The 127184-nt window shown below is 56.9% G+C and overlaps 20 protein-coding genes across 20 annotated transcripts in view; 9 read left to right on the top strand and 11 right to left on the bottom strand.

Annotated features, from left to right (window-relative positions):
- Positions 1 to 5628: 5628 nt before the first annotated feature.
- BESB_084330 (uncharacterized protein) lies at positions 5629 to 13526 on the bottom strand (the record flags this gene model as incomplete). Its single annotated transcript, XM_029366783.1, has 4 exons — positions 5629 to 6938; positions 7312 to 8919; positions 9283 to 12241; positions 12690 to 13526. The coding sequence occupies 4 exons, from the start codon at positions 13524 to 13526 to the stop codon at positions 5629 to 5631; spliced, it is 6714 nt and encodes a 2237-aa protein (XP_029217243.1).
- Positions 13527 to 15988: 2462 nt separating this feature from the next.
- Positions 15989 to 16486, top strand: BESB_084320 (photosensitized INA-labeled protein PHIL1; the record flags this gene model as incomplete). Its single annotated transcript, XM_029366782.1, has 1 exon — positions 15989 to 16486. One exon carries the CDS (start codon positions 15989 to 15991, stop codon positions 16484 to 16486), a length of 498 nt encoding a protein of 165 aa, XP_029217242.1.
- A 1713-nt stretch (positions 16487 to 18199) lies between these two features.
- BESB_084310 (PA14 domain-containing protein) lies at positions 18200 to 22043 on the top strand (the record flags this gene model as incomplete). The annotated part of the gene is made up of 16 exons (XM_029366781.1): positions 18200 to 18249; positions 18312 to 18530; positions 18580 to 18740; positions 18801 to 18854; positions 18910 to 19159; positions 19216 to 19308; positions 19368 to 19804; positions 19859 to 20014; positions 20072 to 20117; positions 20174 to 20244; positions 20302 to 20399; positions 20453 to 20587; positions 20642 to 21022; positions 21075 to 21129; positions 21189 to 21304; positions 22002 to 22043. The coding sequence occupies 16 exons, from the start codon at positions 18200 to 18202 to the stop codon at positions 22041 to 22043; spliced, it is 2364 nt and encodes a 787-aa protein (XP_029217241.1).
- A 133-nt stretch (positions 22044 to 22176) lies between these two features.
- On the bottom strand, positions 22177 to 23369 carry BESB_084300 (putative DnaJ protein; the record flags this gene model as incomplete). The annotated part of the gene is made up of 3 exons (XM_029366780.1): positions 22177 to 22347; positions 22496 to 22844; positions 23014 to 23369. The coding sequence occupies 3 exons, from the start codon at positions 23367 to 23369 to the stop codon at positions 22177 to 22179; spliced, it is 876 nt and encodes a 291-aa protein (XP_029217240.1).
- Positions 23370 to 25996: 2627 nt separating this feature from the next.
- BESB_084290 (elongation factor p (ef-p) kow family domain-containing protein) lies at positions 25997 to 27402 on the top strand (the record flags this gene model as incomplete). The annotated part of the gene is made up of 4 exons (XM_029366779.1): positions 25997 to 26281; positions 26534 to 26623; positions 26991 to 27096; positions 27284 to 27402. The coding sequence occupies 4 exons, from the start codon at positions 25997 to 25999 to the stop codon at positions 27400 to 27402; spliced, it is 600 nt and encodes a 199-aa protein (XP_029217239.1).
- Positions 27403 to 28660: 1258 nt separating this feature from the next.
- Positions 28661 to 30517, bottom strand: BESB_084280 (rhoptry kinase family protein ROP28; the record flags this gene model as incomplete). The annotated part of the gene is made up of 1 exon (XM_029366778.1): positions 28661 to 30517. The coding sequence occupies one exon, from the start codon at positions 30515 to 30517 to the stop codon at positions 28661 to 28663; it is 1857 nt and encodes a 618-aa protein (XP_029217238.1).
- A 2331-nt stretch (positions 30518 to 32848) lies between these two features.
- Positions 32849 to 36656, bottom strand: BESB_084270 (uncharacterized protein; the record flags this gene model as incomplete). Its single annotated transcript, XM_029366777.1, has 7 exons — positions 32849 to 33046; positions 33577 to 33635; positions 33796 to 33913; positions 34363 to 34551; positions 34786 to 34893; positions 35274 to 35419; positions 35792 to 36656. 7 exons carry the CDS (start codon positions 36654 to 36656, stop codon positions 32849 to 32851), a joined length of 1683 nt encoding a protein of 560 aa, XP_029217237.1.
- A 2863-nt stretch (positions 36657 to 39519) lies between these two features.
- On the bottom strand, positions 39520 to 44415 carry BESB_084260 (uncharacterized protein; the record flags this gene model as incomplete). Its single annotated transcript, XM_029366776.1, has 5 exons — positions 39520 to 39922; positions 40304 to 40458; positions 41003 to 41105; positions 41411 to 41506; positions 42122 to 44415. The coding sequence occupies 5 exons, from the start codon at positions 44413 to 44415 to the stop codon at positions 39520 to 39522; spliced, it is 3051 nt and encodes a 1016-aa protein (XP_029217236.1).
- Positions 44416 to 48951: 4536 nt separating this feature from the next.
- On the bottom strand, positions 48952 to 62584 carry BESB_084250 (chromodomain helicase DNA binding protein CHD1/SWI2/SNF2; the record flags this gene model as incomplete). Its single annotated transcript, XM_029366775.1, has 19 exons — positions 48952 to 49789; positions 50059 to 50153; positions 50404 to 50597; positions 50748 to 50796; positions 50946 to 51159; positions 51211 to 51491; positions 51914 to 52042; positions 52226 to 52232; positions 52425 to 52917; positions 53276 to 53565; positions 53942 to 54113; positions 54475 to 55123; positions 55700 to 55860; positions 56221 to 56377; positions 56583 to 58263; positions 58625 to 58773; positions 59458 to 59555; positions 59960 to 61427; positions 61556 to 62584. 19 exons carry the CDS (start codon positions 62582 to 62584, stop codon positions 48952 to 48954), a joined length of 8154 nt encoding a protein of 2717 aa, XP_029217235.1.
- A 4361-nt stretch (positions 62585 to 66945) lies between these two features.
- On the top strand, positions 66946 to 76607 carry BESB_084240 (DNA-directed RNA polymerase II RPB2; the record flags this gene model as incomplete). The annotated part of the gene is made up of 14 exons (XM_029366774.1): positions 66946 to 67334; positions 67780 to 68005; positions 68688 to 68855; positions 69297 to 69559; positions 69911 to 70346; positions 70746 to 71120; positions 71583 to 71771; positions 72089 to 72148; positions 72605 to 72780; positions 73198 to 73741; positions 74112 to 74229; positions 74806 to 74975; positions 75403 to 75540; positions 76092 to 76607. The coding sequence occupies 14 exons, from the start codon at positions 66946 to 66948 to the stop codon at positions 76605 to 76607; spliced, it is 3768 nt and encodes a 1255-aa protein (XP_029217234.1).
- Positions 76608 to 77328: 721 nt separating this feature from the next.
- Positions 77329 to 80182, bottom strand: BESB_084230 (uncharacterized protein; the record flags this gene model as incomplete). The annotated part of the gene is made up of 5 exons (XM_029366773.1): positions 77329 to 77658; positions 78069 to 78307; positions 78783 to 78932; positions 79207 to 79730; positions 79935 to 80182. The coding sequence occupies 5 exons, from the start codon at positions 80180 to 80182 to the stop codon at positions 77329 to 77331; spliced, it is 1491 nt and encodes a 496-aa protein (XP_029217233.1).
- Positions 80183 to 84797: 4615 nt separating this feature from the next.
- BESB_084220 (uncharacterized protein) lies at positions 84798 to 88113 on the top strand (the record flags this gene model as incomplete). The annotated part of the gene is made up of 5 exons (XM_029366772.1): positions 84798 to 85168; positions 85834 to 86360; positions 86632 to 86781; positions 87149 to 87390; positions 87889 to 88113. 5 exons carry the CDS (start codon positions 84798 to 84800, stop codon positions 88111 to 88113), a joined length of 1515 nt encoding a protein of 504 aa, XP_029217232.1.
- A 1841-nt stretch (positions 88114 to 89954) lies between these two features.
- Positions 89955 to 92480, top strand: BESB_084210 (uncharacterized protein; the record flags this gene model as incomplete). The annotated part of the gene is made up of 1 exon (XM_029366771.1): positions 89955 to 92480. One exon carries the CDS (start codon positions 89955 to 89957, stop codon positions 92478 to 92480), a length of 2526 nt encoding a protein of 841 aa, XP_029217231.1.
- A 742-nt stretch (positions 92481 to 93222) lies between these two features.
- Positions 93223 to 98739, bottom strand: BESB_084200 (uncharacterized protein; the record flags this gene model as incomplete). The annotated part of the gene is made up of 9 exons (XM_029366770.1): positions 93223 to 93503; positions 93769 to 93811; positions 94141 to 94436; positions 95030 to 95621; positions 95948 to 96154; positions 96484 to 96671; positions 97196 to 97358; positions 97911 to 98064; positions 98309 to 98739. 9 exons carry the CDS (start codon positions 98737 to 98739, stop codon positions 93223 to 93225), a joined length of 2355 nt encoding a protein of 784 aa, XP_029217230.1.
- A 426-nt stretch (positions 98740 to 99165) lies between these two features.
- BESB_084190 (uncharacterized protein) lies at positions 99166 to 104623 on the top strand (the record flags this gene model as incomplete). The annotated part of the gene is made up of 13 exons (XM_029366769.1): positions 99166 to 99216; positions 99385 to 99496; positions 99679 to 99905; positions 100272 to 100489; positions 100817 to 100952; positions 101264 to 101428; positions 101672 to 101888; positions 102227 to 102261; positions 102536 to 102628; positions 102954 to 103212; positions 103812 to 103910; positions 104355 to 104437; positions 104516 to 104623. The coding sequence occupies 13 exons, from the start codon at positions 99166 to 99168 to the stop codon at positions 104621 to 104623; spliced, it is 1803 nt and encodes a 600-aa protein (XP_029217229.1).
- A 1591-nt stretch (positions 104624 to 106214) lies between these two features.
- On the top strand, positions 106215 to 111346 carry BESB_084180 (carbohydrate kinase; the record flags this gene model as incomplete). Its single annotated transcript, XM_029366768.1, has 9 exons — positions 106215 to 106278; positions 106568 to 106624; positions 107022 to 107098; positions 107333 to 107416; positions 107986 to 108051; positions 108439 to 108648; positions 109162 to 109973; positions 111052 to 111085; positions 111170 to 111346. 9 exons carry the CDS (start codon positions 106215 to 106217, stop codon positions 111344 to 111346), a joined length of 1581 nt encoding a protein of 526 aa, XP_029217228.1.
- Positions 111347 to 111656: 310 nt separating this feature from the next.
- Positions 111657 to 114688, bottom strand: BESB_084170 (putative proteasome subunit alpha type 7; the record flags this gene model as incomplete). Its single annotated transcript, XM_029366767.1, has 6 exons — positions 111657 to 111713; positions 111924 to 112100; positions 112579 to 112728; positions 113185 to 113362; positions 113719 to 113834; positions 114635 to 114688. The coding sequence occupies 6 exons, from the start codon at positions 114686 to 114688 to the stop codon at positions 111657 to 111659; spliced, it is 732 nt and encodes a 243-aa protein (XP_029217227.1).
- Positions 114689 to 117880: 3192 nt separating this feature from the next.
- Positions 117881 to 122016, top strand: BESB_084160 (Rab1 protein; the record flags this gene model as incomplete). Its single annotated transcript, XM_029366766.1, has 10 exons — positions 117881 to 117903; positions 118499 to 118571; positions 118987 to 119034; positions 119488 to 119535; positions 119884 to 120023; positions 120445 to 120532; positions 120754 to 120822; positions 121152 to 121189; positions 121537 to 121604; positions 121967 to 122016. 10 exons carry the CDS (start codon positions 117881 to 117883, stop codon positions 122014 to 122016), a joined length of 645 nt encoding a protein of 214 aa, XP_029217226.1.
- Positions 122017 to 123145: 1129 nt separating this feature from the next.
- On the bottom strand, positions 123146 to 125005 carry BESB_084150 (Pex2 / Pex12 amino terminal region protein; the record flags this gene model as incomplete). The annotated part of the gene is made up of 1 exon (XM_029366765.1): positions 123146 to 125005. One exon carries the CDS (start codon positions 125003 to 125005, stop codon positions 123146 to 123148), a length of 1860 nt encoding a protein of 619 aa, XP_029217225.1.
- Positions 125006 to 126769: 1764 nt separating this feature from the next.
- BESB_084140 (N-acetylglucosaminylphosphatidylinositol deacetylase) overlaps positions 126770 to 127184 on the bottom strand; it is a gene marked incomplete at both ends in the record, with an annotated part of 4267 nt that continues 3852 nt past the window's right edge. The window contains one exon of the mRNA XM_029366764.1: positions 126770 to 126815. Coding sequence (XP_029217224.1) covers positions 126770 to 126815 — 46 coding nt within the window. The remainder of the gene's footprint in view (positions 126816 to 127184) is intronic.

The raw sequence follows: 127184 nt of genomic DNA, 5'->3' as shown, positions 1-127184 counted from the left end.
AGTCCGTCTCTTGCCTTGCGGGATCCGAGACTCCCGGCGGCGTGACGCCTATCCCCTTCCCGCCAGCTCTACAGCCCATGATAATTGCTGATTTCATATCGGAAGGCGTTTCGGCCACCTGGCTACTGCCTTTGGCTTGAGTTGTCCCGACTGTATGACTCGACAGTTGGTGAGCAGTTTATAATTGAGCGTCTTCACGCGTAACAGCACTGCACCTCGCTGGAAACGGTGAATTTGCGAGTGCCTGTTACCTCAATGACAGCTGGCTAGTGCGCAAGGGAGACACCTTGTGATCGCGACGCAGTGCTCCGGTATATGCCCTTTTCCATAACAAGATGGAACGATGTTACCAGTATGTCTTCTGCTACTGCTTTCTGGTGCTGTCCACGAGAGTCAGCTCTTCGAATCGCCGCCCTCGAATGTACCTTCGGCAGCATACGAAACTGCGGCAATCGTGCAACACTCGCTGTGACGCTGACACGAAGGAGTGCCATCTTCGATAAAACCAGGCCAGACTGTTCCATATTCTGGAAGCAGTCCTAGGATGCTTCAAGAATCGCGGGGAAGCTTTCTGGGCAGGGTTTCTGACTTACAGTCACGGACATGCATCGCTGGCGCACCGCCGTATCCCCTGCCCGCCTTGCGGCCCCCCCCCCCCCCCTCCCAAGGAGATCAGTGGTCGACGTCCGCTGCAAAAGAAGTGGCATTCCGTCTTCGGAAAAAAAATGCAGGCAGAAGATCTTCCAGGTGTAGCGCACCGGATATCGTGCTGCACGGACTGACGCGAACGCTGCTGGGAACTGGGCGCCCTCGTTCAGCAAAACCGCAACACTCGGTGCTATCGATCAACTGGAACTCCACACATTGAATCGCGCTGGCTCGGCAGGGCGGGATGGGGGAGCGGTGGCCTGCAGGCATGCAAAACTTTTGAAGAAGACGTAGGCGCTTGGGGACGTCCGGCCGCGGTCTTCATGCTGATCCAAGGGGCAGACTCTCCCTGGCTGCGTGTTCACTTCGCCTTTCCGTCGCGTCCTGAAGCCATGGCACGTGCGAAAGGGGAAATGTAGTAGTTGATTCTAACTGGCCCGAGCCTGTTGGGTGCTTCACCAACCACGGTGTCACTGTCATCTACTATGGCAAGCGTGCGTCTCGGACAGGAGGTGCCGGTAAAAGCCTATCCTTACACTCAAAAATACGATATGAGCCTTTCATATAGGAGAGGTGTAGACGGTTATTGCATTGTCCCACGTAAAGTTATGTTGCTACTGTGTGCGCGTGCCTCACAGGTATCTGACCGAATGTGGGACACTACTGAGGATGGCGAAAGAATCGGGCTTGAGCGCGTTTCCTCTTACGCGATAATGGATGTGAAGATAACTGTTTAGTGTTGGTATGCTTGTAGCTTGTTGATGGATTGACAGAGGATATGACACTGCGAATGTTTGATGAAGGCTCCTCCTCTGGTGGTTGGCGGATTTTCCTAGAACATTTCATTGCTGAAGCGTCACTGGCCAACAAAAGCATTCCTGATGCCATTCTAGGAGCGTGTTTAACTCTTACTGATGCCCTTCTCTGAGAGAGCTGGAAATCCTCAAGCCTCACACGCCTAAGCTGCTTCCCCGCCGACGAAACCGTCTCAGCCGCAGACGACATGTGCTCGCCCACCTTCGGTGGCCGGGGTCCCAAGCTCCCGGATTGTTCACGTGGTAGACGAGACTGAAGAGATAACTGGAGATTCGTCCTCTCTTGTCGTTCTCCCTGTCGCGTACTGGTTGACTTCTTTTGTTCGCGAGCACGTTTGGAACCTCTCTCGTGGACCTCTTCGTGTACCCCTTTCTTCCGTCTTCCAGAGGTCTTTTTTTGTTCAGGAAGTGTGGCTTTTCGTTTTTTATGGGATTCTTGTAGTTGCTCCGTCGGCTTCCTATAATGCTCTTGCTGTCTAGGGGAATGAGTTGATTCCCGATGCTGCTGTGTTTGACGTTGCATCGTGAGTGGGGCTGGCTGCTCCTGAGCATGAAGAAGCTTCCGTCTTCTACCTTGCGGTTCCTCCGGTGGTTGCCTCGGGCTGTTATGTCGTTCGCGCACCGTAGAGACACGCTCGTCCACCTTCGGTGGCCGGGGTCCCAAGCTCCCGGATTGTTCACGTGGTAGACGAGACTGAAGAGATAACTGGAGATTCGTCCTCTCTTGTCGTTCTCCCTGTCGCGTACTGGTTGACTTCTTTTGTTCGCGAGCACGTTTGGAACCTCTCTCGTGGACCTCTTCGTGTACCCCTTTCTTCCGTCTTCCAGAGGTCTTTTTTTGTTCAGGAAGTGTGGCTTTTCGTTTTTTATGGGATTCTTGTAGTTGCTCCGTCGGCTTCCTATAATGCTCTTGCTGTCTAGGGGAATGAGTTGATTCCCGATGCTGCTGTGTTTGACGTTGCATCGTGAGTGGGGCTGGCTGCTCCTGAGCATGAAGAAGCTTCCGTCTTCTACCTTGCGGCTCCTCCGGTGGTTGCCTCGGGCTGTTATGTCGTTCGCGCACCGTAGAGACACGCTCGTCCACCTTCGCTGGCCGGGGTCCCAAGCTCCCGGATTGTTCACGTGGTAGACGAGATTGAAGAGATAACTGGAGATTCGTCCTCTCTTGTCGTTCTCCCTGTCGCGTACTGGTTGACTTCTTTTGTTCGCGAGCACGTTTGGAACCTCTCTCGTGGACCTCTTCGTGTACCCCTTTCTTCCGTCTTCCAGAGGTCTTTTTTTGTTCAGGAAGTGTGGCTTTTCGTTTTTTATGGGATTCTTGTAGTTGCTCCGTCGGCTTCCTATAATGCTCTTGCTGTCTAGGGGAATGAGTTGATTCCCGATGCTGCTGTGTTTGACGTTGCATCGTGAGTGGGGCTGGCTGCTCCTGAGCATGAAGAAGCTTCCGTCTTCTACCTTGCGGCTCCTCCGGTGGTTGCCTCGGGCTGTTATGTCGTTCGCGCACCGTAGAGACACGCGGAGACTCCTGATCCTCTGTTGTTTGCGGATGTCGCGACATTTTCTGGGGTACTTCCTGTGCAGCGGAATCCGAATGCCGCTGCTCCTCTTCCTGGAGCTGCCTCTTCAGTTGCCTTCGCAGCTGCTTGGCTTGTGCCTTTTTGACGGGAAAAAGCTTGTCATAGATGGTGTGAGCCTCTTGTCGAAGCCGCTGAATATCATCCTGATCTGGCTCGTGCAAGAGATGTTTCAGTTTTTGTTGCACAAACCATCGCGTGTACCTGTCCTCAGTGCTCCAGTGCTGGTGATAGAGTGACAAAGCCGCCCGAATGGCCCCTACAGCTGCCGGCGGTGAGCGAGGAACTGGAAATTGCAACGGCGGAAGAGGTCCCCATCTAGTAGAACAATCCAACCTAACGGGATCGGCGGAATGGTCATCCGGCACGTGTAGAAGATGCTCGCCATGCATTGAGGAAGACAGTCCGACTGGATTGTTGCCTACGTCACTGCCCTGGCTAGGCTGGGGCCATTGTACGATAAAAAGCACTAACGCAACCAGCCACGCCCGCTCCGCCCCTTGCGGGTAACAAGACTCTTTCTGCGACGTGCTGGCTTGCACGCTGCGGTGGCGGAATCGGCACCGGATGACTCCCCTTCTGGAAAGCTGCAGAATTAGCGATAACTCTCTTGCACATCCTCTGGCAACCCAGCCACACCGGAGGAGGCAGCTAAAAAGGAACGATAGAGCCGTGGCTGAGATCCTCGGCAGACTGCCCTTCACCAGCGGTGACAACAAAAGTGACACCCGTGGGAAACAAGTCCCACGGAAAACGGTGGAAGTCCTTCCCGCTCCATGGCGGCCGAGAAACATCGTAATCGTCACGCGAGCTTCTGCTGTGCCGTGCATACAGCAGCCAGTGCATCCAAACACACACCCTCACGTAGACACACAGTACTGGGGGAGTACAGAGGTGGGGTTAAAGAGTATGACCTGACGTTGATCAGCGTCGTCAGCAGCTATTAGTGGACAAATAAATGCACACACACTTCTGTCCTGCAAAAGACCATACGAGCCTCGGTCCCATAACAAGCGAGAAAACGGCACCTCCCGCGCATACGCGAAGCATCTTTGTTTCAGACAGGAAAGAAAACCACGCTCACAAGCCGGGTGCCAGCCCCCCACAGACTCCTACGAAAGGTCGGCTCCGGCAAAATGCAACCGCTCAGGGACGCGTGTGACCCGTGGGCCAACCCAGTCTTTTTGTTGAATGCCCTACGCCAGCGGGCAACAGAGTTGTGCGCCCAGCTGAAAAAAAAGCTTCGATGCAAGTCACTCGTGAATGAACATCCAGGGCAACAATATAAAACTCAGGGGCTTTTCTCCCGTGGCGGGTGCTATGCAGCCGCTGTGTAGTCAGCAGAAGACGAAAGGTGCCGACAAAGCCTGCTTGCTTCCCAGAATGCCTGTCGGATCTCCACAGAAATCCGCATTCTGCCATCTCAATCACACAAGTTCAAACTGTCCAAAAGCAAGTAGTCTTCGTCCTACCCTCTCCTGTAAACGTTCTCACCACATTCTGCGTTCCATCGAGCATGGTGCCGTCGCCCCCGTGTGGCTGTCTGGGAGGCTGAGAAACAGCTTCATCCTTACGAGACGCCACAATACGCGCTATTTTCCTCACTGAGTCGTGCCGTGCGGCAGGGCGGTTTCACTTACATCCTAGAAACGGTTCGATACACATTAGAAGAGGAAGCTAGAGAGGCGGCCTTTTGCTGGTTGGGCGCCGAATATTTCTAGCAGTAAAACTGTTGAGGCAGTGCCGAGATTTTCTAGAAGGACGATTGCCCAGACGGCCGGATACGGGTGCCACAGAGTAAAGCGAGTGTCAGCTACTATATCATTCAGGGCCTGCTGACTCGCTGGCGCGAACATTGAGTTTGCGTTCCGTGTGCGCTTACGAGTGCGGCGTTCCCATAATACATTCATATAGTGAAGGAAGAAGGCAGCCAATACAGTTCTAGCATGAGTATCCAGAAGCAGCGCAGCGAATTCGGCGTCAGGTGACAAACCGTCCAGCATGGAACAGCCCTAAAAGCGGGGCATTTCCTAGAAACACCACAGTGCTGTACTTCCTCAGCCTCGGATCTACCGAACACTGACGTGCTGTGTGGTATGAGTCTTCCGGAAGCACACTCCTAGCAACAGGCGCGAACGTCATCTCTTGTGTAGCCCCTGATGAACCTTCGCAAACCTGCACGCCGCTACGGATTCCTTTCATGTTTGCAGCGCTGTGCTCCTGCTGTCGCAACAACTGCCGAGCAAGTTGCGTTGTGGGCTTATACAGCGAAGGCACGGTCGCTGCGATTCGCAAAGCTCTCAGCCACGGTCAGCTTAGATCCATTCAAATCAGAAAGTTCTCCACAAAGTTGGCACAAATTGCCGAGTCCCTGACACGAAGATGCATCATCAATGGCTTAATCAAGCGTTTCGTTTACGGAAGCGCGTCAATCGCGGAGTTGTCAAGAGACACGCAAATTTGGTAATACTTCCCGGTAACAACGACCCGTGAAGACTTCGGTCATTCTCTAACGGTCCTTGTCACTTCCGCGACATGATACAGACCGACGCTAAGGTGGTGGATGCGCAAGGCGTTTGGCCCTCCAAAATCTATTTGCTCTCAAACCACTGAATGCCGGACTCAGCGAATTTGTCAAAGAGTGCTGCTTCGTCCTGTATCTCGGCGCGAAGATTCTCCATGAGCACTCGTGTAACTGGTCGCACAGCAAGGAACTTCTGCCACGGTCTCATTAGTGCCTCCCGAGTGCACGGGAGGCTTTCCCCTTGTGTGGCCCTTTCGACGTCGTCTTCAGCAATTTCTGCCTGTCGCAGCATTTTCGCTTTTTCCGCTCGTGTAGAAGCTTGCGACCGAAGCGTGATCTGCGTCGTTACATGGTGCAACGCGCGAGAGAGCTGTTCTTTATCTGCCGTCTTCCGCGCGAGTACGCCGATATCTTCCACATCCCCTACGAGCCAGCTACCCGGCTTCCAGTAGTGGAGCATGCTAGCAGTGTCAGTACTAATCCCACAGATGCCTCCTCTCCTGCTGAAGAGGAAGTCACACGACAGCATGTGTGCGCTTCCGGCTTTCAGAAGTGTGGAAGAGGTGGCGCCACCACCAGCACTCGAGAGTCCACCGCAAGACTCTGCTTCTTGAGAACCTCTCCGTTCCTGGTAAACGCCAAGAGCCCTACTTGTCGCGCCTTCGCATCGGTCAAGAGCTGCAACGGCATGAGCGACGTGTACGCAGATCAGACGTGAAAATTTTGCAGCCTGCGGGTGCTTTGCTGCACGTGCCCAGAAAAGCTTGTGATGTGCGGCGTCGTTGACCTCGTCGAATACGTCCTTTCCCGGAGCCCAAAGCGCTGCGCAACTCCCGAAGGCTGCCAGATGCTTCTCAGACTCGGGCTGGTCGTGGACGACACCCAGCAAGGCGCCACCGGCCAGCCACTGCAGCCTCTTCACCGGATGCCTCCGGCCGAAGACGCGATACAGGTCCTCACCTAGATGGGAGGGCAGCGTGACAAGAGGAGAGGCGACAGTGCAAGGACAAGCCGTCTGCAGACTATGCAAGGCAGTTGCGGAAGGTGGCTGACGACTTGCGCATCGCGCCACGTTGAATTCTCCGCACGGAGGAGCAAAAGAGGAGCTGGAACCTTTTGCCGAAGGACTGGCTGATGGGGACGTCGAGGCTACATCAGAAGAAGCCGATGCGTTCTTTCGCACAGGTGAGAGAGGCACGTCGCTGACAAGCTGAGATCCCTGCGGCCGTTTTGTTAGAAAGGTGGAAATGTCGCAGATCCTCACGCGACCGTCTCCTGCGCCAACCGCTGCGAGGGATGGTAACTGTTGATTAACAGATACAGCAAGAAGAGGCCCGGTGCATACGCGCTGCGCTGCGAAGCAAACAGCCAACGATCCTGAACAAGGCAGCAGAACAAAACACAGCGAGTAAACAGCCTCCAGTGGCAGACATATGCGTCAAAAAAATCGGCCTCCACACACGGAATTCATCGCGTGGAGACCGCGCTGTATGCAAAACCGCAAGAGCACAAACATTTCCTTCAGCCAAGCGCGACCAACTTGCCACAAAGAGTGTCATGGCACCACAGCGAGCCTGAAAAACGGAAGAAAGGAATTCGTATCGAGTCGTCTCGAATGCTCAAAGCACACGGGACACTTCTAACCAGAATCTGATGACGAGGGGAAAGAGTACAGTGCAGCATGAATTATCGATGCAGTACCCCAGATGTATCATCTCAGTACCGGGATCGACCGTAGACGAGCACTTACGTGAGAGTTTCCACGCCCGCAGAAAGCCCCCGGTGTCCACAGTGATCATCACGGGCAGTTCGTCTTCTCTGTCGCCAAGGCTCTTCTTGCACCCGTTCGCCTGAGTGTGCTCCTGAAGCGACACGCAGCAGTCAGCCTGCATCCGGCCCCTCTCCGTTGCAGGAATGGGATACGTTTTTCCTGGCGTTGCGCTGACGTCCATTGGGGAACAGTGCGGAGGGAAGTAACCGCCGCACAGAAGGAGAGAAGAAGAGGCGCAGGAACCAGAGGGCACGTCTTCGGCCGAGCCCGTTTCACCTGCTTCGAGTCGCCCCGTTGATGACGCCTCTGGCGTCCGCTCCAGCCCCCCTGTGCGCGCGTGGCAGTACCGCTCTCTTTGACAGACGGGAGACCCCGGCGATTCCGTGGACCGCCGCTGCATTTTCTGTGGAGGGCTGGCGCTGTTGCGCATTTGACTGAGGGCCGGAAACGCCGCTGTGTTCTCCCCCTTCGGATCACACGCGAAGGCAGACTGCGGATGAAGGCCAGAGGAACAACTGTGTTTGGGAGAGAGTCTCAGCTCTGACTCTGTGGCAGCGCGAGACGTCGTCGACAGCTGCCCTAACAGCGGCTCCAGCCGCCACACACACACTTTACCCCCCACATATGCACATGGCGATGACGGTGAGCCAAGACAGCAACGAGCCGGTTTGTCGGCATTCAAGGCATCCAGCCCCCCGGCTGTATGACAATCTGCACGACAGGAGGGGCAGCCCCCTGCGGATCCAGCAACTGCTGCTAAGTGAGAGAGGATGGCGATCTTCCTCCTTCTCTTTGCATTTCCGACTCGGTGGTCACAAATATCCTCCGCAGCGGCGTTACATCCCATCTTCTTCTCCGCCTGTGTTTTGTCGGCTGCCTGCAGGCCCTCCCTGCTGGTCGCACCTCCCTCTGCTCTGTTGGAGGAGGGTGCCTCACGTCTTCTGCAGATGTTTTGAGGTCCTGGAGACGCGTTTTCCTGGTTGCCTACGTGCGCCACGTCGCCAGCATCTTCTGAAATCTCAAACTTCACACTGGAATCGAGACCCAGGGGATCAGAGGATTTTTCGGCGGTCGTATGGTGGCAGCGGGGCGCTACAGCATCCCCAGTCTTCCCCTGATTCTGGGATGTCGCTACACCTCGATGGTTTTCCTGGTGCACCGCCTCCAAGGATTGCTCGCGTGAGACCGTCGCATCTTCGTCCTCTTCGCAGATGGAGAAGAAGAAACGGAGGGCTACAGATGATGGAGAGTTTCTCACCTCCACGTCTTGGCGCGGCAGACCGGCTTTCTGTCTCTCCGGTGAACTGTCCGCTCTTTGCTCACCATCGAGTTCTCGCCCTCCACACATCCCACACTGCCCCTCCAGAGCCGGGAGAGAACACGATACCGAGCATGTAGCTGCGTCCTGACCAGCGGGGAGGGGCTGCGAGCACGAAAAAGGAAGGCTGGAGCTCTGAAGGGAGCCTCCCTGGCCCGCGGCAAGCTCTCTCACCTCCTCGGCGCTCCACTGCAGATCGTAGAGAATCGCGAGAGGCGCAATGGGGAAAGCTCTACCTGCGCCGCCTCGAAGTCCAACACGCTTGGATGCTGACGGAAACAAAACGGGGGAGGAAAAGGAAAGCGGAATGACGAATTGCGTCTCTCTCGGCGTACCTTCGACGGATAAACAGTGACACAACACAGGTGCAACAAGGCATCTGAGTGCATGTGTTTTGGAACGTCCCTCCGCCCCCCCCCCCTCCCCCTGCCTCGCCTGTCTCCCAACGAAAGCATGGTACCTAAAAAACCATGACTGACGTATCCACACATGCCGTCTACGTTGTGTGGCCTAGTCGAGCGTTAGGCACTGTCTGGAAAGCAAGGAGGGCGCTGCCGTACTTCCCACGAAGGGTCCTTCCGTCTGGGGCTGCGCCTTCACGGTGCAACTCTGCTCCACTTGCCGTGCCTTACGACTGGTTGCGCGTCGCCGTCGAGAGGAGCTGGGGTCGTCACAATCTATCCAGCGAGCGGCCAAGCCTTCGTCTTCCGCCACAAAAGCGGCTCGCCTCTGTGCTCGCGACGTGTGTCTGAAACCTGAGACAGTTCTCTCCGCTTCCTTTGCCTCGTCCAGCTTCTCCTTCACCGCGAGAGGCGCGACACCTTCCAGCACCACTCCACTGTCAGAGTGCTTTTTTTTCACACGGCGTGTCCTCCGGCATCCAGCATTCGTCTCCTCTGCCTCGCCTTCCGCAGCCGCAGAACCCGCCGCAGGGAAAGGACTTGGCCCGCGCCCCGGCAACGAAGAAAGGGACTGAGCAGATGGAAGAGAGACGTAAGCTAACTGTGAGGTTTTTCCACCCGGTGAAGCCGACTCCTGTTGACTCTCGTCAAAGGGAGGACGAGATCGATGATGCAATTCACTCACAAATGTTGACTGGCGGCGTTCGCCGAGGCATTCAGCAGCGCGCTCGCTAGTGGAGACGGCTCCTGCCACAGGCATGCCGCTGACCTCGTTTGAGCCTGTCGGTCCACCTGCGTGACAGCTCGCCTCCCACCGCACGTCTCCATGCGCTTCCCCCTCCCCCGCGCTGTCTCTTCGGCCTGGAGACTCACCTCCCGTGTGGGGAGGAAGGGATGGGCATCCGGAGGAAAGTGGACGCCCGCCTGGTGCTGGTGTGTCAGGCACAGCCGGAAAAGAAGTGCAGTCCCATCCGTCTGGCAAAGAGGCAATCTCCTGCGCGGCTGCTCGGTTTTCCGAAGACAGAGCTCCGCTGTTGAGGCCTTCACATCGCGCGGCGTTAGGCATCAGCGGCGAAGGACAGCCCCCCTCACTCTCGTGTTGCGATTCTCCCTCTTGCCGGGAGGGGCACTGCTTCGTTTCGACGCTTCCCTGTATCCTTTCCTCCTGCTGGACAATTGAGGCAGACGCTAGCGCTGCGGACGGCGCGCGCCCTACTTCGTGGACTTTGCCTGCAGCGGCTTCACCCCGCTGGCGCACCAACGTGCAGACACTCTCGAAGCTGCAAACACCAGCATTCCTGTTCACTTCTTTTTCTTGTCCTTCCACCTCTCCCCGATGTAGTGTCCGCGGATCAGCAGCTTCACAGTCAGCGATCAGCGCGCCGGTGGAGTGAGTGGACTGTTTGATCTTCGTTTCTTCCCCTTTGACGCACGGTGCGGCAGAATTGCAGAAAGAACTCGCTGTCACCGCAGACGACAAGGGTAACGAACGTTTCTCAGCGTTTTGAAGGCCCTCCGGCGCACGTCTTCTCTCTGGCAACTCATGAGAGATACAGGAGGACTGCGTATACGGAAGACTTCCGGCAGCGATGGCAATTTCACGCTCAGCGGCCCGAACCCGTCCTTCCCACTCGACGAGGGCTTTGGAAGAATGGTTGATGAAACTCCTGATCTCATAAAGAAAGATTCTGTCGTCTTCAAGACGGACGCAGAGGAGCATTCTCTGTCTGATACCCAGCCGAGCCTCGTCGCATGGCTCTCGAGTCCCAGTTTCCTCACGGCACGCAGCTGCGGGCTGTGTTCCGCTGTGGCCTCCCTCGTCTTCATCCTTTATTCCGTTTTGTGTGTGTAGCCTGCCCAGGGTCGCAGCCTCACTTTCACCAAGCTGACTACTTTCCTCTCGTGGAGGGGCACGTTGTTCTCCGCCCTGTCTTTGAAGAGCGGAAAGGCGTGTGTCTCCTTTCTCCGGCGTGAGATTTGCCCTGGCGCTGTCACCCTCTCCTGCACGGTCGGCTTGCTCGCGGTCTCTGAGTTCGCCTTCTTTGTTCCCTTCTCCTGCATCTCCCTCCTCTGTCATTGCTGCTTTCTCCGTGCCTCTCTTGACTGCCGCACCAGCTGCCAGTTGTTGCTCACTCGTCTTTTGCTTTTTACTTCCTCTGTCTGTTTCAGTGCCGAAACGTGTTGCTGGCAGTCCCTCCCCCGCTTGCTGCGTTGCTTCTTTCCTCTTCCTCGTCTCTTTTCTGTTTCGTCTTCTTTCCTCGAACGGAAGGAAGCCGTGGAGCTCGCATCCGACGACGCGGCCTTCAAACACAAGCTCAGGGACTTCTGCCTCCTCGAGTTCCTGCAGGAGCTTATGTTGCAAGCGCTGCAGCCGAAGAAGTCTTTTGGCTTCCTGATGTTGCATGTTAGACGTCCTTGCAGAGGCGGGTGCGCCACCCTCGCCAGTGTCGGCACTCTGGACAGCCGTGAAGGCGAAAGGAGACGCGCAGTGGTCTGCGGACGCGGCGACGGAAGAATGAGAGGGGACAGAAGAGAACTCCGAGCGTGGGGAGTGCGCCTTTTGGGATTTAGAAAAAGCCGAAAAAGAGGAGAGAGAGAGACGCCCCGATATGATGTGGGCGTATGCCCCTGGTTGGAGGCCGTCATCTGGTAGCTCAAGAGCGGGTGTTGCTGAACAAGGAGATGGAAAGGCAAGATGTGAGGTTTTACGCCTACCAGACCGTTGCCCAGAGATGCCTCGCTCATCCCCGCGATCGAGAAAGGACTGCGTCCCGTCCAACTGTTGATACGGCTCCCAAACTAGAACGAGGCGCGCAACGTCCTCCGTTAAGGGTTCAGCAGTGTTTTGAAGGGAAGGTGCAGAACGACCTCCTCCTCGACTGAGACATCGACGCGCTGGTAGGGGACTCGTGTCTTCTCTGCGGCAGGTTTCAGATTCTCCTTGCGCAGTCTTCTTCAACGTCTTGGGAGACGTAGGTGACGCCGCCCCGCCCCCTCGCTTCGCCGCAACCTTCTCTTTGGGGCGACGCTCGATAACAAGAATCGCGTGAAAGACACCGATGCCGGAAGGATGTGGGAAGAAGAACGGCGTGTGCTTGCAGAAGACTGCGGGGAACTTCAGTGGGGCCTTCTTCAACACCGAGTACGTGAAGGGGACCGACTGCAGATGGAGCGGAGTTGCCTGCCAAGGCTGCGGCCAGAGGACAAGCCATGGGGCAGAAACGGAAACGAAAAAGAGACGTCTCGAGTCGCAGGCTTGCTTCCGGTAACACCCATAGAGACGGTGGAAGCGCACACAGGCGCCACGGAGAGAGTGGGATGCAGTGGAAAGGCGGCCAAGCACGCTATCAAAAACGCCCAGGATCCCCGATGATGGCGGAATGGCGCAGATGAGGCGAGACGAAAAGGCTTTATCGACCCGGTAATAGACGAACACAGTGGTGCATGTGTGCATATGCGTCATCGCGAACGGAAAGAGAGGAAAGCGAGATATGCCTGCAGAATCGTGCCGCTCTGGGCCGTTCCCATCCCTTGCGACAGGCATGTTGAGATGTGTGTGCACGCTGGGGATCTGCGCATCCCGCCCCAGCGACCGAAGTACTGCTGCTACCGCCACCAGCCCTGGCAGACGGTCGTACCTGGAGGACCTCGACCCAGTCTTCGTGGTTCTGTCGATAGTCTGCCTGCAGGAGTTCGATCTCCTCGTTCGACCACGCCCTGGTGGCCTTTCTATGAGGATCCAGGAACAGGTCTCTCAACTGGCGCAAACGCGCGTGGCTGACGCGCGCCATCAGTTCATCGCGCAGCTCTTTCACGCGTCCACAGTCTTCGCCCTTGAGCATCACGACATCCTCGTCCTCGTCTAGAAGCAACGCCGTCCGGCTATCTCCGGTCGACCACGCCTCAGCTGGAGAGCAGCCAGCGTGATTGGCAAGGGACTGACGAGAAGAAGGGACCTCGGCGCTAGAGGGGGCGGAGAGTCTGTCCAGCGAGGAACGAACCGAGCTGTCACGGGACGCTCGGGGGCTGGCGGGTCCCTCCCCGCGCAAAAAGCCTCCGCCTCCCCCCGCCTCGTATCGGCTCCCGTCATCCGGGGGGCAGTGGACACGGGAGCGCCCTTCCATGGGTTCCGCCTTCAGGTCTTGGCCCCCCGATGGACTACTGTCGCGGTCGAGTGTGTGCGAAACAAGAGCACCTGGGCATCCGGCGCCTGCGCCGCGATTGCCGAGATACGGAATATTTTCGCATTGCTCATGATCATTTTGCGATGCCGTGGAGTCCTCGGCGAGACGAGACCCGCCAATCGACACAGGCAACCGATTTGGGCTTGATGTTCCTTCCGGGCTCACTGCCGCAGGAAGGAGGCGTGACTTATCCGGCAGAGCTGTGGGCGAGCCAGCGACAGAAGCAGGCATGGCGTTTGAAAAAGGAGGAGGAGTCAGCGAGGGCAGCTCCGCTTGCCCCGGCGGCTTCATTTGGAAAAGGTGCGCTCCCTCCGCTTAAGGGTGGGCCTTCTTGAAGGCAGGAAGGGAAATGGCGACCTCTAGAATTAGAGACGCAGTGGGAGGAATCCCTGCATTCAGACGCACGTCGGGAGGGCGACCACGGGCCCCAGGAATCTTATGTCGGACTCCTGTGGGAACTAAAACAAGATGGCATGTCCCGTGTGCCGGAAGTTTTCAGCCCCAGAGGTGTAGTTCTTCAAAAGAAGCAACCGTTTACCGGAACAGAGTTAGATCCGCTCATCGGTTAACTGAGCGTCCCGACGTGAGGCCCTGTACAGAGCCGCCTGAAAAATTTGTGCTGCTGGAGCGGGAGCTTTTAACGCGGGTGATTCCTGGGCTGGAAGAAGGCGAGCTCCTCGCATGCTTTGCGGTCCTTGGTGCGGTTTTCAGCCGCCAAAATGACGGTTGGTACTTCCTTGACACTTTGGAAAGGTCACAAGCTCCGGTGCTGTGGCAGCCACTTCTCGTGGACATCCAACGGACGACATTCGTTCACGCAGCCCCTGGCATCGTCGCTGTCCTCCACGAGGGCAGCCCGAGCAACCCCCAGTGCATGACCCGTGAGGCCAGCCAGGGGTTTGGACAGCGGAGACCTCTATCCACTTTTCGCCGTAGCTGCTGAGTGGACAGTTTGCTTTCACGGCGCTGGAGCGTGGACCTGGGATGGCGTGCCTTCGTGGCGATATCTTGTGGTCATCCGGCCCACGTTGAATCAGAAGCTGTGGAGTACATCCCCGCCTCAGTCAAAAAAGAGTAGGGGTTGCCAGGTATCACAGTGACGGGTAGCAACCTGGCCTTTGTCACGCCGTGTGCGACGTGGTGCTGTGCGACGAGCGGGCTCCCTCTTGCTGGGATGTGGAGCGCGTGTCTATCGCTGGGGTCGCAACCCGCGAATTGAATACCAGAAATCACAAGGGCCCTTTTCCCGTCTAAGCCAATCGAATCGTCTCTGTCTGCACAGAGTTCCGCGTAAGCTGTGGTACTAGGGAAATGTGCAGGGGCATAGCCTCCAGCGGCGGAGAAGCCAGAAAAGCGAAGTGCACACGACGCTTTGACACTAGACGAGATGCGTGACCACCACACGAAAACAGTTGGGGCCTCCGCGCTGCATGTCCACAACAATTGCCGTTACTTCGTGCCTAAAGAGACAGTTGTCGTCTCTGCAGCTGTTTTCCTCTCTAAGGGTGTGAAGATTCTCACGCGTTCGTTGCACGTTCCCGCTTGATCCGGGGAAAGAAGGGACACAGCAACTGCTGGCTTTGGGGGGAGACATCCGCTTAGCTCGTGTGTGTGTGTGTGTGTGTTTAACGCCAACGGTGGTTGTCTTTTCCAGCGCGGTCTTGGCGGCGTGTGGTCAGATGAGTTGCACATAGCAAATGTGCAGCAAAGAACAAATTCCTGCTCCTAGTCACGTGGCAGGTGTTTGCAGCTGGGTTGGCGTGTGTGTGTGCATTTCGCAGGCAGAAAGGCCCAGCAAGCGCTTTAGCAAAAATACCTCCATGTTAAGCGTAGCGTTTCGTACAAGCTGTTCGTAAAGATGGCCGCCCTGAGCGTGACGCGAGACACCATCGCGAATCCACCCGGGGTGTAACGAGCGGCCCCGACAGGGTGGGCTCTGGGGGACGGCGTCGCGACAGCTGTCCCCCGCTTACACTGAGTGAGCGGACTCAACTTCGCGCGGGCAACCGGGGGCTAGCGACGAGGATATCCCCTGCGTAGCGGACTGGGGAGCAGGAAATTCGGTTTCACTTCAGTTTCGAGTAACTTCCCCAAAATTTTCTCGAGTGTTAATCTGACGTTTTCCCCGACCACTGTGGCTACGTGCCGTTTACGTCCTCACGTGCAATATTCTCAGTCCCCAACGCGTTGTGATCTGTTCAGGTAGGAGCAGCTGCTGGATCGAGAGACCGAGATCTGCGCTGGTGCCTCGATGCTAGCCATGCGCTGCTTGAGTTCGGGCTGACACACATCCGTCACTTCAGACTTGTGTCAGCCGCGGATTATTCTTTTTTTTTCCTCATGTCGTGGTAGTTACTACCGCTGCCTTTCTTTTCTAATCCGTCCTCGTACTTCTACTGCCGCCATTATCGAATAGAAGGCTCGCGGGCTCCCGTGCGGCCGTCGCGACCGTAGTTCGTTTCTGTTTCTGCGCTAAGCGGTTTTTAGACAGCACTTATTCTCTCCGGTAAACCCTATGTGAGTCAGTTATATATTGTCTCTGAAGAGTAAGATCCAGCTGTGCTGTTCTGGCTTTAGTGAGCGTGTTTGAACTGGCAAGGGAACTGTTGGATATCCGGCTCGGAAGACGAGTTAAAACGAGCGTGTCAGGGCGCAATAGCTTCACGCTTGTGGCGTTTCTCTGGCATCCTTGTTTTTCATTTTCAGATCGAGACTTTGAGAAAGTGCCCTTTTACATTGACCAGTTTGTGAAGATGGCGCAGCCAAGCTTGCCGTATGCCCATGCGGGCGCTGCTGAAGATTACTACCGCCAGCACCAGGCTTCATCGCCAGACCATCATCCCCTCGCACAAGAATACTTCGCGGAGCGTTTTCAGAAAGAACTGGCAGCGCCGGTTATTGTCCACGATCGTGAGCATCCCCAGCCGCCGCCACACACCTACGTCGCGGGTACCCCAGGGCCGCTGCACTATGGCGTTCCTCTGTCCGATGGTTGCGATCCGGGAGTGTACGCCGTGTCAAATGCCCTCTTCGATACGAGTGGAGCCTTCCGGTCCATTCCTCTGAAGCAGGGCCCCGTGTTCCGCCGCCGGCAGCGCGGTGACTGCCAGTCTGAATGGAGCAACGCGTTTGTCAGCAGGGTGGACCCTTGTGAATGCGGGTACCCTGAAGAGACATACACTCCGTATGAGGTTGCACGCTATCGCGACCAATACGGGAATCCGCACACCACGCTTGACTTTACTCGATGAGCTCATGTGGGGCTAGCGCGTGCTGCCTTCTTTTTACGGCAGCCCTTCGGGGAAGTTGCTTCACAGCACACGACGTCTGCGCGGGTTTTTTGTCAGGGTGCTCCCAAGCGGGGTCCCCGGGAGTTTTGTGGCTTGTTAAAGCGGACAATGCTAGCAGACAGGGGCTCGAATCGTGTGGTGCTGAAGAGAGGACTGTGTGCTGCGCCGTCCAGTAATCAGGTATGCTGGGAAGTTAATCGGCATCCTGCCCGTAGGCCTTTTCCAGCAAGAAGGCACGAACAGAATATACCTTATTTGGTGGTATAACGCGTCCGTCCTGGTCAAAGTTAAGACTCTTTGGGTCAAGGGAGTTGCTATTGCCTCTGTACTGCTGTTCAAAGGGGTTACGTACAAACTGTTGGCTTACGGGGCACTGCCGCGTCAGGTGCCAAACAGAACCTTTGTTTGATACACCGTATCGTAAACTTCGTGCGATATTCGTAGCGCTAAGCGCCCTGTTTCTTTGTGCAACTAGCATCTTTTAAGCGGGGGCTCCACGTCGAGAGGCGCAGCGAAGCAGCCGGCAGCAGTCATAAACCCCCGTGCCCCAACAGTCTTTTTACATTTCTTTCCGCGGGGCCTTTCATGGGTGGACAGTGCGTCGGCGCTGCAAAGGCACGTTCACCCTGCAAGCAGTATCAGACACGAAGGATAACGTAGCTTCGCTCTGCACAGAAACCAGAGTAGTTGTGCAGACAGCAGTGTAGTTTCAGTTCTACTGCGAAGCCGCTGCCACATGGAATCGGCGTTTGCTACAGTCGGCAGAGTAGCTCAGCATCGTGTCGCCGCAGTTTTGATGCGCCAGTGACGACGCACCTCCAAGGATTCTTGCGGATGGTTGGTGATATAGGAGGAAACGAGCCTGGAAGTAGATTACATTTAATTTCGCTTCGCTCTTGCAAAGAAGCATTTCACCGGTCGCATGTGTTTTCAGCAGGGAGAATTCCTTCAAGAAAGAACAGTCCGGTAGCAAATTGCAATTTTGGCGTCGTGCTGGTGTATTTACAGAGTCAAATTCGAGACGCGGTGTATCTGGCCCCCTGTCACGTGGCGTGTAGAATTCCTAACTCCCTGCATGTTCGCCACGAGTTCAGGCTCATCGGGCTTCCCGGAGAGCTGAGTTTCCAGAATGACTATCACACGCACAGTGGCACTCCTTTGCCTCTGCCTGCTCTCGTGTTCAGCTGCGGCTCAGGCTCCCGCAGCGCAGGGTAACGCGCCGTTGCAACGTCTGACAGAATTCAGGCAGCAGCACAGAAAGACGATCGATGGGAGACTCTGCGCCGCTGCATTCGTTCAGGACAATAAAACTTACACGGACTGCACGGATGCCCGCTCGCCTGATGGCACGAGCGGTACGTTTCTGGTTGCATATTTTGACGCTCTTTGTACACGGAATGGCTCTGTAGGAAGCGAGTGGTGCTACGTTGAGGTTCAGCTGCTCGGGAAAGGCCCAAAAGACTGGAACTACTGCGTCCCTCCAGTAAACTACAGTAAGGATGACCATGAGCGGGTAACCCTGAAGAATAGCCGTATTGGGTGGATGCCGCAGGCGCCTTAAGAGCGAAGGCACAAGAAGTGTTTGAGGTGAAAACAAGCCAAGCCACTAACCTTGTAAGGCCGCAGCGATTGGGAAGTCTATCCAGTCCTTGTCCGACGAATGTGCGCTCTTAGATGGCCAGACTAGACGCTGAGTCTGCGAAAATCCAAGACATGATGCAAAGGTATGCTTGATGGATCGTATGGCGAGGGTCGTCGATCAAATTCAGAGGCTAACCCATTACAGATTCGCAGCCACATGTGGGGCCGTCCATTCATCGACTAGGCGGAGACTTGACCAAATAGATAGTCTCCTTACGCGAAGCCAGCACTGTCTTAAAAAGATGGACGACGCATCAGCCAAGATCGGGATAATCGAGGCTACAATTGAGGACGTCCGTGAAGACATAGACAGGGACACGAAAAGGGCCCTCGTAAACAAGAAAAACTGTTCGTTAGTGAGAGGGTAGGCGGAACAACTCTGGCTGTCCGACCAACATCACGTCGCCTTCCAGCTACGAGGACGAACCATTTCCTGACGGCATACGCGGGGCCTACTACAATAATCCGACCTTCAGCGGCGCACCCGCGGCGTTTAGAACAGACAAAGCCCTGGATCTTGTGTTTTCAGGGAAGGGACCAATAGATGGCGTGTCGTCGAGCAACTTCTCAGTTAGTAAGAACCCAGATTCAAACGCGAAGAAACGCTCTGCAGGGCATCTGCAACACACCCCAGGATGGGATGGATTTGTTGAGGCTCCCCGCTCTGGCATGTACACATTCAGTATCGGTACGAAGAAGCCATAGTCGCTGTGATAGTAGTTAACCAACGTGCTTTTTGCCAGAGTCTGACTGTGGAGTCAGAATGTTTCTGGGTGATGAGGCAATCATTGTTGAGCGTATGCCTCCACCAGTCGAAGGAGCCGTCAGCGCTGACAAACCGGTCCCCGCGATTCCGACTGAGGAAAAATCTGGGATGTTGAGGGCAGAATCAGCTATGGTAGAGCTGGTTGGCGGACAGAAATACAGGTTCCGTGTTGAGCTGGTCCACTCGAATCACTTGAAATACTTGAATCCCAACAGTGCGACAATACGGTATACTGGCAACCTTATCTGGGTGTGGGTGTAGCTGCCATCGGTTCTGCGGTCAGGGTTTTTTGGAGAAACGGCCCAGACGGGGAAGAGGTGATTCCTGCAAGCCATTACTTCACTGGCAGCGCCAGACCACCACTAAAATTCTCCGGGTCAGTGCGAGCCACTATGCATCAACCAATCGGGCACCCGATAAAGGAACGCGTTGCAGCTTGAACCCAAAGCAGTTCGAATTGGGATACCTGAGCGATGGGGAGCGAGCTTTTGTGGATAGCGATCAGTTTGTCATCGCAGATGTCCCTTTACGGTATGAGGGACGGCGCTTCTTGAGAGCTTTGGCTGAGCCGAACATGGAAGCATTTTCTTTCGACGTCAACGTACCGGCCACTATTTATATCGCCTCCCCAGTGGACGAAGGTGTTCCAGTCGCCCCTGGAGAAGGCTCTAACTGGAAAGCCCATGACACTGAAGAGATAATTTCTGTTTTGTACGGCATTACCGGAACGGGGCGCGCTCTAGAATCGCGGACAATGAGAATACGGTTTATATCGCTTCGCGATGGAGGAAGTCTGTCGTTTAAGGTCCGTGAGAAAGGCAAACCTTTTTTCATCTTCGCAGAAGAAAAAGAAGAAGTTGCTCTCTCGTGCGGTATGGCAGGAACCGTTACACTGAATCGTACCATTTCTACGGTGTCATCGTCAGGAGGGGAGGAGGAGGTGCTGTCACTTGTCGGAGGCAACACATACGCCGACTGTACGGCCTCCTCTGAAGAATCCGAAGTGTACGGATGTGCAGCTGGGCTCAATGGAAAGCACATGGATCAACCTAATGGAGTGTGGCGCACACTTGGGAGAAACGGTCGGCTCGCCAGTCGCACGCTATACCTGTATCTTCCGTCACACAAAAACCTTCCAGGTGTCGGTGAATGGATAGCAGTAAAATTCAGGAAACAAGTTCAGATGTACGGTAGTGTCCTACACCGACTCGTATACGTTCTCTAAGTAGTATCCCGTGCAGTACACACTTCCGCTTCAAACCGCGGGACGATGTTGTAAACTGGCCCTCGGAAATAACTCTTTCCTACACGGGTGAGAATCCCGCATGAGCGACTGGGTTGTTATATTAACAGCGAAAGTATATTTCAGCGGAAGGAGACGAGGATTCTGAAGTCTTTCACATTCGCCACACATCTGATATTGACCAGAACACGTACAAGCTTGCGAGACCTGTCATAACAAACTACGTAAGTAATTCTATGTGGCGTAGGCCTAGCTTCGTCGCTCAGCATGTATTCAGATTCGAGCTGAAATTACCGAGATGTTTGCGAACGGAGAAAATAGCGGCGGATCCTTCGAGTTTGTAGGCTCCCCTTGCGAAGCCAAAGAAGACGTGGAGAACGCACTGGCTGCGATTCCCAGAATCATGATTGAGGTAAAAATGATGCACGGAAAAAACTCAGACACATAGTACGTTCTGGAGATACAGACGTGCGACACAACCGCGGAGTCGATCCCGGAGATTTCACCTCTGGAAGAGACTGACCAGTTTGTTGCCGTATGCCCGCAGCACTGCGTAAAATCATGGGAAGGCAGTGTCTACGGCTCGGGCGCCTACACACCGGGATCAACCCTATGCACAGCGGCGGTTCACGCTGGCCTCTGCACCGACCCCGAGGCGACATGCGAGATCCTAGTGACTGTTGGGGGACCGAAAAATACTTTCCGGGGAACCGGAAGTCATGGGATCACTTCGATGCCTAGCGGACCAGCTGGCGCATCAATAAAGCTCTCTAAGGCGCCTTGCCACAAACCCGTCTCAAAACCTCTCAAGTACTTGATCTCGTTCGGTGAAAAAGAGGCCCGTGAGGTACCGTCCACTCGTAAATCCGTCTCTTTGTTAGATCATAAATGCGGTACAGGACTGGAATGTGGACGACGGCAGCATCAAGAAGTCTCACGACGGCATTGTATACGGTAGCTCCGATGGCATGCTCGCCTCCGGTGCTTTTTTCCGTACACTGCTCGTGTTGCAGGTTGGTGGAGAGAGGCACCGACAAGGTCGTGTTCAGGGCATACGCTCAGCCCACTGAGCTCAAGCGGAGTATCATTTCCCATACCAACGGGCCCCGAGAGCTGCCCGCTCGGCGCAGTAAGGTGATAGTTCCGCCGGCATATTTGCATCAATGAAATGACGCTGCCGAACAGGACTGCGCTCCAAATTTCTGGTCTGTCGTTCTTCCTGAAACTGGCACCTATCGCCTGGTGGCCCAGTTGGCCGGGCCTTGCGATGGAGCCACCGATGGCCACGTGTATCTTCAAGCGAACGGCGTGTCGCTGGCAGCCGGTCAGCTGGTGCCAAAAGGCTCGAGCTACGGGGTACAGTCTACACAGTCACCACGACGAACGATGCTTTTATCATCAATATCTTTCCAGGCGATCGCCATGATTCCTGTCAGAGACCACGTGATCACATTGACGTCCACATGCACGACGCCAGTTTGCCCGTCCACGAGCACCACTATCCTCAATCTCGAGCTTGAAAAGGTTACCCAGGAACCGGCTTGAGACGCGCGCGCAGAGCAGTCGCACACGCACTGCGTCAACGATAAGATTTCTTAGAAAGTCGTAGCGTCTCGCTTGGAGTACTGTACTCCACTAAGAGCTTGCTTTGCGGCTTCCTTTTGCTTGTCATCAAGGGAAGCAGGATAACTGACAGTGAATCTTATACGGAGGTTCCCATATTGGGACGGGGTACCCTTCCTTGGCATTCCTTTATTATAGATTACCATGGTTTGCCCGTCAAATGTAACATCTTCTTTCTTCACGCGAATCGGGGTGTTGTCCAGGTGTACAAAGCTCTGTTCAAAGCCGACAAGTGCTTCCAATAAACTGATTCTCATAGACATTTGTAGATCGTCCCCATTCCGCTGATACCTGAGCAAGACAGAGGAAAAAAAAAACACGGCAAAAATGAAGGCCCCCCGAAGCAAGCCACTCACTACGCGAGGCGTCTAGTTGTTCTTACCGTTTGTGAGGCAACTCATGTACGACAAGAACCAAGTCGCCCGGTTCATGACCGATTTTATGTTCTCCTACACCATCAAAGACGATTTCGTCTCCTTCGCGCATTCCTCTCTCCACGGTGGCCGACAGCTCCGTGGATTCCGGATGAGTAATGCCGTTCGGGCACTCCTAAAATATGACGAACAAGGATGCACACAGAGAAAAATGTGCAGCCCGCCACAGTCGACGTATTCAGAATGAGATACTGCGTATCACTGTGCTTTAGCGGACCTGCCGACAATGCATCGCATTCTCGACAGTCGACTCTTAGTCTTACTTTGCATCTCGGCCTCCACGCCTTTCCTTGGTCGACACATGTGTCGTCTTGGATCTGATTCTGCACGATAAAACCAGGCCCCATCTGCTGGGTGACAACTCGCAGGCCGGGACCCTTGCAATCCGGCTTCTTTGTGAAGCAGTCGTCGGCATGCATGCACATTACTGGTCTAGTGAAGGAAATATCAACTGTTTCGCCTTTGAATAGCTGCTCAAGCGACACATTCAATCTCATGCTTGATGGAGGTGCTTTAGGTGTCTCTCTTGGCGCCCCTCCAAACCCGCCACCGAAAAAATCAGAGAAAATGTCACCAAACGGGTGCGATGCCTGTTGCATCCCCGACTGAAGCCTGAGGGGAACGACGCGCAGACAAGACAACAAGGCCGAGAAACGAGGCTTTACTCAGGATATGGAAAACAAAAACTGACTGTTGAAGGCAGCAGCAGATCCTATTGGAAGCACCGTGCACAACAGCAGTGGGAAATGCAGTGCAGACAGAACAGCGCAGGGCAGCTCACCTCTCGAGCCCCTCTTCTCCATACTCATCGTAGACCTGACGTTTCTCTGCGTTGTTGAGCACCTCATACGCAATAGAAATCTCCTTGAACTTTGCTTCAGCATTTGGCTCCTTATTTTTATCGGGGTGATACTTCATCGAGAGCTTTCTGTAGGCCTTCTTAATCTCGTCGCTGCTGGCGTTGCGCTTTACTCCCAGAACTGAGTACAAATTCTGCTTCGCAGCAGCCACCATCAGGGGGAAGGTCTCATCGAAAAAGGAGGTCCGTTCCGCCGACCGAGGTAGCTGCCACGTCGCCACCACGACAAATAGTACCAATATACAGAGAAGTCCGCTGCTGCATCGGTGGAGCCCCATTTTCAGCTGTAAGAAATACTATATCTGTTGAACAAAGGTGAGACGAGCCAGTAAATTACGCCCCTAACCTGGATGCGCTTGACACTTCGCCCGTCTCGGTCCCGCTGTCCACGGGGTAGGTTGAAAAAAAACTTGAGTCTAACTTGTTCTACGATGACAAAAAACAACAACACCAGATACTGTTCTCGCGTGAGGCATAACAGGGTGACCACAAAACTTGCACAAGTCGCTGCTGGCCCTAAGACTTTTGCAAGCCATGCACGAACTGTTGCCCCGCAGAGGACGACCTGGCAAAAAGAAGACAAAAGACGATGTCTGGAAATGCATCTGGAGGAGACAAGTGAAGCTTGTAGCAAGCCACGTGGGTCTTCCCCTGATGAAGTTCTGGGACTCCCAGAATTATTAGACAGTAAAAGGGATAAAGTCGATGTAGTTGTCTCCGCTAGGGGAAAACGCTTGGATCCAGTCCTCCTCGACCTGACCATTCCTCTGTCCTCCCAAATCTCCTTCCATCTTTTCTTGCATGCCGCGCCTCCGCGCGCATTGTCCCGTGGGTCCGGCAGCCGCTGCTCAGGTAAATGACCAAGGACAACGCATGAGGGAAGAGGAAATGACTGAGTATATCGCTGTAGCATGCCCTGTCTCATCGGGCCTGCTGGTTATCAGGAATAATCTCAACCCTTTTGCTACGAGGGAAGAAGCCTCCTGCCAATAGGTTCAGCCTTCGAACTTGAAAGTTTATCGACACGGCCTTGCAGCAGGTGTGTGACGTTCCATCAGGGTACAACAAGGCGCCCGGGTATATTGCTTTGACCTAAGGTCAACTTCACATGTTTGCCTCTTTCCCCAGTGCCCGGTGCAGGATCAGCAGCGGCTGTAGTCGCGCAGGGGGAGATGCTTCGGGCGTTTCTGCCACCTTTCACTAAGAAGACAACTCAGCGACGCCGACGCGCGATTTTGCACAGCTCGCGACCCGTTCACTTTGTAATGCGCCTGTCGCAGCGAGGCGGGCGCATGATGCACAGGCGCATCCGCGCAAAGAAGGAGCTCTTCATTCATTGTTAATACCTACATTTCAATTTCACTTCCGCATTTCGTGACACGACAATCCACCTAGCCAGGCTTAATAGTAATGTCTCACTGATGCGTAACCTGCGAAGCTGTCGATTGCCGCCGCGGCGGACCACTTGGGGGGTGTTGTGGCTACCTCTCTTCCGGCTAAGGGACCCTCTGTCTCGTGGTATCCCTTTTCTGCAGTAAGATATCTGTGCGGGGTCCTTGACTTTGATTAGACTACCTTTACTGCGAGTGTCGTTATTCTTTTTCTCCTGGCTGAATTTTCGTGCAAGACGCCTTCGCCCTCAGCCTTTCACATGGCTTTGAGGATGGCTGCGCCCGGTACCGTTGCTCATCCGCCCTTTTGGTGCTGTCGACTTCACCCGTGTGTGTATCCTTCGAGTGTCAAAATAACGAATCAACAGTTGCAAACCAGCATGCGTGAGTGTGGCGAGTCATGGTAGGACAAGGTATTCTTACCAGCTGAGCGGGACCCACGCGTCGACAGAGGCGAGCCACACGCCCCCCTGCGGCCAAGTCGCGTCGGGAGTCTTGTTCCTGGCCTCCAGAATGGCTTCACCTCGGTATTTTCGGCGTGCCTGTCTCGCTACACGCCTTTTTTTCCTTTTTGTGTTTCCATTGCCGCTCTTCTGCCAGTCGGTTACCGCTGGACTGCCTCAAGTAGCATCTCATGTGCAGTCGCTTCCACGAGCCATCATCACGCACCTGTTTCTGGATTCCTTGTTCAAGCGTAGCCCGCAGTTGCGTTTGCCGACTTCATTCCCGGCCGGTGCCTGTTGTGGCGCACCCTCATCGTTTCGTGTTGTTCCTCCCTCGCCATCCTTTACCTCTCCGCAGACCCGGTCTAGCCAGGCCTTCCTCACGAACGTACATTGGTGCTCTGATCAGTGTGACGTTCCCCGCTCCTCAGTGTGGAGTTTCACGCACGAGAGGCCACAGGCCGGCACCTATTTTACTCTTGTGCGCAGCCGTAATGCTTCTCTTTCACTATGTGCGGTCTCCGGCCGTGAAAGCCCGTTCCGGTTTAGGCACGCTTTGCTTAGTCCCTACAGCGGGCTGCGCAGTCATTCCTTACGACCACTTGCGAATGACTGGTCATTCCTCCGTCGCCTGGATACACACAGCATTTTTACTGCCTCCCAGAGTGGAGGTGACTCTATGATCCTTCGTAGGCCTTCGGCCTTGCAAATGCAGCCATCTATTCCCTCATCTAAACCCGAGACCATGAATGCTTCACAGGGCCACGGCCGAGACGGCACATTGTTGTTTGCCAAACCAAACAGAGAAAAGCCCCTCAGTCAGACGTGGAACCCCCAGAAACGCGTGCTGCAGAAGTGGGCGAGCATGACACAGCATTCTCTTCCGGATTAGCTGCGAGCGACGGCTCCGCTACCGACAAGAGTTTCCATTCTCACGGAGAGCCCCACGGGGGCTTTCATTTCATGTTTCCCAAAACAGGAGGTTATGTTAGCAGCAACGATATACGGAACGGTAGTTGCGTAATAGTCGGAGACCAGGCGTTCCGCGTTCTGCAATTCCAGTCTGTAAAGATGGCTCGGGCTGCCGCGTATGTTCGAGCTCGTCTGAAAAACCTCGTTACTGGAGCCACAATTGACCACAACTTTCGCTCAGATGAAAAGCTGCAGATCCCCGAAATCACTGTAGTCGAAGCGACCTTCACGGGAATCAGATCTGGGAGCGGCGGATCCGCGGGGAAAAAAGGCGGGAGCAAACAGAAGAACACCGAATCAGCAATCATGGATGAAGCACTACGGGCGGCGGGAATGGATAAGACTGGGGACCTGCGTAGCAGGGACATGACCCTGGTTTTTATGGTAAGTTCACTGAGTGGAGGCGGGCAGGGGGGGGGGGGTTGCAAGGTGGGGATATGGGTGGGGGGGGGGGGGGGGGTGATACTAGCTGGTGATAGAAAACGTGTTCTACTGTATCATTTTGCGTATACAAGGGTGTGCGGAATGGGCGTTTTCCATCCAATCTTTTCTGTCCCATGTTTGCACTCTCGGCGGAGGATCCGGAACTCGCCTGCAGTGTGGTGCATGTTTCCTCGTGGCTGTGTTTTTTTGCAGAACAAAGAGACATGGGACGAGCTTCTTGTCACCAACAGGGATGTGGTCGAACGTATTACGGGTTTCCTTAAAGAAGGCATGGACGTCCGGGTGAGGCATTGGGCTTAATGGAGAGTAGAGATACGAAAAAGCAGAAAGAGTGCCTTTTGCCTTGCGCTTACAGTCCCTATAATGCTTGAGATTTCACTGTAGCCTGTCGCTCTTAGTAACGTTACGTTTCGCATAACACGGCAGCGCAGGTGACGGACAGAATTGGATGGTGCGTAAGGGTAATTGGTTTTCAGGGTGGAGCTGCCTTTCGGAAACATGGACACAGGTGAACGACGCTGTCAAGCGCTCCTGTCTTCGCTGTATCATATCCCTGCGGGCTGCAGGGGTGTCTTTCCTGGTTTGAGTTGGCTTCAAGTTCGCGCTGAACGGGACGCTGTTTTGATGCACATCCTCTGTGGTATTTCAGTTTGGTCTATGGGAAGAAAAGGTCGTCGACATCGCTCTCCCTGCGACGGAGACCTACACTGTGACGGAAATATCGGGGAAGTCGGAGCATTCAAGAGGAAACCCTGGTGAGCTTCTTTCCGTGGTTTGCTTCGTGTTGCGAAGCGCGAGCCAACTTATGACCGGTTAGCTGGTGTTGGTTCTAATCAGAATAGAATAATGTAGCTGGCGGCGCGACAGGAGGTGACGGTGTAGTGCGTTGAAGAAGTGTTGGCAATTTGTCTGCCACGACGCCCGGGTCCTGTTCCTTCTCAGGCCGAAAACAGGCAATCCTCGAGACTGGTGCCCGCGTTTCGGTGCCCCATTTCGTTGAGGCTGGCGATCGCATAGTTGTGCGCACGAGTAACGGCGACTTCGTCAGGCGAGGTTCCTGAGAATGCGAAAGGCAGGTACGAGGGATTGCCCGATATGGCAGGAAGGGCTGAATACAGAGATAATGGTACGCAGGTGGACAGAGCCGCCAGTTCAATATGGATCTACTCCCTGGCGGCATGATGCCACGCACGTCACCTCGGAAAAGAACTCAACAGCACTTGCCTATCGGCGGGCAGATGGAGGATCTCCTCAATCTACTAAAAGTGCATCGCTCTTCGTAGTGGTCGGACAAGCAGTTCCAAATCGAAAAAGGAAGCTGTTCGTTTCGTAGTTCGGCTGCAGGCCAAGGGGGCAATGCGAGATAGACTAGCACCTGATGATTGCGGGATTCTTGGCTTAATTCAGGGTCATGGCAGGAATCGAGCATTTCACGAGCCCATTTGGGAAGGCGCTGGATACACGGGAACGGCACATTCGAATACGCGATGAATGCGGACGCGCTGGGAAGGAGCTGCTTCACCGCCGGATACTAGGGAATCGAATACCATTACTGTCGCGCCGGTGAGTGCCTGCTCCAAGGGGGGCCGGCTCTTGGTTTCGAACCGCTATCCTGTGGTACCAGGAAGGCCTGTGTAGCTTTTCCACGGAGCCTCCGCTTGGTCCCTCCGTAGCGTGAACCGGCGGATGGCGTTCTGCATTCTATCTCAATGGTTTCGCCCGAGGGGCCAGGGGCTGGCTCGCTGGATACAGGGACCAGAGAGTTTTATGCCTACATGTAGCTACAATCTTACAATCACACTTGGAGCAGTATTCCCCGCCGTGGGTATTGGACCGCGGGAGTAACTCTGAAACGGCCAGACCTTTTTTTCAGCAACTTTTCTGCAAACCTCGCTATGCGCGTTGATGCCTGCCGAGTGCGCAGTTGAAGCCTGCCTCAGATGCTCGGCCAGGTGGTATGTTTGCGAAGACAATATAGCCTTAACAGTTCACCAGTAGACACCGTCGAACGGGCTTTTTTGTTGAAAGTCGCGGAATGAAGAAGCCGTACACTTCTCGGGCAAGACAGGAACCGACGACGCATCAGCACCTGTATATTCACTGTTGCGGTAGCTGAGCCGTAGGAGAGTCCCTGCGATGAGCGCGCGGGAGTCGTGACGAGCAGCTAGATGTTGCAGGGCTAAGCACACTACAGATGTTGGGAGTTCCTCTATGTTACCTGAGGCAAGGCATCGGTGAAAAACATGGCACGCATGCATCAGTACTGCACTAGCGCTGTCTTTTATATTGGTGCAAGGACGCACAGCTCGGCCCGAATCATCAGATATCGGCTACAGGTTTGAAGAATGGTAGCTTTTTTACGAGATCAAGAGCCGTCCACCTCGTTTCCTCCACCGGATCCAGCAGCAGCTTGATCACCGTCCACAGAGTGTCATCGGCTCCGCGGCACCGTTTATCGTTCCAGTCCGCCCTCGTGAGTTGTGACACACCTGAGATCAGGCGTCTCAGGAAGTTGCGATTCGTGGGGTCAGACCTTGTCCATACGACGGCTTCCCGCTCGATGTCCCCAATGCTGAGAGGATAGGTTTGGCAGATAAGTTTGTAGAACGTGATTCCGAGAGCGTAAGCATCCCTTTTGAACCTGGGTGGCTGCCGGCCGTCCCTAGCAGCACAGGCTGCCGCGTTTGGGTCCAGATATTGCATGGTCCCTTGAAAGCACGGCGGGTAAGCACTTGCTTTAACCGCCATGGAAAGATCTGCAGCAAATAATTCTCCATCATTTCGAGCAAGGAAATTCTCAGCTTTGATGTCCAAGTGGACAAGCTTCATCTCCTGCATTCTCGCCATTATATGAGTAACCTTATATACGATATAGCTAAAAGCGCTACGGCCGAGATCACGCACATTCAACGCGTCGAGGTCAGGTCCCACCACCGGATAGGCAATGATGTATCGATCCAGTCGCATGATATCTCCTGGTGACTCCAGTGTCTCCGCGTCGAATTCGAATAGTTTTCCCCCATCGGGCACCCGTGTGGTACTCTTCAATTCGAATATTCTTTGAGGGAGGACGAAGCCTTTTTCGAATAGGAATTCCATGATATCAGACGTCGACGACGGGCAGTCGGGTAGAACGCGGGCCGCCTGCTCAAACAGCGACCCTACATCTTCTTCCTCTTTGAGAACATCTCTCAAATGCCGCACCGATGCAGCGTCCGGTGTGTTTGGAGCAGTCAGGTGATAAATGATCTTCCCGGCGAATTGTTTGAGGCCGCGTTCACTTGGTTCGTTATTATCTTCAAGGAGGAGCACACCGCCCATGCCACCCACCCCCAGCAGCTTCTTCCAGACGATGTGATGTTTAACGCCTCGTTTGTCAACTACTACAGCTTCTGTGCCACTGGGCCAGAGCGTCTTCACGGCGTTGAGAAAACCGATCGCAGGAGTCCACTTGCCTCGTTGCTTCGTAGCGGCTTCAATGAACGCCAGAGGTTGTGCCGCTTCACGTGACCGTGGTGCTTCATGCATGTTGGAAACGGCTCGTACTTTCACAGCGGTTATGTTGTTGGGGGGCTGGGGATCGCCAATCCCGTGCGGTTGAATACCTCGAGCTAATCCTGGAAGTTGAGGTAGTGCAGCGTGCAGGGCAAGGAATGAAGGCCGAGATGCTTTCAGCTGTGCAATCTGAACTGCACGAGCGATGAGGCGTTTGCCTTCTTTTAACACCTCTGGAGCAACAGGTTTTGTCGCGTGAGGATCAGCCCACTCTGTGTCGGCATCTGGTGCTGAGGACGAGGGAGTGAACTGGAATTTCAGCGGTATCTGAAGTGCCGGTCTCCCTGGAGGCGTCAAGAGCTCCGCTTTAAGAAGGGACCGTCTGATAGTCGACGATAGCGGGCGGGAGGCATAGTTGAACAGCGGTCGAGGCGGCCACGGTCTCGGCGCCGCAGGCCTGGTGACACCAGGCGCGCGGTGACGAAGGCCTATCAACGCCCCCTGAGGACTGACTCCTCTTAAATAGTATCGACTAAACCGCCCCCCGCGGGGCAAGTCGTGGGGCGATCGCCTCATCCACTGTAGCTGTTCGAAAACCGGCTCAGCAGCACTCCCGAGAGCTCGGAACGAAACGTGAATCACGAGGAGGGTGGCGACGCAGCAGGAAACGCGTGCAGGCATGATGAACAACGCGGTAGGCATCCGAAGAACTAACTCCATGGAATTCATACCACGCGCCATATTTGCACTATTGAAGGGAAAGGTTCTGTGACTCACCCGTTCCACGCAGACCCTGGCTTGACGTACGGCGGCTGGTCAGGACGGATGGGCAGGCCAGAATGGACATCATGCAGGTGTCTTCTACGGTTGACTGTGCTGCCGTAGGACAGAACCGCCCAACGCTGGGCTCTCGAACGCATGGGTTCCTGCTAAGCCACAGTAATTTACGTGGAATGACCGAATAGCACACGAATACAAGACGTGGGCGCCGGAAGGGGATTTTTTCCTTCCAACTGACGTGAAAGACGAGCTTTGCCACATAACTGATTGGTCTGTCACAGGACCATTTGCCGCCATTGTCTTGCTACGGTCTGACAGGGCGGACCGTCCAAGCGCGCCAGAGCTCGACCACCGATGAGGCCGCTCGAGCTCGGCGAGGTCGGCGCTGCTAGAAGCGGCAACCTCTAGCAGGTCGTTTGTGTGCTGTGCCGGTATCGTAGTTGCGTTTCGCCGTCAGGCATTATTCCGCGGGGGGCACACTACGCTACTAGGTCTTTACCAGGGTATAAATTCAAAGAAAGAACCCTATTAATCAAGCCTTCTGAGAGCAAGCGCAACGAGCGCTGCCCCCTATGTTGCCAGGGCTTAGGCCCAACCGTGGCCGTGCCGAGAGCCTCACCGTGTACTGAAAGCCCGTGTGTGAGCTACACCACCGCTGCTCACTCGCGGTAAGTTCTCTACGGCGACTCGGTGTCCACGTTGTTACCCTGTGCTGTACACTAACCTGAATGTGGTGCAGAAGCTAACGAAAGCGACTGCTGAGGGTGATGATGCAGGTATGTTGCTAGTTGCGTCAATAATCCTTGCAACATTTAGGAAAATAGCCGGTGCTGAAACACGGGGGCTCCTCAGCGCCAGTGTACACAACCGACTCAGGTCCAACCCTGCGTTCCGCTCTCCGTGGACGGGGGATTCGCGTTTGGTTTGCGGTAATGCGACATAATAATACTCCTCCCTTCGCTGGCTTGATGCATTTTCGATACAAGGTCGCAGTTCCCGGTTGTAGGCCACCCTCGTGTTTTAAACTACTACCTCCCTTCTATTCCAGGATCGTTTGGGGTTTTCAGTTGCTGAACGCCGCTGCTTTGCAGATGACTCTGCGCTAACCGTCAAGGCCAGCGGCGCCCATCGCCCCCGTACAGCTTTTAATATAACGTTGCCCAATGCGCTGCATATTCTGTCTGCTTGTTACTTCAAATGGGGACACAGGCACACAGTCGCCATATATGGTTCGGGTTGGCGGCTTCTTGTGTTCCTCATGGCGCATCACGGCTGTCACGTTCGAGAGGAAAGCGTGCTTCGTATCTTTCCAGGCCATACGATTGAGCGACTGACCTACCGGGCAGGTATCCCATGGAAATATCACATTTGCCGTCCTATGGAGTACCTGTGACACTTGCCTACGCCGACACTCCACATAGGTGTGCAGAGGGCAGCCGGTCGGAACGACGTTATTAGCGTGCGAGTTGCCGTCGGCTCAGGCCTCGTCAGATGGATTACAGATGGCTTGCCCACGCGTACTTGACTGAGGGGGGAAGGCAAGGTATGAGCTGAGGAGGGTGGTCGAAAAGTATGCCAACTGCCGGGCTAATTTGAAGCTCCATTCACATATTACATCGTCCAGCAAAGCAATGCAGACCTTTCCAATTGTGAGTCAGCAAAAAACAGATATGCGTCACGCGAGATGGCAAAAGCAGGGCCGTGCTGCTAGTTCTGCTGCATGCTCCTGAATTGCGCCTCGAGCCCCCGACAAACTGAGGCTTGCATCTTTAGGCCGACGTGCAAGTGGGACTGCACTTCTGAACTCGGAACTGAGAGCAGTTTAATATAAGAAGACCTCCGCCCAAAGCTCGCTTGGGTATCTGGGGGACCCCATTCCGCCGAAGCATGTTTGGCATGGGCAAGGCTCCAGAATGGGACGTGCGCGAGCCCTATTAAGCACTTTGTATCACTGTACACACCAGCGGCAGTGTCACTGGCAGAGATTCCCTCTTCGTCATGGCACGTGATAAAAAGAGATACCATCTTGAATCCCAAAAAACGATTTTTCTGTTTGGCATCGCGGTCTATTCCTCGTTAACTCGAAGACATTCCTACGGTTTCGCGAATGCAGCCAATCGGTAAACCATAGCAACAAAGCAGGCGTTTTGTGTGAGGCACTTTAGAAATACAAAGCCATGCATCTCAGCGTGCACCAAGGACACTGGAAACGGAATAGCACCAACCCATCGCTTATCGCTGAAGGTTGTGTATCTTGCTCAATACCTCATGAGCTGCTGAATCGCCAAGCTTCACTCCGCGCCTGTCCACAAGATCTCCATTCGCATCCACGAGCGGAACACGTCCCTCGAAGATCACTGCAATGCGAAATAGCCCTACAGTGTTCGGAAGATCAGAGATGTCAGCGAGGACCACCATGCTCGGTAGATTCTGCACAAACACCGAATCCCACAGAGACATGCACGTCATTTCACTTGCGAGTTTACAGTGTGAGAGTCAAACTGGCGAGCGGCACAAAAGACAAACACATTCTCTCAGGAAAATGTCAGCCACACACCGGACTACAAGAAATGATCCTAAGTGCGTCGTGAGATAGCTAGGTACACGGACCTTGACAATCATTAAGATATATATATATATAACAGACACGTATATATATATATATATATATATATATATATATATATATATATATATATATATATATATATATATATAACAGAGACGTGTTACTCATACCGTCCTTCCTATTAACGGGAACAGTTTCCTGGGAACCAAACCAGTGCTCTGCGTTGGGCATCGGAGCTGATCTACAGTTCAACACTGTACTCTAAATTCCACTACACATACATCGAAGGGAATCAGACGGTTTTATCGGAGGCATAATATCACTCTCACCACTGCACACGTTTTCATGGCGGTGGAGACTCAGCTTTATAAACGAGTGCATTTCGACATACCTTCGGTCCCAGGTGGGGAACATTCCTCAGGGCTTGAGACACCGCGTTGCATGTGGGGTCTGAGAGCAATCAGCGCAAACAGAAGACCACTGACGACACACCGGGTGTGGGCGTCACTACCACGGCCTGTATTCCCAAAAGCGTATCCTCATTCACTGTCAGGAGCTAAAGAAACTGCCTCCAAACAGTAAGTATGGATGCCAAGTCGAGTGGCCTTACATGCCGCCGGGTCGCTGCCCTCGCAGACGAGGTCTAAGTGATTTGTCAGGGGCTGCATAGTCTCCCCGGTACCAACAGATTCAAGCCGCTGTTCCAACTCGTGCTGCTTGACAGGATGCTGAGAAATACACCCAAAACAACCACAACAGAAAAAAAACATAGAGATCCCGTTAACTCCTCATAAAATGGATGGTTTCTCTACTGGTGATGCGACAAAATACTACGGGACGCAACCGAATCATTTTCCACCGCCCCTCCCGCCACACACGCTTCCAGGTATACATTAGACCACAACCCCACCGCTTCGACGTCACCTTTGGAACAACTGCATAGAGGGTCTCCACTTACACGCAATAGGCTTAGCCTAAAAGTGGTGACTGACGTCAACACAGCACCGTGCCTTGGCATCTTGCTGGAGGCACACCAATGACTCACAGCCCCTCTCACGCGCAATAGAAACGCGCTCGAACGGTTGTCGTAACGCACCACACCCGGGTATCACACCACCTACAACAGAGGCCGCCATTTCTTTTCCACCACGTCAGTGCGAGCACATCGGACACGAACCTGGAGAAGTTCAAGCAGCTGATTCCCCAGTTGCGTGGCATCTCTGCATGTAGGGTCGAACCCGATGTGGATGCCCATGTTCTGCTCATCCGTGTGAGATGCGCGGTCAATGGAGTGTACATCAAGGAAGGCACACTTCTTGTCCTGCTCGAGCTTCATACAAGCGGGATCTCGACATTTGATTCGGCTCTGTGAAAAAGGTATCGCACACAAACACACAAACCAAAAGCGCTGCAGGAATTTGGGCCGCAAAAGTGCTTTTCCGCACAAGTCCTCTCTCACGATCACTGTCTTACCCGTCATCCTTTGAGAGCCTCCGCCATCGCACAACACACCGCAGTTGAAACGAGAACAAAGAAACCAGAGCTCTGGCATCATACGCGTTCTGAGCCTGCACAAATTAGGCGGGAAATCCGAAATTACCTGTGCTGTAAGCTTCTCAAAGCCGGAGAGACACGTTTCAGTGCGCTTCTTGTCATGTAGGAACGGAAGCATCCAGAGAGCATTCAGTTGTTGAGTAAGCAGCAGGTCCTGCGAAACACAATGAACACATAAAGAGTGGAATGCAAGTGCCCTGCTCCGGACGATGAGAACACAAACATCCGCGCTTCGCTTTGAAACCGACTTAACACAATTATAGGATGCAGCTACACACAGATACGCCGGATGCCACATCACGACAATGACGTCTGCGGGAGCACACAAGACAAAAGTCACAGAAAAGAATGCACACCGCCGCGCATAAGCGTTTTCTCCGCCTAGAACCCGTCAGTAGAAAATCATAGCTGTCACGTAGACATGCAAATTTGCGTGCTCCCGTTGCATGGATCGGGAAAACAGCAGAAGCGCAAGCAACGCTGCAGGTTCACGTAACAGTACCACAGACATATCCAAGGGGGGTGCGAGCTTACCCTCGCTGGAGCTTCCTTCTGAGTCTCCTCTTCTGCCGCCTTCTCTGCTTCTTCGAGCTTTTCCTTCAAAGACGCAGCCTTATCTTTCTCCTTCTCCTCCTCCTTCTTCTTCGCCTCTTCAGAAGCTTTGCGCTCTTCCTCCTTTTCTACGGACACACAACGCAACAATACTTCAGTAAAACTTGTGGCGCTCACTCGTCGATTTGCGAGTAAGCATACCCTCCACCCCTCCGTGAAAAGAAATACAGAATACGGCGCTCTGTCCATAGTGTGACCTTTACAGCAGAGTCGGCTCAGTTCAATATGCAGAAGGCGATCGTGGATGGATCCATGAAAGTGGTCAACACGAGATAATTGCTCAGCAGACTGAGCCACTGCTTTTGCTGTTGCGAGTGAAATAGCGTTCCCTGTAAAAAGCAAGGTGAAAAGAAGTACGTTCCGCAAAAGACGACTGGTGAGGTGGCGAAATGAGTTACTGCGACAGCTATACCCTCTAGTTTGTCTTCTTCGACTCATACCATGTTCCGTCAAAACGGTTTCCAATCGCCCAAGCAGCGTAGTTCCACCAGAGTCGCTCAGAAGCTTCGTAAGCCTTGCAACGAGTTTCTCGCGGTCCGCTGACTCAGGCTTCGCCTCCTCCTTTTTGTCTCCGTGCTCAGACTTCTCTTCCTCCTTCTTCTCGTCTTCGTGCTTGCCACCTTCGCCATTTGTCTCTGTGCCGCTTTCGTCGCCACTCTTGTCTTCCGCGTCTTCATGTTTTGCTTCTTCTCCACCGTGCTCGCCCTCTTCCTTCTCTTTCTTGTGCCCGTCGCCGCTTCCCTTTCCTTCATGCTGGGATTTTTCCTCCGCTGCGTCGTTCTCTACGTCTTTTTCGTGTGGATGCGTTTTGGATTCGCTGGAACCCGACTTCTCGTCCTTTTCTTCAGTTGCCTTTGCAGCAGCTGCGCCATGGTGCGTTCCAGCGGACGGTTTTCCGGCTTCCCCATCGTCTTCGTTCTCTGTATGAGACCCTTCCTCTTGCCCATTCTCTTTTGATTCCTCTGCAGAGTCTTCCCCCTTTCCTTCTTTCTCGTCAGCCGCTGAGGCCTCTGACGCCCCGCTCGACCCGTCCTCGTCGTCATCCGAGTCCGATTTCGAGGACAAGGCCACAAACGAAGGCGAGACGTGCGCGGAGATGTCGTCCGCAGCTTCAATTATTCGTTCATCTGCCCCCTCGAGCGTCGCATTTTGCTGCAGAGCTCGCCGATGGCGCAAGTGATCCGGTCGTAGCGCGCTAACCACTCCATTGCTGAGTTGGAAGTCGCTTAGCCCCACAGAAAAGAGAAGCACTACAGCGAGAAAGGCTTTGAGGAGGGGTTTTGGCAACCAGAGAGAAGCCAGCATCTCGTCGATATGGATAAACGCGTCGCTCACCTACGCGATAAAATGCGGCTTGCTCTTCGGACGGAACTCAACGTATCTTCGAGGGTGGATAAGACGCCTCCCAACTAATCTCCCTAGCTCGTTGACACAGTCCTGTGCAAGAAATGCTGCAACGAGACAAAACGAATTGAGGACAAAATTCCCACGGAGACCTTATTGAAAAGCACGCATGTTTTACTCGCTGAAGTGCTGCATAACATGGGAGAGGCCGGCGAGTTCAGCTGAGAGACCGCGTCAACGAACAGAGATTCTGCATTAAGACATTGAACTGAAGGTCGATCCTCACGGCCGCACAGCAGTTGTCTTTAGCCAAAGATGGACAGAGGGAGTCAATATGCAGAATTCTTTTCACTAGACAACAGGACATTCAGTTGCTGCGTGGAGAGAACCCTGCAAGCGGTATGGCCTGCGTGCCACACCGTGTCAAAAGCCGGTGTCACCGGGAGGCGGCCAGACCGCTTTTTCCCCGGGGGAGCAAAGCCGGAGTGGAGCGCGTGCGAACAGCGAATTCCCTGAAGCAAAAATGCCTGCAGGCGTTGTGAGAGGATATCCACGCTTGCAAAACGTAGCAAGAAATCAAAATACGACACGCCATCACACCCGCTGCAGCAAGTTACGCGACCTTCGGGCTGGAACCGCGGGAAGAAAATGGCAAGACAAGGCAGACAGCTTGCCACCGAGCTGACGAGAAACCCGCAGCTGTAAAGCCATGATCCAGTTGACCTTTCGGAAGAGGGGGGCACCTTCTTGTCAAAACTACTCACCTTTTTCCTCCTTGTTTCTGCACTGCCGATCTTGGATTCGAAAGCTGTCGTCTTCCCCCGGACAACACGTCAGGAGAAGCAGGCTGCGTGACAGTCGGTTGCGTAGCTGCTTTCATTTGGCTTCTGAGACTGCGAAGGGCTCAAGATCCTACGATGTCTTGTAGCTCAAATAATCGCATCGTTTCACCGCTCGTTCTTCCAAGCTGATCTGCCTCGAAGGCTTCATAAACAGTGAGCATCGAGAGCGCCCAAGCCCCTCAGCTTAGTCATGTTGGAGCGCGCTTCAGCTTCTGTGGCTTGGGCGTGTAGCGGCTTGCCTACTGATTTTGTTCTTCATTTACTCGCGCTCTCTTCCATGCGTAAGAGCAAACCACGGCAGCAGTTTTATGTGCAAGAGAGCCTGCTACTTTTTCCCACCTCCCGACACTGAGGCAGCGCCTGAGCACTGCACGCCACATAGTTGGCATGTAAGAGTGAGATCCGGCATTTTTTTCATAGTAGTTCACCGCTCCATCTCTTCTGTACAAGACCCTTTGTTTTCTCAGCCTTATTCAGGCACCTGAAACATGAAACCAACACGGGGGCGGCAGTCGTAGTTCACTGTCCGCGCACGCGGCTGCACTCAATGGCCGCCCCGGTCGGTGAACTGGCGACACAAACCGAGCTGTCGTGGCATGCCATATGCCGCACTCTCCCTCTCGAGCAGACCGACCAATCAAAAGAAAAGCCAGAGAAAAGTGGATAGGAACCGAAGGAACAGACTCATGTTGATAAGCGGTAGTGGGCATGCGCCGTTGTACCTCGCGTAACAGAACTCCTGCAATTCAGCCCACTTTAGAACACACCTTACCCGGTTTGACCTCCTAGTCATTCACGTGCCTGTCTCAGGGCCCAAGGCTGTTGCGCCCTTTCAGAAGGCTCGAGATTCTCGCAAAGGCGTGGAAGATGCCATGATTGCTCTGTCGACAGGCACGGACCGAGTTCCTAGACATGCCGACCCAGACGGGATGACACTTCAGCAGCCGCTTAGACGTAGAACTGTTTGCGGGAGCGCACTGTTCAACAAAAAGTTTGATCGTGGCAAACACGCTGAGGTTTTCTTTCGCGGATTCCTTAGGCTTCAAGAAGCACACCTAACGGACTCATACTACCGACACGTCAAGGAAGATGGCTGCAGTCGAGGTGTGGGTCGGTAATAGACCAGTGCTCAGGATCAGCAAAGACAGAAGCAACCTTATTTCCTGATAAGACGCTATCGTGGCAGTCGCGTGAGTAGGAAGAATCCACCCTCCCTGCCAGGATGGTAAAAAGTATCACTTCCGTACTGTCGCCAACAGGCGGCCCTGTTGCTTCTCGACGTGACCGCGTTAGGGTCGAAACGCTTTATATGAAACAAAAACGGAACTGCACTGCATGCGGTTGACTCGAAACCATTCGCTCAAAATTCTGTCGACGGCTTGCGCGAGGCGACGGCAACATGCTAGGAAACGAAGTCAACTGAAGCTGCGTGCAGTTGGTAGGGCACCGAACGACTCGTGACGCCACCGTGGAATGCCTCACACGCCCAGCTCAATTTGGAGCCATGCCTTCCCACGGAGTATGCCACGCACTCATTGCCGGCGCATCGTGATTGTTCATTTGCTCCATTCAGTCCAGGAGGAACTCCTCCGACGGTCATACATCATTCTCTTACGTAACGAACGCTGGTGCTTTTGACTCCACATTTCCTGCTTTGCACCAACCACATGAACAGCTTGCCAGTTACACTAGCATTGGTTGGTCTTCCTGCGTGTCAGCGGAGACAAACACACGAGCCGCCGGAAAAGCGGCGGCCCACCACTTCTCGAGAACGCAGTTTCCTTGTCGTTCCGGGAGTCATGCTGTGTCCCTACTGGCCCCATGCAGGGCTTCCACCGCTGCTGATTCCGGCAGGACATATCACATTGAATGGATGTCCCACGACTCAGTCGGAAAAAAAATTCTTCCGCGTTGCCTCGATCACCGAGCCAAGCCGTTGCCTTCACCGGCGGTTTCGCCCTTCGCAGTCTTGTGCGCCTATGTCAACGCCTTGCTTGTTTAGCGTCATTTCGGCGAGTTCGGTGAGCCGACGGACGTGGCTTCAGGAAGGCGGGGAAGCGTGATGTGCAAGCATCTGTCTCTCGGCGTGGCGCAGAAGCTGATTCTGTCACCCTGGTGCGAGCTCGCGAGCTGAGACTGCTGGAGGACTGCCCTGGCGCACGGGCGGAGGCGAAGCAGCCCCTTTTCTCTTCGCTGACAATGGACGCGTCGTCGTCGCTCGAATGCCGCCCGGTGTACAAAACAGACGACGCTGCCAGATTATCAAGCCGATTTTGAAGGAAGCTATAGAGGTAAGGCCGAGTTTCGCGTCGCTGCACATGGCCATCCGTAGCGGCAGCTGCACAGACGCGGCGGAACGCGTGAAATGCCGATCGCGCAAAGACTCTGCATAAGACAAAACACAAAAGACGAATTGTTTTGGGGACTCAGAATGGCCCTTTCTGCAGACTTCGTTTCGATGTCCCGACGTTTGTGTCTACATACCCTTCGGTCGTCTGGGGGACAAATGACGCTTAGCGCGTGCGGACCCGCGGAACCACAAAGCAGAGAACGGCAAAAGTATTTCTGTAGGCTCTGCGCCTTATTACCTTCGCCCCGATAGATCAGCAACAGTTGCCGAGCTAATTAGGTTCGTGGAAGGCCCTCCCGCCCTCCCACTTCCCGTCCAGCCTGCACAAGCCTGCTACGCGCAGCGGCCCCACATGGCACGCAGGAAGCTGAAAAACCCAAAGTATTAGATCTATCCGCCGAGTGACTGTACCGTACCTGGTCAGAAAGGTAAGCAGGGACTCCGGGAGGCTCACACGAGGGTCGATCGTCCACAAAAGCTGGACCTGAACGGAGGCCGGCGACTGGGGGTGGAGCATCAACGCGCCTTCACAATACAGACGCTCCGTGCCACGCTCTGGGGGCGGCGCAATCTGGAAAACAAACACCGGACCCAGCGATGGAGAAACAAACGAGGGTGCGAAGACACTTGTTTGCATGCGCAGATGGAACAGCGACCTCAGGGAACACCGAGAGAGGCTCTCTTGAAGTGTCAACCAGCGAAAAAAGGTGGCGGCTGACTGCCCTCGCTGCAGGGCGTCACGTTAGTCCTTCCGTCTCCTTAGGTATTCAGACATCCAGTACCGATCTGATGATCCCTGAGGCTAGACTCCGTCTTCAGCGAAATCGAAGACATTATTGTTCCCAGAATACTGTGTACCTCCTCGTTGGTTCGGCTTCGCGCAAGAGATATAATTCCCGCTTCACAGCTAAAAATGCAAGAGATCCAACCCTATAACAGTCCGTGCATGACCGGCATCAACACTGTTGAGTTTGTTGTTCCGTGCCAGGCAATGCAACAAAAGAAACCACTCGTCTGTTGTTTGAACTCTTGAGGGTCCCTGAGAAGGGCGACAGACATTTCCAGCCCCGCGACCCTGCCCCAGGTAATCTTATTTCGAGAACAAAGACACTTACAACTCCGCGAACGTTGTCTCCTTCATCACAAGTCGTAATGCGGACAAAGTAGCTTCCCGTGGTTTCCAGGTCGTCTGCCGCCCAAATGCTCAAGCAGGCGTCCCTGCAGGATAAAAAAGGAGATATATAGGCAGAGAAGCAGTGAGCGCGGCATGCGATGCGTGCCTTCAGCCGGGTGGAGACTATGGACACAGGAAAATTCCACGGAAGGCAGCCGGGAGACGCTCGAGAGCACGAGAGACGAGCACTAGGAAAACCTTAGACTGGGACCCGCTGCAGCCGCTGCACGTAGCCAGATGCTTCCCTGTTGTGACGGTGTTCGTCTCACATGGCCGCGGCACCAGGGACAGATAGCGAGCCGCCGGCAAGAACTGCGCAAGAAAGAATGGAAGCGTCTGTGCCACCTACCTGTCGTTGACTGGCCATGGGAAGGCAATTTTGAATACGTCAAGTTGATCGACCCTTCCGAACTGGCTGACGCGAGTGCACTCCTTCAGGCCGAATCTGCAGCATGTCGAGCGGCACAGACTGTGGAGACACCACGGTAGCTCATCAGAGGCACCACCAAACCCACGTGCGCGCACTTGCAAGACGCCCACACTAAAGGTGTGTGCCGCCGCTTCGTACGCTCGGATTCCCCGAATAAATCGCAACGCGCTCCTCCCGAGCAACGCAACAACCGCTACGCGGCACGTTTGTTTCGGGAGAGTCGCACAGCCAACACGGAAAAAAATACCGAGCGCAGAGCGTCGACTCTTGGAGAAGCCCCACGAAACTGCACTGCCGGCCGCTGTGCCCGGGCTCTCAGGCGACCAGCCGACGTTCGAGCTTGCGCGAAAAAGGGCAATTTCGCAGCGGTCCAAGTTGAACGGGCACCCACTCGTAAAATTCGCTTCGCTTTCAGTATGCTTGCCGCGAGACCCCAAAGGCGCACTGCGCAGCTCTGGCAAAAAGCAGCTTGCCGTCTTCGCCTTTCTGCCCTCGGTAAGCAAGAGACGCTCGACGCCGCTGACGGCACGAGGCTTCGGCGGCGCCGTATAACTCATGTGAGTCCTCAACGGCAGTCAGCGTGTAGTGCTTCGGGCAGTTCCGTGTCAGCTCGCAAGACGGCAAGCCTACCTGATGGGGAAGGTGTAGTACGGGACCCAGTCCTTATACATGTCTTGCTCATTCAGGACGGAGACGACGGAGACGAGAGAGCTCTCCACGACTCCCTCGATCCGAAACGACAGAAGCGTACTGTTGCGATACTTGCGACTCCAGATGTTCAAGGATGGGCTGTCGTCCACTGCAAGGATCCACGGCGTGGCTTCGAGAGCGACTGTGGACCCCATTGTGCTGCGTCTGAACAGCGTATCCATTCGCTTCTGCAGCTCATATTCGATGCGTTGTTCTTCCGTGCCCCATGCATCTTCATCCCCGCTAGCGCTCCAGTATGCGACGCCGCCAGCCAGCTGGCTGTTTCCGCTGTCAACCGTGCTGCGTCTCCGGACGGCCGCGTCATCGGCACTGCCATCGTCGTTCGCCATGACATCCGCCCCATTCCCTTCACCGCAGCGAGGTGGATGGGACTCCTCCTCAGCGAGCTCATGTGCCGAGCTCCTGCCGCCTTCGCGTTCGCGGCCGTCCACTTCCCTCAGTGTTGCACCTTGCCCGTTTTCTCTCTCTCGGGCTACACGTCCCCTGCCCGCCTCCGCCTGACTGCCGTTGCTCCTTTCGTCTCGAGTCTGCGGGCGTGGAACCGTCCGCCGCCCTCGTTTCTCTACCGTAAACACGTCCGCCCCGTCTGTTGTCTCCGCTCCCGCGCCCTCCTCGCTGCCGCCGCTGCTGCTCGCGCTGTCCGCCGTGGCGCGTATGCCGGCGCGCCGGCCCTGGTAGCTGAACTTCCGACCTTCGCGGTCCCCCCTGTCTCCCGCCCTCCCCCCAGCCACTGCTGCCTCCTGCGCTCTAGCCGCGCCGCAACAGAACGACTCAGCGGAGCCCGACGAGCAAGCCGTTCCTCTGCGCGCCGCCGAGGCACGCGGCATGGCGGAAGACGCCGGCGGCGACGCCTTTTCCCCCGTCTCCGAGCCGCTGCGGTGCCTGTGGCAGTGGTAGTTGCGGTGATGTGACAGCGACCGCGTGATCATCTTGAGCAGGGACGACTTCCTCTCGTGAGGCGGGGAGTCCTCCCACAGCGACAGAAACATTCTCTGCATCTCAAAGTACTTATACGCAATCAGGCTGAGGTCTTCGTCCGCGAGGACGCGGTCTACGCCGTACGTCCGAACGAGAGGAAGAAGCGACAGAAACGCCTCGCGTACGCGCTGCTGCCGCAGCAGCTCAACGGCGATACTTCTGTCCAGTGCATACTCGTCCATATCGCCATACACGTGATAGGTAAGGTGGAATGACTGACGCAGGGGGCACCTCTGCTCAGCTTTCTCCTCGTCTCGCCACTGCGGCGGAGGAACCGGCATGTCCAACTGGCGAGGGGGGAAGACATGGTCACACCTGTTTTTCTGGCATGCGTGCGGCAGATCTGGAGTTCCATCTCGCGGCAACGGCTTGACTGGCAGGGCCGCGTGAACACGGGCGGCCCTGCTGTGTTCCCCTGAGATACATGTTGAAGACCAGGCGTCAGGCGAGGCAGCGACGCATTCTTCCAAAAAGAACTGAAGGGGCGACGGTGCAACCCTAAACTCCGCAGCTCGCGGTTCCTCCTCAGTCGCCAGTGACTCGCCGCGGGCTGGCGGCGCAGCGGCTGCAGAGTCCCTAGCGCACACGAGAGGAGGAGCATCTGGGCTGACGCTGGCTGGACGCGACAGCGAAGCCGAGAGCTCCGCCGGCAGCTCTGGATGCCGTCGCGGCAAACCTGCGGACGAGGAAGTTAACGTCGTCTGGTCCGCCGAACGAGCACAGTCTCGGGGATTCATCCCGCTAGTTCCACGCGCAGTCGACGAGGAAGGACGAGGTGAACTAGACGACAGGGGACCCGTTGGAGGGTCGGTTCGCGACGCATGCTCACATGGCTGCGCACAGTTCTTCTCGCGGCCTCGCCTGCCCCCGTCGTCGCTGTGTCTGTTTCCCTGGGGAGAGTCTGAAGTTGCAGGATCATCCCTCCGTGTCATGTGAGGGCGCGTCGTCCGCCGCTCTGAAACGGCCTGACTTGGGCAAGGCACCACAACAACGGGAGCTGCTGGCGGGCACTGCGGCGCATTGCTTTGCGGGAGAAAAGGGCCTTCAACAGACGACCCAGACGCACTTCCCTGTTGTACGGATAAAGCCGTCCTCTCTGGAGAGCAAGCGCCGGGGTCCAAAATCGATGTGGAGGACAGTCGCTTGCACGCGGTCGCCGATACCCCCGAGGATGACGCAAGCTTCTCGCGACTCGTCCGGGGCTGCAGCGCGCGTGGTAACCACGCCTGCCGCATCGTCACACGCGAGTCAAGCGTCAAGGAAGTTCCGATTTACGGAAAACAAAGGACATATACGGGAAGTGGAGAGTTACCTTGCGGGGAATGCTGGCAACAGTCCGTGAGGTACAGACCGACGGGAAGTTCGAGAGCTCCGCATGTGCAGCAGACCTGAGAGTAGCCAGGCAAGAAGTTCTACGCACATGCAGCGACGTTAATTGCTTGTGTATGAAAGGACGACGCGATTACAGCCCTACTGAGGTAAGGGGGAGGGGGGGAGGCAGGGGGATGACACTCAGTGAGAGGGCGTCCGAGAGGCGGATGCGGAGTTGAGGTAGGGTAGTCTCCACGGACATGCTACAGCTCTTCCACGGTGAGCATCAACCGAGCGGAATCACTATCACAGCAAATACCGCCACCGTTCGCACATGACATACGTAGTCGGGGAAGCGCCTGAAACGTTCCTGGCGGAGTACGCGCTACCCAGTACGCGGGTTCGGAAATCGCGGTAAGGTTGGACGGCACGGGTGAAAGACAACATATGGGCTTACACGCCCTTGGAAACGGCGGATTCGACTATGCAGCAGCCCCTTACGTAGAGAGAGAGAGCGGAAAAAAAATCCGATCGAACATGCGTCTCTCACCTGAAACGAATCGGTCTTGCACCACGGGACGCACACACCCCCCGGCGATAATGAGCGCATTTCAAAACGCTCGCGGAACGGCGCGGGAAACAAGCTTCCGGATATAAGACATTTCCGAGTTTAACTGTCTTTCGACAGCGACAGTGACCCCTGCTTACCAAGCATCAACACTCGCAGCTCGTCCGCGCCCTCGACAACTCGCCTGCGTCCAACGGATGACAAGCTGAAAACAGACCTCACGGAGAGGTAGCGATACACATGTGAGTTGCACGACACAATTAAACAGAACTGTCAAACGAGGAATACCACAATCTGTACGCCTTGCTTGTCGGTGAGACCGTAGTGCCAATCTTCGAGGCAATGTGGCAAACGTGCATCGCGCTCAGAGATGGGCGTGCCTCCATGGATTGCAAGCTGCCCTTTATTGCTGGAAGGAAAGGAAATGCCTCGATCTTGCAGTTGCTTGGGCCGTGTGCAAAATCTTGACGAATCCACAGCTACGAAGACCAAAAACTTTTGGATTGATGCGCAAGACAAGGCAGCTTGCAGTAAGGCTAAACACGAAATTCGCCGCATCGAGAGGCATCTGGAGGGGACGGAGAGAGGCGCGAGGCGTCTTCGTTGCAGGCTTGCGCGGACCCCCGGAATAGTCGCATCATCTACTTTTGGAACAGCTAAGTCTCCTGCCGTGCGTAAGGCGCATGCATGGCTTGATCATCTGCGTTCGCGTACGAGTCCTTCTCGTGCGCTTTTCAGTGTGCCGCCGTCTCCGAATCTGGGCTCTCCAGCCTGGCGCTGCGACTCTAGTCTGCCGGCGTAGACCGCCGCCGAGTTGCACAGCCTGGTTTTTATCCGCGGTTACCACAGGTGCCGCGCACCGGAGCTGTGTCCGGACTAGATTCGGCACCAGACACACCGGAGAGCGCGCTGCATACAACGACATCTGAACAGACCCTAACCGTTAAGACATCGTAGAAAAATGCGCGATTCACACCCACAGATGCCAACTAGCTCCGGACGCAGCTGCGCGGTCGTGCGACTGAGTTTTGCCGCGGACGGTGAGTAGGCGGATTGATTCCTCCTACCTACTCGTTATTCCAGTACTCAACCTGAGCATGCCGTTTCGGTTTTGGCCGTCCAACGTCTGCACTCTCCTCCCAGGACCGCACTGCGCTGCAGTCTCCCCTTGACAAGTGTGTGCACGCTCAACTGCGTTATGCCCTGCTGAACAACGCTCGTAAGTAGGTTCACCCTCTTCTTGTCTGGCAGAATTGGCGTTGCCTACAGACGATGCATTTGTAATGCTCGAATGCTGCCGAGGAATACGCTGATTCTTTCGCTTGCTACAGCGATGCAGTTGACCCCCATCACTGCACTTCTGCCCACTAAGTGTATTCGTGAAAATAGTCGTGTACCATGGCCGTTCACACCCCGGCGTTGCTTTCCTGAAGCACAAGCTACGTTAGCAGGCGTCTGAAACTCGTGGCTCGAGTGGCAATGCAGTATTCGAGCTCACTAGCTCATCTCCCTGGTATTTGTCGAATGCTCTTGGTGCCAATACAGCTGCGCGGGGAAGGAGTACCACACGAAAGTCTGCTACGCCTCCACTAGCTTCTTTCGCCTAGCGAGGCCGCATGCAAAGGCCACAGCAGTACTCGAGGCCCAGAAACTGGCCTCGGAGACCGGTAGAAAGGCATGCATCCGGCTTTCTCAAGCAACAAGCAACCCACTGCGAAAAGCTATATATTACCGAAACTGCGGCGGTTCCTTCTTGTGTCTCCCTCGTGAGCAGAGCTTCCAGCACGCTATTCGTGTTCTGTAGACGGACGTTGAGTGGCTGGAGGTCTTTGTCGCGTTTATATTCATTGAAAACAAAAGAGCAAAAAGCCTGTTCCCTCCAATAAACAAAAAACGGGTTGAGAACATCGGCAGCCGCGTTATTCTGGACTTCCGTGCCTTTCTTCCGTTCAAGAAACAGTTGCGTTCTGCACAATGCGAAATCTCTTCAACTGTGTTGAGGGACATCGACTGCAAACGAAATCGCGGAAGAAGGATGCGAAGATAAGAGATAATGTTCTCCTTGAGGAAGCAAGCATCTTCTGGGAGAGCGTCGACTTCAGAGAGAACTCTGGAAGCAGCGATCGGAGAGAACCCCTCATGTAAGGGAAAAGCAGGAATAAAGCGACAGTCGTATAGTAGTAACGGACTCCTTGTGCAATGCGGCCGTGTCAGCCACAAAGAAGAGCTTCTTTCTTCTCTTGACCGCGCACTGTGTGGCTGCATTCTCGAAAATTCCCCGTGGAAGCAGCTCACTGCAGGAACGCCAGTCACTGCACCGCGAGGGTGAAGAACACTGTACAGATACTCTCAAGAAGGAAAGCAACCGAGCAGATGCGCAAACCCCCAACCTGGGGATGACGTCTTTTTTATCCTGAAGTCGTCACAAAGGTGACTTCGTGACGCGCCATGCAGCCCAGCAACCCGAACAAAAACTCATGTGTCATTCCATGAAACACAGACACCCTAAGACGAATTTGCTCGTCCATCCCTCACGAAAGCCTCTTCCCAGATTTACCACGGAAAGCCGCGTAAACACGATGCATATGCAGCTCTCCACTTGTGAATGGTGTGCGTGTCGTGAATACCTCTTTTCCCTGGATATTTCCCTCCTCACTCACCTCGTGCTCAACTCTAACAACGGCTTGACAGCCAAGAACCATCCATCTTTTCTCCTCAGCACCACAACATGCGCGCGATACCGCCCACACATACACGGGACTCTGCACAGCTGGTTGCGCTCTGCTTCATCATTCCTTGCCTTGAGCAGCGGCAGGGAAAACTTTGGATGTAGCCTCTTCTGATAAAAAAGGAGAAAAGGACCAGTTTGGTTGTCACCTCCCGATGTCACCACGGTGGAAAAAAAACTGCGCTTCCTCAGTCTGCGCTGCAATGAATTCCAGATGAGCAGACACCTTGTAAGGCGCAGCACCCCGATGCAAGGAAACGAGACCGTCATCTCTTCGTTCATGTGGAAAATTGGTGTCGAAGAGAGAGCTCCGTGAAGGCGAAGTTGCGCCTTCAGCAAGCTTCACTGGCCGCCTCTCCCTTCTTACCCCCCCCGCCCCCCCCCCCCCTCCCCCCCGCTTGTTGTTCTTGCTGACAACTGAGTTTCGTTTTCTTCACCATGTTACCTCATCCCTCTTTGCTCCTCTCCACACCTCGAGCTCAGCGCCCCCCTCCCTCACTCCGTTGCTCCTTCAACTCCCGCGCGACACGCGTTGACCGAATCCCTGAGGCTACCCAGAAACGCCGCGAAAAGCTCCTGCTCGCGGGCAGCCGGCGACGCGAAGCCGCGCCACGGCGTTGCCCACATGTAACGAGACGGATGCAAACACATACGTTCAGGATGGCGGTGTGCGGAGTCGGGAGAGAAACCAAACGAAAACCGTCGATGGAGGAAAGGAGGCACACACAGCACACATGCCCACAGATCAGCCAAAAAGCATCCGGCATGCCCGAGCAGCTTGAAACAAAAGAGAAAAAACGCGCGTTCGCGTTGATTCTCGCCTCCTGAGCACCTTGTTGTCCCTGTTCCGTTCTCCTCACAACGCCTCTCATTCGTACGATAAAACAATCTCGCCCCTCCCTCCGTCTTCGTGTATTTCTCGAGTCCCACGGCTCGAAACGAAATCACCTCCCTAAGCGCCGCAAGGGGCTCTTCTTCTCTTCGTCAATTTCGCGGTTCCACGCTCCGCTGCGTTCTAGATCTCCTTCTGGACTTCCCCGTCCCTTTCCTCTCTCTGCCGGCGCGCTTAGGATGCCTTGCCACGAAGAAACCTCTGAACGCTTGTCGCGCGCCATTCGTGCCTCCTGGCTGCGAGTCTCGAAGCCGCACGCGCTTTTCTTCCACTTAGCTTGCGTCCGCTGCTTCCCCACTGCCGACAGCTTGGTCTGCGGAGAACGACGCACTGGATGCGTTCCCACAGATCGGCGAAGCGAACGCGGCTGGCGACCTTTCTGGCGAAGGCGTGAGCGTGCCTATGCTGCTTTTCTGGTCGCTACTCTCCCTCACAAAAATGCCCGAGAGGCTTGGTGCGGCGGCTGCAGACGCCCCTCGCTCTGCGCCTTCTTCGCGACCCGCCTCGAAACGTGATGCCTCTGCAGCCTCCTCCGTCTCTGCGTCCGCCTCCCCCCCGACCCCTGGATGCGAAACCAGCGGGAGCGACGCCGCAGAGACAGACGACGACGCCGACGTCGAGTGGGCGATCTCCCTCGCCGCTGCGTCGGGCTCCGCGCCGCGGAGGAAGCTCTTCGCGAAGCCAGCTCCAGCCTCCGTCGCACCCTCGAGCGCGGATGCCGCCAGGGGAGCTGAAGCGAGTCGATGCAGGCCGCTTGCAGCTGACGCCTCAGCCTCCGCAGCGGCGCAGCCCTCCTCTGAACGCGGGGCCTGGCCTCGCGGAGCCTCGCTGGGCGCAGCCGATGCAAAGAAACCCAGAGTTTTCTCCTCTGTGTTTTCTGGCGAGGAAGGCGAGCGAGGTCGCAGCGAAGACGCGGATGCTACGAGCTCGCTTTGGCTCCCTTCTCCAGCGAGAGAAAACGCCACAGACAGCCGCGACTGCAGCGAACACGACGGAGAGGCGTTGCCTGCAATTCCTCGCGGGGAAGACAGCGAGGCGCCCAGACTCGCCTGGCTTCGCGCGACCGACTCATACGCCTCCCTCAGCTGCGCCGCCGAATACGCCGTCAACCTGGAGAAAAACAGAAACGAACCGACCTGCCCACTTGTCGCAGCCAAGACGAGAGGGAGACGTTCTAACACACAAACGAGGCCGGCGCAAGCAGACGACGCGTGATGGAAACCTCCCTATCGGCAGTTGCCTAAGCTCCCCCCAGGGGCGTCTGGCTAACGAAAGGTATGCACGCCTGCACGTCGGCCCAAGCAGAAGACACGCGAGGGAGAGAGAGACTGGAGTCTCACACAGACGAAACGACGACAAGAGCTGAAGACACGACTTACGAAGCAACGTATTGCCAACAGCCGCCAGCGATGTGCGCACAGAGACTCTCAGTTTGGCCCTGCTCCTTCAGACTACGCAGAACTCCTTGAATTGCCTGCGAAAAAGCACACGCAAGCGGCAGGTCAACGTTACGAAAGCACCGAGCCACTCCCCCAAGCGCGTATTTCCGCAGTCTTTCGCGTCGCCCTGCCCTCGTCTGTCCCTCTCATTGCCTTCTAGCCACGCTGGCATCCCCCAACTGTTGCCAGTCCTCAGCCCTCCCCCCTCCATACAACTGAAACCTTCACGGAGCTCCACAATCGCGAACCCAATTCTACCTCAACCTATCCTTTTTTGCTGCATACCTCGCCGACGGGCAACAGGAGTGGCAGCAGGCTCTCGAGTGTGGGAGCCGGAGGACAGGTGGCGGCGTCACCACAGTTCTCGCTTCCTGAGCCGTCTTTCTTCAGTTTTTTCAGACTTTTCAGCTTCTTTTTCACGTCGCGCAGCAGTTTCTTGCACGCCCGACGAAGGTCTTCCCCTTGAACCGTAGCCAGGACTGAAAAACCGCACGCGCATGACAGAGGCGACGGAGGAACTAAGTCAAGTGCGAGGAGACGGTGACCGCCGAGGTGCGCAGGGGGCGATTAAGAACACAATGCAGTCCGCGTAGGAACATCGCACGCGCGACGCGAAGAACTGTGCCTACCCGCAACGTTGATTTCCTTCGATTTTTTCCTTTTCTTCTTCCGAGGATCCTGCACACACAGCACAGAAGAAAGGAGCCCAATGAAACCCTCAGATTAGGACTGCGCCTGACGCGAAATCAAGCCGCTGCGCAGTCAAAGGTCCTTAACCCCCCCCCCTGCCCCCCCTGCACGGTGCAGCTCGCTCTTGCCCTGCGTACCTCGTCGCCTCCCGCGGCATGCCCAACCTTGTCGGTCTTCGTCCTCTTCTTCGGTCGCTCGTCGTCGTCGTCGTCATCGTCGTCGTCATCGTCTCGACTTCTCGCCTGCGCGTCTCCGCCCAGCAGATTCAACCGGATGCCGGTGCCTGTCGCGTCGAGGGCGTCGCCGCCGGCAGCGCCCGCTGCTGCGTCGCACTTCTCTCCAGCCTGCGGCCTCTGAAGCGCAAAGGCGTCCTGCGGAGTGGGCGATGCCTCGAGAGCCAGCGCGCCCTCGTCACCCGCCGAGACAGACTTCATCGTCCCGCCCTCTGGAGATCCCTCGTCGCCGCCCAGCGCGGCTCGCGGAGAAGACCCTGACAACGCAGACGACGCCTGGTGGCGATCAGGATTCCCTCTCTGCGGCAGCCGCGGCCGCCGTCGCTTGCCCGCTTCCTGCTGCAGCTCTTGCTCTAGCAGCTTCAGAGTCCGCAGCGCACGCATCTTAAGTTTGTCAAACTTAATCTGCCGAATCTGAGGCAACTCCAGATTTGGGTCGTTGCACACGTCCTGCACAGCCCACAGCCATCCGAAAAAACTGGGCACAATGAAAAACTGAACTGCCCCCCCCCCCCCCCCTTCAAATCGACTACCGCACTCTCGATTGCTACACACACCCCGAAAACCGATATCTTTCTTTGCCACAGTGGTCAGTCGCGAAAACCGAGCAAGAAGTTCTACGCAAAATGCAAATATACTCATGTATGCATAGCTACAACACTTTATACACGTTCACATACAGATGCAGATGAGCAGATACGAATATGAATGCATGTATGCATATCCACACATACGAGCCGCCAACCGATGCCTCCTGTGGGACCAGCAGTGGGCGCATTCGGATGAGCCAACTCAGCGCCCAGAGCAACATTCGCGCGCTTCCCCGCGGTTTGAAGGCCCCACCGCCGCGGCCCTGCCTCTTCTCTGCTCACCATCCAGGCGCCGAAGCCGTACTTGTAGGCTCCAATGAGAAGATTTCGGTCCTCCTCCTCACCCCACTTCTGCACATCTCGCGCGCTCCAGTTCTTCAGTCGCGACATGACGCGCGAAGGGAGATCAAGCTGAGACCGCAGAAGAAAGAAATTCAGCCGCACTCGCACTGAGCGCGCCCGCTGAACAGCGTGCTCATTATGGAGTCCGGCGACGGAGAAAAACTGCAAGCGATTGAGGCAGCCCACAGCTCTGGAGACCTGGACGCTCTACACGGAGTCCTCCGCTCAGTCTGCGTGCCTCGTTTGCCGCACTCGAGCCCTGACACCCCACGAGTTCCGCAGCAGGCGTGCGCGGACTTGGTACTGCATTGATATAATTATCGCACAAGCACTTAGCTAGTTACTGAGCGACTGTCAGTCTCTAGCATTGCATCTTGCGGATGTAAACGACCACGCGCCCCCCAGCACATGTGTTTTCTTGTTGGTGGGGAGAATTAGCCATTGTCCTTACCTTGATGTAGCCCTGCCCATGAATCTCCTCGCGGATGATGCGTTCGATTCTCGCCGCAGCGTGCCTCCCCCCCCTCCGCCTTCCTTCGTTTCTTCCTCTCCGGCGTCGCCTCCACGCGTGTCTTCTTCGCGTTTCTCCTCGTCCCTCTGCGCGGCGTCGGGCTTGCCCTCCGCGGTGGCCTCGTTCTCCCCCGCGGCGCCCGCAACCTCCGCCTTTTTCTCCTCTTCGGGCTGCTCCTTGGCCTCTACAGGCTTCGCGCCGCTCGCCGCGTCTTCGCCCTCGCGGAGGGGCGATGGCGCAGCGGCGGCGGTCGCTGCGGCGCGCGGAAGGGGACTTGGGCCCGTGGGGAGCTTCCAGGGCTCAGCCACTTGCGGATTTTGGTCGCACAAGACTCGATGCAGAAGCGAAAGCAGGTGCTGCCGCTCCACGAGGTCAAACGCGTTCACGCGCGTGTCGCCCAAACGCGTAAAGTAGGACGACTCCCGCCGACCGCCTGAGCAGGCGCCAGCAGAGGAAGAAAATACATGCACACGCAGTAGTCCGCGCCACACCCAGGCGACAGCAGGGGCGCTAGAAAGGCGCCCACCACCCAAGCACATCACGCACATCCGAACAACTGTACTAACAGTCTGTGGTGAGCGAGGAGACAGCCGCTGCGCCCCGACAAGATGACAGCCGCAAATCTCGACTGCCTTGCGACAGGGCAGCATCCATTTGATCTCTTCGACACAGCGCTGCTGTTCACGCCGCCAACCCCGGAGACCGACAACTCTGCGTTTTTCTCTCGCGGGACGCCGGTTTCCTTGCCGTTCATGTCTTTCAAGCAGTGGCTGCTTGGCCGTGGAGTTTACCTTCCTTCGCAGCTCCCTTCTCCTCGCCGTCGTCGCCGTCTTCGTCAGCGCCTTCGCCTCGCGCCTCGTCGTCTTCCTCGCCGCCGCCCTCTGCGCCCGCACCGCGGTGCCGCCGACCCGCCCCCCGGCCTGCCTGCTGCTTGACGACCTCCTCTTGGAGGCGCTGCTGGCAGAGCGACATGATGTGCTGACTAGTGCTCAACACCACCTGCTTCTCCACGCGATCCAAGCGCGCGTCAAAAATGATGTCGTCGGCGCGGACAGAGGGCGACCCGTACTTGAGCATTGCGCTGAACAAAGGCGAAGACAGAAAACAACCACCCCTGCCTCTCTCAAAAATGCCTCACTGATTCCTCGAAATAGAAAAAAAACTAGGTCCAAGCGCCACCCCAGCCAACCCGTCACCTCGATCGAATCCAAGAGAGCATAGGCAGACCCGCGGCCGACTCTCGCCTTCCTCCCCTTCCCCCTCCCCACTCACACTAGGACAAAAACAAGAGTGAGGGCAACGTGCTACGAAGGAGTAGACCTACGGGATGGAATTCGCAGATCGCCACGCACTCGCATGTCCCCCCCCTATCAGCGCCCGTTCATCGCACAGACGGCGCTCGTAAATACGTCAGTCATATGTGCGCTGATGGCTCGCGTCTGCAACAGTCCCCGTACCGGTATAGGCGGTGCAGCTCTTTGTCTGTCAGACTCGTCGGGCTGACCAGCCTGAGGCGCGAGCCGCGGCCTCTGCCGCGCGCGCCGGAGCCTAGTCCTCCGTCGCGGCCGAGTCCCTGGAAAGACGCCGCGGCGCCCAGCAGCCCCGAGCCGGAGACGTCTGAGACGTCGTCTGCGGAGGGGGGGAGAAGCACACAGACTCTCTTCGAAACTGCAAAGTGCCTTCTGCGCCTCAACAGAACGCAGGCGCACCGGCGAACGGAGGCGAGCCATGCGAGCGCAGGCCCGACGAAGGGAAGAGACACTCGGGTAAGTCAAAACACGCAGAACAAGAAACCGCCCAAACGACGCGACCCAGCTGTATACAAGCAGCTATACCTATCTATCTAGGCCTGTGGGCAACCCGCCGCGGGTGCGCTGCGCCAAGGGGAGCGACGTGCTTGTGCCTGGGTACACAATGAGCTAGAGAGTTTGGCTGAAGTCTCCCTTCCCCGAGCGTCTTTTCTCCGTTCCCACACGAGCTTTTGCCCTACCCTGAGTAAGCTCTCTTGCGCCTCTCTTGCTCCTTTCGAAGGCACCCGCGCCGAATTCGGCTCCGGGCGCGAACGCGTCTCCGGCGAGGAGTTGGCCCCCGAAGAGGTTGTTTCGTGTCTTGCGTTTCCCGTAGACGATTAGTTCTTCTTCCTTGTTTTTCTTCACCTTGAGGCGGTCTTCCTGCGGGATGCACTTTTGCCAGAACTCCGCGTCGTTCATGGCTTCCGCGTCGTCGTCCCCCGCGACCCAGGAGGCCGCTGCGCCGCCGCGGCGACCACCACCTCCTTTGCTCGACTTGGTCGCCGTCGGCTCGTACTTGAACTCCTGGATGTTCTGGTAGCTGCTCAGAAGGCTGTCGGCGAGGCCGCCCTGTCCGCCGCCAGCCCCGGCCTCCGTGACCGTCACTTCTGCCTCAGCCAGAATCAAGTCGAGATCGACTTCCTTCTGCTCCTTCTCCACGCCGTTCTCCGCCTCGCCCTTCTCTTCGTCGCCCTCGCCCGCGTTCGCGGCGCCCTCGCAGCCCTTCGGCTGACTCTGCTTCCACAGCTTCGACGCACCGAACTTGAGAATCCGCGACAAGTCGTCGCGAGTCAAACCGCCCGCGCCCAGGCCGCCCGCCCCCCCTTCCAAGCTCCGTTGATTCAGGCCCTGACGGAAGACAGACACGTGGAAGGACGCGGGGAGAGGGAAGACGCGCATGACAACTTCATGCAGGACGCTTGCTCGACGCATGCATATCCAGCAAACGACCCCCATGCGACGCAAATTCGCACAAGTCGCCAAACGTCTACCTGGAGACAGAGGACCGCACGAAGCAGGCGACAGCCAACCCCAGCAGACGGACTAAAGCCCGCTGTCGACAGAACTGACTGCAAACATCTGTTCCATCAGCTCCCACATGTGTGCTTCCTGCAGTTGTCCCGTGGAAGATTCATCTGTTCACGGTGCCAAGGCCTCTTCCTGCACGTTGTCCCCTCCCCGCCGCCGTCATCGGCAGCTTCCTCTCCCTCACGCTCCCCCCCTCCGCCCGGTTTCCTTTCCCGCTCGTTGCACTTCCTTGCCTTTTTCCGCTGCCTCGCTATCCCGCTCGCTTTCGCTGCGTGTGTCCCCCCGCCCTCTCCCCCCCTCGAGTAATCAACGACGCCGCCGCCCGGCGGTCCCTGTGTCTGACTCGACGCGACTCAGTTTTTAGCCGCCCCCGCGACTTCGCAGTGCGCCACCCACCTGGACGACGAGAGTATCAAGCACCATCTTCGCTTTGGCTCGCTCCAAAATCGTCTGCTCAATCGAGTCCTTCGTGACCAGCCGGTAAATCTGCACCGTGCGCGTCTGCCCGATGCGGTGCGCTCGCGCCTCCGCCTGGAGGTCGTTCTGCGGATTCCAGTCTGGAGCACCGTCCCACAAACCCGCAGGCCGACGGCATGTGTGGTGGAGACACCAGCGCGAAACAACAACGCAGAGGCGCAGAATACACACGCAAGCGCGTGCTCGGCACCACCATCGAACCTGAACTGCAAAATCGCATACCTGTGTACGATAATGCATATATTTAGACATACATATACGTATATATGTATGCACATATACATATATATGTGTATGTATGGGTGGATGAGCGAAGGGGGTCTGTAGGGTTCTATTTGAAGCCAGTCCAGCTTGCGAGGCCCTCTCGACACGCTGACACTTGGCGAGTGCGGCTTTCGCATCCTAGCGACAGGCAGGGAGGAGAGAGAGGGGTGGCGTACCGGAATCGAAGATGATGACGGTGTCTGCGCTGGTCAGGTTGATTCCGAGGCCTCCAGCCTTCGTCGAGAGGAGAAAGCAGAAATCTTCGCTGTTTTTGGCGTTGAAGTGCTCCATAGCTTTTCGCCGGACCTCCTTCGCCATCGTGCCGTCCAGGCGCTGGAGAGACAGACCGGACAAGAAAACGGGCGTCAGGAAGCGAAGGAACACTCATCCCTCTCCCTCGCAAAACTCCACGCCTCTCTCTCTCTCTCTCCCTCCACCTCCCCCCTCCATTTTCCCCCCCCGTGAGCACACTCCGCAAAGAACGCGTGCGCGTTCGTTGCGGCGCGCGACCCGTTCGAGGCGTTCTTCCGCTGCGTACCTGATGCTTGTAGCCGCGCATTTTGAGGAATTCTGCAAGGAGATTCAGCATCTTGACCATTTGAGAGAAGATGAGGACGCGGTGACCCTTCTCTTTGAGGCGTTTGAGAAGTTTGTCGAGTAGGCCCATTTTCGCGCTGCCGTCGACTAGGAGTCTTCTCCATTCTTCGCCGTCTTCTTCGTCATCCGGCGACTGGCAGAGAAAGGGGTGATTGCAGACTTTTTTTAGTTCCATGCAGATGTTTTGAAGCGAGCTGCGGTTTCCGCCCCCCTTCTTGGCGAGCAAGTCAAAGTTCTTGGTGAGGATCAAGCGATAGAACTTGAGTTGCAGCGGCGACATTTCGACGCGCAGAATGCTCTCCACCTTCTTCGGCATGCTTTTCTCGACGTCTTTCTTCACGCGGCGAAGAATGAAGCCGTTCAGCTCCTGCTGCAGCGCGGCCAGCTGGGCGGTCTTCTGCTCGCCCACTTCCGCGTGGTTCTCCACCAAGTGATACCGCGCCTTGAACTCTGCGCAGTCGCGGTGAATGTTCGGGTTCAGAAAATGCAGCAGGTTCCACAGCTCCTCCAAGTTGTTGTGCAGTGGCGTGCCCGAGAGGAAGAGTTTGTGATCCACGAGAAAGAGCGAGAGCTCGATGAAGCGCTTGCTGTTGATGTTTTTCAACTGGTGCGCTTCGTCGACGACCAGCAGCCCCCAGTGAATGCGCTTCAGGTACTCGGCGTCGGTTGCGCAGTTCAAAATGCTCGGCGTCGTGACGCAGACGTCGAACTTGAAGACTGGCGGATACGGCCGCTGCTGACTCACGCGCTGCAGCTCGTAGTTCTTGATGATCTCACGCGCCGACGCGTTGCCGTGGAAGCAGACCGCGTTCGCCTGCGGCAGCCACCGCTGGAACTCGCGCATCCAGTTGTCAATCGTCGACTGCGGCGCAAAAATCAAAATTGGCTTCAGCAAATGCTCGCGGAACAGTAGGTGACCCGTCACGCCTACAGTCTGAACTGTCTTGCCCAGCCCCATCTCGTCGGCGAGCAGAACCGAGACGCCTCGCTTCAACCGCGACAGGATCCAGTTGACGCCAAACATCTGGTAGTCGCGCAGGACTTGCTGCTTCTTCCCTGCCTTTGCTGCCGACGCCAAAGACGCCGACGCGAGCTCTGGTTTCACCCCGCCTTCCCCAGCCGCGGCCGCGCCTCCTCCCTCCCCCTCGAGCTTGACGGCCTCGTGCTTCTGCTCGACCTTCAAAAGACCCTCGCCTCCGCCGCCCTCTTCTGCCTTCGCCGCGTCTTCTCCCTTAATCTGGGCTCCATTGGTTCCCTGCTGCGCCTCCAGCTTCGCGTCTTCGCCCTCAGCCTTGCCGGCCTTCTGGCCTTTGTCATCCTGACCGTCCTCTTCGTCGCCCTCGTCGCCCACGCTGTCGGCGTCGCGCGCGACTTCGCTGCGCATGTAGAAGGGGGTCTCCAAGTACGGGTCGAACGGGGTCGCGGTGATGGGGCGGAAGGCGCCGGGCTGCATAGAAACCGTGACTTTGCGGTTGATGCGCTCAGTCCGCGCGTCGAGCTCCTCGATCAAATGCCCAAAGTTGTGCTCCATCAGCGCCTTCTCAGTCTCCTGCGTGCACTGGTCGTACGGGCAGGAGCGCCACTTGACGATGTAGAGCCACTCGCCCGTCGCCGGATCTTGCCTGCAGCCCCCACCCACAAAAGCAGAAAAAGCTGCCGCTGCATGCAGGAGAAACGGCGACGGAGAGCCGACGCAGGACGTCGCACACGAAAGACCGCGCCCGCAGCGGAGACGAAACTCTCACAAAACCCAGCGGAACGGTTACGCTCTCAGAAGCCAGAAGGCGACACCACCGACTCGCTGTGAACGTGTCCGCACACATATACAAATTAGAGAGACATCAAAGATGCACACCTATATGTACGTATGCATCGAATCCCACAGGATCTTTCTGACGTGCGCCTGCAGCGACAGGAGCCTCGTGTGGGGAGCGAGGAGACGATACCGCGACCTGGGTCCCGACACGCGCGCACTTCACTTACCATTTGCACAGCAGTCGCTCGGCGATGAGCGCATCCTCATCCATCTGGCGCTGCATTTGCAACTCGATCTCTTGCTGCTCCAACTCGTCCGGCGTCATCCACTGCGCGGCCTGCAGTCTCTTCTCTCGGCGCTTGATGAAGTTGTCGACCTGCGGAAAAGAAGAGAGAAAAGCCCACAACCTAGGCAATCGCCCACAGCGAGAAACGGGTAGATGGAAAGCCGCGCCGCCCGCACTGCAGCGCAGAGTGCCCCTGTCTCTCCACGGATTCGGGCGTCGAAAGGCCGTAAACAGGCGACGCGAGGAGTACATGACAATCATCGCAGGTATTCAACACTGACGCGCCAATCCTGACACACGTGCGCCTTCGCGGACCTCTACCCCCACTGGAGTGAAGCGCGAAGCAGCCCCCCCGGACCTCGCATGTCATCACTAGTACTTCCCGAGTGTTGAGAGGACTTCGAACGATAAAACAGGGCACTGACGGGGGGGCGGGCGGGCAAAGGACTCTAAACCGAGCGATCCACTGCAGCGGAGAATCATGCTCATGCTGCTTTGCTAAGATATCGTCGGCTCGACAACTTCTTGTCGGTTGCATGCACCACAATAACCCTAAAAACCTAAACCCGAACTCGGGCATATATATATATATATATATATGTATACGCAAATATATACAAATAAGTATAGTCGTGCTGCTGAGTCTGCTTCACTCAGCAAGAACGAGGCTAGGATTAGCACCACGCTGGTTTCAAGAATGTTTTCCTGCACACGGAATGAGCAGCCTGTTCCACGCGAAAAGTGTCCTGTTGCGTTTTTTTCGCAGGAATTTACCTTTTTGATGCCTAGACGGGGCATGAGCTCTTCATACGTCATCCAGGAATTGTGCAGGTGAGACCGCCCGAGCCATTTGATAAAGAATTCTTCTACACCTGACGCGCAGAAAAGCATGCGAATACAAGCGTTCTATCATCCCACTGCACAGCAGGTAAAGCCAAGGTAGTCAGGGTTTCGCCTGGCAGCTTCCTTGCTGCCAGAGTCACGGCTGTCTGCAACTAGGCGCAAGTGTGGAGTCAGCGGCCTCTGAGAGCTGCGCCGGCTGGGAAGCGAGAAGAGATGGCCTCCCGCGACACGACGCGCAGGCTCCTCTTGAGCACGACTCCTTTCTGGAGGCTCTGTGGAAGCCGAGGCCTCCACGTGACAATGTCGCGCCAGCGTCTGCTCCTTCAACTGTCAGCGCGTCTCGGATTCGCGACACAAACAAAAGACGCGCCCCTGTGGCCGCTGCGGCTACTCCTTTTAGGGACCTCGTTCGCCGGCATGCAGGGCACCTCACCATCGTCTCTGACTCTGCTGTCGAGGACTCTGTCGACGCCTCCGGACTGCTGCTGTTGCTGCTGGGAAGCGTCCGCGCCCTGTTGAAGCTGCTGCGCGCGCCGACTCGCCGCCGCCGCTCGCTGCTGGTTTCTTCGCTTTCTGGCGCTGTCTTCGTCGTCGTCATCGTCGTCCTCTTCCGGGTACTCTTCGTCGTCCTCGTCGTCTTCGCCCAGCATCTCTGCATATCTCGTGGAGCGCGCCGTCGCGCGCCGCTGGCGCAACTGAATGCCGCTGCCCTCCGCGCCTCCCTCTACAGCCCCGCCGCCCAGACCGCCTCCCGTCTGCCGCGCGATGGAGTGCGACGCGTAGTAGTACCCGTCGTCGTCGTTCTTCGTAGCCCCGCCCTGCTGCCGCGACCGCCGCTGGCGACTCGAGCTCGCGCTGCTGCCTACTCCTCCTGGTCGCGGCGCCGCTCCCACACACGCCTCCGCGCCGCGCTTGGGCTGACTCCTCCGCGGCCCGCCGCCCCCCACTGCGTCAAAAAACTCTTCATCCGTCGCTGCGTTTTCCGCAGCTGCGAACTCCCGCATCCGCGCCGCCGCTGCCGCCGCCGCCGACCTCCTCGAATGAGCCGGCGCGGCAGGCACCGCCCCCCCAGCGCTGGGCGCTGAGGGGCCCGTGGCCTTCGCGGCGGAGGCTGCGAGAGCCGCAGCCGCTGCCGCAGCCGCTGCGGTCGGCAGCGCGACGGCGTTCGACGAGAAGCCGTACGGGGTCGACGGCGGCGTCGCTGCGTAGTTGGCCGCAGAAGACGTCTGGTACTGCTGCTGCAGATGGCGCAGATAGATGTTTTGGCGTTGGTGCAGCTGCTGGAGCTGGAGAAGCTGCTGCGGATTCAAGAACGGGCTCTGCTGCCCCAACTGCTCGAGTTGCTGCTGCTGCAGCAGCTGTTGCTGCTGGAGAAGCTGCCGCTGCAGCAACTGCTGCTGGAACAGCAGGGGGTTCGCTGCGGGTGAACTGAAGGCGCCCGCGCCGGCGCCACCGCCCGCGCTCAGTCCCTGCGCGCCACCCGCGCCCACGGGTCCGCCCGCGGCGAAAAATCCTCCCAGCGCAGGTCCGACGCCGTTGGGCGCTCCCGCAGGGCCGCGCTGGGGCGGAGGCACCGCGCCGCCGCCGGCAGCGTGGGCATGCTGCTGCGCCAGCGCCGCCTGCTGGAAGTGCAAGAGCTGCTGGTGGTGCAGGAGCTGCCTCTGACGGTGCATCGCCGCTGCAAGGGCGGCTGCGTCGCCGCCGTCTCCTCCACAGCCGGGATGAGTTTCGTCTCCCGAGCTCTGCTGAGGAAGCGCCACAGAGCCTGCGGCGCTGCGGCCGTCTCCAGTCGCAGGCAGCTGCGGCGGCGGCGCCCCTCCGCCCCGCCCCGAAGCACCTCCCAGCTGCAGAGATCCGCTGCTGCGACAAGGCGCACCCAGCGACGCGGCTGCGAGATCGCCCTGAGGCGCAGCCCCGGACAGCGGCTGCTGCAACGGGCGCCTTCCAGACTCCTCCTCGTCGGAGGAGCCCTGGCCGCTGCTGTCTGAACTGCCTGGGCCGCTGCTCATGTCCCTTTCTCCTGTCGCACACCCGGTGCTGCCTTCGACTCCGAGGCTACCCCCCCGCCCTGCAGGCTCTTCGCTCCTGTCCCGCAGGCGGCAGCCTCGGCGGGCGTCGCCAGACTGCCGCCGGCGGAGGTCGAGGCTCCGGGCTGCGTCACGGGACTTGGAAGGCCGGTGGGATGGTGCGGCGCTGTCTGCGACATCGGCTGCGAGGGCAAAAAGTGCGCGCCTTGCCACGGAGGGCTCGCTGCTGCAGGCGCCCGAGAGGAGTTGAAGCACCCGGGGGGAGGCGATCCAGACGGGACTGGAGCTGCGCGCATCGCGTCCACAGCTCCAGGGCCCCCGGCGTACACGCTGCGGTCCGTCTGGGAGAGAGGCCAAGACGAGAAATGAGGTGGGGAGCCGCGCCCCGACCCGTGTTGAGCCGCCGCCGCCGCTGCGGCCATCTCCAGCCGCTGCTGCTGCTGGTGCAGGTGCTGAAGCTGGTGCTGCATGTGATCCTGCTGAACGCGCTGCTGAAGAAGTAACTGATGACGCTGCTGGAGCAGCAGTTGTTGCTGCTGGGCTGCAAGCGGCTCCTCAGACTTGGGCGCTCCGCCTACACCGCCGCCTCCACTGGACGAGGGCGCCGACTCCACTCCTCCATTCCCCGACGTACTGGCATGCGCGACCACAGGCTGCATCTTGGAGTGCTCAAAAGGTGATGCATTCTGCTGCGAGACACACTTCATGTGAAGGAACTGCAGGGACTCGGCATCACGAGCAGCGGCTGGACGGCCTGCAGCCCGCGCCGCGACGCCTGACTCACCGTGGACCGCGCCCCCGTGAGGCAGACTCGCAGAAGGCGCAGGAGCGCCTGGGGAAGCCGCGGCAAAAGGTGGAGGGTGCGTGGGCGCCGCAGCGGGCAGCGACGAGGCTGCGAAGGCCACCTGACCAACGGCCCCCGGGTTCTCAAGCTCTCCTTGCGGTTGACAAGACGAGGACTCTAGAAAAGAAGCATGCTTTTTTAGCCAAGGGGTGTCTGCAACGCAGGAGGAGCGAGGGTGCTCCTCCATCTCTCTCAGGCGCGAGACAGAAGCACGCGACTCGCCAGCACCAAGCCCCCGACGACGCAGAACTTGAGCTGGAAAGCCACGCCAGCTACCAGGTCCTTCAGTCCGCGGCCTCAGGGCTCCAGGGGGCGGCTGCGATCCCCCACGGAGCAGCACCCCCGAGTGCTGTTCAGCAGGAGGCGAACTGAGAGAGGATGGTGCGAGGCAACGGTCAGGCCAGAGGCGAGGCGCGGTGCGTCGCTTTCCTGTCGCAGCAGCGGCAGACGAACGCCAGGAAGGAGGAGAGACAAAGAATCCGGCGACCGAATGACCCGTTAGGGGGCGGCACCCTCACAGCGCCACGGTTCAAGCAAGATACGCGAGGGGGGATTTCTGAAGAAGCCGCACGCGACGCCGTCGGCGCTCTCCCTGGCACGTACGCAACGGACGGGTAACGGACAGGGAACTGGAAGGCGCGGCGGCGCGGGAGACAACGCGCACAAAAAAAGGAAAGTTAAAGAAAACGCCAGGCCGCCGGACCTTGGAGGTGCGCAGAGAGTTTGAGGCTCTCCGCTCCAGAACGTCGTTGGTGGAAACGAATTTGGCAAGCGACGACAGCGGGTAAATGACAAAAGAACAGGGAGAAAGGTGGCCCTTTTGTCATCTGGTGTTCCGAGGGAATTCGCTCGGAAAAAAAGGTCGTCTCCAAGGCCTACCAACACGGCAACAACAGCCTAGCATCGCCAACGAGCCTTCAGTGCCGCAGAGGAGGCCGTTGAGGCAAGTGAAAGAACGAGTTTCAGCGGTTGCCCTTCAGCCAAAAAAGAGCGGAACGAGATTACCCGAGAAAAATCAGACTTAAACTAAGGCCACATTATCGGGGAGTTTTTGCGAGACAAAGGCAAACGAGGCGCGACGTGACTGAGCAAGAAAACGACCACGAGACGAGTTTTGCTGTGTAAGATATGCATGGCATATTCATACATGTACGTGCTGTACGCGCGCGCAGGGAGAGAGCGGAGGCAAGGGGGGGAAGGGCGAACGAACCGAGCGAACAGGCGAGGCGTGGGGAAGGAAGTTTGCAGAAAGGGCAAAAAAATGGAACCGTGGAGCTGGTTAGGCGACAAAGAAGAAAGCATTGCAGCCGAGCCCGCGAAAACTTTGGGTTAAAGCTCCCGGTGCACATACGGCGGTCGTGAAAAAACCGTGCAAGGTTCTGGGGGGACTCTAGGCAGAGGAGGAGAAGGGACGATCGAGGTGAGAGTCGTAGTGGGAGGAACGACAGAAGGCGAGTGCAGCGGCCTTGGTGGCGTTCCTTTCTAGCGCCGCTGTGTGCGCCTTCAACGGAAAGAGGGCGATTGGTCGTCCCTTGTGCCAAAGTTTTGAGGTAAAAACGCTAAAAGCGTCCAGCCAGAAAAGCCGCTCGAGGGGACGATGCTCTTTCACGTGGGCAACGCGCGCGCGTCCTTTTCCCTGAAAATGACAGCGGTTTTCCTTTTTTCCCTGTCGTGTGTCTTTTCCATCTACGAGAGGAAGCTGGCAAGCTTAAAACCCAGCGTTCCTCGTGACAGCGACTCTCACGGCCGGGAAGGTGCTCCTATCGTGCCGTGGTCCGGTTTGTTGAGTTTACCCTGTAGGGGATTCCGCGTATCCCTTTGTCCCGGGGAGCTGGACTCTTCCATAAGCACTCTTCGCATATTCCGCCCCAGGACCTTTGCGCGTGCATTTCCCCCCAATCACGCTGGCATGAACCCCATGTTCCGCGACTTTCTTACTGGAATTCCGTGGCTCTGCGTGTCTGAGGACGCCGCTTCCAGTGTAGAAAGCGTGAGCGGGGTGGAGGTAACTGTCCTGTGGAGCCTGATGACTGGACGGCAAAAGAACGACGCCCACGTTTCCGAGCTAACGACGCTATCCCTCCACACGATGCAGTGATAGGGAGGACTGTCACCCTAGGTGGATACCAGTCTGGTTTGTTCTACATAGGAGGCGAGAGAGGACTCGAACCAGCCCCTCAGCAACTCTTCACACACCTCCCGCACAGGCAAACGACGCGAGAGCGGCATGGTATGCTCGCATCGCAACGTGCGTTTCACGCCGAGCTCTGTTCAAAAGCCGCCACTCGTTTATCTAACAGGCACGCGGAACGCTTGATGCCATGGCAGCAGTGCCCGCAGACGCGAGATGGCGGAGGCTGTACGGCGGCGCAGAACTCTTGTGTCTGCGTGGCGATGAGGAAAGACGCCGATCGCTATTGACCAAACTGCGCACGAGCTCTCCATCTCTATCGAGTTTCTGACCAGAATCTGGAAAGTGCGGATTCCAGTGCGGTGCCCGCTTGTAGTCAGCGTGGCTCACCTGGCTTCTCGCGGAGGCTACAGACCCCAAACTGAGTCGAAAAGCAATTTTTCACTAGCGACTTGTTGTTCGACGCACCCGCGAACCTACGTACGGCACTCCTTCCCCGTCACAACGACGGCCCGCTCACATACGAATCGTATGCAGTCAGACTGCAGCACAGAGAAGCTGACCCGTGACAACCCTGCTCCAACTCTCCGCAGTTCGCGTGGAGTTCGACGAGGACCGACCCCGTGCACGTTTGCTCATAAAGAAAGTATACCCGAAACCAGACCTTCCTTGAGCGACTCGCCGTGTGCTTCTATCATCGCGCAGGCAGGGAGTCTAACGGCGCGTCCGGACGCCCAAAGATGAGAGAGACTGCGTACATCCACGAAATGCTTTGACGAGGCACCGATGGACATGTGATGAGATCGTGCGGCGCCGCTGGAGGCTGCTATTTAAACGGGCGCTGGCAGCAAAAGCAGATGTGCGAAGCGGCAGGACGTGCGTATACACATGTGAGTAGTCTAGTGCACCAGCCCTGCAGGTCAAAGTAATTCGCGCCAGAGTGGTGACGCAGTGGCATTTTGCTGCGCTGCATGGCGAAGCACTGGCAACGAGAAACCACCGGCCTTTCCTCACCGTCGCTGGATATCCGCCGCGAGGCGACGTATCCGTAAGACCCCTCCGGCATCGCCGAAGAAGATGCTGCAAACAACCCGAGATGTCCCGGCTACTCCTGTGACGATGCAGATCGAAAGGGTGCCGAAATCCTCCCCCCCCCCCTCCGGAGCACTCCCGTCGCGCGGCCACGGCGCAGTTGCTCGAGTTCAAGCAACTCTTTACGTGAGAAAATGGTGAGACCTCACTTGCTCCGCCACCAGTCAAGGATGGATGGTCACAGGGGTATTCCACTGTTTCTGAGTGTACGACAGATGCGACGGGTAAGTCTGTGCCGCGATTCTGAGATGTCTTGCGGCGGCGTGGTGTCGACAGGTAGCGTCCGTCGTCGTTTTGCATGCAGCTCGGTTGGTTCGCGTGGCTGCATGCTTCCGTAGTCGGATTTCGGCGCACGACGCCCGGACCTGCGAACCTGACGTGTCTCCAAGTTTCGCGAAGCAGCATTTTCTCGTCCTCTCCTCACTTCATGAGGCAGAAGAGTGACTCGCCTGTTTCTTTCGTCCTCTCTTCGTCGGTGCCTTTTTGCACAAGAGCATCATCCCCTCGCATGTGGTCCCTGCGAGCTCACTCTGGCCTAATCGCTTCTTTCGTGTTCTACCCACTCCTGCTTGTTTTTTCCCGACAGTCCTTTCTTTGTTCCGGTTGTTCATTCCACGTTTTTGACCGCACTCCCTCCCCACTCAGCTTTGGCATCGCAGTGGAGGAACGCTGCCTTGCGAGTATTTTTTCTGAGTTCTTTCGTTGGGAACCGACACGGGGGCGTGCCAGTCTTCCAACTCACTCTGCGCCTCAGGGATATTCTAGTCCGCCGAAGCTGCCCCCTGCTTGAACCTTTTTCGGGCAGCAGGCAGGCGACCGCCGCGCATCCGATCCATGACGGCTTACCTGCTTTTCCATCCCCGCTGACTTCCCTCGAGGGATGGCGGGAGAGTCTGCCATTATGCGAGGCCGAGCCGTCTGCGTGTGGACTGTCACGACCACGGTCAAGCGTTTGTTGTTCTTCAAGCGGGCTACACCTTGATCAACTGATGTTCTTCGGGGCGCGGCTGCGTCCTACTCCTGCGTCGCAAAGCCGCCTTTGTTGAGCGCCGCCCTTGTATACACACAGAGCCGAGTTTGACCTCCCAGGCTTCGCCCGGCATTCGCTTTCATTCCATCTCTAGATCCTATAACCGTCGTAAGATACGCGGGGGGCAACAGGTTTTTTTTCGAATCCTTTCTGCGGTCACGCAGTACGCAGTGGATTTCGCTCCAGTGTCTCGGGTTTCGTCTGCCTCGAAGGACTCGCGGTTTTCGAGTTGCACCAGCAGCCGGCTTCCCCGTGCGCAGATCGGAGACGCTGCATCCTCTCCGGCGTTGACAAAATGGAAGATCCGTGGGAAGCAGACAGGCCCGGCGGGCACGGAGACGTTGCCTACGCCGCTGCAGGAGGCGAAAGTGTCGGAGTCGCCTCGCACTACGAGCCCGCCTCAAGAACTGCAGGCGCTTCGAACGCGGCTTTTTACTACGGCGGCGGAGAGGCGGCAGACCCGCAGGCGCGTCAGACCGACGTCTTCTTCCCCGAGGATGAAGACGAGGGAGAGCGTGGAGATGAAGCGGATCAAGGCCCAGTCGACCAGGACGCTTGCTGGGCGGTCGTGAGCTCTTTTTTTCACTCCCACGGCCTCGTCAATCAGCAGCTGGAGAGTTTCAACGACTTCGTGTCCTACAAAATCCAAGAAATCATCGATGAGCACCCTCCCATTGAAATCAGGTACGTTCGGCGATGCAAGGACAATGGACTGTGACATGCCTCTCCACGGTCAGACGGTCAGCCGGGGGCTACCAGTCGAAAAAGGCGTCTAGGGAATCTGCGCCTTTCCCCGCGTGCGCCACAGCCGCATTCGATGCGGTGCAGCGAAACTGAGTGCAGTGAAACGCCACCGAGGCGGTGCTCGCCTCGCTGCTCACGAGACTTTCGCCGCACATTTCAGCAGCTGCGCGGTGCTGGTTCGAGGCTGCAAGGCTCTTCCATCCGCGGCTTCAAAGCCGGCGGAGACGTCCAGGGCGGCGGCAGCCCCCCAGGAACTCGCGCGAGATAAAAGTTGCTGCCTTCTCAAAGCAGGACGAGCCTCCAGCGTGTCCCGGTCCGTCCCGTTTCCCGTTGGCTCTGCGCGCATTCAGCTGGCTGCTGCTGGCTCGTTGCGTCCTCTGCTCAGACCCACTCCGCAGTACCGCCCCGAGGAGGAGGTCGAGAGCAACGTCATTTACCGACTGAAGATGGACCAGCTTTCGCTGAATCGGCCGAGTGTCGAGGAGAAGGAAGGCATCTCGAAGCACCTGTGGCCTTACGAGGCGCGCACTCGAAACCTCACTTACTCCAGCCCTCTCTACGTCGACGTGGAGCAAACGACGTACACAGTGGACCCTGACACAGGCGTCGAGGTAGGCGGCAGTTCTTATTCGCCTTTAGCAGCGGCCGGTCGGTATGTGGCTCCAGCGTGCGTTCCGTCTCCCTCGAGACAGCCTGCGGCGCCCTGAGAGATCCCGGCTTTCTCCCTGCACTCGGTCTTTCTGTGTCCCCTGTGGGGTTGCCCGCGTCGTCAAGCTCAAACGCGGGCGATCCTGGAACGGCGGCGGACGCGCCGCAGGAAGCTTTTCGTGGAGCCGCTGACGGGCAACGCGCTGAGTACTCAGCAGCAGCTTTGCCTTGCCGCCGCGAGATCGCTTTGCATGCTTGCGTCGTTTTAGAGATCCGAGGCAGACGGAGGGAAGTGTTTTTGGCCCCGCTGCGCCTGTAGCGAGACTCCGGAGGGCGTCAGCGTCGTGGGAGGACCCGCAGGCCTCGTTGGCGTGTTTTTGTGGGTTTCTTCGTGGGTGCAGAGTCTCACGCGTCGAAAAATGTGTCTCCTCTTTACGTGTGTATCTCGCGTGCCTCGCCTCGCGCGAGCGGGCGCTGCGCACATCAGACGCCGTCGCCCGCCTCAAATGCGACAGTGGCGGCGTGGGGATTTTCCTTATCCCCATTGCGCTTTTCTCCGCGGCGGCGCCCGCGAGGTTTTTCCTGAACGGGCTGAAGCCGAGGCGTTCCGTGTTGCCGGCGACTCTATCTCGGTTGTCTGTTCAGCGCCTCGTGGATCAGGTCACTTACAGTCGAGTGCTCTTGGGCCGTATCCCCATGATGTTGAAGTCCGCGTACTGCTGGACAAAGGATCTTCCTGAGCACGACTTGGCAGACGTGGGCGAGTGCGCCTACGACCAGGGCGGGTACTTCATCATCAACGGAGGCGAAAAGGTAACCAAACGGTTTGCCAGTGTTCGCGGGAAGCCCCTCTCGCCCTCTCAACGATCGATTTCCGGCCGCTTGCCGGCGCCGGTTGCCCTATTTACCTCCGCCCCCACTCACGTCTAGGAAGAGCGCGGGTATCAGTGCCACCGCCACCTTCACTGTCGCCACCCTCCATATCCCTTTCTGCATATATATCTGTGTTTCTGTATATATATGTACCTGTATGTATATATGGATCCTAAACCCTAAACCCTATATGTGTGTATGCGCATGAAGGCCTGTGTACGCCGAGCGTTAACACGATATGCGTTCGCTGAGTTGCTCGGCGAACCGTCGGCGGTCTTGTTTCCCGTAGCCTTTCGCTCTGAGCCAACGCGCGGGGCGTACGTGAAGGCCGCGGGCTCCACTTTTTTTGCGCTGGGAAGGCTCGTCTGTGTGTCTGGGCAGGTCCTCGTGGCTCAAGAACGCATGGCATCGAACTTCGTCTACGTCTTCCAGAAGAAGCAGCCGTCCAAGTTCGGCTGGGTCGCGGAAGTCCGCAGTCAGAAAGAGGGCATGCAGGCGACCAGCGGGTTCGCGGTCAAGAAGCGGAGCCGGACTGGCGGCGAAGGCCGCGGTGGCAAAGGGGGGCGACCTGGGGGACAGATTGTGGCTGCCCTGCCCTATATTCGAACAGAAATTCCCATCGTCATTCTCTTTAGAGCGCTCGGGTAAGACATACAGAGACAGGCAACCCCCCGCGAGAGTCAGCACACGACAGAAGACACCACCCGGCATCAGCTGCAACGCGCCTCCAAGCGACTGCAGCCCATTACCAAAGTGTAGGTCGCGTGCCTCCATCTGTCGAGGTTTGCCGAGCTGCCTTCTTCTTTCCTCTTCCCTTGCCGTGCACCTAATTCCATGTCCACGTGAAAGGATTCGTGTATGCGCGAAAGAGTAGGCAGCGGGTTGTCGCGTGCGGTCCGTTTGTCTTCTCCGCTAGCTGGTTTCCGCTTTTCGGCGACGGGCGACGACGGGAGGCGTGCAGTTCGTGTGTGTTCTGTGTGCTGCGGCCGCCGCAGATGCATCTCGGACCGCGACATTCTGTTGCGCGTGGCGTACGACCTGAAGGACCCGCAGCTGATTGCGTTGATGAAGCCTTCGCTGGAGGAGGGCTTCGACTACAGCACGCAAGACGTCTGTCTGGACTTCATCGGGAAGCGCGGACCGACTGTCGGCGCCCAGCGCGAGAAGCGCATTCAGTACGCGCGCGAGCTGCTCCGGAAGGAAGTCCTGCCGCACGTCGGCACGGAGGCGGGCTGCGAGAACAAGAAAGCGTTCTTCATCGGCTACATGGTGCACCGCCTGCTGCTCGCCGACTTGGGTCGAATCAACCAAGACGACCGCGACCACTTTGGCAAGAAACGCCTCGACATGGCTGGCCCTCTCATCGCCGCCAGCTTCGGCACGCTCTACCGCAAAATGATCAAAGACGTCAGACGCATCCTGCAGAGACAGGTGCGTGCGGCCGCAGGGAGCCCCCGCCTCGAGCGTCCGGTGCTCTCGCCCTCAGGCACTCCGTAGCGACAGCCGAGGCGACGCAGACAGCACGAGGGCGCAGCAGCGCGCGGGCGGAGAGTTTCGGCGGCGAGCGCGGTCTCGGCGCCCTTGCGCGTGGCGCGGAGAAGAGGCCGAGACGTGCGTCTGCGCGGGTTTCACGCCTCTGCGGGCGTCCTTTTCGCGGGCGATTCAGGGCGTAGGCTCTACGGTTGGCTGTCGCGGAGGCGCGTGGGCGCGGCAGTTGGCGACGGGGTCGGTGGGTCGGAGTGTTTCTGGCTGGCTGGCGCGGTGTCCCGCTGCGGCTCACTCGCGTGTCTGTTAGCTGCGCGTGCGCGGCCTGTGTGCCTTCGCGCTCAGGTTGACCACGGCAAGTCGTTCGACGTGGCGGGCGCGATTCGCAGTGCCTCGCAGATCACGCAGGGGCTGCAGTACCAGATTGCGACGGGCAACTGGGGGAAGGACAAGGAAGGGAAGATCGTGCGCACGGGAGTCGCGCAGGTGCTCAATCGGCTGACCTTCGCCTCGGCGCTCTCGCATCTGAGACGCCTCAACACGCCGCTCGGCCGCGAAGGAAAGATGGCGAAGCCCCGCCAACTCCACAACACACACTGGGGAATGATCTGCCCCGCAGAGACCCCAGAAGGTCAGGCCGTCGGCCTCGTCAAGAACCTCGCGCTCATGTCTGACATCAGCGTCGGCAGCGCGACCAACACAGTCCACGAATTCCTTGTGGTACGCGCGCCGAGTCGCCAGCCGCCTCGATGAATCCCAAAAAGCCGCTGCAGAGAAGAAAGTGACGTCTCCCCGTAGTCCTGCGCCCACGCCGCTGCTCTCGCGCACTCCAGACTCATCACAGCGCACGACCCCCCGTGCGCGTGTCGTATCTATCCTCCCCCCCGCCCGTCTGCCCCTCTCCCCGCGTATGAGTATTTAGACGCACACACATCTGCTCGTCAATTCGCGCATCTGTATTTGTGGTCTGTGTACCAGGGGCGAGCATGTTTTTCTTCAGGCGGACCGTGCGCCGGCGGTGGCGCAGAAGCGAACAGAGTTTTGCCCCTTTCCGTCGAAATTAGTTTCTGTGTGCAGATCTGTGTTGATGCGTGGGCGTATGTCTCGGAGTGATGGTCGGGCGGAGATGTTGTTGCGTCATCCCGCGGCGTGGTTCTGCTGTTGTCCACCTTGTATGTCCAGGAGTGGGGCCTGGATCCCCTGGAGGAAATGACGCCGGACGTGATCAAGGAGCGCGTGAAAGTCTTTGTTAATGGAAGCTGGGTCGGGTGCTTCGATGAAGCCGACGTGCTCTGCCAGACGCTGCGTCAGCTCCGGCGCCGCTGCGACATTTCGAGCGAAACCTCCATCGTCCGCGACCTCGTGAACAGAGTAAGAAACGCAGGAAGCGCCTCGAAACGCCAGTTCCCTTGAGCTGCCGGGGCGCGCCGAGGCGTCTCTTCTATGCCACTCAGGGGTGTAGGGGCTTCGTTCACTCCTTTCGAGGCCGGATTGACGACGAGAGAGCTCAGAAACATCTTTTTTTTTGGTGCTTCGCGATGTGAATGGTCCTTTGCATTCTGCCCTCTCCCGCTCTTGTCGTGTCCTTTGTGCCTCCATTTCTCCGCGCTGCGGAGGGGGACTCCCCGATGCCAAGTGGATAGAGTTTCAGCGTGCAAGACCCAGTTGTTGTTTTCGCGCGTCCACAGGAAGTGAAGATCTTCACAGACGCTGGACGCGCCATGCGGCCGCTCTTCGTTGTCGACGAGGTACGTGGCGATTCCCTTTCACCTCCACCTTGCGCCGGTTCCCACGGGAATCCCTCATATATATATATATATATAGATACATCTTTCATACGCATTTACATATATATATATATATATATATATGTATATGTGCGTCCTTGCCTTAGTAGGAGCGGCGTTTTCTCCCTCGTGTCAGACGTTCTCTCTTGGCTCTCTCTGGAGCTCAGGGACAGTCTGGACTTTGGCGGTCATGCTGACAGCTTTAGTGTATTTACCAAGTCACACAAGCACTGCATGCATATATATATATATATATATATATGTAGTTGTGTGCCTACGTGATGCCTACGCGCCCGTGCGGGTTCGTGGGCGGTGGCGGGTGGAAAGTACGCCGTTTCCTCGCAGCGACGCCTGCCGCTTCGAGAGGGAGAGGGGCGATCGCGCCTCACTTTTTGGCGCGCTGCGTTGTTTTCACAGAATACGCGCGATCTCGTGATGAGGCGTTGTCACCTGGAGGAGCTGCAGCGACGAGGCAAGGATGAGAAGAGCTGGGGCTACCTCATGGAGAAGGGTATCATCGAGTTCGTGGACTGCGAAGAAGAAGAGACGTGCATGATTGCAATGTTTGTCGAGGACATCCGCAGCGAGAAGAGGTAAGGAACCGCAGTGCCTTCGCATCTGAGCCACTTCATCCCTCCACAGAGAGCCGCGCGTTGCAGCGGAAAGAAAGAAAGAGGAAGAGTCGACGGCAGAAGGGGGCGGCCGATGCCGGCGTTGGCGTCTGAGAAACAGTTCTTCTTGCAGACGAGAATGACGGCGGTGTGTGTCTACAAGGGCGCACAGCGTCTTTCTCGCGCGGCCGTGGCGAGCTGGTCTGAGGCTTGTTCTTGTTCGCTCGGCGGCATCTGGTGGGGGTCGTTGTGGCTGGGATCCAGTCACGGCCGGGGGGGGGAGGGAAGGGTTTCGGGGAAGGGAAACGAGATTCGCGTTTCGCTCGCTGGATGGGCGATGCGGCTCATGCGTTGAGCGCCGGCTCGGAATTTGCGTGTGTGTTTCGTCTGTTTGTTCAGGCAGGCCTTTCCGTACACGCACTGCGAGATCCATCCGTCCTTGATTCTGGGCGTCTGCGCGAGCATCATTCCCTTCCCAGATCACAATCAGTCGCCGCGTAACGTCTACCAGTCGGCTATGGGCAAACAGGCGATGGGTGTGTACACGTCGTCCTTCAATCATCGCATGGACACGCTGGCGCATTTGCTCTACTACCCGCAGAAGCCGCTAGTGTGCACGAGGGCGATGGAGTTTCTGCGCTTCCGCGAGCTGCCTGCCGGCATCAACACAATTGTCGCCATTCTCTGCTACTCGGGCTACAACCAAGAAGATAGTCTGATCATGTCCCAGTCGAGCATTGACCGCGGCCTGTTCAGATCCGTCTTCTACCGGACCTACTGCAGCGAAGAGAGACAGCAAGGAAGCTTGATGGTGGAGAGCTTCGAGCCGCCAAACATTGAATACGTCCAGGGCATGAAGCGAGGCGACTACTCCAAGCTCGACGCAGACGGCCTCGTCGAGCCTGGCAGCCGCGTTCTTGGGGACGATGTCATTATCGGGAAGGTAGGCGCACACGCGGAAAAAACAAAACTTGCGCTTTTGCGCATGCGTGCGTCTCTGCTGCGCACAGCTTTTGTAGGTCTTCGAAGGGGGCGGAGAAGAAGCTGCAGCCCGGTCAAACCGCGCGGGCAGAGGCCTGCGGCCGCCCGCGATCTAGGGGAGATGAGTTTTCCACAAACCGCCGGACAAGAGAGCTGGCTGGGGGCTTGCAGGAAGAAAGGACGCCAAGACGGCTACCCGCAGAGAAGTGTTTCTCCATCGATCTTCTGCGCACGTGCCCCCGGCTGCTTGTGTCGCGCTGTCGCGCGGCGCGGCGACGGGCGCCCTCGTTTTTCACCTTTCTGCATTGTCACTCTCCCGCGTTTTTGCGCAGACTTCGCCGATCTTTGACGACGACAACGGGCCAGGGGGAGCTCCGGGGGGAGCAGTAGCCTCGCCTTTCGCGAAACGCAAGCGTGATTGCTCCCTCTGTCTACGTTCGTCTGAAACGGGTGAGGCCGCCGCAACATGCAGGGGGGTCGGCGGGGGAGAGCGAGGTGATGTGTTTCTGTGGCGCTAACGACGGAGGCGGCGGAGAATCAACTGAGACGTCTTTTGCTACACGACATCCGGCTCTTTCGAGATCCTCCTGTGCTCGTCGGACACACAACTAACTCACTCGCCAACAGTCGTGCGCACGTGGACCAGCCCCTCTATGCATGCATATTGGTCCGTGCGACTATGCAAACAGCGTGTATTTCTTTGTGTTTGCATTCGCGAGTCGCGCCTTTTCTGCCGATGAGGCACGGCTGGTTTTTCGCCATTGCCTCGACAGGAGTTCACGCGATGAGAGGCCGCGCGGAGAGCAGAGCTTCGCCCGACGCGGATCTGCGCGTGCGCATCCGTTTTCTGCCGGCGTATGTGAGGGTTTCGACTGGCGTCTGATGCCCTCGACGGTCAGACGTGCGCGTTGGGCTTTGCGAGAGCCTGCGGCTCTTGCGCGCTTGAAGCGCAGCCATCCCAGCTCTTCGCCGGTTCTTTCCCATTTTTTCTGTGTGTTTGGCGTGGCTGTGTGTGCCGGTCTGCAGGCGTCGTCGACCAGGTGATGCTGTCGGTCAACAGCCGCGGCAGTCGCTTCACCAAGGTCAAAGTGCGTAGTGTGCGCATCCCGCAGACAGGAGACAAATTCGCTTCGCGACACGGACAGAAGGGAACTATCGGAATCTCTTACCGCACCGAAGACATGCCTTTCAACGAGGTGAGGCTGCTTCTGCAGTAGGCAGGAGGGAGAGTCGGTGATGCACGCAACTGGGCAAGCGTAGGGGACGCCGCAAATTGCGTCTCACGGGGCAGCCAGGCTTGCGAAACAGGCAGTTTTGAGCTCTGCGCAGGGTGGTGTCTTCCTGTTGCGTGTCGGTGGCATGCGACCTGCGTGGCGCTGCCGCGAAGCTCGTAGGGCTGGTGCCCCCGGAAGGCAGCAGTCGGCGAGGAGTTGAGTGTGTAGAGGCACGGTGCGTGCTCGATTTCCGCCGCGAGGTCGGCGCAGTTACGCATTTCACACCCACGCTTCTGTGACGAGCGTAAAAGCGAACGCGTGTGGAAAACAAAAAAAAAAACGCTTGTTCATGCGTGCCTGCCTCCCCTTGCTCTCCCCCCCCCCTCCCGCCCCCGCCCTCTGCCCTCAGGAAGGTATCACGCCGGACCTCATCATGAACCCGCATGCGGTGCCGTCGCGAATGACAATCGGGCACTTGGTCGAATGTCTGCTGGGGAAGACCGCTGCGATTTTCGGCGGCGAAGGCGACGCCACGCCGTTCAACGGGGTAAGCACGCGCGCATCCTTCTGGCTTCGAGTCGGGAAGCCAGTCTACAGGCGGCACATCTTATCCTCTCGCAGGTGTGTGTCTCAGTGTCTGCCAAGTCGCTGTCGCGACTTGCACGAGTGCAAAAAACAGACGCGGCGGGCGGCGGGGGGGGGCGGGGGGGTCGGGGACGGCTGTGTCGCTCTAGGGACTGCGGACAGCGCAGGGTGACCGGTTGAATCTCGGTTCGTCGATCGTTCCAGCTCGATGAAGCTGCATCGGCGGCATGATTATCCGCGCGCTCAGCTGCCGCCTATACAGTTGTGCTGAAGCCCTATCCTCGTGTGGCGGGGCGGGGGGGGGAAGGGCCGAGGTGAAGCCCCACAGGCGGACGGTCTGAGAGGAGGGGGGTTTTTGGCCGTTCTGCGAGGCCTTGCCTTTCGAGCTGCGCGCTTTGACCTCTTGGCCGCGACTTCGTAAGAGTGAGTGTGGCGTTTCTAGGGCCCTCCGGCTGGAGCTGGACGTGTTCTTCTTCGTTTTGTCTGCGTTTTTTGTGCGCGTGTCTCGCGCAGTACGCGGTGCTGGACATCTCGAACCGTCTGCACTCGCTGGGCTACGAGCGGTTCGGGAACGAGCGGCTGTATCACGGTCACACAGGTCGGCATCTACCTTCGCTGGTGTTTTTCGGGCCGACTTACTACCAGCGCCTGAAGCACATGGTAGACGACAAGATTCACGCGCGTGCGCGCGGCCCTGTGACGATGTTGACTCGCCAGCCCATGGAGGGTAAGAGTCGCGAAGGCGGCCTGCGCTTCGGCGAAATGGAGCGCGACTGCATGATCAGCCACGGCGCCGCGCACATGCTGAAGGAGCGCCTCTTCGAGCAAAGCGACGCGTACCGAGTCCACGTCTGCGACATCTGCGGCTTGGTCTGCACCGCAGACCTCTCCAGAGGCAACTTCGAGTGCAAACTCTGCGACAACAAATCCCGAATCTCACAAATCTGCATCCCCTATGCCTGCAAGCTCCTCCTTCAGGAGCTCATGACCATGTGCATCTATCCGAGACTGGTCCTACAGGTTGCGTGAACACCGACAGAGCGATGTCGGGCGAGGTCCAGGGAGGGGGGAGGGGGGGGAGGGGCTTCTCCTGCTCTTTGGAGTGTCTGGTCTACTGTCCTCATGAGCTCACACCTACTGTGCGTTGCGTCTACACACACATGAAAGCCACGCGTGATAACTTTTCACGCATCGCCCACCTCGAGGCATCTGAAACTCGCGCTTGTCCTTCCGTCTTGCTGCATCGAGTCCGGGTGTCTCCTGAAGCGACTTCTTTTCTGTGAGCCGAGCGCCTCTGAAGAGAACTAGTTTAACTCGTTTCTGTGCTCAGCTCGAGCATCTGCAATATCACCACGTGCGCAACGTCGCCGCTATCCAAGGCGGGGCGGAAGCGTAGCTGTACGCATCTAGATGTGAATACGGGCCTATGTGCCAGACACTTTAGTGCGCGGCTCGCGAAGGTACGCGAAGGCGTAAATCACGCCCTGCGGCGCGGCCAGGTCGGGCGGATTCGGGAGTCGATCCAGGTTTCGATAGACGCGAAAGGTTTCCTTCTTTGCTGGGAAATAACGCGTGCATCCGAAAAATGCAGGCGCGATCAAGAATTACTGCGGTGGAAACGCCAGCCAATGTTGCGTCTAACCACTCGCAGCTCTCGTCAGCGAGACAGGCTCTCGCCCCTCTTGAGACGGATGTTCACGCAATAACTAAAAATCATTCTAGAAAGAACCTGCTTGGAACTGCAGCGCCGTCACCAATAGGTCGTCTTGCTGCGCTTTCGGGCCTCTGCCTTTTTTCCCCCCTCCTTGTGTACGGGGAACACCGAGTCATCATCATGAGAAGGGAAGGGTGGCTCTTTCCGCCGGATAATGTCCACAATGAACAGCTGAGGCAGGTGGTCGCTGCGCAGATTCAGGAGTTGCTCTGCATGCGTCACGAAAGCACCGTTGCGCGGCAGCTCTGACTCAGATGGTGGGATGCTTGAGTTTGGCATGCAGATGGACAACCGATCCAGAAATCCAGTGTCACGGACGTCTTTCTTCGATTTCTCTGTGAGGCAGCGCTTTGTTACCTCAGCCATCTGCAGACGCGCACGCGAGAATAGGGATACTGGTCGATCAAACTGCATGCAAAGACTGTTTTCTCGCTCTTGGTATCATCCGGTGCACCCGTAGGTTGGTATGTGCGCCGCAGCGTGGAGTTTGCTGCACCGAGACTTTCGGCAGAGGGGGAAGGGGGGCCGACGCCTGTCGCAGCCTGGCTCTTTGCTCAGCAAATACACCAGGGGTGAACGAGTTTAGGGTACACAGCAGCTGACAGCACGCGCGCTACAAGACGGCGCCCTTCCCGCAGAGCTGCCTGCCACCCCGAACGCCTGCGCAGCGGGCGAGCGCTGACAAGGGTACAGCTACCCCCCTAAAGATTTCAGGGTCCTCTCGGAAGGGGCTATCTGTCTATTGTGAGCGCCCGCCACCGCTGAGGTTCCCTCACCTTCGCATCTTTTCCTGGGACGCAGCTTTTCTGCCACTTGAACGAGAAAGGCGCCGCGTAGCAGGCGGTCACAGTAGAGAATTTCCTTTGCAGCAGGGACTCGCGAAGGTCTCCCGCGCCCTCGTCGAAGTCGTCTGCGCCGCCGAGCGAGTCGGCCGCCCACAGAATCGGTGCAAAGCGGCTCTCCTTGTCTGCGCGTTCGTAGTCCGTCATGTACAGCAACTGGTGCGCGAGGACGCCTGACGAGGCACGCATTTGCCGCACGCGAAAAGATTTGCGAGGCCGCACGTGTGGGTGGATGTTAGACGCAGGACCTAACGTCCACCTCCACTGCGAGGTTGGGAGTGAATGTACCGTTTCATGGGATTGAGTTCTCCTCCACAACCTCCGCACGTAATCCAGCCAAAGCCGCTGCTCACGTATCCCATTTTAGTAAGTGTAACATGGAGTCTAGCTTCAGTCGTTATCTGATTGAGATTGCATGCCTAGTGACTTGTACTAGGATTCTAATTAATGGGAGCACATGACACCGCCATTGGAAGCGAAGTCCGGTTTTAGCAGCGGGGAACAAACGGCTTCCCGCCGCTTGTTCTGCGACCTTCCCATGGGAGAAATCTCTATGTACTCCTGTGTCACACTGACAGATTGTATTTCTGATACAGGGCGAAGCTGCAGCAGCAACGGTTCACTCCAACAAAAGCGACCACAGCTTACTCTCCTCCGGCGGCGTTGGGGGCAGGTCGAAGAGGTCACAGTACGCAGATTCATCCTTGAGATTATCGACGGTATCTTGGGCGGACTGAGCAGAGAGTCTGGAGTTGTAGTCTCCCAGAACGTAAACGCCTGCAGCGAAGTATTCCAGGCCTGAAAGAAAGCGAGACGCAAAGCAGCAAATAGTGACTCAGTGCGGTCGCCGCAAGCCCTCCCACAATCCACTGTGCGGGGGAGATGGGTTTCGCCCATGCCACGAGGCTCGAGAGGAATTGTCAAGCACCGCACGCAGACTATGAAAGCAGAGCTTGCCACCCCCCTTCCCTTCACAGTATCCTTGCTGAAAATGTTTTTGGCGACAGCACTGCCCGAAGTCGGCCCACAGCGGGCTACTACGGAGCCCTACAGCGGCAGCTTTCTCAGTTACCTTTTCCCCGTTCTCTGCTGGGTACGCACTCATCAACGACCTCATCGAGCACATCTGACAGGAACTTGCTTTGTCCTTTCTTGGTGGGAAGGTGGACACCGACCGCCAGGAATCTGCCCAGGTTGTTCAGCTTCAAGGAAACCGCCACGAAGCCCTTCTCACGCAGGTGGAAGGACCACGAGCAAGTTCGCGTCTTCTGCGGATCGATGACACCTTCTCGAACAATGGTGTAAATCGCTTGCCGGTTGGCTCGCCAGCCCTGGGCGTGCGCCTTCGTTCCAATCACAGTGGAAAGTTCCTTGAACTTTGACTCTCGGGAGCTCCACGTCCTATGCGTGCTTAAGGCGTTCAGTGCGCCAACTACTTTCCTGATGAACTTTTCATGTTGAGAATCACTTAAGTTATTCAACTCTTGAAATGCAACGACGAGCACGTCGACCTCGTCAACGTTAGCTCTGTTTTCCCCGCCTGGAATAAAGGATTGAACGATCTCAAACGCCGTAGGCGACAAGAATTCGGCGTTCCTGGAAGGCAGCGAAGATTCGCAGACACCGGGATGGATTAGGTCGACTTGTGTTTTCTACGTTAACCCAAAATACTCGGCTTTGTAGATGCTAGCTTCCTTCAACGTGCTCGGCGCGGCTGAGTCAGAAGCACGTGGGATGCTGCGCGTTGGACAGATCCTCAGTCCCGCTGCTAGGAAAATCGGGAAACGAAAAACGGCTCACCACTGAAAGAAGGCAACGCGGGCTCTGTGAAATAGGTGCAGATTCTTCAGCATGTTTTGCCGAGCGTTCTCCCGCGCCTGTTTAAAATTCGCAACATGGGTATCGTAGGCCTCGCGGATGCCACTCAGTTGAGGACCGTGGCCTTCTTTCTTTTCGTATATTTTTGCTTCTGTGTGGGGCCCGCAAGGGAGCAGCTTGACCGGGTAACCTGGTGCAAGGTCAAACCTGCTCGGCTCGCCAGCCCACATTATCAACTCTTCCTTCGTCACGACTACCGGAATGTCCTTAAAATGCTGCAGAGCACGCGGGGACAGGAGAGAATAGTCTGTAGGCTCGGCAGAAAAGGTGAATATTTCCTCAGAACCGAGGAGCGGAATCCGGCGCGCAGGGAGCAGTTGTGCGCAGAACGACGCTTGAAAGCGGGCGCGTGTTTCAATTCACCACACGTCTCAGTAGTTGCGTGGATATCAATCGTCTGATGAAGGGTGGAGCACGCTGGCGACGTTCAAGGGTGACGAGTTCCCAGGAAAACATGAGGCTGTCTGGTGCATCCATCAGCGTGCACCACATGCGAATCCTTGGGTGTCGCTGTCAGCTGACTGATACGGATCTCAAGTGCTACAAAGGGGCCTCCTTCACCTACTTTTTTATCCAACTTTGGGGAATGGGGACGTCCTTGTCGGCTTTCGACCAGAGCCAAGGCCCAGTCAAGGGAGCCAGCGGCTAGCAAAACACCCCCTGATTCATGGGGGGCATGTCTTGCGAATACGCTGCAGTACAAGGTATAGAGCAACAAGAGGCGACAAATGCACGAAACAAAGCAATTGTAAACAAACCGATATATGGGTTTAGTACCGCCGGTCTTTTCTGGTGAGGCACCAATGCGCGGACTGGCTGCCGCGACGTCTGGCCCTGCTTTGCGCGCGAACGTGAGTACAGCCCCTGTCATGTTTTTAACGGCAAGACAAATAATTATTGTTGCGACCCGGTGTCAGAGGGCCGCGATATGGAAGTCCTTCTGGGAAAGAAACTGGAAAAGTAGAAGGCAGTCGTCTGCTCGAGCACAGCCACCCTGAATGTCGCAGTGCACTGCCCAGCCCCCATGATTCTCGCAGCCAGGAGACACACAGTCTTGGGATTGGGGTCGTGCATGCGCTAGTAGAGGGCCGTGTCTAAGTGTCTCTCGTCGGTGGCTCCGACTCCAGGGAGAGAAATCTAGATTTGTTCCCCGTCGAGCTGCAGCAAGTTCTGCCCAGTAGGCTCCTTTTCGCGTTTCGAGGCCAAGAGGCTCATCACATTTGCGCGGTTGCAAGAGGGGAGCACGTTATTGCCGATGCCTTTAACTGATCTCGCGGCTAGCACCACCCGTGCTTCGCTGACGAGGACACAATCCACGTAACGCAAGCGACCACAGACAGGCTCTTCTTTTGCTCCGTCTGCACCATTCCCAGTTGTCCCGACTATTTTTCTTCTAGCGGTGACTCTCCATCGGTGGAGCGGATGGTGGGAGAAGGTCATCCCTCCGTGATGCACCGAGTCGCCGAGCAGGGTGTCGCACGTCAATCACGCTGCCCTCCGCTCTCTGTTCCGGGGCAGCTTCCTTCCGTGCGAGCGCGCCGGTAGCCCTTGCTTCTATCGATGCGTACATGTGTAGGATTCTCATTCGGTGCGTTGGCCGCTAGCCATGATTTAGGAAGAATAGAGCGCCTTGGAACGGACTAGCGCTCTAATGGAATGTTGCTGTGATCTCCACTCGCTCAGCTTCAGGGGGAACATCAGATACAACTACCTTTCGGCTGCTTCCAGCGGCATTGCTATAGCCGATCTCGGCGGTCGATAACTTGGCCCTTCGTTGCTATTCCGTCACCGCGGCATTGCGGTGTATCATTGCTAGAGGTAGTTCGCTAAGCTGGGGCCCAATATTGTTCTTCCTCGCGTCGTCACAATGGGCAGTGTGTCGTTAGGCACGGCGCTGTTATCCCTGCTCACTTGGCTCTTGTGCCCCCCGTAGCCTCAGTTCTGGCCTGCACCGACAGCAAGAGGAAGGAGTTTCTATCTGCCTGAATGCTTGGGTCACTGAGGCTGTCCTGTGCGGCTGCACCTACTGCTCTTTCTATACTGCATGACTGGTTCCCCTTCATCTCCTCGCACAGGTTTCATGCCAGTTTGCCTTCTACGCACTCCCCTTCTCCTCAACACACATTTTGGGTCCATTACTGTCGCCATTAGGCAGTAGTTGTGACGGTGTGTAGTCCCTATGGGTCTCATGTAAGTACTCTGTGTGATGTAACTAGCTGGGGTGCATTTCCTAACACTTATGTAATATCGGAGGCGAAAATAGTGGTCATCGTCTTGATGGGGCAGTGACCGCCTGGCGTCAGCTGAACATAGTTTGCCGAAGTGCATCTTGCAGATCGCACAGCGTAAACGGGAATACGACGCATTTCCTCTCCGACGTCTCCTAGTCAGGTTGGCTCCTCCGAGTGTGCAAATGCTCTTCCTCCCTCGGAGAACTATGTATGACGATGAACTCTAGGGTAGATTCTCCACTTCCAATCGTTTTGTCTCTTCCTAGATGCCAGAGAGGGGCAGTCAGGTACACCGTTTTCTAGCGGTACGTTTTCAGGACCGACAAGCGAGGCTTCTCCAGGCACTTGTGCACCGTTCATGGAGTTCTTCGATGTATTTGCCATTTGGCATTCACAGAATGGGCGGGGTCCCACTCTGTCAAAAAAGTAGCTCAACCTCCAGCCGATGCACCTACGATTCACAAATCCTTACCGATTGAAGAAAGCAAGCAGGAATAGAAACACGTCCTTCTCGTCGTCCAGTGTCAAGGCTAGAACTCTCGGACCGGCTCCTACTCCGGTCAGTGCTGAATGGATGGCGCATAGATTGTGAACAGCAGAGCAAGTGCATATCTCGTAACGCCCCGCCGTATTCCGTCGCGACTCTGTGACGCCTTTGCCCCCTGCTCACGACTGCGCCTACACTGCCCACCGCAAGAGCTACAAGTTTGCACAGAAAATCAGTTCGTGGTGGTTTGGGATGCTGCGTTTGTTTCCTCGCTCAACACGCCTTTTTACTGTCAGGCAGACACCATGTTGACCCTTTCTGTTGTCACTGCGTGGACCCTTAACGCCGGATCGCCCCCAATCCTTCGGGCACGTGGTCATGCTGGCGCATGACTGTTGTGTTGCACATCCAGGCTGCCGAAGCAAACAAATGTCTCAGCTGTGCCGCTTGAGGACAAAAGTCTGGACAATTTGCTTCGTGTATCCTTCATGAGCACGCTACAGTGCTGTATTGCCCGTTGGCGCGACTCATCGGACGTCCCCGGGCGGCAGCCAAACAGATTGATGGTACCGCCGAGACGCGCAAGAGGTGCGGGTTCTGCTACCGCGACGCAGTTCAACTGGCCGCACAGAAGGGTGAGAGACCTGGGCGCGGGTCAACCGGACAGCGCGGATGTGTCCCTCGTTTGAGCCCCCCAGTCGCACGGGCATTGGGTGGTACGGCCGAGCCGGAGTACTCTGTATTGGCGTCTAGTGATCCGAGACCTGTACACATGAGTCCTTACAGGTATGAGCTGTTCATGAGTGGTCCCGGTGTAGTCCGACCCTCGAGGTCGAGACGGTGGAGGTGTGCTGGTATCGACGTGAACAACGGCGGGCACCGAAAGATACGTATGTGTCGCAAGCCGAAGGGGAAGTTGTGGACCCTGCGTTCAGTTTCTCTTCGCAAGCGTGATAAGCAGCCTACGCAGAACAGCAGAGGTGGAATGGCTTCATGATTTTCCCTGTATTTCCATCTCGTAAGCCTAGGCGACGCCGTCCAGGATCCCTCAGCAAGGCGTCTCAAAATGTTTATCATTGGATGGGTGCCGCTGAACCTTCACCCCTTGCGGAACATCACCACAGGGTGTGTGCCTCTCCATAGTTTCAAAGCGCTGGGGGTACTGATGCGTTGCTTCATAGTGTGCCTGTTTTTGACTGGTGGCGGCAATTTCAGCGGAGGGCACGCGCGTTACGGTACACCTGTAAACGTGCTGCAAGCGGAATTCCTGGACGGAGGACCGTCCAACCAACGGTCTCCCATGGAGAGAGCTACGCCGCAGCCAGCGACGAAGCAGGTAATCATCCGGCTGCTGGGGCTCCAGGGCTGATGACGGGCTGGCACTAGCCTTGCGCAGCGGTGACCTTGCTATCACCGAGGGGGGGCCGACTCAAGCCCCTTAGGCTAGAATACCTTCGGAAGACCATACATAGTACTTTTAAGATCCCAGGCTGGTTTAATAAGTCAAAGTTTAGCCAGGAAGCCAGGAAGTTAGCGTCTAAAATATATAATCGATAGTCTCAACTTAGATGCACAGTTGGACATATAAGTTTCATCGTTGTTGATATTTCATTGACATGTTGAAAACATAAATACTAAGTCATCTTCAGTATTCTAGGAACTATAATGTCTTTGTTTATTCGATTTGAGGTATACAGTTCTGGATCGCGGATCTTTTGTACAGAGACGACCTTCATGGGTTCCAATGCTGGTTCTAAGAACTATATTCTGTATATCTGGGCTATCATATGTACTGCCCTTATGTAAGTATTCACTCTACCTATTCTTACTGGTGGAATATTCATGATGCAGCAGATCCGGGGATAACGGGGTCTTTCAGAATGCAGCTACGACGAAGTAGTCCGACCGCACGCCCTCGCTTCACTGCCAGCGTCCGCTCACACGTGTGCCACAGTGAGTTGTAGGATGCTAGATTGCCAGCCTTAACGACTGTTGTTTTTAGATAAATTATCTAATTTCCCTCCTACTCCTTTTCTGAACTGTATACTGATCTTAAAGTTTCCCAACATGAATATATCAAGTGTCGAACTCAACCCATACGACAGAACAGCTCTCCTTGCAGTGTGTGGGCTTGTAATACAGGAAAGCGCCTCCAAAGACATTCCAGACGAGTTTACCAAAGAGGACCTCATTGGCTGGGCCGCAGATCCGGGGAGTAGCGGGCTCCTGCCGGGTTATCCCGTCGTGTTAGAGTCCTGCGGAGACCTTACTGAAGCAAAACTCTATGAGAAAAAGCAGGGTCACAACGGTCACATTGGCAGCATCCGCCAAGCTTACGCGGAGTTTGTAGAGAATTTTCACGAGGAACAAGCTGTCCTGCAGAAAGCAATGGAAGACTCACATTTGTACAAGGCGCTGAATCTCGTTTTCTTTCAGTGGTATGATCGTCGGTCGAATAGGCTGCGTTCCGGCTGCCGCCGAGAGTGTTGATTTCGAGGATGAGATGTCGATTACTAATAGTGTTATCTGTGCGCGTGGATGAGAGGCGCGTCATGGCCGATCGAGCTGCGACGCTTGCGTTCGTGTTGCATTTCATTGTACTTTCGAATGTATAAATTTCCGACGAAGCAAAGGGAAGGAAGAGGCAGTCTGGCATCCCAAGAGGGGCGGCAAGAGGGCTCCGTAGCTGGCCGGCTGTTCGTGTGTGGCATTATCAGAACTGTGGAGGAAGCCACACCTGAAGATGTGCGGCCGACCTCAGTGCAGGTGGACTTGTTTCTATCGCCGATACAAAGCCATACAAAGGAAACTTCATTGAAGTGCCCCAGTTGGGGGCAAACCGTACAAGCATTAATCATGTTCATTTAAGCTGACACCCGGCTGTTTATGTTTGATGCCACATAGAGATATAAACACATTTTTTAAATACTACCCTGGCGCCATAAATCTGTTGGTCGTCAAGCGACGTACAGCAAACTGGGACGGGATCATCAAGTCGATGAGAGCTTCGCTAGTCGTGCAGCATTTCTCATTTCCTGCAACATGTATTTTCTGCGTGCCTCTGTGATAGGCGTGCTTGTGTCTGGTGCTTGATGCGTCTCAGGAATGCAGAGTTCTTACTGCCTACTGTTTTTGAGGTCCTACAACCGTTCATTCCAGGAAACGGCGCGAAGGTTGACGTCAACGACATTGACGTCGTATTCATTACTATGCAAGAAAACTGTGGTATGGGGGCCGCTGACCACAAGCATTTCATACAACAGGTTGTCAAGGGTCTGAACGTGCTCAGCGAAGAGAAAACGTGGGACACAAACTCGTCAACTTACCGGGAAATGGGCAACTTGTTTGGGACGAAGGCATGTGCACATGGGCCTCTGGCAAACCACCAGTCCATTTATGTGGTTTCTCGTCGAAGCATATTGCGGCTGGAGGCGACCACTACGTGTGAATGGGGGATGAACATGCGCGAAAAAGGATTTGTTGCGATTTCGATCGAGGCAGCCGACATGGGGAGGATTCTCGCGCTTGGCATCCACCTGCCCACTCTCAAGGAGGAGCAAAGTGCGGCATTGATCACTCTGCTAAAGAAGGTCGTCGCTGCATGCGTTCCCTCCAAACATCAGGATCAGGGTGAGTACAACTCCAGAGAAGAAGAAATCCGTTCACAACAATCTGCGCAATCATACAGCCGCCACGGATTCATCCTGGTTTGCCTTTGAAATGGTTAGGTTGCCAGTATCAATTAACAGGGCGCATCAGGAACTGGCACCTGCATTTGTACGATGGCAAACAGCATCGATAATTTGATCAGCGGGCGCCGCGTTTGAGAAGCTGCGGTGAACTCGCGAATTTTTATAAAGCTGAAGTGCGAGATGACCTGCTCCCGGTCTCATGCATGCAGGCCTCGATTACTTTGACGGAGGCGTATACCTTGTCGGAGACTTCAATTCACGCCTTTCGAACCCGTCGGTAGACATCATTTTCAAGAACCTGAAAAGGAGAACCGACTACGACGATGTCTTCTCGCTTCCGCCTCCCCCCGCAGGGGAAAGTAAGTGTAGCCGTTTGTAGACACTGCCTGGGCAGACACACAACGGCTCTGGCGGGCGAGACTTTCTTCTCACCACCGCTGTACTCGTTGAAAGAAATAAGCTAGAAATAAGTCGTAACATGTTGCGGAAAAAGCACTAGTAAGGAGCTGTCGCCACCTCAGGATGAACATTTCGACGTCAGATGCTTGGTCCACCGCTTGAAGAAAGCACGGGGCGTCGCGGCACTGAGGCACCTTAATAGTCATTTCAGCCTACACGCTGAGAACCGGATTACAGCATGACATTTTCCCGTCACCGAATGAATCCGCGGGCGTGTCCCACCGTTTTTTCATCCTGTAGTTCCCTTGTGTACCATCCTCTTTCCAGGCGTCCTAGCGCACCAGCTTCTTTATATCATGAAATACGAGCGGGAGGATAAAGACACGCGGTTCGCTCCCCTTCTGTGGGCTGCCGATTCTCTTGGCGGATCAAACGAAGTCGAAGGAACCAGTGGAGATCTCCGCACACCCCTGTTAGCAAAGGGTTTTTCTCTCATAAACGTCTGCTACGGAGGGGCCTTCTCCTACAGTTGGTTGAAGAAGTGCTCTCCAAGCGCTACGGAAACAACGGTAGGTGTGTCGGTTACCGCGCGGGGCCACCTGATCTTCATGGAGAGGGCTACCTGTCTGTGGAAAGCGTGCTGGGGGCACTACCATTTTCTAATAAGGACGTCCAATGTGTAGAAGCTGGCTGGACGCTGGGAAGGGGGGGGCGTCGATAACCTGCGTGGCGAAGATACAGTGGATCCTTCGGTCGAGTATGTAACTTGCCACCAGGGCGCGTTGCTATGCACTGGCAGGGACGGGAGAGCCTACGAACCGGTGGAGAAAACCACGCAACAATATAGGGTGATGCAGTGTAGATTGCCTGAGACATGAACACTGCAAACAGGAGACTGGTGCCACACGAAACAAACGCAACGTCAGCGTGCGCCGGACGTCTAAGCGACAATGACGCTCCGACTTCATACGTGATTCCGGTCCGGCGCAACTACTTGCCGCTGGATGTGTGTGTCAACGACCTTCTATTCGAGGCAGGTTACAGAATTGGTCGACAAATGCATTCAGCGGAAGGTGAAGGAAGCGCCAGGCAATGCGGGGTATCTAGACCGCATTGCTATTAGAATGCCTTCTGCGTCGTTGAAGCGCTCCGACACGCCTACGCAAGCGCCATCTTTCCTTGAAGGTGCAGTATTCCTGGTCTTTGCCGGCCAACTTGTCGACTTTCGAAGCGACCACTTTCCGCAGGTTTTTGTCGTACGGCTGATGAAGAAAGTACATCGGCCCTGGTAGCTCGTTGCAAGTGTTCGATCGGTTTGAGGGTCGAAACGAATGACGTAGTTTGCAGGGTGATGCTTTTATAGGCACCTTGGTGAGAGTTCTCGCTCGGTGTGTGATGCGCCTCCTGTTTATGCTGAAATTGGATTAAAAAGTCACTTCAATACACGTGCCGCCATCACGGAGTTTGCGGTTGAGATCGACTGTTGAATCTAGTTGCAAGACGGAGACCAAGAGATCGATAGCAGGTGCAGTACTTGGGGAGGGGTGGTTTGCGCCAAATCCCGCAGTTTAACGCAGCTGTAGCCGTGACTTATTCAGCGCTTGCTCCGTTTCTCCAAGAGGATGCAGTAATTCTCGGGTCGGTAGACGTAATTGTTTTTACGGACGTTCCTGCTCGTGCCAAACCCGTCGAGATGCCCAGACCGTTTTCCCGCATAAAGCTGTGTATGGTTCTCCTGACAGCGTGAAGAGAGCTGCGCCTGGGATGAAAGCATTATCGTTTTGCTTACAAAATGCTTTATTGAATTTATATCTCAACACCTGATGTGGGTCGTTCCACTTTTCTCCACGTAAGAACTCACATTTTTGTGACTATCCCATCCGCACGCGTACCATACCAGTCGCGAAAGGGAGGGCCCGGCGAGGAGACTGAGGGAATAGACAGTAGTGCCCAAAGCGTGTGATGGACCTTTCAGTTACGTCAGATAAACTTCAGGGCTTCGTCCAGGATTCGATATTTCGGTGCTCTGCTGAGCAGCCCTGTATCATACGGCCATCAACTGGGAGCGCCCTACGCCCTCAATAGGGAAGGCGAAGGGTGTCCTATAAATACGCTTCCGTCGCATCAGCTTCGGTTCGCTTAAAGGAATCCACACACAAGGAATGCGCCACTCAAAGCAGTTTCTGTATACTAAGTACCTGGTTGTCCTTCCATCCTAGTGAGCCGAAAGCGTAGGGGCAAATGTGTATTGGAAGCAGCCGCTATCGCTCCGTTAGCATATGCTACTGGTCGTCTTCGGGCGTCGAAACACGGGAAATGCTCGGCAGTATTCAACTGAGATCCGGGGATGGGTGCTTCCATTCTTTTCCTGCGGGGATCACTGTCGTAGATCATAGGTCCATAGCACTTTGCACTTCTATTCCAGGCACGGAATTGGCAGGACCCTGAGCCGAAGAATCAGTAACTCATGTAAAAGGTCACTTCAAAACCGCTGTAAGCGAACTACACGCCGCGCTGGCTGCTGTCTTGCTTGAATGCTCGTATAGCGCTGACTGTTGGCACGGAGCCTTGAATCTATCCTGACACCGGATGCCGCAGCACCAGTTCCTCCCGTCTTTTTACTGTTTGTCTGGCGAAACAGCCAGTGAGCACATTCGACCTCCCAGTTTTTAGGTTTCATCACAGACTTTGTCGAATGCCCGCTGACTACCTCGACATGGCTGAATTTTGTACTAGACGAGGAGGCCCGCGCGGGCCGGTGCGTCGAACACATTCGGCATGCGTAAGTGTTATCCTGCTGTTGCTCTCACACGTAGTAGCATATTCGGCTGGTGAGCGGTCGGCAACTGCACGCCCGATAGTGCCGCAATCTAGTGCTCGCGAGCTCCAGCCGACGGCGGATTTGATTCAACTTCATCGGAAGAGCCATGATAGCGGCCACGGATCAAGCGTTCTACAATCCGAACTACCGTCTGAAAGGGGCACTGCCAGAGGCGTGAACGCGTCCCCTGAAAATGGAAGTCCTTCTACTGGTACCGAAAGCAGAGATGAGGCAGGAACATTTTCACCAGCACGACCCACAAGGCTCTTGCAGGACAGCGTCGGACCTGCGAGTCTTCCCTGGCTTTCCTACATGCCAGCCAATGCCAATTATTTTGGATGGCAGCAGTTCATGCCGTCGACGCCAGGCCTCGAGACTCGACTACGCCAGACGTCTACAGGACCGCCAACTGGTTCACTGTGGCAGCAGTTCGTGTTTGGTGTATTGGAGCCGTCACAGAGGCAAGAGGAACCAACGACAGGCCAAACTAGCATGTTCAACTGGCAGCGATTTGTCCCTGCTGGAATAATCGGGAGGTCCCGTGAGGACCAACCAGCGTTATCGGCGGCTCTGACGGAGCGTTCGGGTGGGAAAACTGCTAGTGAGGATAGCAGGCAGAGAGAAAATTTGTCCCGTGGGAGGAGACTGCAAAGCGTTGTCCCTCTCGTTTTTCCGAGTCTAATGCTAGGAGTCCCAGGAGATTTAACAAGCGCGCAGCAGATGCGACAGTGGACAGGGAGCCAGGCGTTTCCTAATCCGTTTGATATATATCGACCGCCACTACGCTTTCAACCTTTTCAAGTACCCCTCCAGGCGCCGCTGATGCCACTTCCTGAAGGGACCAACCAGCAGCTCCAGGAGATGAAGCAGCGCCTTCAGCAGATGCAGCAAAAAGTGGACGCAGAGTTGCGACAACAGCTTGAACCGCAGCTTCAGCGAGAGTATACATGGCGCACCGCAGGGGGCGGCATCGCCCATGGTCGCTTTGGCGCCGCATCGGCCTCCGCTTTCCAGACCTCGCAGTCGACTGGAAAAACCGAACAAACCATTCAGCAACAGCCGCAGTGGGAAGAGCCTCTCAACATGAGAGAACAGCAGTACCCGCAAGGACAACCACAAAACCAGACTCCATCACCACCACCGCGACCAACTTCTCAAGGGGGGCCGCCAGTTGACCTGCTCTCTTCGTTGATGAATGACCTCGAAAGAAAGGAGATACCAAGCAACGAGGGAGGACATTCGGATTCGCAGAGCGAGGTGCCCGAACTGCTGCGGCTCGATCTTCTCCATAACGACCTACCCGTAACACAGACGGCAGACAGACGCACAGGTAGTAGAAGGCTGCGGGGGCCTGCTGGGAGTAAGGACGATGACCAACACGGAAATAAGCGTCTTCAAAGTGAAGCCCAGAGTGAGACGAACAGTGATCATGATGACCGAAATCTGCAGGGACGATTCTCATGGCGACAATTCGTCCCCCATTGGACAGAATTTATTCCCCCAATAGCTCTGGGTCGACACGACGCCACATTAGCGACGGGCGCGCCAGCCCAGCCTTCTAATGATGCCAGCTTGAGACAAGATAAATCATACGAACAACTAATCGCACGACAACAGCAGCTGGAACAAGAAGTGATGGAACTTCGAGCCAAGCAGGTGAGAACTGACGCTCAGCGAGCGCCACCTAGTTGGCAGATGCAGGCTGATGTTGGGGTACAAGCTGAATTGTCTCAGCCTTCAGCAACTGAAGGCGGCGCCCGGGAGGAAAGTGAGGGAAAGCTGCAGGAGCTTTACCAAAAGCAAGTAGATGAACTCAAAATGAGGCAAAGGGAACAGTGGGGTGAGCTCCGCGCGAAGTGGAAAGAAGAGATGGACGATCTGAAGCAGCGGCACCGCGAGCAGAGTCAGCAGCTACGAGAAACTCAACGTGAGCGCGCCCGGGAGCAAGCGGAGCGCCTCAGAGAGAGGCAAGAAAAAGAGTGGAAGGAGCTGAAGCAGGCGCAGGCCGCCGCCTTGGAGATTATTCGCAGACATCAAGCTGATATGGCAACGCGGCTTCAGCACGAGCACACATCTCAGCTGCAGCAACTCCTTGCTCAGCAGCGGGAACAGCTGGAAAGAGCAGACAGACTCCAGAGATTACAGAATGCGTTGAAAGAACAGCAGCTGAGCGTGGACCATCAACTGCAAGGGCTGGTACAGACACCAATTGACAACGTAGAGTCGCTAATCCATCCCGCAGCCGAACGCAGTGATAGCGGGAAGCAGATCCACCACGGGGCACACGACACATGGGAGCCACCGCTCACGCAAGGAGAGACACGCGCCAACGATCGACAGGAAATCCCCCCACAGGCTCAACCCCACATGGAAACGCAAGCGGAACCCGAAGCAGCAAGTGAAGACACCCAAGCGGTGAACGCATTAGAGGCGGGGGGACTAGAGCTCACAGACGATGAGCAAGACGAACATACAAAGGAGGGGGATTCTGGATCACAGACGGAAGAAGGATCGGAAGAGGTCGACAGCGGGGCGGCCCCGCTACGGAGGGAGCCGGAATCCGCGGAATCGCAAGGCCAAACGCAGGGGATGGCTGACGCCCGCCACCAAGCAGAAGCAAACCAACAGTTGGATTCAACCACGGGCGACATAGGGGAAGAGACCCTTTCTGCCGTGACACAAGAAGACACGGACGACAAGAAGGATGAAGAATCCGAGAGCCCGGCTGGCACAGAGAGTGCGGGCGACGATACTCCTTCGTATTCCGCACACGACGCGTTTCCGAAACTAATTAGGCTCGAGAAGAAAAAATCTACCGACGAACGCATTGCTGATTAGTCATAGCCGATGTACCACTGCTGGGGGAGTCGCTGCTCGACAAGACTGACAAGTATTACGACGCAAACCGAAGGACGAGGTCAACCGAAGAGTGCCGCTCGTTCACACACACAGGCTTATGCTTCACTGCATGCTCTTTGCTGTGTCTCATCCGTCCCCGTGGCGCTAAAATGGCTCCTCCTGAGGAAACCGGTCCGTGCAATGCCTATGAGTATGTGTTGTTCAACTTGAAGTTTATAATAACTTTAGGCATCTGCCTCGCGCTTCCATCAAGCCAGAACTGCGACAGCATCCCGACAACCTTGTTTTCTCGGAAGGACGTCTGCGGCACACGGCCCCTATAAGCGGCTTCACCTCGGTTCGTGTCCAAAAGATACCCCCCCCCCCCCCTACCCCCAAAAAACGTGCAGCATTCATAAGCCATTGAGTGTCCTCTGCTCGATCCACCGCCACACTGGCCAAGTGCTTGTTCCATGTGATACCAACTGTCAAAAGGTGACGCAGGCGATTATTGCGCACCTGCTTGATCCCGCTTGTGTGTGACCGCCCCGACACTGGCGAGGGCCGGCCTTTGCAACGAGTTTCTTGAGCAGTTCCTCGCTTAAGGCGAAAACGTAAAAAGATTGAACGCCCGTAGGGCACGTGCATCGCTGGATGTTAGCCTTCTGACCGAAACACATGTGGACTCTCCAGAGAGGGCAGCACTCGCTATTAATGCGACTTCCAGCGACAGCGGCGGAAGTTACTTGTCTATGTAGTGGTTCACAAGCCGACTCAACTGCAGACGCCTGCGCGGCGCCTCGGCGCCCCTAGCTGACTTCTCGCCCTGCCTAGTCCGTCCAGACAGAAAATATTTTACGCAGTCCCCGTCGCAGTCTAACTCCTCGCTTTCTATGCAGGCTACGATGTCCTCGAGCACATCCTTCGCTGCCCCGTAGATTTCCGTTTCATCTGGGGGGTTCCTCTTGCGAAAAACGTTTCCCATCGCGCCTAAATCGTCGTCTTCTGGAGACGATGCAAATTCTGAAAAGAGAGCATCAGCGTTGCCCGCGTCTGGATCAATGAGCGCGTGTGTGGCTGGGTTCAGGTAACGAATCTCTCTACGAGATAAAACTGGAAAAAATACGCATGGTGTAGTGCCTGGGTATCCCTCCGCGAACTGCGCACAACTTGGAGACGCGGCGCTAGCAACGCCTGCTACAGTGACAGTCTTCAGTACTTCTCCCTGTAAACGACACCCGTGCTCCATGTCATGTTCAGATGCCCCAGTTGCCGTCCCGCTGCTTACCCCTGAAGGCATTCTCGAGTCGCGCTCGGAAGTCCATCGAGACCTGCGAGGAAGAACACTGACCACCGAACCCGCCGATGTATCCCATACCTTCAAAGAAAAAAAACCCTACCCTAGCCCGACGACTCGGTCGGCACAACCGACCTGCAGACATGCAGCGACTCCGCCTTAAATCATCTGCTGCGACGCCCCCCCCTCCTCCCCCCCCCCCCCCCCCCACGCCCCTGTACGGTCTGTGTCACAGTCTCCCTCAGGAGGAGGAGCTCGAAGTCTGCGAACAAACCCCTCATCCAACGGACAACAGCTGGGCATCGGAGCTGTCAGCAAAACGAGGCTGCATTGGATCTGCCGCGCCCACCCTGCTGGACCCACCGCGCCGAATTGCAAAACATTCTCGGGCCGCCTCCTGCGCCAGAACCGGCAGAAGCGCGTGAAGGCCGCAACATAGAGGAGAAGGAACACTTCGGGAACTGCGCCGCTCGATTCTTCGTCTGCATGTCCCTCGAAGTCCTCCCGACGCCGGTCGTTCGAGGCAGACGATTTGGTCGAACTGCAGGCCGCCGAAACCTCGCCGTCGGCGATGCAACTTGTCTCATCGCAAGCGAAGAAAAACACGTCCAGCAGATGACGGTTCATGATATCGAGAAGCCACCCGACGACGTTGATGCCTGTGATCAAGCACCCCGACGGCAAAGCGATAGACTCCAAAACGCACTCCTCGCAGTGCCCTCTGGCGTAAAGAACGGAGTGAAAATCGGCACAGGACAACCGCGACTCCGCATTTCCAAATCCTCCCTTCTGTGCGCTCACGGGGCCGCCGAGGCCTTCAAAGACCTACGCGAGAGACTGAACCAACACGCCCTCGCAGGGAATGGCAGCGTTTCCCCGCAGTGCGCCCAGGCCGAGTCGTCCACCCCAGGCGATTCCCTGGCAGGTCCACGGCGAGCGGCGTATCGCCCCCGCTTCTTTCCCCAGCCACTCGATCACTCATGCGCCCGCGCTCGCCCGTCGAATGAACCACGAAAAAGTGTCTAAAAATACGGGGCGGAAACCCCGACGCCGCCTGCCGATTCGTCAGCTCTCAGATCGCACGCCGCACCCCACCTGCACTGCACGCGGCCACCAGCGGACAGCCGCGTGCGCGGCTCCGCAGCTGCTCCGCTAGGCTCGAACGAGAAGTGGAATTGTCGCCCTCTCGCAAGTTGCCTTGCCTCGTTTAAGGCGCATCTCCTCGCAGGCACATTCGGCCGCGTCAACTCACTTGTTGCGGCGAACGGCATCCAGAACTGCTCTTCGCGGCTTTCTTCAAGGAGCCGGCGAGCCACTTCAGGAAAGCGTCGCCCGAGAACAAGCAGGCAGTCCGCGCCCAGGCAGCCTGCACCGCGGAAATCGTGCAGGGGGTGCTGAAAGCCCAGCTCGCCCCACGAGGACTCCTGGCGCTCGAGGGACCCCCCCCTCCCATCGGCACAGAGAGGAGAGGACTCAGCAGCTTCTGGCGCCTGGTGGCCGCCGCGCGCCCCGCTTCTTCGTCCGGCGTCGTCCGCTGCGGCCTGGGGGTCACGAGGAACTCGACAGAGTTCCTTCCGCCCCGCTGAAGAAGCCCCGGGCTCCGCGCAAGCTGCGGACAGAGGCTCGGAGGACGATGACGCGGAGTCTTCTTCTGGCCTGAGGGAGGACGACGACGCAGACCAGCCGGTCGGAGTCGGTGACGAGGAGAGAGTCGAGGAGGGGGAGGGGTTCGCGCAACTGGGCTGTCGGTCAGCCCGACCGCCCTTTGTGGGAAACGACGAACAATGGTGGAAGGACGGAGGCAGCGGCTTGTCGAAAAACAAGCACCACAGACGCTCGAGTCGCTGCCACACTCCACAACAGACGCACATCTTCAAACGCACCTGAACGCCACGAGGCGCGACACGTCTTCCATCTCTGCAGTGCCCACGACGCTGCCTTCGAAATGCGCCACCATGCCGCCGCCGCGAGGCAGCAAAACGCACTCTGGCCTCTCTCTCCCCCCAGCCTGACACACGCAACTACCGCACGCTGACTCCCAGAGGGGGAGCGAAACGTACAGACAGAGGGGTGGGAGGGAAAACGATGGTGCCGCTGACCAGCCAAGAAACCTAGCTAAGCAAGAGGACGCGGACGCTCCCGCGAGTGTCTGTAGGTCCGCGCGACGTACTCGGTGGTTCTCTGAACACCCCGGGTCGAAGCGCTGGCGCGCGCGGGCCTTCACGCGATCTGCCGCTTCCTGTTTCCGCCGGATCATGCGCAGGACGGTCACCAACTGTGCGCCGTGAGGCGCCGATCGGACCCCACACTCCGCGCAGATGAGCTGCGACAAATCCTCGACGGGCACGAGAGCGCTGTCCAGCCCAGCCTTGATGCCCTGCCAGCGCACAGACACCAGACAACCCCAGGGGCGGGTGCGCAGTCTTCAGTCAGTTGAAGCGATTCCACCTGGAATCTGCCACCAGATCTACGTCCCGCGCTCGCTCGCGAAGGGCTCCTACAAAAGGTTTCTCAGGTCGCCAGCCCCGCCCCCTGCGGCCGCCCTGCCGCTCGTCGCAGCTGCTGCAGCGCCGCTTTTTAGGGTCTGAAGTTTCGCTTGGTCGCCAGCAACCACGCAAGGGATTACGCCGCAGGGGATCGCGGCGGGATACCGCAGAGCGACTGCGTGTGCGTCGCACCGCAGAGACACAGTGCCTCTTGACTTACCGTTGAAGGCGAGCGGGTCCGAAGGTGATTCTCGATTTTGACGAGGTTCCTCGCAACTGCAAGTCGGCAGACGGCACCGTCCGTCAGGCAGACTTCCCTCGCAGAGGTGTCTGTTTGCAGCGCGGGTGAGGCGCGCCGCGTAGAGACGCCCGGAAAACGACTGAGAAGGCGCTCCAGCTCAGACATGCCTGCCAACACACGCGACACCACTGCATCCATCTTGTCGACGCAAATGACCCATCGGCGCCAGTTCCCTTTTCGAACCTCCAGTAAAACGCCCGACGGTAGACGCGCGCGGCGTCTGTGGAGGAGAGGAAGCAGACAGGCTGCAGCCTCTCTCCCGTCTGAGACGCACCCTGCATGAGGCAGCGACAGGTCTCCTCTGTCGACTGCAGGTGCCGCAGCCCTTCTTCACTCCGGCGCGTCCCGCTCAGCGAACGCCATGTGATTCGCCGTAACTCGAGAGCGGATGGAGCCTTCCGACAACCACATCACGTGCATTCCCTGCGAGATCTGTCGGCGAACGTTGAAGGGCGAAAACCAGGCTAGACCGAGCGCCTCACCGCGGAAAACTGCCGCAGAATATAACACGATCCCACCAACATGCACTCGCGCACACTGCAGACACGGTGGAATTTCGCGCAGATGCGACTCTCACCAACGAACTGCGCCGCCCCAGGCAGCAGACAGACAGCTTACGCCACTGGGGTACCTGTTAGAAAAGAAATAACGACGTTAAGCAGCGCCCTGTAGAGGCGCCTGAGGAGCTCGCGCAGAGACGCGAAGACCGACATTACGTTCATCTTGGAGGACTTGTATCTGTCGATGACGCGGCTTCGGCCGTTGGGACTCGCGCAGCTAAACTGTCCGCGCACCTGCAGAGAAAAGAAAGATACCACTAGAAGGTGTATCTTTCTTTTCGCAGAGCGCGCAGGCGCAGGCCAGAGTCAGAACTCATTCGCCGCATGGAAAGAAATTCCCCAGACGTGCGACTGACTGCCGCTGAAGGTCACGCCCTGCGCGAAAAGGGTGGTAGCAGCAGGTTAACCTGTTTTATTTTGCCCTCATCCCTATCCAGAGCCCACGTCACCTCGCGGCGAGTGCGACGGGACTACGAGAATCACCTAAAAAGCTGCGGTTTCCTAGCTGGTCGCGCACACCCAATTCGGCAAAAGATATAAATCTAAATCGAAGTGTTTCAATTCAGCGACGTACACCAGCTTGTCCCCCCGCCTTGAACATATGACTGTGTATACATCCACCGCTCACAGAAGTTTGAATTCGTCCGCGCAGGAACGACGCGTGAACCGCGCCGCTTCCAGGGGGCAGTCAGACTCTGTCTGGAATGAAACCGGGAGACTCTGGCAGGGAAGGGATGCCTGGCGGATTCGGGAATCGATGCGCACCCTTATACGTATTTCTCCTACGCTTCGAGCAAATAGAGCTGGCACGTTGGCTGCCGCGGATTCTGCCGCTGGTGCTCCATCTCGCCGATGCGGCGAGTGCCGTGAGTAGCGAAGCCGCAGAGCGAACGCAGCTCCTGCGAAAATCGTCTCACTGGCAGGGCAGGGGAGTTGCAGCCTGTATGTTTTGCAGGCGAGCCGCGGGGAGTCCGAAAAGAATGAGGTTTCAAAAAGGGGGTGGCGCCCGCCGTTGACACCGCGGCTGGCGGACGCTTCGATCCACGCAACGAACGGCTCCGCCAAGCTCCTGGCTTTGCGGCAAGAAAAGATCGCCGACTGGCTCACACTATCCCCGATTCTGTGTCTGAGGGAGAGACAAAACTTGATTCGCTCCTTTCGCCTCCCCGTGAAAGTGAACTCACCTTGCTACGAGCCCAACAAATTCAACCAGAAGGATGAAGCCTGTGCACACGCACGCAGCGCCGGCTCTCCCGCCGCGCATGGGCGCACGCTCGCGCTGGTCACAAAGACTGTGGATATTGCAAGCCTCACTGCAAATAGAGGGCGAAAAACGCTCGGCGAAATACACAAAAACCCGCCTGTCAAGCCACTTCACAGCTGAGAGGACTCCCTGAGTCAAAAAAGATGAAGTGCCCGCACTTTCTTCAGGGACGACGCTCGCGATTCCCAACTCACGCGGCATCCTTCCTGCGTTCACCGCATGTTTGATGGCGTCGAACCAAACGACCGTGCTTACGAGGTCACCGGAAAAGGCGTGTGCATGGACCAACGAAGAAAAATGAGCAGCGTACTCAAAGAAAACCAGCCAGCAAGCACTTGCCGCTATCGACATGCAGCGGATGACTCGACAGGAGAACTTCGTCGTTTTGTCGCGCACCGGCAGATGCGTCAGCAACACTCGCAATGTCTGTGGACAGGGGCGGCTGCACTGCCATGAAGCCCTTTCGCGGCTGAAAAAACAGCAAAGAACAAGCAACTTGAGTTGAGAATGGGAGCAGCCGATGCATCCGAGAGAGTTCACTGTGCCCCGGCTGACTGAAAACCTGTGGCTCATTTTGAATCGCCGGGGAGAGCTCTGAGTCTGCCTTGGCTAGTACGCAGACAACAAGTGGAGGGCTTGCCGCCTGCCTCACTGCGATTCTGAGCACTCTTCAGGGTCAGACCAAGGCTGAACGCCTACACAAGAAGAAAAGCAGCTGGTATTTTTCCCTTTACAGCTAACTCTCCCTCAATGGCCTCAAGGATTCGTATTCGCCGTATGCGCGGGAGCTCATCCGCCTTCGCGTCGCTCTGCTTGGGCGCATGCACGGTACGGGGCCGTGACCGCCCTCGCAAAGTGGCAGATGGTTCGAAATCGTTCGCCGATGCCCTGCAGCAGAGCTCCGATCCGGTCCAGCTTCTACGGAGGCACTCACGTGACGGATTCAACTGCGTTAGTCCATTTGTACACACGTATTCTGTACGGTGTTTTCTGCAGGCATCGTTGCTCGCGCGTCACGCGTCTGGAAACACTGCCCTGACCCTAGTCCATGCAGTTGTCTCTTTTAACTTCCACGACTCGTGGACAACTCGCTGCGCCTCAGGTCTAAGTAAGACCTCCCTCTTCACCGCACCGCACAAACGAAATGCAGTTTCAACTTGTTCGAGCAGTCCACGGAGCCTGCAGGAGCGAGGGGCGTCCAGCCCTCCTCACTCCGACCTGGACAGGGCGGGATCTGTCTAGCCGGGTGAAATGCCTCTCCTCTCCTGTCCTTTCTTATTCGTTTCCCAGATTTTCGCATGGCGCTGTTGAAATATGCGGCGTGCACAAACGGGGCTGCCTGCAGGATTGCCACTTTCTCGCGAGAGGGCGCCGGAGTTACCCCCAGACAGCCTGCCGCGACAGACGCCGACGACGACGCGCGACGACGTCCGTGCTGCGGTCTCTTTGCCTTCAGGAGCCATCCTTCCAGCCTCCGCTACTGTCCTTTTTCAAAGTTATCGAGAAAAATCAAAATGGTGAGCGCTCGCTCATTTCCTGCTCCTTTTCTCCCCCGTGCGCCTTCGTCGCAGCCTTCCGCGGCGTGTTGTGGACGAAAGAACGGACTCGTGCGCCTACCCTTTTGGTGGGAAAGATGTTGTCGGCTCGAGCGCTGTCGATTTGCATTCAGCAGGAGTTTCCTTTGTGGGCGCAGGGGGTGCGGAAAACGAGCATTTTTCTGAGCCTCGCTCGACGCCCAGCGCTGGCGCTGGCCGTGAAAGCCTCCGCCGTCGTGGCAAACCTTGAAAAGTTGTGTTGATCCGGGGAGGCAGCAAACTAGCAGGTCACAATACCTGTATTCTGTCTCCTCTAGAATATTTCTTGTGCGCCGCATGCGCGTGCAGGCGGATCATCACGGGGAAGCGAACTCCCCGGCTGCGGGCGTGGCGAGCCCCGAGGAAGTTCAGCTGTCTGCAGGAACCAAGAGGCGACAGACGCTCGGCGCCCACGAACTCCGTGACCAGCAGGACGGCAAGGCGGCCCTTGACGCGGATGACGATGCTGACAGCCAGCCTGCGGGAGACATGCATCTAGCCGACGCGGTGACGCTTCAAAGGAGACAGTGAGTTTGGGCGTGCTTGAGGCAGCTCCCTGCACCTTGTGCCACGCAGCTGCGGCGAAGGCGGTGTCACGCTCTCCTGCTGTTCTGAGTTGCGACCAACCCTCGGGCAGGTGTTGGCTGGTGATGCCGTGCACGGCGCAGCTTTCATACTCGCGCGTGTGTTGGGTACCGCGGGAATGCGCTTATGAATAGGCGCTCTTTCAGAGCACGTTTGCGGAACAGAAGAATGTAGCTCTGACTCTGCCAACGTCGACATGCCACGCTCACGCCACGGATTCCGCGTGCGGCGAAATGCAACTTTTTCTTTCCTTTCGTTTCTCTCTGCAGACGCCTGCGGATTGTCCGCTCCGGCGCCACCCCGGCCGTCCCCGCTGCAGCTGCGAGCTCCGTTTCACAGGCGCTGCCCAAGCCCGCGGCCCCGGAAAATGCTGAAGAAGCCGCGGCACCGGCGAAGGGCGATCAGGTACACTGCAGAGATCTCACGGGGCAAGGCCTTGCCGGGTGCGGAGTTGGCGCAGTGTGAAAAGGCGACGGATGTGGCTCGTTCGCCGTATGGACAGGGCTGCATGCGTTTTATCGTGTTGTGCACTTATGCGTGCATGTCTCCCGCATGCTCTAGGGTCGGGTGCCAGTCGCGCGAGGCATCCTGCGGTTTGAAGATGACGCTGGAAAGAGGCCTTTGCCTCGGACTTCAAGATACGCAAGCGGCAGACGCGGTACTGCGTCGATCGATGCGGCACAGAATCTGTGGGATGTGCGTGAGAGTTGCTGCAGGCGAAAAGCGCAGACGCGGGCGACGTGGCGAACGGCGCCGCCGAGGCAGCGGAGAAGACCCCGGCGGCCTCAGAAGCGAAGGGACAAGACGCGCCCGCTGACTCGCTTTTGGGGAGCGCGGAGATTAAGAGCGTTTCCACATTCAGCAGCGCCTTTGCTTCTCTCGTAAGTCACAGCTCGCCCTCGCTGGGTCGACTCCATGGCTCCTGATGAAGATGAAGAGGACGACTACAGCTCTTTCTTCACGAAGAGAAACGTCATCGCGGGTTGTGCTGGTGCTTCTGCTGCAGAAAGCTACGCGTCTGCTGGGTTTGTGGTTTCGGGTTGACGCCTCGTTCTGATTTTTCGTCGTGGGCTACGAGAGAGCATGCGCGTCGTCGACTGTGTGTCTGTGGATCTGACCTTCAGTCGAAGCAGCCGCAGGGCTCCTTTTTCCTGTCGCCGCCTGCGTCGAGCGCGACCGGCGAGTCTTCGTCGGCTTCCGCCGCGCCGTCCCTGTTCGCCAACTTGAGTTTCCCTGCCTCTTCGATCTTTGCCTCAGCGACTCCCGGCAAAGAAGAGGCTGACGGTGGCACCGTCGGCGACGACGAGGAGAAGCCAGAGGAACCGAGCGTGATTGAAAACGGTAAGTCCGCCCTCGCGTGAAACACACAGCGAGGAGGGGCGTCGCCCTTCTTCCGCGCCGGCTCTCCTCGATCCGCCTCCGTAAGGTGTGCGCAACGTCAGTCTGCACGGCGCGCGCGTGTCTCTTTCGACTGCCACTGCGACGCAGACGTCGCGCGCGCACTGTCATTTTCTGTGGCTGTGGGGCGCCCGCTCGTCTCAAGATGCTTTTTCGTCGAGGAGTCGCGGACGCGCTGGGGTCGCCTTTCGAAGCTGTTTGCCTCCGCGAGGCACGTCACTGCAGTGAGAAGGAGCTTTGCTGCATGCGTGCGTGCTTGGTGAACTGCTCTGTGTGCGCAGAAGTCAATGCCGACGAGGCGGTCCTCTTCACTGACGTAAGCGAACCAGGGCGCAGAGGGAGCCAGCCTGGACGAGTCACAAACCCAGGCCCGACTTGAACCGCTAACCACGAAGTGCGTGAAGTGCAGCATAGCGGCTGCGCTAGACTTGGCTTGCCATACCCTTCTTCGGGGCTCGCGTCGGGAGTTGCCCACGCGGCTGCATGCATGCAAGCAAAACGTTGATGGGCTTTTGGAAGGAGGCTTCTGGCGTTCTTTGCCGCGCCTCATGCGCTGAATGTCTGCGCGATCGCGTGTGTGTGCTACTCAGCGGGACTGCCGCATGCAGCGGTTCGATGCCGACCAGACGATCTGGGCGCCCAAGCCGCCGCTGGAGGGTCGCGTGCAGATCGTGGCTAGCAAGGTAAGCGCGTCTGTCGCTTGGCGTTCGCACCCGCAGACCGGCGAGGGGCATGAAGCCTACTTCAGCGTGGCCGGTTGTGTATGTTCTGGGCGGCGGGTTCGCGCCTCGAGACTGTGGGAATGGAGACGCTCGAGTTCGCACGCGCGACTTGACCTTTTTTCCCACGGCAACGGCGCTTTCAAGCCCTCGGTGGACGCCTACCCCGCCTCTCCTACCCCTGAGCGCCGCGGATCCCCCCCTTCGTTTCAGGACAGGAGCCGGGACTTCGTTGGCGAGTTTCGTGGAGATATGCGCAGTGGAATCGTTTTCGGCGTGTGCTGCGCAGAAAGAAGAGGACGACAGGGCGCCGCGGATCCTGTTTTTCGTGCATCGGACCGGGCGGCTGCAACTCAACACGCCTCTGTTTGCCTCGGTGCACTACCAGCACCCTCTAGACCGAAGCCGGCAGCGCGCAGCGGCGCCAGCCCCGCCCGCGAATGAAGAGAAGGACGCGAAGGACAGGAACAGCGATGAGACGCAGAAGGCAGAAGAAGTGCCGCGGAAAAAAAACACCGCGGAATTCATTGGACTGAAGACAGACGCCAGTAAGCTCGACTCACAAGGTCGGCGGGTCGTCTACGCCCTCCTGGGGCAGAAGCGGCCCGCGGGGAACGACTTGGGTGGCGGGTGGTCGAAACAAACGCGGCGGCGCTCCGGCGCTCACACTCCTGCGGCTGAGGCTACTCTTTTTGGCTCGAGGCATCCGGTTGTAGTCATGGCTCGGCCCCTGTCGGAGTGCGCGATGCGTCCCGCAGGCGCCGGGCCGCGGCTGAGGCGCGGAGAGGCTGTGTGCGTCCTGTTCCCGCTCTGTTGCCGCGTGGCTGCGTCAGCGCGCCAGACTGGAGCAGACGTGTTTTCTCAGTCGCAGAGCCTGGATCCGCTGCCACTGTGGTTCCTTCCTTCCTGTTGTGCGCGCGCCCGCACGAGCACAGAAATCGCCTCAGCAGAGGTTGAGGCATGCTCAGATCGTTTAGGGTTGAGGCAGTCGATTCTCCACTATCGAAGCGAGGTCTGAAGCGCAGCTGTGTCTCTCCAGGCTTGCGCGTCTACCTCTAACTGGACTGGGTCGAGGCAAAGAAAGAGCCTGGTTTCACGGGAAACTCTGGCAGCTGATTTTAAGGATGTGCTATGTGGCTTTTTTCAGAGACAAGTTCAGACACGACCATGTACCGCATTCGCTTTTCCAATGAAGAGAAGTGTGCCGAGTTCCTCGCGATGGCGAACGAAAGGAAAACAAAAGGAAGTAAGGCGTCGTCTGCCTCGGCACTCTGACTGAGCGCCACAGCGCCCTGCAGACGATGTTGCGTGCGACGCTCTCGCGTTTCGCTGCCCCCCCCCCCCCCCCCCCCCCCCCCCCCCCGCCCCCTCCGGCACAGCTTTCCCGGTGGCATCGAGGACGGTTTCACAAGAATGAGCGCTCGGCGAGGCGCACTCGATGGGTGCGAGTGCTTCTTCCTGGTTGAAGAGTGCGTGTGTGTGGCGGGCGGCTGTTGTGCGGTGACCGAGCCGGTTAAGACCAACTAAAGAGAAATGCATAGGGTAGCGCTTGACACCGTATACCTGTCAATGAGTTTTCCGGTGATTCTTTGCATTGCGCCAGCACGTGCTGGGGGCGTCCCCTGCTGCTCGCTGACTGGTGATTGATGCGTCGGACTTTTTCTTCCAAGGCTCTTCCATGAGTGCGCAGCCTTCGCCGCGTGGCGCTTGTGCGCGTGGGAGCTGAGTTACGGGAGCGCAGTGTCGGAGAGGAGCTTCACGGAGAGAGCCAACGTGAGTCCCACGCGGCGTAAAATCGAACCCTGTCACGCGGAGCAGCGTCTGGAGTTGCCACACGTTTCCTGTGTGCAGATGGTAGAGCCGACCGTCATTCGAATCGAGATTGATATTCACGCATTACGGCGAATCCCCAGCACGCGGCCTTGCGCTCGTGAGCGAGTTGCGAAGTCGCACGCGTGACTGCAGAAGGGTTACGCTGAGACTCACACGCTGAAAAACATGAGAAAACGTTTCCTGGCGCGCGGTAGTAGTGCCGAACGCCACTGGTGGAAGACGGCACATGCATTCAGGTACCTGTAAACCCTAACGAGACGGTACAGCTTTCTTTAAAAAACTTCCGTTCAGCTTGCGATCCTCTTAACGAGGCCGCAGCACTGTCCTGGCAGACGAAGATCAGCATGCGTACGCACGTTTCCACGCACTGTGGCGGTTTTGGCGGACTCTTCCAAAGTTTGTGTGGAGCACAACGTGATAAGCTATGCTTCCCAGCAGATAACTCGTTTTTGAGGCGACACGTGGTTGTAACATGACTGTTCTCACTCCGCGACTGAGCGGGGGCGAAGGAGCCTCTGTCTCGGCGAACTATTCCCTGCACAGATTCTGCCAGTTTAGGCAAAGCGTACGGTAGACGGGACCCCTGCACGGTCTACTCGTCCGCGGCGCATCTTCGAATCCAGTAGTAGTCGGCGCTGCCGCATGCGCAGTTAGCTACCCAGGCGTGAGCCGAGAGGTTGAGCCAACACAAGCGTGACAAGACACGAGGTTCTACGCGATCCTTTTCCCTCCAATTTGACGCATAGACTTGTTATCGGCAGCAAGAAGTGCCGGCAGCCGACAGCGGGGCTGCTTCCAAGCACTCGCAAGACGAGACACAGCGCATGCGCACAAGCATGACTGACCGCTCGATTTGTTAGCATTTTCGCCGCAGTCACGGCTCCACTCAAAATGTAGGCGAACCGTAGAAGATGAGAAGTGCCATTTGACCGGCTCACTGTAACGGAATTTCGTTTAACTAGTGTGCGAACGAGGGAGTCCCTAGCCGACGGCAGGGGAATGAAAAAACTCTGCACATGCGCACACGAAGAGCCGTGAAAAGGATTGAGCAACAGATGCACTGTTTCTGCGTGAGTCACCACACGCCAACGGAAAAAGCACGCCACTTCGCTGGTCTTCGACTTCATCAAAGCGATCGGCTTTGACATCTCGAAGTGACAGGCCCTCTTCTGCAGTTCTCTTCGCTCTGCCGGGCCATGAAGCAGCTCCGGAGTCGTAGTCTTACTAGGATCGCAATCGTCCTACCGGCGTTTCGCGCCGTTTCCACGCATGTCAGCCACTACTTCCCACGCTTGGAATGTTTTACTCGGTGATTTACGGTGTGCTGCCGCGGAAGTGACTGACTGTTTTGTGCCTTGCCGAAACCGTCGGGGTGTATCGTCAACCGGTGACCTTTCTTCGCGCCGCGGATTTAATCCAAGTCCCCATGTCTGTTCTTGCATCGTCTCCTCTTCGAAACAACAGTCCGTTACTACCCGCTGCGGCTCGATTTTTTTCCGTCGGAAGGCAAAAAACCCCTGTGACGCATGTTCGTTGCGCACATGCGCTCTGCCCGCATAAAGCTACCGGCGACTTGAGAAGCCGCGAAAGCAGCACACAGCATACGCACCCGTTCTCGCGCGCCGAATTCGCGGCGAGCTGTAGCCAAACAGGGACGATACGAAGCGGAGCGATTTCTTACGCAGACGCGGAAGGTCTTGTTGATGGAAGCGGCAAAATGGCAGACTCCGCGAGCGCCGCTTCAGATCCGCACGCCGTCACGGTGGAGGCCTGGGTGAAGGGTAAGTTCAGCACACCGCGCTGCGTCCTCAGAGGAAACCAAATGCAGAAAAACTGCAAGGCACGCATACAGTCCGGCACTGATGAAAGAATCGACCCTATAGAGTCGAGGCCAGTCACAATCGGGCTGCCACGTTTTGTGGCTTCGCATCTCGATGGAGTGGAATATCAGCTCCCTGCTCGAGCTGGAGAGAGGCTGGAGAACTAGTGTCGGCGTATACTTTTGTTTCTCTTCTGACCCCTTTGGATTTTTGTCGTCGCGTCAACAATGCCATGTGTGTTCCCACGCAGCCGCGAAAGAGTACATAGTCCCGCCACTCGACTTCGCACGCCACAAAGGACAGAACGGTAAGACATTGGTGAAGAAGATGGTCTGGAACGCCCGGCGTATGCGAGACTAGCGCGAATACGATGAATTTTTGCGGCGCTCCTCCCGGAGGAACTGCTGGGGTGCTTGGAAACAGCTGCGCAGGTGCACGCTTTTCTGATCTGCGCGTATCACCACGGGCTGCTCTCATAAGATCGGCAGCGTCTGTCGCGGTTGCCGTCTCGGTTTCGTTTCTAGCTGTGGAGCAGGCCCGTTCAAATATCGGGCTTTGCATCCGCCACGCGCTGAAGGCCTTCAGAGGGCGCTTTTCCGTGCACACGGCGCAAGCCTCATGAATTCGTCCTGCGGCCCTATTGCAGGGACAGGCCTGCGAATGTATACATCTAATGCCGTGCGGCCTCTTGCTTCGTTTCGCAGGCCGCGTGTGCGTCGTCGGCGGCGCGCTGGAGTTCACTGGAGCGCCATACTTCAGTGCGATGGCAGCCCTTCAACTGGTAGGTCTCTGGACGCGACGCAGGCGACAGCCGCAGGCCTTGAAGGAAGCTCACACGCAGAGGCGCCTCCGCACAGAGACGTCCTGTCGCTAGCATCTTCGTGGCTCTGCTAGGGAGAGTCACAAGCCTCTTTCCGGACGACAGGGAGCTGTCTCTTTGTCTCTGTGCGCCGGATGCAACTGGCGCAATCCGAGGCTTCGTGCGACGACTTACATGTCTGCTGCGCATGGACAGGGCATGGATCTCGCGTATGTCATCACGACGCCGGAGGCGGCGACGCCCATCAAGACGTATAGCCCAGAACTCATCGTTTATCCGGTAAGGTCGAAAGCGTGATATATCTGACGCGTTTGCACGCGAGGCGTCACATGGGTTACGCGATGGCGTGCGGCGGGCACCGACTTCCAGCCCGTATGTCGCGGCGCTCACTCAGTGGTTCATTTTGGGTGTAGGGCTGCCAGTTCATGCATGCTCTGTATCACTTAGAAAGGCGAAACTGCATCGAGCGAGGCGTTTAGTAGAGTGGATGTGACCTTCGCCCGGCGACTGGGTATGCATGCAAGAGGCCTACACAATTTCGGAGTGAAAGTATGCTTCGCCACAGCCATGAAACGACCCCAGGGGCCTTTTTACTCGGGGCTGTGGTTGCGCAAGTCTGCCCTGGTCTGGCGCTTGCCTCGCGCGCTTCTAAAGATCTTCTCGCTTGCTACCAGTGGCGATCCTCGCGTGTGGCGGCGTCACTCCGCAGTGAGGCCTTTCCTTGCGGCTGGATTGTGGCGTATGAAGCGGCTTTCTATCCTCACCTGCTAACGACAGATGCAAAATGTCTCTCCTGCTGCATTATTTGGGCGCGGCGACCGCCTGTGCGCGTGCGGTGCTCCACGCAGATCATGCCGGGCGAGCCGCGCCCGGGCGTCTCGCTTGAGGAAGTCCTTAGCCGCCTCGAAGCAAAGGTAGGGCCTCGCTGTGAGTCGTGTGCGTCGGGTTGGCTGCACGAAGCTGCGGCGCTTTTCAACTGGGCGCTTCTGCAGGTGCATCAGGGCCGAGTCTCGCCGGGCAGGTGCTTAGGCTCGTGAGCTGCGTTTCGATTCCACGCGAAGCCCTGGATCGCCGTTAGGACTTCAGTCAGTCTCGAAGGCCGAATCTGCCTGTTTGTCGTCTCTGTTCTGCGGCGCGCGGAAGTGTGCGTAGCTATCGATGCCTTCGAGGGTTTAGGGTTCAGGACTTCGCGCGCGGTCGCGGTCTTCGCGGCGAGCGGCTAGCGCCGCGTCGGCGCTCCCCCCCTCCAGGTTTCAAAAGCGAACGGTTCGCTTGGCTGGCTGTGCGGCGACTTCTCTCAGGCAAGCGCGATCCTGAAGAAGTGCGACGTCGTCGTGATGGGGCCTGGCATGGGCGCTCCAACGCCCGCAGCTCCTCGCGGCGACGTCGGAAAGACGCCAGGCGCCGCAGACGCTTCCAGAGGAGACCCCGAAGGCGCCGCGAGCGGCTGTCCGATCTTGCGCGCGGCGTTGACGATCCTTAACCTGGCAATGAAAGAGAACAAGTTTCTAGTGAGTCACCAGGGATGCAGCGCCGGCGGGGGGGGGGGGCGGTACAGGGGAGCCTTTTTCGCTAATGCGAATGCGAGCTGCTGTGCATGGACCTGAGAGTGCTCCAGCGCTTGAGTGCAACCAGCGTTCTGAAGGTGACGTCTCCCTGGCTCAGTTTTAACTTCCGCGTTTGCGTGTGTCGAGCAGATTCCGCGTGGAAGCGAGGAGGCGCAGCGGGAGAGGGGGGGGAGGGAGGGCGTGTGTATGCGTGTGTGTGTGTGGCTGTCGCGCACCGAAGTCGATTTCTGCGTTTCAGCTCCTCCTGAGGTGAGGCGTCTGTGGGGACCCGAAGGTTTGGAACAAGCGAGCAGGTTTCCCAAAAAGGTAACGTGGCCTTGCCTTGCGTTGTGGCGCTGCTGGCGTGCGGGCGGCAGGGAGAGTGAGCTCGGCGAGCGCGCGGCCTCTCGGCCTCGCTGCCCGCGTGTTTTTAGATCCTTTCCGGGCGTGTTCTGCCTGCGCGTTCCCCTCATGCAGGTCATTGACGCGGACATGATTCGCGTCCTCTGCGCGCCAAGCCACGCGCCGTCTTTACAGCGACTGAAGACCTACCGCCAGTGTCTCTTGACGCCCAACAAGCGCGAGTTCGATCTCCTTCAGGCGGCGTTCGAGGCTCTGCCGGAGGCCCGCGACGCCCCGCCCTGCCCGACCTCCCTCCTCGCCGCGCTGGCGGAGGCTGTCCAGCGCGAGCAGACCTCCCCGGGGCGCTCTGCAAGCGCCTCAGGCGACGCGGCGGCGCCGTGGCGTCCGCCGGAGGTGATGCCGTCGCGTCTCTTCCCTGCGGCGCTTCTGCCGTTCGCTCGCGGTCTCGCGCGCATCCCAGTGGCGCTTCAGGGCCCGAGTTTGCTCGTGAAGGCTCCAGCGGACGTCCTCGTCGCATACGCAGACTCCGCAGCCGTCGCCGCCGTCGCCGCCTGCGGTATCTCTGGCGCGCTGCGCGGCAGCCCTAAACGCTCAGGCGGGCAGGGCGACATACTGTCAGGGGTGCTTGCGGCGTTTGTCGCGTGGTGGCTGAGTTCGCGGGCATCTCGGGTGAAGGCGCGAGCGTCGTGCGACGCGCCCGGAGGCGGAGCGAGGCAAGGCGACGCCGAGGCGTCTGCAGAGAGCGTCTTCGGTCCGGTCGTCGGCGTGGAAGACGAAACCGCTGCTGGAATGTTGTGCGCGGCCTTCAACGCCTCCCTCGTTGTGCGACGAGCCGCCGCGCGTGCGTTCAACGCGCATGGGCGCAGCATGCTTGCGCAGCATCTACTCGCAGACCTGGGGGCCGTTGTTCGGCAAACCTATGACCAGTAGGTCGCCGTTAAACTGCGAGACACCCACGCGCCGCAGCGACCACACCGAGGAGATTGAGGAGGCCTGGGAGATGCGAAAGCAAATCCTGAAAGCTGGGGCTAGTGCCGGGAAAAAGGCGCGGCGAGGCCGCGGGCAAGTCCCCCGCCACAGCATACTCGGGTCTGATGGGGGGGGGACGGGGGGGCGTGGCGGAGGGGGGAAGGGAGGGGAACCGGCGGCAGGATGAGTCGGGTTTTGCTGTTGTTCTTGTGAAGATTCTACGTGTAAACCTTCAAGCAGCAACACCGTGACGAGCACGGCTGCGTCTGCTGTGCTCATAAAACGTGTGAAATTCGCTTCGGATGGCGACTGCGGTGCTTTTTGCCTCCCGCTGGAGATACGGCCAGGACGGGGACTTTTAGAAGGCGGATTTAAGCAAGCTTGCCTGTGTTTTACTCTTTTTTTGCGGTCGATGTCGACCGTTTCCCGAGAGCCCAGTGCAGGCTCGATGCATCCCGCAGAGAAATACAACACACATACGGCACACATGCTGCAAGCGTAGCCAGAGTCTCTCTCAGGCACCTGTGGGCTCAACATACTAACGAAGACTACGTCAAGCAAACTGAATCTTGCCCTCGGACAGTTACAGCACGGCTTCGCGGTCGCTCTGAGTTCTTGGGCTTAGGTTGCGGGCTGCTGACTCGAGCGGGTGACGCACTCACAGCCCCTTCTCTGCTTGTTTGCATGCTTTTGCTCAGCTGCCGCGACGGTGCATGCCATGCGAATTCGACGCGCTGCACGCATGAGCACTGCTGTGCAGAGTTTCTGTCTCGTCATGTTGGCAACCCCTGACACGCGACGCCGCGGGGAGGCACGCCGGTCTCTTCCCGACGACTAAACCTATTTCCTGACTCAGACGCTGGAGCTGTGCTGATTCTTGAGCGAGCTTAGTCGGCGTCGCCGCGCGCCTCTGAGTGAGCGTCTATTCTGCTCGCTGGCTTGCCTCGCCTCCTCGCGCAGGAGGCTTGCCTGCGCTGCAGAGTAAGCAGACGCTGCGCAGCATGTGGGGTCATCGGAATATCTCTTTGCGTGCAGGAGCGTCTTCAGCGCGTGTCTCGAGCACCTGAGCGTAAGCAGCTGCTCTCGAGAGTGTGCACGCAGGTTGCAGTCTGCGTGTGCGTGCCTGCTTTTCGACTTGTGGCTGTTTCTCTAGAGCGACCCTATTTTGGGAGACGCGGCTGCCAAACGCGGCGAGCGCTCGGCGCGCCTAAGGCTTTTCAAAAGCTTGGGCGGGGCGGAAGCGCCCCTAAAAGACACAGAACCTGGCCTGCAGAGTCCTTCCCGCCTCTATCCGCCCGCATGCAGCGACTTCTGCGCTCGCAAACACTGAGCACCAAACTCAGCGAAGCTTCCTCGACCTTCACGCGCACGCCGCGGGCTGGCGGCCGGCGCCAGACAGCCCGAAACGAGAGGAGAGAGAGACAAACAACTCTAGGCTTGCCACCCCAGCGACAGCCCCCGAACCCTCAACTCTCGACACGCATTCTGGAGTTTCTCCGCGTCTCCGCCGCTTCCTGCTGCCTGGTCTGTCGCCTTTTGTCGCGTTCCGCGTCTCGAGATTGTCCTCTCAAGCCTGCGAAACGTCCTCCGTCTTCGTGCACCTCGGCCGGAGTCCGCAGATGCCCTCAGCGCCCGCGGCTCTACGCGTTGCTCTTGTTCTCTTCTTCCGAGTTCTTCAGCGACTCGATGCGCTGAACCTGCGCACAGGGCTCCGCAGAGAAACGCAGCCATGCGAAAGAGAAAAAGCGCGACACTTCGCCGCAGACCCCCCATCCTGCCCCCTCTCCCGCCCTGGTGAGCCAGTGGAGGACTTATCATCAGACCTTGGAAGGCTAGCGCGCATTCGCGCACTTCGAGACGGCGGCGCGTCTCGAGTGCGCTCTCGACCTGGTTTCACGAATTCTCACCTCCTTTTCCAGGCGCTCTTCGTCGAGGAAGAAAAACTCCTCCTTCTTCACCACTGCGACCTCGATGTGGCGATGTCCCGCCTCGACGACTTCCATCAGCGCGCCGACAGCCAACTGGATCGCGCCCTCCTCATCCAAGTCGGCCGTGTAGTTCTTCTCGAGGTACTCTTGAACCGTCTGCGAGAAAAGCAACGGCACTCGGATGCAGTGAGTGCTTGACCGAAATCTCGAGCGGACTCGGAAAAGAAATCCAGACACACCCTAAACCTAAAAGCCGTGGAGCGCGACCGACAGAAAATCAAACCCGCGCTCGCGGGGTCTCCAGCCCGAAAGAATCCCGAGCCGAAAGATCCGCCCTCGACGTAAAAATGGAATGACATCCCCACGCGCACATATAAATATATATATATGAGAATACATACGGACATGTAGATACAGAGAAATACAGAAAGATACAGATAAAGACATACGTCGATAGGACAACAAAAGCTTGGATAGTTCAACCGACCCAAATACATAGGAAGATAGACAGATTCGTAGGGACATAGACACAGATGTCCGTGGAGGGGCTATGTTGGATCCCGACGCGGCACCCTGCGGAGAGGGTGCTCAATGCGCGTTTTCGCAGATCTTTAGGCAGAGAGTTTCGACTGACTTTGTAGTTCTTGCCCATGGCTTGTGCCTTCCACTTGGCGCAGATTCCGGAGGGCTCAGTCTGATACAGGGCGATGGTGCCGTCATGCTCCGCGCCGGCAATCAAGCAGCTCAGGCCGAAGGGCCGCACGCCTCCGCGGTGGGTGTATTTCTGAAAAAAGAGAAATTGCACTTCACTCAGGTCAGCCGGCGCCTGCCTCCTGAGGGGGAGAGAGAGGACTACGCCACAAGGGAAAACGACTCTTTCTCCGCCCGCTCAATTTCCTTGCAAAACAGTTAAAAAAAAAGCGTTCATTCGAGTCACCTGTGCGCCCAGTGAGGCCGCCCACTCAGCTCTCTCGCCCTGACCTTTGCTGCATATGCACACATCCGTCAATCGATTCATATACCTGAAATACATACTTATACATACACATATGTTTAATTATGTGTGTGTATATATGGGCGTACACAGATACATACACATACATATATGTATATATATACCTATATACGGGCACAACAGCGACTCTAAGGCTGCATATATTCATATTTATAGAGGCACGGCTGGTCGCGCGCTGCTGCAGAGAGAGGGGCGAAGTTCCTGCGGCTGCGTGCGGAGCTTCACCTGTTGAACTTGCGCGATGAACTTCGCGACGTAGTCGACAGACGGCGCGGTCGCGGTGTTGAGTCTGTAAGACTGACACTCCACGCGCGTTTTGTTGATCAGCACACGCGCATCCGCATGCAGCCCCGCGAAGGCCAGACAGAGATTCTCGTCCAGCATCACGACTTTGCGCGCCGTCCTGCGCACACAGCGCCACACACTCCGCAGCCACGAAGAACCGCGTCGTGCCGCGCGAAGGCGAACAGCTGCCCTTCCTCCACGGATTGGGCTGCTCTTAAAAACGCGAAAAGAGACGAAGCGCGACGCGAGGCGCCGACTCTTCCGGCCCCCCACCCTCCCCCCCCCCCCCCCCCCCCCACCCCTGGATGAGCCGCAGCGTCGACAGAACAAACGCGGAAACACCGCACAACCATAGACGCACGGGTACGCAGAACACACATGTATATATTTATATATTCAGATGGATAAGAGAGATTTCTAGATGCCAGCACGTCGCCTGCGAGACGCGCGTCTTCAGCGGGATTTCGAACGCACCGAGGCTCCTGCAGGCGCGCCGCTGCCTTCTTCTCGACTGCGAGAACGACCAAGTCTTTGCCGGTGACGCCGATGGCGCAGCCTCCGCGACGCACGGCCTCCATGGCATACTCGACCTACGAAAAAAAAAACCAAAGGGGCTTGAGTAGCGACGCCGTGAACCGTGTCCTCCCAGCTGAAGGGCGCGACGAGCCGCTTCCTTCGCGGCTCGCCTCCGCCCCAATCTATGTCGACGCACCAAGAAACCGCTGCTCTGATGCTTCACCTACAAGGACGCTCATTTAGATATGGACTATGCCGAAACCACAGCCACAGACGCACGCGCCTTTTTCTCCGGCGACACACGCTCATAGAGGACATTTTGCGCGCGATATTTCCGCAGTAAATACGGCGAGAGAGACGCATTGAGACACGGGGGAAAAGAAGGGCACCACCTTTCAAACAAGGAGCAGCAGCGGCGAGTGCGACCTCTTCGAGCGCCTGTCGCATCGCGCACGGCGCCCTTTACCTCACACTCCTCTCGCTTTTGAACACACAGCCGGCTCCAACAGATCAGCCACATCACGTAAGGTGCACAGGTATACAAACATATCTATGTGTAGAAAGAGCGAGAGACAGGCAGATACAAATGTAGATATATACGGCACATACGTATATATACGTATACAGATCAGCGCGTAGATGCATTCAGCGGCAGAGAGGCGGCACGACGGCCGCACGAGGCCCCTCTGTAGAGGAGAGAGGCAGCGTGCCTGGAGGGCTTCACAAAGTAAACTCGTGTCTGAACAAGCTCCCAGTGGAGGGGGCACTCTGGAGAGGCGCCCTCGCAGCGTCTCTCGCGGCTGGTGAGCGACGCCGCCTCGACGCGTTGCGAGAGCCGCGAACCTTTTCCCGGCGGAGCCTTGAAAGTCCGTACCTGAAGAAGGTGCCCATCAGGCGAGAAGACAGTAATGGCTCTGTCGTAACTCATGTTGACGCAAAAAGGAGAAAGAAAGAGGAGAGAGGGAAGGAGAGGTCTTCACGGTCAACGCAACAAGGTTCAGCTCGAGAAGGCTGTTAAAGTGTAACAAGAGTCGTCCCTGACGCAAGTAGAAGACGCGGAGAAAAGAAGGGCGGATACGCTGTGCGAGTGAGAGGCGCAGGAAGAGTTTTGACAAAAAAACGGCGGGGGATGGTGCACAGCGGACGAGAGGCTTCGCTGCTGCCGGAGGGGTGTTTCAGATTCCCTTCCGCGTCCACTCTGCAACTTTCCACGGAAAACTCGCGCAGAAAAGAGCATCTGCGGACTGTAGAGCCGGATTCTCGATTTCCGAGGCGGGCGGATCGCGCTGGGGTGCTGCAGCGGCGACAGACGCGGCGTGTGTAGGCCCAGACAGACAGGAGAAAGGACGGGAGAGCGGAAACACGAAAAAGAATATCGCTTCGGGTCGGCGTGTTCCTGAAGACGACGGAGTATAGGCAAGACACCAAAGTGGCTGAACAAAAGGACGGTTAATCAGAAAGACAAGCTCTAACGATGCGCCGGCGCCTATCCGCGGTCACGACGCGGCACTGAACACCAAAGGGGCCGATGAGAGCGGCGAGGGGACGGTGAAGGTGGGACAGCGCCGCGAGAAAACGAGACAGCGGGCTTGGAAAGACCGAGAAGCACGGGATTTTGTGGTCCGCGACGGGAAAGTGGAAGTCGAAGGCGCACGACGAAGGGTGTGACGCGTACATACACCGCCGGATGTGTAGGATGGCGTCGCGTGTCGGAGCCAGTGGAAGCGAGAAAAAAAGACGAGAGAGGCTCTCTCTCTTGAAATTCCTTCCCGTCCTCTGTAAATGAAGCAAAAATTGGCGTTGCTGTGTTTCTATGTGCACGATTCCCGGAAAACAGAGAAGGCGCCGCACGCTGTGTGTCGCTCCAAAGTGATTCCAGGTCTTCTTTTCTCATTTTTTCGTCTCCTTTTCTTCCTTTTTTTCGGGCGTGCGCGCGCAGCAGGCGGCCACAGTCCTCGTCGATGAGGCGGAGGCGGTTGAGGTGATTTGGTGTTGAACCACCCAAGGTTTCCCTCGCGCGTTCCCTGCCGAGCTGTGGCAGTCCTGCGCGGTTAACCGCCGTTTGTGTAGAGTTTACGTGTGGCAGAAATCGCCTCTTCAACCGGTCGCCGATCTCAAGCGACTGTCTCGCGGTTTCCGCTCGGCACCGGAGTCAGTTCTGCCCGGATCTGCGCCTCTCCTCTGTAGAATAGCGCACCTGTCGCGCAACGTGCTGACCCCGTACTACTCTCTGCGCACACGCGCGCCTTCTTGCAGCGCACGCGAGACACAGCGACAGAAAGAGAGCGAAAGACTCCCGGGGGCGGCTGCTTTTCCGCAGACACGGGGGCGGTGGCAGGGGGGAGGCGGGTGCTGCGCGCAGAGCGGAGGAGGGCGAGCTGAATTTGCGCAGGTCTTTTGTGTTTTCGGCGGAGCTAGCACGTTGGAGCGACAGAGGCTGTCCGCGCGAGACCGCTGCAAAGGAGGGCTCCAAAAAGTGCGTTTTTTCGAGACACCCGTTCCTGATCCAAGGCTCCGTTCTCAGTTCAAAACGCGTTGGTCTCACGTGGCGTGCTTGTGCGTACAGCAAAAACAGATACTGCTGCGGGCCTACACAGCTACGTGAAGAGGCGCTGATGTGTATCCGCGAGCGGGGTGCCTGAGGCTTCGAGCTGTCTTCCCTGAGCGCAGTAGAAGCGCCGGCCGCGGACTGCTGGGCATTCGGGACCTCTCTGAATGGCAGCTGAAACTCTAGGTTCGTCTCGTTTAGTCCTCTACGCATGTATAGTCGTGCCATGTCGGCGCACAAAGATTAACCTGAACGCCTGTCCGCCGTTGTGACGCCCGCCGCAGACACAAGCGTCGAGACTGAAGAAGCAAGCAGAGCCCGTTTCGCCTCGAGCCGCCTAACCGAGCGCCATTCGCGCCTGCTTTTCTTCGCGGTCTCGTGGCATTTAAGGCTTCAGCAGCATCCCCGCCCCTTGTCGTTTTCTCTTCTCATCTCTTTCGCGTGCTTCTCGCGCAAACACGCCGCCTTTTCGCGACGTTTTCACCGTGTGCGCCTTCTTCGTCGATCCGAACGCGTTGATTCGGTTCTGTCCTGTTGGCGAACAGTCTTTCTCAGGCCCGACCTGGCGCTGTCGCTGTTCTCCTCGATAGACGTGTCTACAGACTTCTCTTAGTTTTTACTTCTTGCACTCCTTGCCGTTTTCTGCACTCTGTCCCCTCTGCGGGACTCGGTTGCTGTCTTGGTCCCTCTGCGTCCCTCCGGCGCCCCTCTGTGCGTTTCTTGCAGCACGGAAACCTCGTTTTTTCGCCTAGCAGCGCAATTCCGATCCCCGCGGCGCCCAGCTTCGTATTTCTCTTCTGAATCCACCCCTTGAATTGTCGCCCCGAGTCAGTCCCCGCCGATCTCCTCAGCAGACAGGCTCAGGCGGTGGCAAGGCTGTCTCCAGGGAAAGAAAGAGAGAATCGGCTATCCGAAGGCGGAGGAGACAGTCCCCGGTCTCGCATGCGCGTCTGACGGGTTGTTTGTTCCTCGATTTTCCTTCCCTTGCCTCCTGTTCTCCCGCGGGCGTTCGCTTGGCGCATACCACGCCTTCCTCGCTGGAAGGCTTGAAAGACCACAAAGGCGCCCCTGCTTGGCAACGCAGCGTCGACCTTTTTACGTCGCACGCGCGTCTTCTGTGTTTGTCGTGCGCGTCAGGGGATTTTGCAGTGTATGTACTCCTCGGGAGTCTGCTCGAGGCCGACAGGTTTCCCCTCCACTGCTTCTCAGTCTCTACTCTCGGCGTGCGCTTCTCTCGTCGTCCCTCTCCTCACGTCGTTTTGCTCCGTCTCCGCCGTTTTCCGTCTGGGTCTTCGTTTCGGAGTTTTTCCTCCGCTCTCATCCCCCCCGCCCCCCCCCCCCTGCGGTTCGAGGGCCGCTCTCCATCTTCTTCCTGTCCCTCACGTCGACGCACTGAGGCGGACCGCGCGCCCCTACGCCCTCTCGTTCCCTGGTTTTCGGTCCCGCGGCCCGCGTGTCGCTTGTCGAGCTCTCTCTGTCTTTCCGTCGCCGACTTATCCGCGAGGCACCCTCGCGCTGCTGCTCTACGCCCGTACGACTCTGCAGCCGCAGTGACCTTCCTCTCCCAGCACCATGGCGAGCCGACCCCGTGACTAGTAAGTCCCCGCGGCGATGCCTTCGCCTCCCCCGCCCGTCTTCCCTCCGCACCCTCCATGGAATAGACCACGCATCTGCATGCGCGCAGTTTCCTCTCGGCTGCCGCACTCGCGGACACGTGACTCGATCTCAAGTTCCGCAGACAATAGGGGCCTCAAGCGAGACAGGCTGGCAAGGCAGTCTCGCCCGAAGGCGACGTGCGACGTGCAAACTCGGAATTCTGTTCACCGATCGGCGCATGCGTATCTCTGCACAAGCGTGCGAGTCTGTCCGCGGAGAGAGGCTGGCGTCATGCAAGCGCTCTCTTCACGCCGTGTGGAGTTATGCGGCAGCGACCCTGTCGCGCGCGCGGAGGCGCGCCTCGTGTCACTCTTTTTTTTCACTCTCTCTCGTCACGCAGAGGCCTCGTTGCCGCTGGAGACGAGCGTTTCCGCGCGCAACGCCGCGGGCAAATCTTACTCAGTCTGTGTTTCCAGCCTTGTTGCGTTTCACCCGTCGCCTGCACATCCTAGACGCAGCTGGAGGGGGTGCTTGAAATAGAAGCGCAGGCTTTGCTGCAGAGGAAATGCGTTTTCTCCTCTGCTATCTGTACAGCGACCATTTGTTCAAGCTCGTCCTCATCGGCGACTCGGGCGTTGGCAAGTCGTGTCTTCTTCTCCGATTTTCTGTGAGTATGCGCCGCTGGCGGGCGGCGGTCGGTGGAGGGCGCGCGAGCTCTCAGAGAGGCCTTCTGCTTCAGCGCCGTGTCCCTTCGTGTTAAGGGCGCTGCTGCTTCGTGCGCATGCGTGTTGCTCAAACAGTAAGCGAGCGCGGCTCAGTAAGAATATACAGTGCCAAATAGGGAGACAGAGAACGCTGTGACTTCTCGCCAATTGTATATATCTATATATGCATAGCCTTGCGTGTTTTTCCATCAGCACATATGTATGCACATAGCTTCCGTGCTTCGCTTGGATGATGACATGGACGCCGGCAAATGCTGGGGCATTCAGTCTCTGCTGTCGCTACCAAGAATGTTCCTCGGATCGGCGGATTTATTGGTTCGAAGAGCTGCTTCCGGCGTGCGACGTGGGTGTGCGCAGGATGACGCTTTCACGGAGAGCTACATCACGACTATCGGCGTGGATTTCGTAAGTTTTCATCCTGGCCGTTTTCTTCTTGCTCGACCCTCGCTCTCCGTTCTTTTCCAAGTTTCTCCACCCCTGCCCACCCGGTTTGACTTTGCGTGTTTTTGCGGCTTCGTCGTGTCATTTTTTTCCCTCGATCTTCGCATCCTTCCGCTCTCGACGCGCGGCGGATGCCTGCGACGGTCTGTCGAGCTTTTTTTAAAAATTTGCTGACCCTTTGTCGCGAGGATGCTTCCTCTCCTCGTGACGTGGACGGGACTAATTCGCTTTCGGTTTTGCTTTGAGCTCTCCCGTCACGCTCGTCAACCTTCCCACGCAGCGCGTGTCTCGAGGGGTCGCGCCCTCTTCGAGGTCTCCTTCAGGGCCTGTGTCCGCGCGGCTGCGACGCGCTTCGCTTCGTGTGAGGCAGTTCTATTGGCTCGTGAGCGTCTGCGGTGTGCGGCGTTGTCTGTCCAGCGGTTCCGCACAATCAACGTCGACAGCGAGGTTGTCAAGCTCCAGATTGTAAGCGAAAGAGCTCCTCTCGCACGGGGAGAAGAGTTCAGTCGAACGCAGACTCATTAAATTAGACATATATATACATGCATACATGTATCTATCTTTATGTAAAGTATATGTATATGTGTGTGTATATATGTATACGTATATATATATATATATGTACGTGTGTATATCTGCTTGGTTTCAAGGAGTGGCGCGCGTGGCTGCCGCAGCCGAGAACTGTGTCGCTGCGTCTGTCTGTGCGTCGGTCTCGGGAGGCGCCTGCTCCCTCCCGGCGGCGGCTGTCGAATGTCCATATTTGCGCGGTTTTGCATGCGGAAAAGTCGGCGCGAGTGATTCTGCATGCTGCAGTGGGACACAGCTGGCCAAGAGCGTTTTCGCACCATCACAAGCGCGTACTACCGCGGCGCAGACGGCATCGTGTTGGTCTACGACGTCACCGATCGCGAGTCCTTCAGCCACGTCGACGAGTGGCTCGCGGAAGTCAATCGGTAGGCGCCCCTCGGTCTCTCGGTGTCGAACTGGGAGTGCGTGAGGCCTTCTCTACGCTCGGCGTGGAGCGGCGCTGAGTCGTCCTTCAGGGTCTGCATGCGCGCATCGCACGCCCCCCCCGTGTGCCCTTCTCTCCACTTGGGTTTGCAAACACAGATATATGCTTAGATATGTGTATATTATATTGGTATATGTATATATATACATGTATATATATATATTTATGTATATATATATATATATATATATATATATATATATATATATATATATATATATATATATATATATATACGTCCGCCGGGAGGATTTGAGCTGTGCTTTGTGGAGCAGCGTCTGCTTTGCGCAGCCATAAGGAGGCAGTTTGAGTTTGGTTTTCTTTCACGCATGCGCTGCATGTAATGTGCGGCGCGCGGGCAGGTACGCGAACGAGAATACGTGTAAAATTCTGGTGGGCAACAAATGCGAAAAATCAGACGACCGTCAAGTCTCCACTGAGGAGGGACAAGTAAGTCAAAGCGCACGCCTCGCGACGCGGGCGAGACAAAAAAGACGCCGAAGGCGAGAGTCCACGTCGCGCCACTTCAGCGCCTTCTGCTTTGCGATTCTTTCTCTCTTTGCGGCTGACTCGGCTGGCGATGGAGTGCGGCACGCCGCCTGGCTTCACTTCGCTTTCCGCGGGGCTGCTGTGTATGCGCTTTTTGTTTTGTTTTGTCCCACGCTACGCAGCGGAAGGCAGAGGAACTTGGTATCGCGTTCATCGAGACGTCGGCGAAGAACGCCATCAACGTGGACGAGGTACGGGCGTCTCGGGCGGGAGCCGCTCTAGGCATCTCCGTGTCGCGCATGCTTCACACGGGGTGGGGCGTGGATCTCTGCATTATGCTCCCCCAGTTTTAACAGCCTAAATTTGCAAACGTGACCGGCGCCTGTGAGCAGGCGGCGGGTCGCGTTTGCAGCGTTTACTCCGTGGCTGTCGGCGTTGTCGCACGAGTTCAGGGTCCCCGAAGGCGTCCGCGTGAGTAGCTGCAGAGGAGCTCCTTCGGTCGTGAATGCAGCGCCTCCATCCTTGCAGCGCTCGCTCTCTCAGCGGTCGCTTTGCTGCTGTTCGTGTCTCTGTTGCGCAGGCATTCACTGTCGTTGCGAGGGAGCTGATCAAAATGAAGTGAGTGCAAAAAAGCGTTGCCCTCGAAGGTGCAGAGTTTCTTCTTTGAACGCTTGTTTCTAGTCGGGGAGGGGGAGGGGGAGAGAAGGAAGGGGGGAGCGAGTACTAGGGACTTGGCGGAGCTTGACTGCCGGCTCCTTCGCTTTCGCATGCGGTTAACGTACACTCTCATACGTGTGCACATTCGTCCGTCCATAGACGAGGGCTCTGTCTCCCGAGGTCGCGCTTCTGCTACTGGTTGTGGCTTTCAGTTGAGAGACACGGAATACGCGAGACCTTTGGGAGAGTGAACCCGCGCGGGGTGCTGTGTTGATCCTCTCCCTCGTCTTGTCGGGGTGTATGTACAGGCAATCGGCCGGCGCCGCCGCCGCTCGTAGTGGGCCGCAGGGAATGAGAATTGCGAGTCAGCCCTCAGGTAGGAAGCTCGTTTTCGCGTGGCGCGTTGAGTGAACGTGACTAAAGTGAGAAGCAGAGGAAGCACTCAGCGCGTCTCCGGACGCATAGATCAGCAGTGCGTCGCGGGCGTCGCGGTCGTTGCGTTGCGCATGCATGTGTAGACGTCTTTTCTGCGGTCACGGAGAAGGACGTGGGTTCGTCAGTTTGTATCTTGCATAGAAAGCTCGCGAGATCTGTTTGAGTTCGACCCGTTGTGTAAAAGGTGCGACGTTTCGCGCTTTCCAGCTAAACGCATGCTACACGCGGTCGCCCGTCTGTGCGTGTCGATTTCCTCGAGCGTCAACTTACGCGAGTATGTGTCCTCTCTGTGGTTTTTTTCAGGAGCCGAAGGTCGCGCCATGGCTCAACGGAGCGGCAACTGCGCATGCTGAGTGGCGGTGAACGTCTCTATTTTCTTTCGTTCCTGGGATACGATCTTCGTTGACGGCTGCACGGTAGTGTGCGTCGGCCCCTTTCTTCGCTTCACGTATTTTCCAGTCTTAGACTCGCAACCTGTGCATCGCGTAACCTCTGGTTTCCTGTCTTTGTGTTTCGACTCCGTCTCAAAACTACGGTGTTCAGAAAAAAAAAGTTCGTTAATCAGCGCCGCGGTGTTGACGCGCGGCGGCACCACCACACCAGGATTCTCGCGGAGGGTTGCGCATTCTGAGGAGTTTAACACGGTAGTGCAGATGCAGCGAAGGCGACAGGCACGATGAAATTAAGCTCGAGCGGAAATGCCGCACCGGAGTTCTGCTTCTCGCGCCGCATACCGAGCGGCTTGGCGCATGACTTTTCCGCGCGGATGTTATCCGTTTGTCAGCCATCAATCGGGCGTCGCTCCCGGCACCGCGTCGGAACAGTCAGAGTGAATGAACACGAAGATTGAACGCAATCTCGTGTACATATATATATTTGGATAGCCCTAAAAACGTTGATGTGTTCATTCTGGTCTATAGGAGGGCACGCTGAGTACGACTGGGATTCTGTCTCGCGGGATCTCGGAAGGGGCTTTAGGTTAGGCTTAAGGTTGAGAGTAGCTCGGCCGGTGGCGCGTGGGAAGCGCTAACGGCGTTCGTGAGGAGAGGCACGCAAAACGCAAGCGCCGGTCTATTCAGGACGTTCAAACGAGAATCCGAAACAAAAAGTCGAAGAGTCATTGGGCAGGCATCACGCACTGGCAGCGGTTCCCTCATGCGCGCAACAGAGACTGACGGAGCTAGGGCCACCCTGTCGCTGCGGACAGCCGAAACCTGAGTTTGCACCGCGAATCATATGGGATATATCTCCAGAGTATCGAAGAAACCTTTCAGCTGGATCTCCGAGCAGCTACCACTTGCCGAGTGAGACGACCGAGGCCGGAGCTCCATTCGTCGGTCTCGGGCGCGTTTCGCTCCTTTTCGCTTAACACCAGCTGCGGTTTATATGTGGCTGGCTGCTTCCTCGGCATCTCATCGCTAAGTAGCAGTTTTTTCAGGTCGCGCACCGCGTGCAGAGGTTTCAACGCCCGCACGCCCCTGCCTACCGCGCCCAGGCAATCCTTCGGATAGGAGCGCCGCACTCGGGGCATTCGAGGCTCTCGCTTTCCTCCTCAGAAATTGAGTTTTCACTCTGAGGACGGCGCGAGTGCTGTTCCGTGGGCGGCGGTCGGTAGAGTGGATGCGAAGCGACACACCAGTAGCAGAAGCGATGCCGGCACGTATCCCCCTGAAAAGGAACGAGGATGTCTTCTTTCCCGCAGAAAACACACGGACGGCCGGCGTGCGCTGCAGAGTCGAACGCGTCGCCGTCGCCAGAAACGACGTCCTCCACGAACGAAGAAGCGACAGAAGCCCGTGGCGCTCCCTCCCAAATGTCGGCATCTGGCTGATGAACGCGATCGCCAGACATGGCGCTTTCCGCCGAAAGCGGATACTCGAGGCCTCCCTGGGTTAGGCGCGCCACGGCGGCGCAGCTCGCCCGAAGAAATCGGCACGTGTGAATCGAGCACAGAGCACCAATCCTCGCGAGAGAAGCCTTTACTCGCCACGAAAGTGACCGAACCTGGTGGATGCCAGAGGCCTCCGCAGGAGGGCTTCTTGCTGACTGCGCTCCATGACGCCGGGATCGGCCAAGAGTCGTATCGAGGGCCGGTGGCGGCTGCGGAGCGAGACCTTTAGAACGGGAACGTTTTCCCGTGGGTTGCAGCCCAAGTTTCGAGCGACCCTCGACTGGCTCAGCAGCCGCGGAGGCAGTCCGTGTCTCCTGAGCAGAGTGCTGTGTATACCGTTCAGACGCTTGCGTCTCCCGCCTGAGAAGATCCGCCTCCTTTGAGCGCAGCCACTCCAGCAGGTGACGGCGGACGAAGATGAGCTTGTCGCCAGAGAATCTCCTTAGACGGAGAAGGCGCTGAAACAACAAGTGGTGCTGAGGGAGATTTGGAACGACGAGTAACATCAGCTGCGTGAAGGCGTGCCAGTACAGTTGGTGCTGCAGAAGTTCTAACGATATGTTTCGCGGGAGCGACGGGGCGATCACTTCCATCTCAAGACCGAGCAACCAATCCGTCACGCTCCGGTGGGTGCCGTCCAACAAGAAACGGATAGCTTGAACCAGCTGCAGCGCGACAAGCGAAACATGCAATGCTTGGCATCCTCGATACGCCACAACAAGCAGGCGTTCGTCTCGCGTCAAGCTAACGGGCGGAACGTGTGTTGCAGGCTGTGTGTGACTAGCTAGTGCTACAGCCTCTGCTCCCGACGAAGATGGAGCAGCCGCAGACGTCCCGGCGGCGGTGCCCTGCTGCTGTCTTCGTTGCTGAAAGCGCTGGCGAATTTCTGCGCGGCGAGCTCGCTGCTGTAGAACGGCCAGGAGCGCCAAGTAACGCTCCGTAATCACGTTTTGAAGCACCTCGAAACCGTAGGGGAGGAGGATGGACAACAGAAGAATTACAAGTTTCGTCCGCCTCGGCAAGAACTGGTGGAGACGGCCTGCTTCCTGCCGCCGTGTAGTGCTTCCGCCAGTTTCCTGCGATGCTAGCGGAACGCCGATTTGTCCCTGCAGAGAACTCGCGGCCTCCACTACTACTGCTGAGGCCGAATCAGACCCCGCGGAGGTGGCACCGGCCGCCGTTGACGGCCCGTGGTCAGCCTGCGATCGATATTTGACATTTTGAAGGAGGTCGCCAGGCGACGGCCGATTTCGAAGTGTATATGCACAGAAGAAGAAAAGTTGAATCGCAAGAAACAGCTCACGCTGCCACCTGCCGGCTGAAAGGGGCAACAGCCGCCGAAGGATTCCGTTCGCCTCCTCTTGCAGCAGAAGCACGAGCTCCTGATCCACACGCAGTGCGTCAACTTGATTTACCCGCAAGGCGCGCGGGAAATGAATAGGAGCGTGCATTGGACAGCCGTCACTGAGAGCTGTGCCTGTAGATCCGCCAGCGAAGCTGTTCACCTCTCATCGCGTGACGTGTTCAAGGGCTTCCGGAGAGTACGAAATGTGTCTTTTTTGGATGCATGTATGCGGTGGGCACCAACTCAGATACGTTCAAGTAGTCTAGAGAGACACAGGCTGAGCAAAAACGCGGTCACATACTGCCAGCGATTTCAGAAGCACCTGGGCAGCTTCTGAGCAGTTGCTGTAGTCCCGTCATGTGCCGGCGCTTGCACGCACCGGGAGACCGGGCGCACGGGGCGGACTGGTATCAAAAGGCGATGCAATTTTTTTTTGAGCGCGCCCGGCGTGCGGAACAGAAACAGCAGGCGGAATGGAAGCTGAAGTGCAGGTGAAAAGACCGCGAAGAGCCAGACGATTGACAGGGAAAGCCTGCTAGTCGACGTTGTGTCGTCTCCAGAAAGTTTCACACTTTCCTCGACGGGCCCTGCAGGGGGCGCTCACGCCCGACTAGACGGTCGTCTATCTCCGGATTCAGCGTTTTTGCGAAAGAGACTCGTTAGTCTCACAAGCACGCTGGTTTTCATCCGACCGTCTTTTTTTCGAAGGACTCGAGAGTGCAGAGACGCGAGTAGAGCTTAGGTTGTGGCATGTAGGCTTGCCACATCCGGCGGCAAGAATGCGTGATCAAAAGACGGGGAAAAAACAGTTTTTGTCGCGGAACCAAGAAGAATTGACCGTACGTCCACGCGAGGGACAGTATACGCTCGACTAGCCTGACCTCGGCGTTTCTTGGGGTTTGATAGCTTGGCGCCTTCCCTTAGACTCTCATGAGGCACAGATAACAACTGCTCGAAAGGGCCGCGTATCAGTTTCATCCAGACGCAGCCGAGCCTGAATAGTTCTGTGTAACTACACCATCTCGCTATAGTTTTTTGCTATAGTAGGCAATTTCCTCCCGCCTCTGCAGATCCGTTCAAGCAAGCCGCATCAGACAGCCGATTGAGTGAATCTCAGCGGAAGGGAAAAAAGGCGTTAGTAACGGTTAGTAACTCTTTAGGGCCGCCGCCGAGGCACATGGAATCTGTTGCGCTTGATATACTTTGCCCTGGCTAATGACGAGGTTCGTCTGAAACTCTTTCTAACTACACGCTTGATGGTGTGATACACAAGATTTAGCATTCATCTGCAGCATCAAATTTACTCTGACAGTCGCCTTCTTCGTGAGCCGTCCTCAGTATTCTATGAACTGTCATGTGAGACACAGGAAACCAAGTTCTTTATGATTGGTCCAGTGGCTGAAGTAAACCGTGACTGTGACCGCGTCGAGCCATACTCCTGACTATGGCATCGCTGTTAAATCAAACTGGCAACCGTACGGCCAGCGGTCTGGGTGGAAACGTTCACAAATGCGTTTCCCCCTGGAAAATGGACTGGCAGCGGAGCGACGCCCAGAATGGAAACACTCAAGAGTTTCCCTTGGTGAAGATCTCCGAGGCGCGCACGTTGGGAACGAAATCTCTGCCGGGCATTGTGTTCGACACAAGTTGTTCCCGTTCTATACTGTTTTGAGGTTTATCATAAGACTGACGCTGTGCCAAAAAAACCACAGGGTTTTCCCCCGGACGAAAAGAAAACGACTCTCCTCGACTCCGGGAGCGCATGAACGAAACACCGACGCCAGTGTCGGCAATGTTTCAGAAAGCAAAAGCAGTAGCAAGAGCAGTTCCAGAAGCGCCTTCTCATCTTCTTTCAACAACCTGGGTAGCTTTATTCAGCAGCCACGAGCTTATCGAAAACGTTGGCGTACGTGTAGCTGCGAACACAACGGGAGAGAGGAGTGCATGGAGGCAGAACGAGAATTACACAGCCGCAGTATTCATGCTCCCAATGAACGGACTTTGGCGGAATTCCCCGCACATGCGACATAAATATATATACATAATATTCAAGCTGCTGATGCGTGATTCCTGACGTAGAAAAGATGTGGGCGCATTCACGGATTTCACCTCTTCGACAATCTACCCGAGTGCCGAGGAACTCAGCACAGCAGGAACATTCCGCTGTTTCGCGAGGATACCAGGCATGCACCTTTGCCATCTAAAAAAACGCTGGAGCCCTGAAATCCTTATTACGAGTCGCAGCCGCACTGCTTCTCAACAACGCAGAGATAGTCTAGCGGCCG

The sequence above is a fragment of the Besnoitia besnoiti genome, chromosome VIII (assembly GCF_002563875.1).
Source record: "Besnoitia besnoiti strain Bb-Ger1 chromosome VIII, whole genome shotgun sequence".
Classification (NCBI taxonomy): Eukaryota; Apicomplexa; class Conoidasida; order Eucoccidiorida; family Sarcocystidae; genus Besnoitia; species Besnoitia besnoiti.
The sequence above is the reverse complement of the archived record's forward strand: the minus strand, read 5'-3'. Positions and strand labels throughout refer to the sequence as shown.